Source organism: Castanea sativa, chromosome 2, assembly GCF_040712315.1.
Source record: "Castanea sativa cultivar Marrone di Chiusa Pesio chromosome 2, ASM4071231v1".
Taxonomy (NCBI): domain Eukaryota; kingdom Viridiplantae; phylum Streptophyta; class Magnoliopsida; order Fagales; family Fagaceae; genus Castanea; species Castanea sativa.
The window spans coordinates 10,494,091-10,638,269 of record NC_134014.1 but is presented as its reverse complement, the minus strand read 5'-3'; the positions used below and the strand labels follow the sequence as shown (position 1 = coordinate 10,638,269).

General features: G+C 33.6%; 11 protein-coding genes and 2 long non-coding RNA genes across 21 annotated transcripts; 6 read left to right on the top strand and 7 right to left on the bottom strand.

The window, feature by feature from the left end:
• The first annotated feature begins 7,780 nt into the window (after positions 1-7,780).
• LOC142624139 (epoxide hydrolase 1-like) lies at positions 7,781-11,622 on the top strand. 3 transcript variants are annotated; one of them, XM_075797654.1, is made up of 4 exons: positions 7,781-7,858; positions 8,177-8,690; positions 10,245-10,486; positions 11,095-11,622. In XM_075797654.1, the coding sequence occupies exons 2-4, from the start codon at positions 8,220-8,222 to the stop codon at positions 11,339-11,341; spliced, it is 960 nt and encodes a 319-aa protein (XP_075653769.1). In that variant the 5' UTR covers positions 7,781-7,858; positions 8,177-8,219; the 3' UTR covers positions 11,342-11,622. The 3 variants fall into 3 exon arrangements, with proteins under 3 accessions (XP_075653769.1, XP_075653768.1, XP_075653767.1); XM_075797653.1 differs by lacking the exon at positions 7,781-7,858 and adding an exon at positions 7,907-8,002; XM_075797652.1 differs by lacking the exon at positions 7,781-7,858 and having other exon boundaries at positions 8,032-8,690.
• Positions 11,623-12,758: 1,136 nt separating this feature from the next.
• On the bottom strand, positions 12,759-13,625 carry LOC142624872 (uncharacterized). Its single transcript, XM_075798604.1, has 2 exons — positions 13,578-13,625; positions 12,759-13,325 (listed from the first exon to the last, which is right to left on the bottom strand). Exons 1-2 carry the CDS (start codon positions 13,623-13,625, stop codon positions 12,759-12,761), a joined length of 615 nt encoding a protein of 204 aa, XP_075654719.1.
• Positions 13,626-14,303: 678 nt separating this feature from the next.
• Positions 14,304-19,227, bottom strand: LOC142624138 (oxaloacetate tautomerase FAHD1, mitochondrial). The gene is made up of 6 exons (XM_075797651.1): positions 18,815-19,227; positions 17,581-17,633; positions 16,948-17,010; positions 16,388-16,438; positions 16,165-16,282; positions 14,304-14,680 (listed from the first exon to the last, which is right to left on the bottom strand). Exons 1-6 carry the CDS (start codon positions 19,086-19,088, stop codon positions 14,565-14,567), a joined length of 675 nt encoding a protein of 224 aa, XP_075653766.1. The 5' UTR covers positions 19,089-19,227; the 3' UTR covers positions 14,304-14,564.
• Positions 19,228-21,618: 2,391 nt separating this feature from the next.
• LOC142626463 (protein GAMETE EXPRESSED 2) lies at positions 21,619-31,499 on the bottom strand. Of its 6 annotated transcripts, none has more exons than XM_075800288.1 (17): positions 31,026-31,499; positions 30,611-30,931; positions 29,985-30,323; positions 29,151-29,477; positions 28,693-28,899; positions 28,510-28,595; positions 28,293-28,434; positions 27,688-27,996; positions 27,295-27,419; positions 26,599-26,816; positions 26,271-26,498; positions 25,779-26,008; positions 24,675-24,913; positions 23,616-23,772; positions 22,839-23,002; positions 22,436-22,530; positions 21,619-21,938 (listed from the first exon to the last, which is right to left on the bottom strand). In XM_075800288.1, exons 1-17 carry the CDS (start codon positions 31,111-31,113, stop codon positions 21,767-21,769), a joined length of 3,447 nt encoding a protein of 1,148 aa, XP_075656403.1. In that variant the 5' UTR covers positions 31,114-31,499; the 3' UTR covers positions 21,619-21,766. The 6 variants fall into 6 exon arrangements, 4 of the variants coding, with proteins under 4 accessions (XP_075656403.1, XP_075656405.1, XP_075656404.1 ...); XM_075800289.1 differs by having other exon boundaries at positions 21,621-21,893; XM_075800290.1 differs by lacking the exon at positions 29,151-29,477 and having other exon boundaries at positions 21,620-21,938.
• A 1,783-nt stretch (positions 31,500-33,282) lies between these two features.
• On the bottom strand, positions 33,283-40,405 carry LOC142625837 (lipoamide acyltransferase component of branched-chain alpha-keto acid dehydrogenase complex, mitochondrial). Of its 2 annotated transcripts, none has more exons than XM_075799568.1 (8): positions 40,025-40,405; positions 39,044-39,193; positions 38,303-38,428; positions 37,576-37,973; positions 36,879-37,126; positions 35,918-36,006; positions 34,869-35,096; positions 33,283-33,863 (listed from the first exon to the last, which is right to left on the bottom strand). In XM_075799568.1, the coding sequence occupies exons 1-8, from the start codon at positions 40,202-40,204 to the stop codon at positions 33,750-33,752; spliced, it is 1,533 nt and encodes a 510-aa protein (XP_075655683.1). In that variant the 5' UTR covers positions 40,205-40,405; the 3' UTR covers positions 33,283-33,749. The 2 variants fall into 2 exon arrangements, with proteins under 2 accessions (XP_075655683.1, XP_075655682.1); XM_075799567.1 differs by having other exon boundaries at positions 39,986-40,320.
• A 10,830-nt stretch (positions 40,406-51,235) lies between these two features.
• Positions 51,236-54,318, top strand: LOC142626390 (uncharacterized). Its single transcript, XR_012842497.1, has 3 exons — positions 51,236-51,433; positions 51,835-51,914; positions 54,085-54,318. It is a non-coding gene; the product is annotated as an uncharacterized LOC142626390 (long non-coding RNA).
• Positions 54,319-64,401: 10,083 nt separating this feature from the next.
• Positions 64,402-66,616, top strand: LOC142626183 (protein DETOXIFICATION 55). The gene is made up of 2 exons (XM_075799982.1): positions 64,402-64,585; positions 64,790-66,616. Exons 1-2 carry the CDS (start codon positions 64,541-64,543, stop codon positions 66,275-66,277), a joined length of 1,533 nt encoding a protein of 510 aa, XP_075656097.1. The 5' UTR covers positions 64,402-64,540; the 3' UTR covers positions 66,278-66,616.
• Positions 66,617-91,502: 24,886 nt separating this feature from the next.
• Positions 91,503-92,484, top strand: LOC142623970 (FCS-Like Zinc finger 15). The gene is made up of 2 exons (XM_075797461.1): positions 91,503-91,949; positions 92,100-92,484. Exons 1-2 carry the CDS (start codon positions 91,678-91,680, stop codon positions 92,287-92,289), a joined length of 462 nt encoding a protein of 153 aa, XP_075653576.1. The 5' UTR covers positions 91,503-91,677; the 3' UTR covers positions 92,290-92,484.
• Positions 92,485-96,758: 4,274 nt separating this feature from the next.
• Positions 96,759-102,082, bottom strand: LOC142626378 (uncharacterized). The gene is made up of 3 exons (XM_075800201.1): positions 101,631-102,082; positions 101,348-101,453; positions 96,759-97,217 (listed from the first exon to the last, which is right to left on the bottom strand). Exons 1-3 carry the CDS (start codon positions 101,811-101,813, stop codon positions 97,135-97,137), a joined length of 372 nt encoding a protein of 123 aa, XP_075656316.1. The 5' UTR covers positions 101,814-102,082; the 3' UTR covers positions 96,759-97,134.
• A 1,442-nt stretch (positions 102,083-103,524) lies between these two features.
• Positions 103,525-110,174, bottom strand: LOC142623341 (uncharacterized). Its single transcript, XM_075796738.1, has 13 exons — positions 108,995-110,174; positions 108,173-108,254; positions 107,867-108,058; positions 107,733-107,797; positions 107,495-107,654; positions 106,854-107,099; positions 106,638-106,754; positions 106,279-106,470; positions 106,103-106,184; positions 105,055-105,980; positions 104,424-104,925; positions 104,156-104,346; positions 103,525-104,071 (listed from the first exon to the last, which is right to left on the bottom strand). The coding sequence occupies exons 1-13, from the start codon at positions 110,005-110,007 to the stop codon at positions 103,637-103,639; spliced, it is 4,203 nt and encodes a 1,400-aa protein (XP_075652853.1). The 5' UTR covers positions 110,008-110,174; the 3' UTR covers positions 103,525-103,636.
• Positions 110,175-116,592: 6,418 nt separating this feature from the next.
• Positions 116,593-125,165, top strand: LOC142624421 (glyoxysomal fatty acid beta-oxidation multifunctional protein MFP-a). Its single transcript, XM_075797986.1, has 18 exons — positions 116,593-116,807; positions 118,145-118,216; positions 118,302-118,367; positions 118,873-118,932; positions 119,024-119,091; positions 119,218-119,299; positions 120,844-120,899; positions 121,012-121,314; positions 121,399-121,485; positions 122,295-122,469; positions 122,682-122,803; positions 122,906-123,069; positions 123,147-123,401; positions 123,517-123,638; positions 123,752-123,873; positions 124,110-124,258; positions 124,335-124,473; positions 124,903-125,165. The coding sequence occupies exons 1-18, from the start codon at positions 116,705-116,707 to the stop codon at positions 124,936-124,938; spliced, it is 2,181 nt and encodes a 726-aa protein (XP_075654101.1). The 5' UTR covers positions 116,593-116,704; the 3' UTR covers positions 124,939-125,165.
• Positions 125,166-126,162: 997 nt separating this feature from the next.
• Positions 126,163-127,593, bottom strand: LOC142624871 (putative F-box/kelch-repeat protein At1g15680). The gene has a single exon (XM_075798603.1). It carries the CDS (start codon positions 127,591-127,593, stop codon positions 126,163-126,165), a length of 1,431 nt encoding a protein of 476 aa, XP_075654718.1.
• Positions 127,594-136,847: 9,254 nt separating this feature from the next.
• LOC142626110 (uncharacterized) lies at positions 136,848-138,688 on the top strand. The gene is made up of 2 exons (XR_012842455.1): positions 136,848-138,048; positions 138,131-138,688. It is a non-coding gene; the product is annotated as an uncharacterized LOC142626110 (long non-coding RNA).
• Positions 138,689-144,179: the final 5,491 nt, after the last annotated feature.

The window sequence follows — 144,179 nt, the reverse complement described above, 5'->3', positions numbered from 1 at the left end:
ATTTTTCCTGACTTCAAGCTTTGGATTGTGTGGAGGGCCTTATTGCCTGTTGCACATAAATCCGAAATTGTTATATTATTTTAATTTATATTTAATTTTGATTGTGGTTTAAGTAATCAAATTAAGTTATTATCGTTGTTAAATTAAAAAAAAAATTATTACTGTTGTTTATGATATATTATTATATGATTAGATTTGATATAGTAATATATGTACTTATTTATTGAAGCATTGATACAAATACAAATTCACTTTAATTGTTTTATTTTAACTCATGTTTAATGCTTTTTTTTTTTCTTTTTTTTTTTTAAGGATGGTACTAGCAGAGATGAAGAGGACAACTCAAACAATAACAAGGAGGTTGAAAATAGCTTGGAGGGTGACTCAAAGGAATACTAATATAGATCTTGTCATAATTCTAGTTGTTTAAATTTGAAACAAGGTTTAACTTCAAGATTTCTTTGTATATTCTATATTTTAAGGTATGAACTTATATGAATTTTTATCTTTCGATGGATCAATTTTTAGTAATTATTGTACTATTGTATCAATTTTTAGTAATAATTGTACTATTGTAATATGATAGTTAAACAAAAATGATATAAAATAAATTAAAAATAAATAAATAAATAAAATTTCAAAAATCATATAAAATATTATCATTGATAACATAAAAATTTGATCATAAATAATTTTATAGTGACAACAAAGTCCCTCGCAATTTATAGAATAGCGATGCTCATTAACCCCTTTCAAAAACGTTTTAAGTGACAGCTTAATGTTGTCACTATTATTCCTAACTAATTGCGAGGGGTTAAAATCCCTCACAAATAAATTTTAACGACATCGTTATTTGTTTCATTGTTAATTTGAAATTTGTAAATAATTAATTGCGAGGGTATAAAAATCCTCACAAATAGTTGTCCAACGACTACTTCTCCTTGCTAAAAATAAGTTGCAAGAGGTTAAAAGCTCTCATAAATAAATTTTAGCAACGCTATTATTTGTTTTTAAAAAGTATGTCGTTAATTTGAAATTCACAAATAACTAATTGTGAGAGTATAAAGGTCCTCACAAATAGTGGTTAACGACGATTACTTCCCCTCGCTAATTGTTGTTTGGTAATATATTTAGTAACGATAGTGGATTACTCTCATAAATTATCTATTTGTGAATGTATGGTCACAAAATCTCTAGCAACAAGAGCAAATACGACGGCCTTCGAGTGCTATATGTCCTTGCTAATAACATTTTGCGACAATATTTAAATTTTTGTGAGGGCATTTTACCCTTGTTAGTACTCTTTTTTTTGTAGCAGCTTAATTAAAAATACATTTTCATTCTATGAGAAAAAATTCACATGGCAGAATCTTAAGAGGAAAACCTAAGAAATAACATTTAAATACTGGACGTAAGTCTTTTCCTTTTTTGTAATACTAATTCTTGTACTACATAAATATGTATGTTTTTCATTTGCCTTGAATTTTTTTTTTTTTTTCAAAAACAAAAAACTTAGTTAAAATATGACACAAAATTGTAAGTAAAGGTACATGTGGTATATTAAGAATTTGAACAAAAAATTCGGGAACTAAAAAAATGGTTATGTATACTAAATTATTTGTTTTTATATTTCAATTTAGTAGCATACTTATATTTGTCTTAATATAACTTTGTAATATCTTATAAAAAAAACATAATTTAAAAACGTAATTTACTAAAAATATTTAAATTACATAATTATAATATTGTTTTATATAAATGGAGAAGATGTTATTAAAAGGATTTAAAAAATATATATACCATAACTAGTTAACTAATTTGAATATATCCAAGAATATTTATAAATAAATAAAAAGTAAACTCTCATTTCATGAAATGCATGTGACACGTTACATTAAGTTTAAATTATTATATAATTTTAGAATTGTAGAATTTTTTTTTCAAATATAAGCATAATGTCTATATTATTGAAACTTGAATTTCAAGGCAATCTTTTGAATATTTACCATTTGTATTGTTTTAGGGTTTGTACCTCTAAGTTCTAATACCTATTTTGTTTTTGTTTTTTAACCCAAAACTAAAGAATTTGGCACAAATAAAATAGAATTTCATAATTTTTAACTCAAAAATTAAGAAGAAAAAAAATAATTTTCGTACCCAAAACTAAAAAAATGAAATCTATAAAAAGAATTAATTTAAGGCCCATTAGTCCAAAATGGACCGAATGAATCTAAGTGGACTGAATGGAACAAATTGGACTAAAATGAATCTAATGTATCTATGTGGACTTATTGGAACGAATTGGACTAAAAAACTATTTTGTCATGCTTTATGTGTCAATTTTTAAACATGTTAGAAAGATAAATAATTAAAAATTATTAAATTATGTTGTGGCTCAATCATATTTACTATCATGTCAAACTTATAAACCTCTTGTAGAAAAAATTGATATTAATTTTAGCATTTCTTTAATTTATTTTATGATTGTTAATTGATGCTTAATAAAAATAGCATTAGTAGTAGATATACGTGAAAGTGGTATTATTTCAATTATAACTTATGAACTGCAACTTATCTAAAGGATTTTGCACCTGTCATTTTCTTTGATTGCAAACCGTTTTTTCTTACCTAAATTGATATCTAATTTTTATTTTTCAAATTTAAAACATTCTATATATCTCTACACAGTGGCGGTGCCACGTTCATGTCAGGGTGTTCCCAGGAACACCCTCAATCAAAATTAGGAACACCCTCAAATAAAATAAAATAAAATAAAATAAATATATATATATATATATATGTTCTACTTTCAACCAAAAAAAAAAAAATTGTAACAGGCAAGCCCATTAGGAAAAAAAGCCCAATATACTTAAAACAAAAACCACAGATTCTCAAAATAAATAAATAAACTAATCGGTGCAAGCCCAACAAAGAGCAAACCCAGCAAAGAGCAAACCCACGGATTCTCAACAAATATAAATTACCCATTACCCAATCATATTTTAAACTAAAACAATTCCTAACCTAATAAGAACCTCACGTCCTCACTTGAGTCACTTCTCAGTAGCGACAGCGACTCAGCAAGGAAGGTAGCTATTCTCAACAAAAAAAAAAGACTCAGCAAGGCAGATTTTGGTCCTCAGCAACACTGCGACGGCGAGATCAGAGATTGACTTGGTCTAGGTCGAAGATTGCGAGATCGGCAACGACAAAAGCGAGATCAGGAAATAAGAACCTCAGCTTTCAACGTGCCGCGGCAGCGCCGCCCCTGACCTCAGGCAACATCAAGGTATTTCAACTCTCTCTCTCTCTCTCTCTCTCTCTCTCTCTCTCTCTCTCTCTCTCTCTCTCTCTCTCTCTCTCTCTCTCTCTCTCTCTTAATACTCATAGTCTAACTTGTGTTGTGAGTCTTGTGACTTAGACTTATCTTTTGACGATATAAATTGCTTAGCTTTTGTCTTTTTGTGTATGTAAATATAAAAATATGTAATTTTGTTGAAATTGCTGATTGGCTATTGTCTCTTAGTGTAAGGTGGATGGGGCCGTGGCATTGAATTGGGGTAGTGGTCTGTGGTCCCTTACAATTAAGTGAATACAAATTATAAAAGACCCAAAAAAAAAAAACTATGTAAAGCAGTTTTGTAGTGGGTTGATATACATATATACACTCTTATTGTAATATTTTTGGTTGTTGTTTTTCATTATTTAATAACATATTTATGTTTTAATATTCTAAAACAGTAATTGTTATGTAATAACTAAATGATTTGAATGTCAAAAAAGAAAAACTAAATGATTTGTTTTGTTTGAGGTTTACTTATTTGGATCAATAATTTTATGTTGTATAAGAAAATATAAATATATATTATTTTCAATTTTTTTTAGAAACACCGAAAAACCTTGAAACGGTACGTCGAAATAGATCGGTACCGAAATATCCAATTCCACTAAACAAACTAAAACATGGTTCAAAATGGTATTCATAACATTACTTTCAAGCAAAAAGAAAAAGCTAAAAAAAAATTGAACTAAAATCTAAAAAAGAAAAACCTGTAACAGAGAATCTGAAGAAAAAAAAATTGTAATAGAGCGAGTCCACCCAAGAAAACCCTGAGGAAAATTCCTGGAGCCGCCACTATCTCTACGTATCATTAAATTTCTAAAACTAAATAGTTTTTAAGGAATATTTGGCAAACACTATCCTGAAAAAAAAAAAAAAATAGTTACGGAAAACTATGAAACCAATTTGTAGTTGGCGAAACACCCTTAATTTAGAAATAATAATTACATCATTCTATCTAAAATTCTACATTCTAATATGTTATTAGAATTATTCATACTGGTATAATGAAAATAGAGTTATTCCTTATTCATACTGTTTCAAGTTTTTAACCGTTTGTTATCCATACAATTTCTACAAATAAATGGTTTTTAGATTTCTTATTAGTTCCTAAATTTCTTAGTTATCTCGGGTTATAATTGAGTATAATTTTCTTGAATTTGAGCGGGATTGTTATAGATATGATCCAAGAGGCCTATACATATTATAAACCCAATTAGGATTAGCTTAATTGCTAGTATGTATTATACTCTAATTATAATTCATGGACCAAAACACGTAATCATTAACCTCAAAAATAAAAACACGTAATCTGTGTTATGAGATACCTTCTCCTATAATATATTCTTTTTCTTGCTTTATTTCTAACTACCCATGGAGTGATGTCTTTTGTGATAGACCACTTTTCGTGAGTCACGCTGCAGACACATTTAATCTAGAATTAGCAATTTTAGCTTAGCTCAAAGCACTTAGTGAGTCCCACTTGAATTTAAATTAACCAAACTTGCTACTTTCTCTGTTTTACTTTTACATAACTTCACGTCCCACATTTCCCTTCTTTCAATATCATATCCCAGACCGCATTATTTTCCATCATGTGAATTATAATCTGAATGGCTTATCTTTTTTGTCCTATCTTCTAACTTAGAAGAAATCCAGAACTGGACCACAGAAAGTGATAGATTCAAGCCAAATCCACAAGAAGCCTCCACCCTTCAATATTTTGTATGCTTTGTAAGTTCAAAAGCACAAGATTTCTCATCAATTTTTTTTGTGAGTCATGGATATAAATTATTACCCTTTGCAAGTCAACTTTTTTTTTGATAGGATAGATTTGTAATTATGACATTTATTCCATGATAATTACTCTTTATTATTTTACCAAGGCACCAATTTGTTTTTGGTTAGATGGGGTTCTACCCAAAGATTTATTATTTGATGACAAAAAACTTTGTCATTTCAATTAACTTGAACCTACCATGTGTCAGCTTTTAAACACAACTAATCGTAGACCCGAGCAATGTGTGAGAATAGATAATTATTTTATAATTGTGGTATTTTTCTAAATTTTGTGGAAGATAATTTTTTCTCCTTACAAAATAAAAAAATTTCCAAAATTATTTTACATCTATCTATCTCTACAAATATATCATTTTATTATTTTGGATGTGTTTGATTGTTATTATTCATTTTTTAAATGGTCCATATTTTTCTAAATTATGTTATGGTGTATTGTATTTTCCTTTTTTTTTTTTCTTGTATAACTAAACTCTTTAAGTTTCAAATATATTATTCAAATTTCCCATTCTCATAAAAGAGATTATCAAAAAAATCAAAATTTATCACAAAATTACATTTGATATTTCTCAAATAGTTGACATGCACATTCAAATACATAGCCAAAATTGTATTTTGATATAAATTCAAATTCTCACTTCCAAAATAACTAAGTATTATGTCAAACAAAAATCTAATAAGAGCTATAAGAGGGAGAAAGAAGACTTGTGATGGAGAATTCAAAAAAAAAAAAAAAAAAAACCTCCAAATCATATTAACCCAAAATAGTTTTATAAAAAAGCACAATAATTCATCATTCTAAAGTAGAGTTGTAAGAAAGAATAAATAATATATATATATATATATATATATATAGAGAGAGAGAGAGAGAGAGAGAGAGAGAGAGAGAGAGAGAGAGAGAGAGAGGGAATAACAAATATATAGAAAATAATATAAGAAGAAGAAGAGTCAAAATAAAAGATATAGTCATGACTCATAAACACCAAATTATCCAAGTCATGATATATAATAAAATAACATTATATTTTTATACACTATCTTTGACAATCAAAGAAAAAAAAAAAGATCTGGGGTTCAATCCCCGCCTATACTAAAAACTGATTAGTGTCTTGGTCTGATGATAAAAAACTATCATCAGGAGCGGACGCCATAGGTTGAAACTCTCTCAAAAAAAAAAAAAAAAAAGAAGATAACAACTTAAAAACACACAACCAAATTGCATAAACTCAAAGTAGAGTTCTAAAGAACATCAAAATTCATTAATATAAAGTAGAGATACAAAAAATAAAAAATCTACCCAAAAAAAAAAATAAACAGAGAGAGAGAGAGAGAGAGAGAGAGAGAGAGAGAATAATAACTTCTTTCTTCTTCTTTTGTGGGTAAATATGTTTAGAATGAGAGAGTGTATAAAAAATTTATAGTAAGAATATGGGGATAAGAAGAGTCAAAATAAAAGGAAGAGAAAGAGGTAAAAGAAGAGTGAAATTGTTGAAAATAGGTAAATGACGTGGCCACTAATATGACTCAACAGTAATGCAGCAATACTAAATATTATGCTTCAACTTTTATATATATATATATATATATAGTAATAATATAAAAAGTTATTAATTATTATTTTGATCAATGATTCGCGTTAAATTATAACACTTTGTAGTAAAATTGACAATAACTTTGCCTTTTTTTTATGATTGTCATTTAAAAAAAAAAAAAACTTTAGGACGATTGGTTGATGCATATTAAAAATGATATTAGTAATGAGTACATGTGAAATTGATATTATTCTAATCATAACTTATACATTTAATTAATTCATCAATTATCATTTTTAACCAAGAGTCTTGTAGTTCAATAGACATTTGTTTAGTATTTTCAATTGAAACATTAAGATTTAAGCCCCCTCAATTGTAATTATTAAATTTATAAATTAAAAAAAAAAAACTTATCATCTTTTCAAGGTATGAGAAAAATCATTTAAAACAATAGTGTCCATATACAAGTTATGAGAAAAATCATTAAAAAAAAAATAGTATCCATATCTTTTTCAATAACTTATTATACTCTCCCTTGGTCCCTAGGTGCCCTCTCTTATTGGACTCCCTAAAATTAGTACATTATTGATTGCTCTCTCCAGAGTATTCGATTTTTGCAGTTGTCATTTTCTGTGGATCACAGCCTCCAAAGGATTTGGCATGGGTCATTATCTTTGATAGTAAACCATATTTTTCCTACCTAAATATGTTCAATTGTTTTAATTTTGTTCAATTGTTTTAATTTTGTAATTATCTTGTACATGTCATAAGTTTAGGACACGTTTTGTACACCATAATAGTCATTCAATTATTTGATTGTATTTTTATTACATGAAATAGTTATTTGTTACTATTTTATTTTGATCTATTGAAAATTCAAATAATCCTGTGAGAATCTAATGTTAGTTTTTAAAATATTTTATATTTATATTCCTTGGCAGAAATTGGTATCTTCATATTAAGAAGAATAATTGAACCAATTTTGTAGATTTCCAAACAGCCTTTAATTTAGAAATAATATGTATAAATTTCTATCTATTATCTACATGTTATTTTCCTTATAAAAAAAAAGGTATCTACATGTTATTATGTTATTGGAATTATTCACACTGTTTCAACTTTTTAACCGTTGTTATTCATACAATTTCTACAAGCTAATGGTTTTTAAAATTTCTTAATTCGATGAATGGCAAGTTTTTCAATTTAAAACTATTCATTAGATTGTTATAATTATCTTATCTCTGGTTATATTTCAAGACTTTTTAATTTTTTTTAATCCTCTATGATTTTTCTTCCTTATATATGGATTGAGTATACGTTTCTTCAATGATGGGTACTTTTTTTTTTTTAAATCAATACTTTCCAAACTTTGCAATAGGAAATTAAATTATTTCATACCTGTAGAAGAAAGATGAGAGAATCTTGATCTTTTATATATTCATATATTCCTCATTTGGGAAAACAAAGTAACTAACAGACTGTAATTTCTCTATTCTCTTTTTTATAGGCTTACAGTCAGGCACTCACAATCACAAAGCACAGAGAAAGAAATGGAGGGCATAGAGCATAGAACAGTGAGCGTCAATGGCATAAATATGCACATAGCTGAGAAAGGCCAAGGCCCAGTGATTCTTTTCATTCATGGCTTCCCTGAGCTTTGGTACTCATGGAGGCACCAGATCATAGCCTTAGCCTCACAAGGCTATCGAGCCGTGGCTCCTGACCTCCGTGGCTATGGTGACACGGATGCACCACCTTCTATCACCAGCTACACCTGCTTTCATGTGGTGGGAGACCTTATTGCCCTTCTAGATGCTGTGGCACCTGATCAAGATAAGGTCTTTGTGGTTGGCCATGACTGGGGTGCTCTCATTGCTTGGTATCTATGCCTGTTTAGACCCGACCGTGTCAAGGCTTTGGTTAACATGAGCGTGGTTTTAAGCCCCAGGAACCCTAAAAGGAAACCCCTTGACTCCTTGAGAGCTATTTATGGAAATGACTATTACATGTGCAGATTTCAGGTTCTTTCTTTCAGGTCATCTTTGTTAGTTTTATCACTGTGTGGGTTCTTGGTAATTTTCTTAATTGCCCATAGTGGAAATGCTATCTGGGTTTGACTATATTAATTTGTATTCTCTAATTAGTCCGGTCAATAATTATCTTATGTATCATATATATAATTTTTCTCCTAATATGTGGTTGGTATGACACTATATCCATGACATATAGAGAGTGATACTTGTGATCCATATTTTTTAGTTTATTTGGTTTTTGGTCGGTGGGTTTGAGTATTTTGCTTGAATTTAATGGTAAAAGAAGAGAATTTTAGGTGGGTTTTTTTTTTTTTTTCCTGCTACATGTTTCTTTTGGTTTTTTAAATACTTTCTCTTCAGCATTCGTGTTGATTGTCATTTAGGCACAATGATGCTTCATTTATCTTGAATTACACTTTTTTCCCCAAAACTTGGTAGTAATTTTCTTTTATCCGTTTGAAGATGTATGTATGAAGAAAAGTAAATCTCTTTGGCTCTGTTTGTTTCCAGTGAAAGTACTGTACAAACTCCTTTACAGCTCTGTTTATTCTTCAGTAGATAATATAGTCTGAAGCTTACTCTTATCAGCTAGTTTCACGAATAAATCTAATTTTTCAGTTTTTGAATGTGCTTTGGTAATTGGTTATGCAGTTAGTCATGATCTTGTATATAGATCTTAAATATGTCCAAAGATCTTCAATCGCAGTTATTTCCATCCGCCTCAAGATGTCACATGATCGAATTCCCAGTTATCTTGTACTTTTTGTCATATATTTATCTCATAATTTTATTTACGGGAGCTTCTATTCAATAATAATTTTGTTTAGCGGGTAAGATAGTGTTGATCTGCATTAGTTGGAAAACTTTCTAGGGAATGCTATTTCAACATGAAGTTTTGCGTGAAGGAGACCAACCAATAGTAGACACTTTATCTTTGGATATTTTAATAGTTCTTTGTATTATGCCTGTTCAATGAGTGAGGTCACTGGGGTTTAATTAGTATTTTAATCAGGTTGAGAATGGATGATAATTAGTTCATATAAAACTATACTCTTACATACAGAGCACGCTTCTACAAACGACAAATGGTAATGACTATCTCCCAGAATCTTGATCACATGAGGGTATCTCTTTGATGCAATTATTAGTCAATTCTGGTATACTAATTGCATTTTGAAATGATATTATAAAAATTGGCCTAGCATACAAAACAAAAATATATCATATATGTAAATCTTCTTGTCCTATTGGAGACATATTATATAAATATCTCTTGTTGGATGTCTGAATCTTTATGCATAAATATTTTCTCTTTAAAATCATTGGTGGGATGCCCAATTATACATCATACAGGAAAATTTGTGTTTTTCTAGCAACCCTATTTGGTTTAGCTTATTTTCATTAAAATGGGAATGGATGCGCAACTTTTTAAGGCATCACTTAAAAAAAATAAAAAATTCAAGATACAAGTGTACTTTGTTCAATAAACAAGTTAAACAAAATAAGCTAATCTAATGGACATGTTATTTTATTATATTGCAGGAGCCTGGAGAGATAGAAGCTGAGTTTGCCCAGCTTGGTACTGCAACAGTTCTCAAGGAATTCCTAACATACCGCAATCCTGGTCCACTTTTTTTACCAAAAGGTAAAGGGTTTGGACATCCACCAGGTGCTCCAATTGTCTTGCCCTCTTGGTTGTCAGAGGAAGACATTAACTATTATGCCAGCAAATTTGAGAAGACAGGCTTCACTGGTGGTGTGAACTACTACCGAGATTTGAACCTGTATGCTATCTTCAAACTTTGGCTGAACTTTCTTTCTAAATCATGCTGATATATAAATAATTTGACAGTAACTAGCCTGATAATCCTTTAAAGTTGGTGAGAATAGATTTCATACTCATCCTTAATGACCTTGTTTGTGTCAATTCCTATCACTTTCAATTGTTTAGGTAGTCAACTCAAATCTCTCATTGTTATCAACAAAAGCAATGTTAGGACACAAAATATTGCATGATTTTTTTGACAACTTGTCGGCAAGCAGTGATTGTTTGAAATATGAAGTATTTATTACTATCATATTTTCATTTACCAATCACCACTTGTCACCTGTGCAAGTTTGTGTAATAGGTTGTGTACATAGATTTACTTTGTCAACAAAGACCCCTTGCACTCTCTACTTCTAGTCCAGAAAAATCATGGGTTTTAAGTTTTTACTTAAAAAGAAAACATAGTTTTGCTTACAAATCTATGCATATTGGCATATTGCACATTCAGGGTAGAGAGAAGAAAATGCAATGCTGCCAATGCATCTTATTGTTTTCTCTTACATGCTCATTATTATGGCTTTCACCATTGTTTGGTTTCACATGCTCATTACTGTTTCCTTGCAGAAATTGGGAACTCACTGCCCCCTGGACTGGGGCCCAAATAAAAGTCCCAGTTAAGTTTATTGTGGGTGACCTTGACCTGACCTATAATTCTATAGGCACCAAGGATTACATACATAAGGGTGGGTTCAAGAGAGATGTCCCACTCCTGGAGGAGGTAATTGTATTGGAAGATGTTGGTCACTTTCTCCACGAGGAAAAGCCTGATGAGATCAACAAACACATTTATGACTTCTTTCAGAAGTTCTGATTAGCTTTTTGACCCCCTTCTTGTTGTGTCTATGAGCATCTTGTGTTTTTTCTCCTCTCCTGGCTGGTTGTGGCTATGCCTACGAGTGTCCTTATTTTGTGATCATTCGCTGCTAAGTGGAGTGTGACATGTCCTTCAATTTGCAATTTCCATATTTCAATGTAAACGTGTGTTTGATGTTTACCCCTGAACTATTTCAGCCCTACTTACATGCATATCAAAGCTTTGGTTTGCTTGATGTTGGAACAGTTAATAAGCTATACCACTTTCATTATTTACTAGTCGCAAATCCACGCAAATGTAATAATTATTTCATAAGAATATAATATAAAATTTGTAGGTTAGATAGTGCATGTGTTATTTAAAAGTATTTTATATTTTTATAAGTTTTATGTAATGAAATATATAATGTATGTTTTTGCATTTAACAATAATACATAGTGATATATATATATATATGAAAAACGTAATTTATTTAAAAAATTTAAATTACACAATTATAATATTGTTTTATATAAATGGAGAAGATGTTATTAAAAAAAAAAATTTATTTAAAATAAACCATAATTGGTTGACTAATTTAAACATATTCAAGAATATTAAAAAAGAAATGTAAACTCTCATTCCATGAAGCGCATGTAATATTAAGTTTAAATTATTATATTATTTTAGAATTATGGTATTTTTTTCCAAATATAAGTATAATGCCTATATTATTGTAATTTGAATGTTAAGGTAATCTTTGGAATATTTATCATTTTTTTTACTCTTTAATGGTTCATATCTCTAATTTCTAATGCCTATTTTGTTTGTATTTTTTTAGGCCAAAACAAAAGATTTTGACACAAATAGAATAAAATTTCATATTTTTCAACTTAAAAATTAAGAGTTAAAAAAGAATTTTTGTGCCTAAAATTGAAAAGGCAACTTACAGAAAGAATTAATTTAAGATTCAATTAGTCCAAAATGGACCAAATGGATCTAAGTGAACTGAATTGGACCAAAATGGATCGAAGTGAACTTAATTGGAACGAATTTGACCGAATAAACTTAAGTGGACTGAATTGGACTAGAGTAGACTACACTAGATTGAAATACTACGCTAATGTGACTCAAAGAGTGTAACTTTTTAGACAATTATAGATGAATACAAAATATGATCACAATCCTATTGGCAACCCATACAATATTCTGTGTAAAAATTAGTAATGGTAAGCATCTTCTAGCATGTATTGACGCATTTAAAATTATCTTCCAACGTGTACTTGCATCTTCCAACGTGTATTAATGGCAAGTTCCGAGCACTTAATAAAATTTGGTTCCAAACTTTTTTTTTTTGAAATGGAAATGATATGGGATTAAACCGTAACAAAGAGTCATACAGAAACTGCTTGCAAAGCAGGACAGTAAACACAAATTACATCAAGTCAGCTTGAATAAAGGAAGTTACACAAGGAGGCGTGACTCCAATCCAAAGGTGCTGAGTTCCGGATCTTCTAGCAAGTAGAGCAAGCTCATGGGCCACGGAGTTAAAGTTTCTACTTAAAAGCTTGAAACAGCAGGTTTCAAAAGATTCACTAACTTGAAGAATACCCTGCACAATGTGCCCATAGTTGCTACCCGAGGCCTTATCCTTGACTGCTTGGATGGCATTCAAAGAATCTGATTCAAATATAACCCGAGATAGCTGAATCTCCTGAGCCAAAAGAACACCTTGCTCCAGCGCCATTACTTCCGTAATTTCAGCAGTAAAACAAGCTTGAAGAGGCTTTCTAACAGCAGCCACAACTTGACCGAAACTATCTCTAATGACAACACCGATACTAGAAGAATTTTCCAAGTTGGAAGACGCCCCATCAACATTTATTTTATAAAACCCATGGGGAGGAGGAACCCAGCAGGATGGGGGAGCTCTTGGGTAACTGAAATCCCATAATGCCGAACCCACATAATCTTCAAGACTACTCTTCGCCAATTGCCACACCTGATTGGGAGGGAGCCCACAACCGTCATGAACAACCTGGTTTCTATTGTACCAAATGGCTCAAGCAGTATTAAAGAAAAGCTCTAAGTTTTTGAGTGTTGCATGGGAGAGAATAAAGATAGTAGAGTCAAGGAAAGAAATTTTAATACCATGGGTGCTCAGCGGATTCTCAAGCCAAAGAATCCAGACCGAGGATGAGAAGGCACAATCAAGGAGGGCAGGATCAAGACTTTCAGCTTCATTTTTACATACCGGACAGGTCTTAGAATGGGAAATCCCTCTATGGTTAATGGCCTCCATTGTAGGAGGCCATTGATACAAGCCCTCCAAGCAAAGATCTTGATTTGATTCCAAACTTGTTTAAAGCCATCTTTTACAATCCATTATAGCAAATTATAAGATAGACCATATACAACTATTCATGTGTATTATTTAAACAAGTCACATGACTCATTAAAAAAATCATGTTTGTGAAATTACACGTGAATAATCTATTTAATTGCCACATAACAAATTGGAGTAAGATACTCAGATGGTTACAAACATGTATAGAGCCAAACTTTTTCCATCCTCCAATGTTGTTGATTTGGACCCAGGAGAAGATGCATATCTTTTTTTTTGATAATCAAGGAGAAGATACATGTCAAAGCTAACAGTTTTGGCCACATTAGAAGGCATGAGTGTTTGGAATAAATAATTTGCTTGTTTACTGAAAGTGGATAAAATATAATTCTACTAAAATAGAATTTAGGTTTTAAAAACTATATATAAACAAATATGTTAAGTACCCATAAAAATAATTCCCCGACCATCCACTACGTCAATTGTAAGAGTGGGGTAATAGTCAGTATTCTATCTCATGAAAATGCTCTCTATAATAAAGCTTTCACTTTTTTTTTCTTATTTTATAATTGGATAATTACAAATGGGAAAGTGGAGATTTAAACCCTCAACGTATTCATTGGAAACACCAAAAAGTGCCAATTAAGCTACAAAGCTCTTAGCCATTTATTCATTTTAATTTGTTCGTTCTTTTGAAACTGGAATAAAATTAGTGTTTCTTACATGGAATCCCCTGTGAACACCTCCTTTTAACACCTCCAAAGAGGGGGGAAAAGCCTTCATCTGAGCAGAAACCACACTAACTAATAGCTGCTGGGACTTTCAATAGTTTTCATTCAAACGGAGACTATTCTAACAACCGAGTCCACCATCACACCAAGTCTGGAGGGACTAAATTTAAGAACTCTTTGGCTTTGGCCGTTTTCCAACACTGAAGTAAACCTCCACAAGGTCAGTTATGCCAGCAGTTATCTTTTGACCTGCTTTCACAGGGCCAACACCTGGGGGAGTACCTGCACAAACAGTTTAAATAACACAGGGGACATCATTATCTTCATTCTTGTCTTACAAAGGTTGATAACTGTGGACAATTATAGCTACTAGGCTTTAAACATGATCTGTTGGTTTGTTTGTTTGCTGGCATTTGTTGGTGCTTCACCGAAAATTTTCATTCACATGAAAATAAAATATAAAAAGAGAAGATTAGCAACAATAATGTATGGCATCATTTTAGTAAACCAGCTATAATATTCTAATGTATTACTGGCCTCCAAGTTACAACAACAAATAGCTATCTCAATGCAGGAGGGTGTTTACAAACAACTGCTGCTTTTTAAGGAATAAAACATTATGGACATAAGTTAGAATAGAAACACCAAAAAGACGAGTTAGAATAGAAACTGCTGCTTTTTAAGGAACTGCTTCTTTTTTCTTTCATAAGTTAGAATAGAAACACCAAAAAGACGAGTTACCTTTTGAAAAATTTCAAAGGTGGTTGTCATCCAAATGAGAAACTATAGATGAAATTCATTCTGTTTTAATGTAGAACTTGTATAAAATTGTCATATACAGATGAGTCACTCACTAGTATTACTTCGCAAAGAACACACGCACGAAGAAAAAAACCAAAAAAAAAAAAATCATTTCACATGGTTTCTAAATGGACTTCTCCAGTATCAATAAACAACAATGAGGTTACTCTGATATGATATAGAAGCCCTATTTCTTTGGTAGGCCATTTGACAAGAAACACAGTGATCACTTACTGAGCCAGCTTAAGCATCCCAACTAAAACTAATGATTGAACACATAGTATATGTACTATAGAAGTCAGCAATGGACCTCATATGTAGAAAGTTAGAACCACAGGCATGACCTTTAGCATATAAAGATCTCCAAGTTCTGCTAGAAAGGGTTAAGAATCTTAGCAATAACTTACCTAATTGAGTAGGCTAGTGTGGACTACCGCCCCACATATAGATGATAAATTATACCCAGAGGCAAACTTTTGGCATAAGAAGAAATTAAAACTCCAGTATGAATGGGGACAAGCTGTCACTAATCTTGCTTATAAGAGTTTTGTCTATCTATCAATATCCCAATTACATTTCGGAAAACGAATTTTCACAATGCTTACTTATTTATATTTCAAAGGCGAGTCGCTTGAGATGGTTTGGTTGTGTTTAAAGGAGAGCGATTAAAGAACCAGTACGAAAGAGTGAGGTGAATCAGTTAATCCAAGTTGAGGGAACGAAAAAAGGCAGTAGAAGGCCAAAAATAACCTTAGTAGAAGTAATAAAAAAGTACATTTTAATTTGGAAAGTAACAAAGAGTATGACTTCAGATAGAATAGAATTGAGAAAAGAATACATGTGGCCGATCCTAACTAATTTGTTGAGGATCCATAGACGATTCCAAAAATTTTGGGACTAAGGCTTTGTTGTTGTTAAGTATTTACACTTCAGTAATTGTACCGGAAACAATAAATAGGCAGTACCTGTTAGAATGACATCTCCTTCCAGAAGTGTCATGATTGAACTTATGTGGCTAATGAGAAATGGGATCTTAAATATCATATCCTTGGTTGAGCCTTTCTGTCGCATTTCTCCATCAACCTGTGGTGAAGCAAATCCAGTCAACCTCACTCAATTTGGAATGACCATACTATGAAAAAGCATTCTGTAAGTATTTAGGAAACTTTAAGCACAGAGGTTTCGAACCTTTAACCACAGTTCCAAGTTGTCAGGATCTGGCACCGATTCCTTGGGAAGCTGCATAAATATTTTGGAGAATCAAATAAGAACCGCATAATATTTCAGTGTGATTGATCAGAAAAGTACCAAGAGCTTTCGAGTATGCCTCAAGACAAAGTAGAAAAGGAAAATAAATGCTCAAACTGATGAATTAACAGGTAAGTAACTGCTATTATTTAAAGCTATTTCTTTCCTTTGATTATTGATCTAGAAGAAATGGTGGAGATTATACATGGTAAAACCTAAACTACTATGAATACAGAGAAGCAGGGTTGATGGTAGAGATTTCTATTTGCCGACAGATATGCCCCCTTATTCATCCTCAACTACTTACAAAGAAATCACAAAATTTACAAAAATTATTTCATAGATTTCCCCCTTCCACTCCCAATCCATATTTGTTAGTATCAGTAACTTCTCATATGTGTGTGCTGAGTGCACCTGTTTGATCTGAAATTAATTTCTGATTCAATATAGACAATTTTAGCAGAATGAGAAGCATGGGAAAACTACAGTTAATTTCTTACAACAGAACCAATTGGTGTGAAAGTGTCCTGCCCTTTAGCTACTGTCCATGGAAGACCTGCAGACTGGCATATATAGCACGAAAAAGAAACCACATTAACAAAAAACATAACAGTGACAAACTTGTATCTGAATGCAAGAGAGAATTGAATACATGGTAAAACTGTATGAGTTAATCCAGTAATAAAAATACAATTCTAGACATCCAAATCACCATATTCTCAATTTCTTAAGCACACACTCCACCTATGACAAATTTGCAATATTTACTCAGCAGAATCAGTAAAAATATATATGTGAAAACTTGCTAAATTCTTCAAAGTTTATATTCACAATACATTACTTCTTAAATAACATGCTTCAGGCAAAACATCACTCCAGCAATCATGGTCACTTCATGCATATGAAAAAAGAGACAACTTCCTTATTCTTAAACATACGAAAAGGGAGACAATGAAATAAGGCAGCATGGATTAGGAAATTACCAAGCTTTGCTACAAAAAACAACACATAAGAGAATTACTAGCACTAAAACAACACAGAAGAATGTTAAAAAAAATTCAAAGGGATAAAGACATTTTCAATTAAATATCTCATCGTACATGAAAATTAAGATTTAAAAGAGAGAAACATACCTTCGCAGAAGCTTGAATTTCCCTGGCAGTCATATCCAGTGCCAGAGCATAACCTTAGACACCAAAACACATTTCAAAAAATATCATAGTAAATATATAAAGTAGAATGGTTCATCAAGAAGACTACTTCGGGGAACATTGAAAAAACCGGGATCTAATAACTCAATTTAATGAGTACTTAAAGGTCATTAGAAATCAGTCTTTGTTGCCTCTTAATTCATCATCTAGTAGGGGATCATTGAAGGATATGGAAGACTCCCTGGTTTATCATAAAAAGTATCCAAATATTATGATCTCTTGAAACACTCTAGTTCAAAAGTTTGTTCCAAATTAAGCACCCCATGACAGTGACAATTTTGACCAAAAGCTAGAAGTAAAACAATTTCTAAGGGATATATACACAGTCTAAAGGGACACCTACATCGTATTATATTGATTATGAATGGAAGAAACAGGCTAATTTTCTCTGAGTTAAATGACACTTCCGTTGCCCACACAGGAATGAGTAGATGGCAACACCATGACACTTCCACAGGACCACATCTTATATATATTGAATTAGATATAATTTGCACACAATCTTATCATAGTAAAGAAGTGTAAAGAAGTAGACGCTAAGGAACCGCCGCTATCGACGGAAGTCATTAGACAGAACTATGTTAAATTCTCTCTCTCTCTCATTAACAGTTCTAACACAGTATCAGACTTATGTCTCAGCAATTCTAAAACACACATATAGAAGGATGTTAATATAAGTAAGGGAATTTCATAAAAATGTATAAAAAATGAAAGACTTATATACAAGCAATTTTAATCCCTGAAGTTTAAAGTGATCGTTTTTAGCCTTGTAGATGATGTGACCAAACTAAAAACCGATCACTTTTAAGTTTGTTAGGGAATAAAATCAATCATTTAGAGGATTTTTTTTTTTTTAAGGAACTAAAATTGATCATTTAAGTTTGTTTATAGGACTAAAAAGTGTTGTAAGCTATGCTACTCCACCTCAAAACCAATGGGTGACGAGGCCTGTTTTACAGGGAGTCAAATTCAAATTGTGGTCCCCAACAAAGAGTAATTACTTCAAACAACTTCAAGGACTAAAATCTCTTTTAGTCCCTATATTAGCGCTAAACGAAACAAATCAAGGGGAAAAATAAAAAGAGAAATTATAGAATGAAAAACCCAATTCGAAAAATGAAGTTTAATGAGAGTTTGTTGATGAAATTATACGAACCGGCAACGTAGTCCATGGCAGAGGCTTCGGGAACATCGCGAGCTTTCTTGCCAACAACAACAGCGAGCTCCACCTCATGATGCAGAGACTCCAAAGGGTGTGGGATTTCGATTGTTCCTCCAACACCCAAGTAAGAGGAGGTGGGTTTGAGAAACAAGACAGGCTCTTTTGGGACAGCGTTGCCGAGTTCTTTTGCATGAGCAACGTAGTTTCTTCCGACAGCTACGATCTTAGTCCCACCGCTAAATAGCTTCTGAAGTGCCATTGATCCCATTGTTCCTTTCTTTTTGTCCTTTGTTTTGTTCAGAAATCTCCTTTCGTTAAGACTTTAGTTTAGAGTTAGGCACCAACGCACGCACTTTGATCCGATGCTCTTATGACTAATGGGTACGCCAATTTTTGTTTTTGACTCTTTACAATATTTTTTTCAATAAATTATAGCTGACAAATAATTGTTGATGACTAAAAAAAATATGTCAAATCAAAATTTCAACTAATAACTTCTTGCTATTCAAAGATTTTTAATTTTTTATTATATATTTTTCACGACACTTTTTTTGTTTTTTTTTGGGTAAGTACTAAGTAATGCAATGGATACAATATATTTCTTTTGGTAGGAAGTTATTAATAATGGAATCATGAGTGAACCCTCAATCACATTCACAACTTATCAATAAAATCTCTAAGAGTGCAATATATTGTGAACATATTTGTATCATGTAATTATGTATGAGAATTTCTTTCGGGTTTTGATTCTCAAAAAAATTATTATTATTATTATGTGTGAGAACTTTTGCAAATAGGTACTCCCAAAGAGTGCTCCCTTTTGCTTATAGACATCCCTCGTTTACCAAAAAATGAATATGTTTACATAGATCTTATCTTGGCTACTCCATTGGCCTCCGGAGTTAGGGATTTATTTTAAGGTAATTTTGTTGTACAAATCTTAAAATAACCTTCCTATTTTAAGGTAATTAGTGACAAAATTACTTGTGAAAAGTTGTAATATCAATTGACTAATTTGAATATATTTAAAAATATTTTTTTAAGTACACTCTAATTCCATGAAATAAATTATTATATAAACTAGAATGTAACTCAGGTAAACGTATAAGTACATTTAAAATTAAACAAAATTTTTATTATAAACATATAAACAATTAGTCACTTTTTTAAATAAAAAAAAAAAGCATGTAACACACAAATACGTATGAATATATTTAAATAAATTACTTGTGAAAAGTTGTAATATCAATTGACTAATTTGAATATAATCAAAAATATTTTGTTAAGTACACTCTAATTCCATGAAATAAATTATTATATAAACTAGTATGTAACTCAGGCAGGCATATAAGTACATTTAAAATTAAACAAAAATTTTACTATAAAAATATAAACAATTAGTCAATTTTTTTTTAAAGCATTTTAACACATGAATACGTATGAATACATCGAAAATTAAGCACAATTTTTATCATAAAAATATAAATAATAAGTTAAATTACTTTTTTTTAAAGTAAACGTAATTAGTCAAATTTTAAATTTTTACATAAATTTAATATTACTTTTGATCATTTTTTTTCTCTAATTTTTAATAAGATAGAACTTGTGGTGATCTTTGTTATGTGGTGATTTTATTGAGTATATGTAATTGGTTTTTTTTTTAGTTCATTAATATTAGATTCTTAGTATTTCGCACTCATTAACTCACTTGGTACAAAGATTAAAAAGTTTAAATAGACACATAGCACAAACTTAAGTGGATAACTATGATATGGTCCCCACATAAATTTAGACACATGGTGCAAAATTAGATTCTAGTTTCAAATTCTAATTGAACTTTTTCTGAACTTTGTCTATTAATATATATATATATATATATATATATATATATATATATATAGATTTATAATTGTACCTTTTTTTTTCTTCCTTTCCAAATATAAGTATATTGCATATCTTATTAAAACTTGAATTTTAAGATAATATTTTGAATATTTATCATTTTATCTCTAATTTCTAATGCTTATTTTTGGAATTTTTAGGCCAAAAATTAAGGAAGAATGAACTTTGGAACTCAAAATTGAAAAGGCAACATACAGAAATAATCAACTTAAGGTCCAATTAGACCAAAGTGGACCGAGTGGGCCAAATTGGACCAAATGAAAGGAGGTGGACTGAATTTGGCCTAATTGGACCAAAATGGAGCATAGTAAATAGTAACAATAAATGTTAAGCTTAGTTTTTAGATATTATATATAGATTTGTAAAAATTATATGTAGTACAATTTTTACTAACTATAGTATCACAGTTGAAAAAAAAAATTAAGAATTTGTTTATTGTGTTATTGATGTGAAACTAACCAATTATGTCACTTTATAAATTTTTTAGTTAATAACGAAAATGTTCTTTTTACTATTAAAATTTTAAATGAAAACATTCATAAGATGCATCATTTAAAATAACTTATTGTTTGATTAATATTAATTTTAAAAAATCTTAAATAACTTAAATAATTATTTAATTATTAGTATTATTTTTATTATTATTATTATTTTTTGGGCACAAACACAACCCATTCTTAGTCCTAAAAATCCTTATTTTCTTAAAAGCATTATGGTTTGCAAGAATGGAATATAATTAAGAGGGTTTGCAAAGTACAGAGGATGCAAGCTGGGACTGCCACTATCAACATTTGGGAATAGCTTGTGTCATAGGCATATGACATAAATCAAAGCTGTTTGACACTTTGAAACACATTCATTACAACATTTTCTTTCCATTTTAAGAACTTCCAGGGACTTGACACAATCGGTAAGTAAGCTTAATCTAGCAATATATAAACAAAGAGCAGATAAATGAAAATTGAAAAGTACATTAAAAACAAGAAATTTACAAAGTCATTTGAAAAGGATATACAAAGTCATAGTTTAAATTTTTACAACATATCAAGCTGTTTCACTTTGTCCCTTCTCAATGGCAAGTGGCATGAAAGAAGTCTGCTGACTTTGATCTCCAAAAGATTTAGAAGAGCCAAATGCTGCGTTGCTAGATTCTCCTTTCCCAGATAGACGGCTGGAGCAGAAAAGTTGCACACAGCAATAATGTTTTTCAATGAAGCTGATATAAAGGAAAAAAGAAAAAGAAAAAGAAACTCACAGACATCCTTCCCAACTTATCCATAATTTGCACACAGATATTACCACCAAAGCTGAATAAAAGAATAAACTCAGAAACATCCTTCAATCCAATCCAATCGAATCCATTCATCCTAAGCTCCTAACATCTCATTCGGTTGGTTGTTTTGGTCAATACTTAATACTAGCCAAAAGGCCGAGAAAGGACAACATAGGAGAAAAGGAAATCTATTCAAAGTTCCAGTGCAGAACTTGGAAGTAATATGTTTCATAATCTTTACAATTCTTTTCACAGTATCCATTTTTGCAAAAGGATTAAATGCTGTTGATAATGAAATATAACCAGTTTCCCTGCCCAGAAAGTTCATATAATAAATTTGAAGAGTTTATCAAATTTCACCTAGCCTTTCTATTCCCCCTATTTCCAATATATCAATCATATGTGTATGGCAATCACATTTTTAAACTTGAAATAGTTACCGCTTGCGAAAGTTGGACAATTGGCTGCCAAGCAAGAAGGGACTTGAACACCACCCAGTGTAGTAAACTGCATCCTCAGATAGAGGTGTACTTGGCTGCACATAAACAAGCAAGATATGACAAATGAAATTGACTTTCGGTACAAGTTATGACCCAATGATATGAGATATTTAATTTATCATAAATATTATTTTGTAGCAACTAGCAAATCTGTCATAACATTACTTCTGTGTGAGTGAGTGAGTGTGTGTGTGTTTTCCCATTTAAACTTTTGATATGATCCTATCAAAAGATGCTCATAAGAAGCATTCATAACATTCCACAACAAAAAATAACAATTTATGAAACAAAATGTGCTCTATTATGAAAACAAAACTAGGGAAAAAAAATAAAGCATGCTTACAGTTTGTTCATGGGAACTTTGAACAATAGATAGCTCAGAAGTCTTCGTGTGTCGGCTGCTTCTTTCATTTACAAGAAGAATTGCACATTTGCATGTAAAAAATAGAAGCAACACCCCAAGACAGAACACCATGAAAGATTCCACAACTATAGCCGATCCTAGGGCTGTACCCCCACAGAGACAGATATGGGATTATCAACCAGTTAGATATATATAGATATGACTCAGCTGCTTCCATACTAATGACTAAGGTGACATGAATGATCTGAAAGACCATGCACTTGTCTTGTTTTATTTGGTGCTGCCCTCATAAATTACAAGGGTCCTGAATCTTTGTATATCCAAACGTAAATGCTTACTTGGTAATGATATTTTGGAAGATATCATAAGCTAGTCTTGCATCAATCAAATTTCAAAAAGGATCTCTAAGAGTCTAATGTGATAAAGTTTTTCTAGCTGATTTGGTCAAAATAGTAACCGTCATTCATAGAGTTGGAAATGCCTTTCCCAATACATTAATTCATTAAAGACACTTGGAGATAAGAATCAAAGGAAATAAAATCAACATAACTCAAAAGGAAAGACAGATGCTAAGCAATGTAAAGACACAAAAAAAAGCAGAGGTAACATAGCCGTGACTTTAAACTCAGACAGGGCAGCTCTACCACATTCCAATGCTGAAGCAACTATCCAAAAAGATAATAAAGACAAGGCCTAAGAGAATTATATCTTAAAGAAACAACAATGATAACTCAGGATAAGTTGATTGTAACTTACAATGAGCTACCAATGAACTCATTGGCCTTCTTCTTATTAGATTTACAGCAGCTTCAGTATATAATGGCAATGATACCCTTTCAGAACAATCTGGATAACACCCATAGTTTCCCATATCATTTAATGTCAGTGTTAAAACAGCACCATGTCCTCCACCCTATACAAGAGAGACTCAATTACATATTATTATGGTGCAGTATATTATTCCTACATGCGATACAACTACTTTCACAAATTTTTAAGAGCTATTTGTACTTTGAACCTACACGGAAAGATATACATTGAATTTGAAGAGTTACAACACAACTTGATGCTTTTATGATGCCAATCATGTTCAAAACCTTATAGCTGGGCTTCTTTATACCAACAAATACTATGTGAATAATTGACTTGTAAAGAAATACTACTTTCTATCCAACACATCAACATGTTCCCATCAAGCTTAATTCCAATTGATTATAACATGCCAAAGCGGTCTTATTGACATGCAAATAAGCAATAGCTTTCCCTCCTTTTGAGCTAGCACTATGAAACATAAGAAAACAGAGGGTCTCTTGAAGTGTCAAAGAATATAATTTACTTCATAGTGATGGTTTGAAAATAAGCTAATTCCTCATGTGCAAATTATGTTTGGTTATTTCAAGCACTTTTACAAGCGAAGGGAAAAGGCAGCATCCACATCACTGATCCAGAGGGTTGGAATTAAAATATAATACTCTCTTTGAGTGCGTGATTATTATAGTAGTAGTTGTTTTTATTGATATTGGATTTTCCAGAAGGGAAAAACCTGTTAAACACGTGTGGATCCACACACTGCCAAAATGAACAGAACTCATGACTTTAAAGTCACAATTTAATTCATTTTGGGCAGTGTGTGGATGCACACATGTTGTGTAATAAACACTGCCCGTTCCAGAAGGGGGTGTTTGTTGAGGCTAAAATGCTTAATTGATCAAACAAAAAGGAGAATTGTATAGACTTCTGCTTTATCTTCCAGTAACATTTACTACTTGAAGGAGCACAATACTTCCAACTCCCAAGAACAAGAAGCTCACTCACATGATAAAACAGCTGTTTCAAAATATTGTTGCAGTCATTCACTGTGCCCCGGAATCTAATACCATTAGCTTTGACGGTAAAATGTTTTGAGATAGTAACATACGTCTGAAGAGGTTGCCAAAGATAAATGTTCTTTAGCTTCAGTTCGGTTGTATTGATGAGCTCAGCTGGTAAACTAGTGACCAAAAATCCATCACTAACTTCCACAGAAAATGTGACAATAAAGTTCATTTCACCACCTGAAACATAAGCCGTCAGCAGAATGTCAAGCTATTAGAAGTCCACAGTCCACTAAAAATTTATGAAGCAAAAAATCCCATAAAAAAAAAAGGATAAGTTCAAAGTTTTACATAATGAAAAAACTTACCTCCAAACCGGTTTGGAAACCCACTATGCGGCAATTAAAAAGACCATCAATGTACACTTTTTGTTACATAACTTTTTAATGAGTCGTGATTATTTTAAACAATATACATGAATAGTTTTATAAATCACCATGTAATGGCTGGAGGAGATTCCTCTAAATTGGTTTGGAGGAAAACATTGCCATTTACATAATTCACACCTATCTTGAACATGACAGAAGAAGAAAAAAATCTAAAACTTAGGTTGTGAGTTGTTTTAGGTTATGGGAGAAAGCCCCTAAAGAAACTTTCTATTAATGCCCTAGACAAATTTATCAATAGCCAAAACTTTAAGATGCAACCATATTTAATGATCTGCCTTCTTATTCATGCAAATTCCTCATGCTAAGGCAAGAATTATATGTTAGATTATTCGTCTAAAATGAAATGTTTTAAGCTTGAATTAGCTACTCTAAGAGCTCTTTTTTTCACTCAAAATCTATTATTGCATATGAGTGTGACATGTCTTTTAATTTGAATTCTATGAAAATTATCTTTCCAAACGCACCAATATATAATAAGATGACCATCTGAAACCAATATCTCATAACTAAACATCTAAAGTGAAAACTATCATGCTAACACTACAATCGCTGTGGCATATAGTAATAATATTCTGACTTTTGTAGTATGACGCTGTTAGATATGGCACAAGTTTGATATCTCATATCATACTTAACAATCACATTTTAAACCATACCAGGGAAGTTAAGAAGATCTGGATCCCCAATATAGAACTCAAACTTGTCATGTTCTCTGTTATAAATCAGTGTCTCATCTTCATTACCCTTCAGGATAATAATTTCAGGAACATGAATAAATGGAGGATCGTTAATAGGCTCCACAAAAACTGGAACATCCAAATCATTTTTTCCATTCTTGTTCCTAGTAGACACACGAATCGTATCATTTCCACTGAAGTTCTGATTTCTGATTAGAGATAAATGAGAAAAAATATTCAGGTTACTAATGTGATTGTTGAGCACACACAGAAGAAAGAGATTTTGCAAGTGGTGATGTATTAATGAATTTGCATATCCAAACAACCTGAATTTCTACAAAGGTCAAATATGCAAAATAAATAAATAAAAACGAGCATCATGAATACCCAAAAAAAACTATGAAATGCGGAAATGCTGAAAGCAAAATTTTCAACTAACCAAAAGAATATTAAAGTGAAAAATAAAAATACCCAAGATACTGAATTGCCTTAAGTGCAGAATTGATTACTTCCAAAGAACCTTCTAAAATCAAGTCCTTCACTTCTTCACCCCCTCTATTTACAGAGAGTCCACTCCACATTGGCTGCCAAAATTGCATCAGCATTGGAGACAAAAAGATAATCCCAGATTGTGCACTGAGATTAACAGAGATGTTCTCCATCTGATCTGAATATCTTATCTCAAACCCAGAGAAACCCCTACAAGGAGCAAGAAAAAAATGTGGGAAATAATTGACCAAAATAAATTTTACAATAACAAACATATCAATAAAAGTTTACAGGACAAAAAGCTCCTTACCCAAACCTGGGACTTAATACATCTTCAGTTGCTTGTAGTAGGCTTGGAGAGGAAACAAACTGGGGTGGGATACTAAGAACAGAAATGTTTACAGCAGCAGTAGCAAGATTTCCATTTATATCAGACATTGTATAAGAAAAAGAATCATTCCCAAAATAATCTTTGTAAGGAGTGTATCTAAGAAGCCTTCCATACTGTAGGAGTGAACCATGACCTGGCTGACCAAATATAACATACAGAAGTAGATCAGCTTTCCAAAAAATTTCTTCTATAGAATATATATATGCTTTATCATTATAATCAACTATCAACATAGCATTGAATAAGGGATATTGAACTCATAGCATTGATGCCATCAAACACATCAACTATCAACATACAGGATTCATCATCACACATATGTCTGCACTATGCACAAAGCCCTCTTAGAATAATAACTTCCATATCCAGTAAGAGGATTCTGCTTTTTTATAATGCAACTGAAGTATTAACTATGCCACTATAAAGTGATCAAAAGATTCTATTGATGAAGAAGAAAGACCAAAAAAAATTCAAGTCCAGGAAGGCAGGTGAGTCTGTTTGGTACCCTAATAGGCTTGCTACCATAAAGATAATTATATATACCCTTTAGAGAATTGAGAGGTGAGGGGGAGGTTGTAACTTAAAGGAAAAAACTGCTTCAGCACCTTATCTTACTTTTGTGTATTGAACAATACTTGCATTGTGGCCAGCAAAGTAGTCATTTGCTAAGGCATCAAAAGCAATGGACTCATCCTCCCAAACAGGTATTGTATCATTGTAGGCCATGGGAAAATATTCACCTGCAAAAGACATGATCTTAAAAGTAGGAAAGAAAGAACTGTATCTGTGTATTTATCAATTGCAAAGGTGCAAATGTGTGTCTCTATTAACTATTAAACTAAAGACTCAAATTAAGTACACGGAGCATAAATCCCATTCTCATTTATATACCCCAGATACCACTAGAACATAAACCATAATATGTGTGTGTTTGCATGCATGTGTGCACATTAAGGGGATATATTGAATTTACTGTTAAGATAAGTTCTATACTACTATTTCGCTTACTACTGTATATATTGACCCCAAAGGGACATGGTAGAAAACGATTTCCATCAAAAGAAGCACACATCTCATAAGTTCCAACATCCTTAGCCAGATAATTTACAGTGTATGTTCCATCATTGTTATCCACAAACATCCCAATTGAGAAACCAGAATTGTTGACAGAAGTAATCTCTAATGTTAGCCTTGATTGTTCTGACAAAACAGGGTTATGAAATGAATCCATGAGCTGCACTACTACTTCATTCTTTATTAGCTTTGGCGCCTTGGGAGTGTATCTCAGAACTCCTGAGAGCGACACATTAACTTCCCCTGCAGATGAGGAGCCCATTAATCAGAAATGAACTGGAAAACTAAAAGATTACACTAGTACATGCAATGATAATTTGCAACAAGAGAAATAATAAGTTATGTAACAAACCTTTTTTATCCTTCTCAGGTTAAAGAAAGTAGTTGCTTCAAATACTTAACATAGTATGATTTTAATGTGTTGGTACAAATAGAAATACTTGGGATTTAATGAGACACTAATAATGAGATACTTTTTGGATTTAATGAGAGAGAGAGGGCACAACTGGGAAAATATTATATTATCTGAATAATGGTACCTGCTATTACTTCCTTGGTGATTGAATGACCACCATTCAGTGGAACATTTCCACAAAATACATGAATTTCATAAATCCCACTCTTATCAGGTGTATAAGCCACATTAAAGGAACTGGCCTGAACTTTTGAGCTCCCAACAGACTAAATCCAGAAACAGTACATATCAGAATAATTAAGTACAGCTGATTAAAAGAAATATAAGATTATAATTCTTACAGTGTTACTCAGGTCCGCAGATGGTGAAGGAGCAATTTCTATCTGGCTGGTGGCATCATATCTTAATGTTCTAGTGGGTTCACTGCCTAACTCAATGATGCGCAAATATTTGTAAAATTAATAGAATATCATTTAAAAATAAAAAAGAAGCAAACAACTAAGAAGTTTCTGAATAGCATATACCATTGATGATATGCAGAGGGGATATGCTTGGCAATACATAATAGGAATCAATTTGCCTTACAATCTGTACTTGAAGCCTTTCTACTTCAACTGGAGAGGGATATTGATAAAGATCGTTCAAATAAACTGAGAACTCTGCCATTTTCCCAGCAACCGAATTGTTTAAACCAGAACCATTGACAACACTTTTCAACCCATCGCTGTAACCTATTCATTTTCCAACATACAATGGCAACAGCACTTGATTAACAAAAGAATGACATTTATAGACATAGGAAAGCATAACAAACATCTCCACCACTATGATTCAAGGCCCCACCAAAGAAAAAGAGGAAGCAAGAAGGGAGAGGGCCAAAACAACTCACAAGATCATATCATGGTAATAAAATCAAAGAAGTGACAATCACTGATGCCTAAATATTATCAATGAAAAAATTTAGCAACTAGATAACGCACACCTACAAAGACAGTATAAGCATATGGCATATTGGAAATGCTTTTGTTATGCTTGCTATCATATACTGTGAGCGAAAAGTTCCCTGGTTCAGAATTGCTAAAAGAAAACAACTGAATTCCTGCCATGACTTCTTCAAAGTGCAAATCTGCAACAGGTATAGACAAATTTGTCTCTTTTTCAACAACTTCAGCATCAAATTCATACAATCCTGGAACAAGGTTCCCATATTGATCCATCTGGTGTATAAAGATTTCCATCTTCGAGTATAATTGCCACCCATTTGGCTCAAAGTTCCATTTGGCCATGCAATTGGAAATCTCTAGAGGTCCTGGTAAAAGCCAGTGCAAAATATATTTGTAAAATGAAAAATAATGACACACAAAATAAATCTTAAAATATAAAGTCAAATTTCTTGGTAAATTTATATGAATTAACAAAACTTGCATTATTGGTCTTAGAGCTATTTTTGGTTTTTTTACATCAGGAACACACTGATATAAGCCACCAGTTTCAATAAGGGACATGTTCTTCAGGTTATGGAATGTCCATATCTTCGAAAACCTTACTTCCCTGCTAAAAGAGTATTCCATTTGACAAGTATCTCAAAATTTATGGAAGTAGCATTTCTATTGAACAGAGAAGAAGAATGGGAATCCAAAATACTCATAAATCAACCTTGAAACGAAGAATACATGGTTTCATCAGCACCATGGACTTGAAATGCAAAGAACTACAAGAATAATTAGTAATGAAGGAAAAATCCAAAGTCCTACATGTACAATTAGTGCCCCCCAACAAAACTTACAAGCTTATAAGTAAAGCAACAATACTTCACCTGGGTTCACCTTAAATGGAAGTGGAGAGCCATTTAGAGTTTCGTTGTCACCTTCTACACGCAATAATAGGTCTCCAGCTTGCACTGCAATAAACTCAACGACGATATAACCAAATTCATTCCAACCCATGAAGGTGATGTTGGGGACACTTGCAATGGAACCATTTGCATAAAGTGCTGACATGGTAAAATTATGTGAATTTGGTTCTTCACTGGTGGAAGAGATATTATTCCCAAATGCATCTTTTGGAAGTATTAGAACTATTGCTTTTGTCCCTGCTTCATACTCATTGATGAGATTCATCCATGAAGCAACGCATACAGATAAGTACATTTGGCCTTCAATTAGACAAGAGAAAATTGGTTTAGGCACTTGGACACCACCAGTAATAACATGAGTTTACCAATTAATACATAGCAATACTGATAAACATGATTGCCCTACATTACAACATTTCTGAAAGAACTATCTATGCTATGTATTTCATACAGGATTAAGTATTTAGCATCAAGCAATTCAAGAAAAGGAACACACACAGACTCAGAGACAGTAGAATTAACATTAACAAATAACAATTCAACTCTCAGGACTGACAAAAAATAATAATAAATAAATAAATAAAAACCTGGTACAACTTGGAAATGCATGGATGAATCTAGCACTTCATAATGGACCTCTTCAATAAACACATTGAATAAACCAGCGGTGATAGGAGTGAAGTAAATTCTCCAATCATTAAAATCACCCCCGAAATCCGAAACAACCCCAGATACGAAAGAACTATTCCCCATCTTTCCATTCACAGTGAGAGTGGGATTAAAAGCATTTTTGTCAATCTTGTCAGCATGTTCCAGTACTTTGATCTTTATTGTTGCGGTATCACCAGCCCTGAAAGTGTCTTTATCATCCAACCAACTGAAAGCAAATTTAGGCAGTGATGCTTTATCTGCAGGCCACAAATGAAACCAAAACGGTTACAAGAAAAGAAAGAGAAAAGAAATGAAGAAAGAAAAATAAAGCTATGGATGAGTGTTAAGTACCTGAAGTTGCAAGGTCAGAACCAGAGGCTGTGATAAAAAATAAAGCCAGAACTGAAATGACAAAATGCAAGTACATTTGGAAATCCATAATTGAGAGACAAAGTGAGAGTTCAAAGAATGACTAAATTTTGTAACGTGCAGTTCCATGAAGCGCATTGTTGTTGAGTTCTGTAGCGGTTGGTTGCAGTTGGAAGCGGTTATTTCTAACTTTACGACACACGACAAAAAAAGAAAACCTATATGTAATCTACAAGTGGATGAATATTAAACCATGTTACAGCAGTAGAAAGAACCCTTGCGCGAGATAAAAAGATTATGCAGACAACGTGTGTGACCAGTGTCGTACAAATAGATAGAATGGTTCTTCACTTTCTTCTGGGTCAGTAACGTACGGTGAGATGCCAAAACATCATGAATTGAATTCTTTGATTTTTCATGCTTCCGTGTCGGATATTATTTCCTGTTACTTATTTTACTTGTATACTATATTATATATATATATATATGCTATTTTTTTTTTTTTTTTGAGAAGGATATATACATTAATTAGGATTTAGGATGAGAAAAACCGAGAAAACTCCTTAAATAATAGTATAAATTAGCCTCTAAGCACATAAGGCTCTTTTATTTTGTAGGAGGATTTTTTTTTTTATTGATTCAACGGGAAAAATTACTTCAACCAAGGGGAAATAGAATGTAAGAAAAATTAATTAGAATAGATAAAGCTTGTGCTAATTTTATTATTTTATTCTTTTCTAAGAAGCAAAACCTGATAACAAAAAGGGAAAAATATTTCAAAACTAATATAATCAAATATGTGTGACAAATTAACAATTAATATTAAGAAGAGCATCTTAATTATACCAAAATAAATACATAGTTTTGAAAAAATTTAAAGCAATCCTTATTGCAAAACAAAAAAAAAAAATTAAAGTTTTTCCACTAAATACAAAGAAAATAAAAATAAGAAAATAGATGAATAAACAAATGTAAAATAAAGCCAGTGGTACTTGCTAGTTGGTAAAAATGAGTTTAAGATGATCACGTGCCTGCTCAAATGGAGTACAAAAGTAAGGCAAAATAAGAATTAATCGAGAGTTAAATGTGATGAGTAAGAGACATATAGTAACAAAACTAGCAATAGTTGAAGTAATTAATTATTGTATATGAAAAATATAATATGAAGAGTGGAGGTTTTATTTATGATATGAAAAAAGAATAACTGAAAAAATTATTGTATAGTATAGATCTTGTTCTTCAAAATTTCCCATAAAGAAATTGAGAGAGGAAGAAATGTGAAGATATGCATTTGTGCCCTAACTTTGATTTTTTGAATCTGAAGCTTGTATTAGAAACAAATAAAAATTGAAGAAGAGTGGTGGTTATTCTTTGCTTTGTATTTACTAAGTAAGCACTTTTGGTTCCTAAAATTTCAAATGCACTATTGGTCATTAAAATGTAAAAAATAAGTCTTATTCGTGCTTTAGTTAACTACCATTAGTTTCATTGCCTATGTGGTTAATTGAGCAATGACATCACCTGGCATACGGTATCAATGGAAAGACTTAGAGTCTAGGGGAAGAGATTGAAGAGTTGATTGAGCAACGAAATCACATGGCATATGGTATCAATGGAAAAACTGAGAGTCTAAGGGAAGAGATTGAAGTGTTGAAAGCCCAATTAGAAAAACTCCGTGTGCGTAATTATTACCACTCATTACTCAAATTATAAAATTTGCAAGTTTTAAAGGTTATAATGTAAAAGTGACCTAAACCTGTAGAATGCATTAAATTTAAAATAATTTCTTTTTAAATGTCTTAGAATGACAATTAAGATCATGCATGCCCTTGGCCCCACATAGGACTTGTTGATTGGGTCGAAAAATATTAAACGGCTAGTCGTACAAAACGACATTGCAGCAGAAGTGGTCTTGCGTCTTGGCCTACTACAATGCCTCACATAAAACCTTTGAAATTTAAAGCTGCCTAAACAGCAAAACAACAAAATGGCGCACTCGTTTTTGCTAGAGATGCTGAAAATTCTGCTCACTAACATATATACCAAGCAACATTTTGCTAGAGATGCTGAAAATTAGTGCAATGATCAATACCCTCCTTCCAAGCAATATTTCGCGGGTTTACATTCTCAACTTTGGGTTTGATGAGACTGTTGTGGACTCTCAGTACAAGAAGAAATTTAAACAAGGTTTCTGAACCTTATTAAATTAATTTTGAGAAAGAGATACCAATTCATATCGTGGCTTGAAATGAAGATACGATTCAGATATATTTGGTAATGTAACACATTTAACTACCAGAGAAACTATAACCCTAGTCCTATATTATCATTATTTATTTTTGCTAGCAATATCCAGTATTATGTCACAAGCTCTTCACTTAGACACAGTAACATGCATCTGAGAGCTAAAGATAAAGGCATGGTCTCAAAATCTGGAATTTCATCACCTAAATGATCAAGCATTATTGATGCAATAGGACTGAAACAGTGTGTTTTGAATAAATTGCTTGGCTGCTTTCTTCGTTTCAGATACAAACATCAGCTAGAACCAGCAACAATGTTGGCACAGTCCAATCCCAGCTTACCTCCTTTAGCAACAAATGCCATAGCAATAGATTTGTGTAGATCACTGTACATTTTGCCCTTATCCTCTCGACAAACAATCAAGACGGATCATCTTCTATTCTGGACATTTTTAAAGATCTCTCATTTCATATGCAACATCAACAGTTCCGGCTTTTCAATAAATTGTTTCCATTCACCGCAGAATCTTGCAACAGTTGCCCCATCCAAAACTCTATGATCGGCACCTATATTAACCTGAGAAGGAAAATACCATGTCAGATTTGATAGATTAATTTCATCTATCACCAGATGGCTCATTAGTCATTGCATATGAAGAACCAGGTAACAGTCACTAAACCTGAGAAGGAAAAGGATGCATATTATATCAAATCTCTCTTCTGGTTATTTGTATCATCAATATATACATACTAGATATGGAATTACATGTTATTTAGCATTCCGGTAGGTTCAAAAACTGAATACTATCGGTCGTGTCTATTTTTTAGGTAAGTAATAACACGTTTTTTTCAAATCACACAGCTTATCTAAATAATCATGACAAATTTTGGTCAGTGAATGTTGAGTGCTGGCCTTGTATTCTATCAAAAACTCATATTTACAAGGCCAGTGCCCACATTCAACGAACAAAATTCATTATAATAATCAACTCAAATTCACAAAACCAAGTCATAACATACGACAAGAAGGCATCGCGATCCCCTATGTAATATCATATAGCTAAATCTTCTTCTATTATTAAGCAGATGGTTTAAAGTATTTAGGAATAGGTGTGTCACATATGCATCTACTGACACAAAATCACATGAGAGAGAGAGAGAGAGAGAGAGATCTAATCTGATGCCTGACCACTAGCAAGACTGACAGTTAAGAAAGTACACTAGCTTAATTTGCAGCAGCATCCTAGTTAGGGAAAGGATCCTTAAAGCAACTTCTTCCAGAAACATCAAATCAAACACTTAAAACATCACTGCAAGAACAAACTAGCATTTTACTCATTCTGCTGAAAAAGTATAAGAGGGGACATATTGACTGCCATGGCCCCTGCCTATCAACGATTATTCCTTCCCTTTCAGCAAAATGACAAAAGCATTCAATTGAACCATGAGGTATATATGCCGTGTTTTATAATTAGATGTGTTTGGAGAAAAGTTTCTGCTTTTTCTTTGGTGTGGTTTTTATTCTTATAGTATTATGATAACATTAGAGATATGATACCAAGATAAATATATCATTGCTTACGGTCATGATTGATGCAGGATAAATATTTCCATCATCTGTAAATTGAGGAACTTTCTGAATTCGTCCAATTGCAATGATGGAAACTTCAGGCAAGTTGAGGAGGGGTGAACCAAACTTTCCACCAATTGCTCCAATATTGCTCAATGTTAGTGTTCCACCACATATATCCGCAGGATTAAGCTTGTTATCCAATGCCAATTGTTGTAACCTTGACAGTTCCTTTGTTATCTAAATGCAAAAACAAACTTTATCACTAAAAAGAACATTTGGAAATATGCACATCAAGAAGTTATCAAGCATGAGAAAACAATTTGTAGTGAAAAAATAAAGATTGTGGGCACTAAGTCATTGTCATCTACACTTATATTCATAGGGCTGAAGCACTACATTTACAGATCAAATACAACCTATTGCAATGTTCTAGTATGTTATAATATTCAAAGTTTCAAACTAGAAAATCATTTAGTCAAAGCAAGTAACTGTCCTAGCAGCAGTAGAACAGCAGTGCTTGACAAGGCAGCCAAAGCAACTGCGACACAAATTGCATTTGTTGCCTTTTGCAACACATCATGTAAGTTAAAGCCCTAGATGCGGCACATCATCAATTGATTGGTTGCCCATGAATTCAAGCAAGGAGGCAAATTACTATGAGTACAGGGTGGGGAGGCAAAGAGATTATACGTTCAATCAAGAGGCAGGTGTACAACCCAGCCCCATATAGCTGGGAAAGCAATCAATTGATCCAACTGGTAAATACAAAATGATCAAAATTTCTATCATATATGAATACATACATACATACATACATACATATATATATATATATAGAGGAAAACTGAAAAGATATGATCGTGGAAGAAATAGAAAAAATGCAAGATAAAGAGGTTATATTGAAAACGGAATTTGATAAATGCCTCTTCCCAAAAAAAACCTTTTTTTTTGTGCATCTTGGAGAAACAGACGAGTGCTGGAAGAAATCAACTTCACACTTCCATGATGTAGAATAGTATGTATATGTATGTATCAAATTAAGAATCCATATTACTGACCTCCAAGATCGAAAGTGACTGAACATTCTTTATGTTTGGTACAACTAGACCAGATGGAGTAGCCATTGCAATTCCAATATTGTGAGAACCTATAATAATCAATAAGTCCAAAAATTGTATTAAACATTAATAAAAGGCCAATATGATAGACAAAAACTTATGAGATCATGGCAGCCTGACAATAATTAACACAGCCCAAGAAACCAATTAGTTGCTTACAACTATAAAAACTACACTTCCACAAAGATCCTAACCGGCCACATCAACTAATTTTTTGAATGAAACTCATTCGTATAACCTCTAGACATGTTCATATATACCCTTTGAAACTAAATCATTTCAATTTGTTTTGTAGCAATCAAGGAGAGTCCCTAGAAATATTAACTATAAATGTAGTACTCTTGTTCGTGAATGGCATTCTGAACACATTTTCACTTTCCCATGTCCATGTCAGTCACCAATTTAGACATTCAAATAGGTTTGGAAAATTTGCTAATAAGTTAGAGAATTATAACATCTCTAATTTATTGCCTAATCTGACACCCCTACTTTATTATATATTCTACATCCACAGTTTTAGCCACAAAGATAAACAAACTTAATTACACATAAATGTCTCAATTCACAAAACACATATGCGTGTCAAAGAATAAAACAATGAAAATAGATGACAAGTGCCTGATCGAATTGATCGGGTCACGTAGGAACAAGATTCAAGTCTACCAGTCTGTTAGGATATCCTACATCCACAAAATCTTGTGACATAACACTCTGATCAAATACCATAATGACCGAGAATATGAAGCGACAAATAAAATGGCATTTACTCACTGATAAAAACAGATCAAATCAGCACAAATGGCAGATGATGTGAATCATGTGATGCATATAGAAGTCCATTTTTATTAACTTAATAAGCATATTGGCTTATCAAAAACAGTTAAAATAGGAAGTCTACTACCTTTAAGGATGACTTCAAGTAACTCCTCATTGAAGCAACTATTCATTAAGGGATACTTGCTCAATGCCATTGAAAGCGACTTTATCAGTGTTGGAAGGAAAGTGTGCTTAACATCTGGATCGGAATTAGTATTTTGAAATGATGATTTAAGTTCCACCAATGCATCACAATTTATCTCGTCTACATAATGAAAATGTGGGACTTTTGCAGCCATGGACATTGATTTTACCATTGTTCGCTGGAAACCCCTGAAAGACCAAAAATGTAAGTAACTTGCCTAAAACTCTAACTCTGTCATATTTAGACCACTTATAAAATATTTTACATGAATTCATTACGTTACATAAATAAATAAATAAAGAACATATCATCAAAAAACAAGCTAGAAGGATTTGTGGGCACAATAATATTGCTACTGAGTCAAATCTTATATTAGATAAGTCACTTTAATCTTGCATTTGCATGGAAATAATTTTTATGAAGCCAAAGAAACCAAGGGCACAGGCCACACCATCCAAAGTATTGGCTTAATGGAAAAAGCTCAGCAACATCATGGTCAATGGCAACTCTATAGTATTGAAACTGTCAAGTTCATCTTGGTTTTGTCCATCTCATGAATTATATGGCAGAGAATTCCATTAAAAAAAGATAAAAAATAGAAGAGGGTGTCTAGGTTCATCTTTTTATCCAAGTTTACCTCAGCGGAACTGTCTTATCTTCATAGCTCCCTAGAACTTCACCTGAAGGATGTGGATGATCCTCTTCTCCTCCAAGAAACTGCCTTCTTGAAGCAGAAGTCAAGGAGGCAGATGGATCTTTAATGCTTCCTTTCTGGAAAGCATATTGGAGGACATCTTCTTTTAATATCCTGCCATCTTTACCAGTTCCCTTGACATCATTTAGATCTACACCATGTTGTTTTGCAAGGTTCCGGACAGCAGGTGTGGATAGGACTCCGCATATGTCATTTTTAGTTAGCTCTGAATCGCAAGGCTTTATATTTTTTAGACCCTCTTGTGTTGGAGTTGGGTTTTCTAAAACATAGGTTGAAACCTGTGCTTCCTCAACAACAATCTTTAAAAGAGTTTCTCCAACCTGCAGTTTGCGTAACAAAAAAGCTTAAATTGTATTTTAGTATGAAATCAAAGCAGATGAAAGACAAAGCTGATCCAGGTTCTGATAAATCCTATACTTTTTTAGCCCTTGATGTTTCTAAAACTTAAGTAGGCCTACTTAATATTCTTAAAAAGAAACCAAAAATCAAAACCATGGTTTTTGAACGATGCGAACTTCCCTATGCTGTCCCTAACAGCCACTCAGAAAACTGGAACTACATACTTGACAATCATAATGATGAATCATAAGTCACGTGTAGTTGAGAATAAAACATGTTCACTTTTCTAAAGTGATTTGAGTATTCTCACCTTTACAATGTCACCAGGAACGTAGAGAATTTGAGCAACTTTCCCTTTGTAACGACTTGTTATTTCTATGGTTGCTTTGTCACTTTGAACTTCACAAATTGGTTGAAACTCTTCAATTTGATCCCCCTGTCAGAGTAATCAGATTAACAATTATTTCCACCGGTTTAATCAAAACAAAAGTCAGGGTATAATGGAATATGTATAGATAAACAGCCCGAAAACAGTTGATTTGCATTGGTCTACGAGTCTATCCTATTTCGTTAGCAGTGCAGAACATGAGGAACTTCATATTTCAGGAGAAAGAAGCCATAAATTATCCAGGAAACCGTGGTAAAAAAGAGTTCAAACCAAAGCATATCAAAATCAATGCTAAAGCTTAAGCCAAAACCAATATCTGATAATAGATAGTATTCTCAATAATACATGTTTGATAGACCAAAGACAAATCTTGGCAAACAAAACTCAAACCAAAAACAACAAAGAACTTTACATCTGTAAGCATCCTGAAATATACAAAAAATACTACTGACAATTTGGAAATAAGGGAAGAGAGTATCAATAGTTTCGAACAAGGAATACAATGAAAAAGCCATCAGCCATTGACAATTACAACCAATCATTGAGCTGACATCAAGAAATACATATAAAGACTTTAGCAACAAAAAAAAAAAAACACGAAGAAGAAGAAGAAGCTAATAAATGTAAAGACATAAACACAAACAATTAGCTTCGTTCACTCACCTCCTGCACAAACCATTTAAGAAGTTCACATTCAGCAATGCCTTCACCAGTTTGTGCTAACGGTACATCAACTATCCCACCCACTGGAAGATCTGCTACAGCGTGACTTGAAAAGAAACTTCTATTCACAGCAATATATGGAACATTGAACTACAAAATGGAAAAGATCTGTATTTACAAGCAAGTTCTACATTATTATGCTTTTAAAACAAGAAAGTCGCATTGACAAGATCAATAGAATTGATGACAACTAATGTACACATGCCCACTACAAAACACCTAGTAAACCAGACAAATCATAGGACTGACCCATGGATTGGTCATCAGTCATTTGGATGGTAATCGACTCGACAAATTAGAATGCTTTTCTGATTTGTATTGATGGAGCTATTCAATTATAATTCATCAAAGAAATGTTGTACCAATCAAAAACATGGTTATGATCACTTATGGTATTGAGAAAGGCTCCAATAAAGTCAATGAAGAACTAGTTCATCCTCAAATTTTTCCCACATATAGTTAAAATTAGATAAAGAAAATCATTGCCATTCACAATACAACTAAGAGAAATCATGCTAGTAAACCTAAGAAAGAAAATTAAAGTAACTTCATTACTCACAACAATGAGTTTTAATCAAATTAGTACAACTCTTTTTTTATCCTCTACTTTTCTTTCCTTAATTGGTACACAAATTTTGTTCACAACACTCTTGACGTGACAAGATGTGATTGGCGTAAGTGCAACGCAACTTTTTATTCGTTATTGACACCACTTTTATTGCACGATAATCAATCATACCAACCTCAGTATTAGTTGTGACAAACTAGACTTATTGATAAATGTTTCATGGTAATTATAAAAATGTTAATTTAACTCTATATGATCAAACAATAATTTTAAAAAAATTTGACTTGAACATTAAGCTAAAAACGACGACGCACCGAGATAACAAAAGTACAAGAAGAACAGCTGGGACTCACATGAAGAATACTACTACGACTACCAGCGGACCGAAACGACGCCGAAGCTTGGGCTGGGGATGGATTCGAGTTCGAGTTCGGGTTCGGGTTCGGAGCATGGGAGGTGTACGGACATAGGAACCGCCGAACGGAGGTGAAAGACCTCTTCTGCAAAATAAAAATCCTCCGACCAATCATCATAATCTGAGACTTTGATGAGTGTTTAAACTCCTTACCAATTACTGTAATATAAGTAAACCTCTTTGTCTTTTGTCTCTCTCTAGTTTCTTGTTGAAACTAAACACTAAGATAAAGATAGATTGGTCCGAATCCTATGATTCTATCCTAGTCTAATCAAGTCCAGCTCTGCATTTTTCTGGTTTGTCTCTCAGCGTTCGCATTGGGAGGAGTAACATCTAACAATCAGTTTTTTTTTTTTTTTAAGATTAAAGAATAATATTAATCTTACCACGTGGGAATCGGTGCATTAATTGATCAAAAAAATTGGTAGGAATTTCCTGTCCCGATTAATGTATGCCTCGACGTATACATTAATAATTTATTTTTTAAAAAAAATTATTGAGTATTAAAAAAGTTGTCAAATTTTTTATAATTTTTTTAATTTTCAATAAAAAAAATTTCTAAAAATTGTTACTATTAATGATAATAAACAATTATTATAAAATCATAAAATGAAATCTTAATGTGTTGATATATTTTATATCAAAAAAATGTTAAATTGTATAGTTGATGCTAATATTTGTAATTTGTTTCCAAATTGTTTTTTTTAAATGTTTTATAGAATTCTTATTGTTATTTGATAGATGAAAAAGATTGAACAAACATAATTTATTTTATGCAAAGCACTTATCTAAACCAACGTTATTTCTTTTATTACGCTGTCTCATTTTGTGTCAACCGTCACTTTAAAAAAAAAATTCATGTATTTGAGTTTTTATTTTATTTTAAATAATGCAATTTGTAACAATTGTTTTGCTTGTGAGATGTAGGGGGGAGGAGGTAAGGTTTGAAGTTTAAGTTTCTAGAAGTGAGCTCACACATATACACTTAGATTAAATTATAGTAGAATTCTATCTAAGAACAAAATATGTATATACCTTGAGCAATCACTTTTTCTTACCAAACAAAATTGGCAAATATAACTGATGGGGTATGATAAAATACAACTCCAATATCGTCCATGGAGGTCGTCCAGGAAAGCGAAGGTGGTAAGAACCTCGTCCTGGTAAACCTTATCCATGAGGACCATGGTCATCCAAGACAAGACCAGGAAAGCGAAGGTGGTAAGAACCTCGTCCTAGTAAACCTCGTCCATGAGGACCATGGTCGTCCAGGATAAGAACCTCGTCCTAGTAAACCTTGTCCATGAGGACCATGGTCGTCCAGGACAAGGCCAGGAAAGCGAAGGTGATAAGAACCTCGTCCTCGTAAACCTCGTCCATAAGGACCATGGTTGTCTAGGACAAGACCAGGAAAGCGAAGGTGGTAAGAACCTCGTCCTGGTAACCCTCGTCCATGAGGACCATGGTCGTCCAGGAGAAGACAGGAAAGCGGTGGTAAGAACCTCGTCCTGGTAACCCTCGTCCATGAGGACCATGGTCGTCCAGGAAAAGACCAGGAAAGCGAAGGTGGTAAGAACCTTGTCCTGATAAACGTCGTCCATGAAGACCATGGTCATCCAGGACAAGACTAGGAAAGCGAAGGTAATAAGAACCTCGTCCTGGTAAACCTCGTCCGTAGAGGAACGACCTTCCTTGGAAGAAAGGTACGCTCAACAAGAGGACCCCTGGATGAGTCTTGGACACTTAGGAAATTCTTGAGTATTTACAACAACTCATTATCACACACATAACTTCCAGTGACCGTTATATGAGAAAAATGTAACTCCTAAATAGTTGTGGAAGTTATTCTTGAACCCTCGCACCTCCTCAAATCCAGGAGAAGTTACAAGTCTAATAACTGCTCTTAGGACACTATATAAACACTCATTCAGACCAGACAAAAGGTACGTTTTTACTTCTCCCAAAAAGTTGGAACTCCAAAAATATAGAGAGAAAGCTAACTTTGCCATCGGAGGGTTCTTGGCCAGCGACCCCAGTCACCTTTGATTTCTTTTCTTTCTTTTTTAGGCCATCGAAAGAGCAAGTGGTCCTTTCAAGTCCGAAGCATCCAGTCTATTGATTTTCTTCGCATCATCAGTTGGCGCCGTCTGTGGGGACTGTTCTTTTCATTCGATTATCTGTTCTATTTTCAACGATTAGCCTTTCCCAGACAAAAGGCTGAATGGTTCGAACAAGATCAAGGGCTACCAGCCCAAGCCACCAGGAGAGTAGGGATGCTTCTAATAATCCCCTTCGCGATCGTCAATCAGCGCCTATCATGCAACCGCCTTCTATTCAACATATACAATCCATGGCTGCCGCTATGGCAGAGTTGACTCGTCAGAATCAGGAGTTGAACAGAGAGATCAATCTAAGGAGGCAGCGCCATGATGGGCACGCAGAAGGATGAGCCTAGAGTCAGGAAGGTGGAGGAGAAAATGTTGAGTCCAAAAATCAGACAAGGGGTACTGCTTCAAGAAGAGTGCCACACTTGGAGAGGGAGATGGACCAGATGAGAAAAGCCATGGATGAGATGAGGGAGAACATGAGGCGGACGAACCCAGTGGATGATTTAGTTCACCGAACGGACTCCCCTTTCACGGCTTCCATCAACAGTCACCTCCTACCTCCAAAATTCAAAATGCCTTCCTTGGATTTGTATGATGGAAATCATGACCCGTGTGATCGCATTGCTACTTTCAAGACGACCATGCACCTTCAAGGGGTCCCGGACGAGATTATGTGCAGAGCATTCCCTACCACACTTAAGGGACCAGCGCGGGTGTGGTTCAACAAAATACCCCCAAACTCGGTGGGATCATTTGAAGATTTGAGTAAGTTGTTCGTCAATAATTTCATTAGAGGGCAACGCCACAAGCATTCCTCTTATAGTTTGCTAACTATAGAGCAAGGGGAAAACGAAAGTTTACGGTCTTTCATTACCCGATTTAATAGAGAAGCCTTGACAGTGGATGAAGTGGACAACAAATTATTATTGGCCGCCTTTCATAATGGGGTTAATTCTGACTTGTTCATCCATAAGCTCTATAAGCAGGAACCACAAACTATGGCCGAACTCGTCCATTCGGCCTAGAATTTCATGAATGCTGAGGATACTATCATAGCCAAGAAGAGAAAGAGAGTAGAGCGCTCGGAAGCAGGTCACCAGTGTTACTCAGACCAGGGTCCTCGTCCAAAGAAGGCACGGGCAAAAGAGAAAAAAGACAAGGATGGTAAGAAGACAAGTTCCTCAACGAGAAATCAGCAATACACACCCCTGAATATGGCACTAGAGCAGGTACTTATACAGATCAAGAATGATCCGTCCTTGAAGTGGCCGGATAAAATGAAAGAAGATCCTAACAAGCGCAATAGGAACAAGTATTGCCGCTTTCACAGAGACCACGGGCATGACACGGACAAATGCTTTGATTTGAAGCAACAGATAGAGAATCTCATCAGACAAGGAAAGTTAAGGAATTTCCTTGCACGAGACTAGAGAGACGAGAAACTGAAGGCTAAGGTGGAAGAGTCATCACGACCCCCACTAGGAGAGATAAGAGTAATCATCGGAGGAACCTCGACAGCGTAGTCATCCAAGTCGAGGAAGACATACCTGAAGGTGGTGCAGAACGTCCAATTGTCTGGACGACCTCCCAGGACGAGGGAAGCAGATGAGCAGGCCATTACGTTCATAGACGAGGACGCAGGACGACTTCACCACCCACATGATGACGCGATAGTCATCACCCTACTCATAGCTAACTACATGACCAGGAGGGTGTTGATAGACAATGGCAGTTCTGCGGACATTTTGTATTACCTCGCCTTCCAGCAAATGAGGGTAGGACAAAATCAGCTTCGACTAGTGAATTCGCCATTGGTGGGATTCAGAGGAATGAAGGTGCAACCAGTGGGCACCATCACATTACCAGTGGTGGTTGGAGCGTATCTACAACAGATAATCAAAGAGGTAAATTTCCTTGTTGTTAATTGTGCATCGTCATATAATGCTATTATTGGAAGATCGACTCTGAATAGTTAGAAGGCGGTAACCTCTACCTACCACTTGTCCATCAAATTCCCGACCAAGCACGGAGTGGGCCAAGTACAAGGAGATCAGTTGGCCGCCAGAGAGTGCTACCTAGCCATGCTGGCGACGGACGAGCATATGCAAGCAATGAGTATAGACGAGAGAAGGATCACAGCGGAACCTACTGAGGTGTTAGAAGACGTCCCTTTGGACGAGAGCAGGCCAGAGAAGTTCACTAGAATTGGAGCGAACATGGAAGAAGGGGCAAAGCATGCTCTGGTCCAGTTTTTGAAGAAAAGCCTTAATGTCTTTGCATGGAGTCATGAGGACATGTCGGGTATCGATCCAAGTGTCATTACTCACCGTCTGAATGTATGTCCCTACTCCAAACCAGTGCGTCAGAAGAAGAGGGTTTTTGCTCCAGAGTGAGACAATGCCATGAAACAAGAAGTCCAGAAGTTGATTACTGCGGAGTTCATCCGAAAAGTTTATTATCCGAACTGGTTAGCGAACGTAGTCACGGTGAAGAAGGCCAACGGCAAGTGGCGAATGTGCGTGAATTTTACTCACTTAAACAAGGCTTGTCCCAAGGACAGTTATCCATTGCCATGCATTGACCAGCTGGTGGACTCGACGGCAGGTCACAAGTTGCTGAGTTTCATGGATGCCTTTTTAGGCTACAACCAGATAAAGATGGACGAGGCAGATCAAGAAAAGACCTCATTCATTACTAGCCAAGGGTTGTTTTGCTACAAAGTAATGCCCTTCGGTCTGAAGAACGCAGGGGCAACTTACCAAAGACTGGTTAACCACATGTTCCATCTTCAAATCGGGCGTAATGTGGAGGTTTATGTGGATGATATGCTGGTAAAGAGCCTGGACGAGGGAAATCATCTGGACGACCTTCAAGAGACTTTTGATACACTTCGGCTATATAACATGAAATTAAATCCAAGCAAATGCGCTTTCGGAGTTTTATCAGGGAAGTTTTTGGGGTTCATGGTTTCGCATAGAGGAATTGAAGCAAATCTGGACAAAATCCAGGTGATACTGAATATGGAACCACCGAAAAATATCAAGGAAGTTCAGTCTCTTACCGGACGAGTTGCCGCCCTTAATAGGTTTGTGTCGAAAGCTACTGACAAGTGTTTGCCATTCTTTAAAATCCTCAGGAAGGCATTTGAGTGGACGGACGAGTGTCAAAAGGCCTTCCAAGACTTGAAGACATACCTCATGACAGCGCCGTTGCTGAGTCCATCTGTACCTGGAGAAGAACTGTATTTGTATTTAGCGGTGTCCCCACAAGCAGTAAGCTCGGAGTTGGTCAGAGAAGAAGGGAGAATCCAGAAACCAGTTTATTACATAAGCCGCGCGATGAGAAGAGCGGAAGGACGATACCCGATGATGGAGAAACTAGCTTTTTCCTTGATTACGGCTTCTAGGAAGCTGAGGCATTATTTCCAAGCTTATATTATCAACGTCCTAACGGATCATCCCATAAAGAAGGCAATGAGCAAGTTGGAAGCCGCTGGACGATTAATACAGTAGGCTGTAGAACTTAGCGAGTTTAATGTCAGATACCTTCTAAGGAGCGCAATAAAAGCGCAGGCATTAGCAGATTTCATTGCAGACTTCACCCCCAGCCAGGACGAGCTGGACAAAGACGAGGGAGTCGAAAGGTGGGTTATCAATGTAGACGGATCATCCAAACTATATGCGGGAGGAATTGGAGTCATACTCAAGTCCCCAGAGGGTGATAGGCTGGAATATGCGACCCGTCTACAGTACCAAACCACCAACAATGAGGCTGAGTACGAAGCTTTACTCAAAGGGCTGGAATTGGCTAAGTCTCTGGGGGCGGAGTCGATAATAATCAAAGGAGATTCTCAGCTAGTCATCAACCAAGTGAATGGAATGTGTGATGCCAAGGAAGATCGGATGAAAAAATACCTCAGCAAAGTGAAACGACTTACACGAAAGTTTTCAGAGGTAAGTTTTATTCAACTCCCTAAGGAGGAAAATATGGAAGCAGACGCCTTGGCAAAAACAGCTTCAACTGGAGGAGTTACAGACGAGTACGACTAAGTTCACTATATGCCAAGCATAGACCTTCCGGACATACAACAGATAGGAGGGGGAGAAAATTGGATGAGTCTAATTGTAACCTATCTCAAAGAAGGAAGGCTTCTAGAAGACAAGGACGAAGCTAGGAAGTTGAAGGTCAGGGCAGCCAAATACATCGTCATAAACGAAGTGCTGTACAAGCAAGGCTTTTCCCAACCTTACCTAAGGTGCTTAGCTCCGGCCGAGTCAAACTATGTTTTGAGGGAAGTTCACGAATGAGCATGCGAAAATCATTCAGGAGCAAGATCGCTTGTCCATAAGGTCATCTGTGCAGGCTACTATTGGCCTACAATGCAGGCAGATGCCAAGGCCTATGTCAAGGTGTGTGACCAGTGTTAGCGCTATAGCAACGTCCCTAGACAGCCGTCAGAGTACCAGACCCCAATGATGGCCCCATGGCCCTTTGTATAGTGGAGACTGGATATCCTACGTCCTTTTCCCATGGGAACCAAACAAATGAAGTTTTTGGTAGGAGGGATTGATTACTTTACAAAGTGGGTGGAGGCTGAACCTCTTGCAAAAATCACTCAGCAAAATGTCAAAAATTTTGTTTGGAAGAATATACTATGTAGGTTCGGAGTACCCAGGGTACTAGTATCAGATAACGGATGTCAGTTCGACAATATGCCCTTCAGGGACTTTTACGAACATTTTGGAATCAAGAATCACTATTCCTCACCCTCCCACCCATAGGCGAATGGACAAGCAGAAGTAGCGAACCGATCCCTACTGAAAATCATCAAGACTCGGCTCGAGGGGACAAAGGGGATATGGCCAGACGAGTTACTAGGTGTTCTTTGGGCCTATAGGACGACTGTGAGAGCCCCGACAGGAGAAACCCCCTTCAAACTAGCCTATAGAAGTGAAGCCGTCATATAGGCGGAAGTTCATATGGCTAACCATCGAGTGATGAAGTATTAGGAGAGAAAAAATGAGGAACAACTTCATCTTGACCTCGATCTCATTGACGAGGTAAGAATGGATGCAGAGCAAAGGACAGCAAGATACAAGAATCTTATGGCTAGGCAGCACGATGCCATGGTGAAACCCAGACACTTCAGTATTGGGGACCTCGTTCTCAAAAGAGTCTCCTTGGCAACTAAGAATCTAGCTCATGGAAAATTGGGACCTAATTGAGAAGGACCCTATAGGGTAATCAACTGCAAAAGGCAGGGGTCGTACTACTTAGAAGCTCTGGACGGACGAAAGTTAGAGCATCCATGGAACGTGGAGCATCTGAGGAGGTACTATTAGTAATGAGCTTGGACGAGATTCACCAAGGACGAGGTTACAAATATGGACAAGGTCACAGCTATGGTGTTTACTAATATTTACTGTTGTGTTTCTATTACTACTATGATGTGTATTAAGAATAAAAAGTGCACTAGTTCTTAAACTTTTGCACCGTCTACAGACAAGTTCGTGAAAGACGAGGTTATGTATTTCCTTAAGTATTTTCTTAAGGCACTAGCTTCTAAGCGTGTGCCATATTTGTGGACAATGTTCATATAACAATATGGTTTAGATTTTTAGTGTATTTTATGCACAAATCTAACTCCCATAATAATACCTACAAGGGGGGGGCAAAACCCTAAAACGAATGAAAATCTCTGGGCGCAGGGATGTAATGTTCATAAGCTTTCCACAAGATGAGGATAAAGTAAAGAAAAAAAATAAACTAAGGCATAAAAGGCATACAGTGAAGCTAGTCCATGGACAAGCATCTGGCCAAGACGCTCAGATGTTCTAGGACGAGGCAAAACACTAACAACGTCTAGACAAAAGACGAATGCCAACTGTCTAGCCCATGGACGAGGAAAAGGACGCATGATCATCATTGCCATTTCTGAGACGAGTTACACTTAGAAAAATTAAAATGGTTAACAAAGACGTCCATACATAAGTAGATCGTCCATAAGAAAAGTTCATGGACGACCATACAACACTTAGAATGCTCACTGTTTAAAAGCCAATAACATCTAATGGTGAAAACAGAGCATAAATTCGTCCATACAATAAAATTCAATACTGGATAAAAGTATATATTCATCGAAATTTAAAACAAGGGTAGACGATCGTCGTCCAAAAACCCTCACAAAGTAGGCCTTAAAAGGCAATTGTTAATAAACTCATCCAGAACACTCTGGACGAGATAATTGTACTCAAATACATCTTAAAAAATGTCCTAAAAACAGTAGACCAAAACAAAGATAAACAAAAAAAATACTTTGAATAATTAAACATCAAAAATCTCGTCTTCAGGCAGGAGGAGCATCAGCATTAGGGTTGTCCTGAGCTGGCTTTGTAGAGGCATTGTCCTCAATATTGACGTCCTCTGAGCTCGTCTAGTGGAGGGAACTTGAAGCAGCTCCACCAAGGTTAAGTTTAACGAGGTTGAAGTCAATCTCAGGGAACTTCTCCATTGCCTCCATCCTGAGATCTTCAAACCCAGCTGCATAGTTGGTGTCCAGTAGATCAATGAATTGTTTGGACGCCTGAAACTCTACAACTGCGTCTTCCTTAGCCTTTGCAAGAAGGGCGCTGAGCATGTCATTCTTCCTCTGGTGGAGTTCAAGACGAGTGTCTTTCTCTTTGACGTTTGTCTTCAACTCCTCGACATTGCTTTTCAGCTTCTTTGCATCCTCCTTAGCCTTGGCAGCCACTTGAGCCCACCTTTTAGACTCGTCCTTCCCCTTTTGGACCATCTTCTCCAGCAGGATCCTCGTCTTGTCCAATTGGGTTGCCTGCTTAGACGCAGCGATAAACTTAGACATTGCCTGCACAAGTTAAAATTTCATTACAACATATACGTGTATTGACAATAAGACGAGATATACATATACATTAAGAGTACATACCTTAAAGAGGTCATGCACTCCAGAGTGCTCAAAGTCCTTTAAAGACATGTCATAGCATGCTGTTATATCCTCGTCCGTCACAACCTTCTCAAACCTTTCCCAAGCCAAGTCCTTATTGGAAAGGAGGTTTTGAGGTACTTGTTGAGAAGGTTGAGACAAAGAAGGAGGGGCGACTTTGGACGAGATTTGCATGGACGAGGGATCCTTAGGCTCAAAATCAACATCCAAGATTTGGATGGAATGACCCTGGGGGACGAGGAAAGGATTGGTCTGGTCATCTCGGGTTTGGGCGACCTTAGCCTTTGATGACCTATGCTTGGCCCTCTTATCCTTGCGTCTACTTGGAAGATTCCCTAAATCTCCTATGTAGGGAGGGAATGGATCCCTGTCAACCTCAATAGGACGTCCAGCCCAAAAGCTAGAGACGAAGCAGAACTCCGTCTTCCATTTCCTATCTGAAGTGACTAAGGATTTTATCAGCCTATAATCTCTCTCTCTAGCTGTGAACTGATAAAAGCCAAGGGATTGGTTAATCTCAGAGGGCTTATAGCAAAAGAGGAACTCGTCCACAGTAAAAGGACGATCCCCCTCAAACACCTTCCTCCATAAAACTTGCATAGCGACAATTAGCCTCCATGCATTGGGGTTAAACTAGCATATACCTAAACCTAACCTAGAAAGCAGCTCCCTGGCAAAAGCATTAAGGGGCAACCTCAAACCCCCCAAGAGGTAAGCCTCATAAATGCCAACGCCAAAACGGGGTTGACAACACCATTCGTCACGCACAGGTACCCTGGGATTCAAGTCCTCAAGAATTTAGTACCAAGTCTTAAGGATACCTAATTTTCTCTCATCTGTCTTAGAGGCAACCCCAACAGCGCAACTATAAACTACCTCTTCCTCGTCTTGACCAGAAGATGAGGGAGCACTTGTGCCAGCCTTAGACCTGGACTCAGCCCTCGTCCTAAGGCTTTCCTAAAATACCTCTAAGGGAATCCCAGGAACGCCGGACGTATACTTGTCTGTAGTGTTTCTCTCACTACTGCTATTACAATCACTACTACTATCACTAGACCCACTGAAACTACTAGGGTCATAATACTCGTCTATAGCTTTGTCATCACTATTACTAGACGAAGAAAGGACTACCTCAGACATCTATATATATATATATATATATATAATAGACGAAACTAAGAGAAAGTTGGTTCCTATATTTAAGGACGTGTTGACAAATAGGATAACTGCCTATTTAAAATTTAGACACGTATACAGTTTTTTAAAAAATAGTCGTACGTTACAATGCTTGGCTTTTTAAACCCTGCCACATCTGCAATTAAAAAAAAAAATGCCACGTTTGCAATAAAAATAAAAAAAAGGTGTAGATTAAAAATAAAGCCCAGTTAAAAAAAGAAAAAGAAAAAGCATTGCAGTTAAAAAAACCCTAGCCGTCTCCTTTCATCAGATTACGCTTGATATCTTCCCTCTCTAAAATAAGTCACCTACCAATACTGCGATAAAAATAGAGAGAGAGAGAGAGAGAGAGAGAGAGAGAGAGAGAGAGAGAGCGAGAGAGAGGCGATGAGGCCGTTCTCCTGTCACTAAGCCCCCGTTCAATCTGATAAAAAAAAAAAACCTCTGTTCAAAAAAAACCATTCCAGGCTTTGATTAGTTTGGCCCATGGCTTCGAGACGTAGATATTGCCGTCCATTGTGCGGGGAAAGAGAGCAGATTTCGTTGGAACCATACACCGAACAGCAAAAACAATCCCCTTCACTCCATGTTTCCCCACCACCGTCCGGTTCCACTTTCCGGATTCGTACAATCGGACGAGAACCGACATCGACAATGGTACATTTACTTTTAATTGATTTTTTTTGTTCAGTAGGTTTAGATTTGATTCGTTTTTGTTATGGGTTTTGGATTCTCTATCAAAATGTTTGTTTTCTCAATTTTAGATATTTGCTTTTGTTTTGTTTTTTGTTTTTTGTTTTTTTAGATTACAGAAATCACTAAAAATATTGATTTTAGTTTGGGTACTTCTGTTTCTAATCTTAACGAAATCTTTGGGATTAAATAAGTATAGAATTGAATGTTGCATTGATACTTATTTTAGGTTTTTCTGCCAAAATACGGTTGAGAGAGAGATACGTTGCAGAAATACAAGGAGAACCGAGAAAGAGAATAATAGAGAGAGAGAGAGATTCGGTCTGTCTCAATTTCTCTCAAGATTAGAATTCACATAAAGGCCTACTTCCTCCCAACGTCTACCATCCTTCCGGAACTGCTACCGGTTAGTTTTTCTCTTTGCTTTTCAGTTTATACATTAAATTAGATCAGGTTTTTATAATTTTGCTGGATTGTTTTTTATTTGACTTTTTGGGTTATATTTGTGATTAAGGTGTCTGAGTTAGATTTTTTTTTGGTATTTGGTTAAATTAGATCAGGTTTTAATAATTTGGTTGGATTTTTTTTAATTTGACTTTTTGGTTATATTTCTGATTAAGGTGTCTGAGTTATTATTTTTTTTTTTTTTTTTTGGGTATTTGGTTAAATTGATGTGTGGGCATCTATTTATTGTGTCCGGTTAAAACTCAGATGAATGGAATGAAAGTCCTTAAGTGAGTTCCAGTCTCTTTTGGATACTTTAAAGAACAAAACAGAGCAATAGATTATTGGGTTTTTTTTTTCTAGGTCTTTTAGAAGAAGCAACGTGGATCTCTTTGGGGGATGCTTTTCACTTTGTTCAATCTATCATTCTTTTGAAGAATCAGGTATTAACTTCAGACAATGGGTATGACCTTTTTAATAGTTTGTTAAATGCATTTTACATTAAAAACAAACCAAAGACTATGCTATTAAGTTGTAGGAACTCAATTAACACTGTTATGACATATCATATGGAACTTCTCATTGGCGCTTAGAAAAACGCATATTTATTCATGTAGGTAATTGCAACGTTTTAAAATTTTCTGTAGGGAGGCTTTTTTACAATTCAAAAATGAATTTAAAGCCGTCTATATATTTTTTTAAAAAAAATTTCCCCTGCCAAATTGTCTAGGGTTCTTCTTTCACCCCTATTGAAAAATAGATAGGTTTACTATTTTAATTTGCATACTTTGGTTTCAAATTAACATCTCTACTTTTTTGTTTTGTTTTGATAGCATTGAGAGTATTGCCCAAGCTTAGAGTGTAGACATATTGACAATTTTTTTTCAAAGTGTAATTGGAAGTAGGAACAAACAAAGAAATAGCAAAGATTTTGTTAAAAAACTGTGTTACGTCATATCAAGGGATTATTTATTTAATATGGTTGTATGATTATTTCCTGCCATTTTAAAAAACCTTCTTACCCTTTTACTTTTTGTTGAAATTCAGATTTGCTTAGTTTTCCCTGTCAAGTATGAAACTTAATAATTCATGAATATGCCAAATTTCAACTTGGATAGTTTAAAATCTGAAAGTTTAGACTGTATAGTTATGGGTTTACCCTCTTTCTATTGATGTTACGGTCTGAAGTTATTATTTCTGGTAGTTATTTTGCGTTGCTGGAATTTTGCACATGAAGAACAGGAAAAGGCATATATTTTAGAAGGTGATTTAGGTATTGTTGCTTTGGTATATGAATGAAAATAATTAATTATTGAATGAGTTTTGAATTTTTTTTATTTACATTTTCTGGAGTATTTAATAAAACCCAATTTCTGGATATGTTAATTTAAGTGCTATTTGGGAAGAATAGAAAGTAGTTTGTACCACCTGAGAAATTTCTTTTTAATGTTGTTTGTTCAGAAATGGATATGTGTTCTTCTTTCTCCTGTGCATTCTAAATTTTTTATTTTTTGTGGGAAGGGGTCAAAAAGGAAGAAATAAACTAAAGAAAGGAGGACATGGTGTAAGCTAAGAAGTTTTTTCCCCTGCCTAAAAAAAAGAACCAAAAAATTAAACCAGAAATAATAGTCTATCTGAAGTGAAGGAAATGTCTATACTTGGTGAAAAGAAGGAATTTTACCTTTGTTCTTTGATGTAAAAAGTTAAGAAAACAGAAAATATACAAACTACTTGATGTGTTTAAGTTTGCTAAAGATGAAATTTTAGAAGCAATTCCTCCAGCATGTATGTGCTTCAACTTTGGACATCAATTTAGTAAAACATTTCTTGACACTATAGTACTTATGACCATTACACACTTGAAACTTCCATGGAGGAGATTTGGTGGCTAGGATTATAAGATGCATTCTTAGAATTCAGACTACAAAAGATTGAGCAAAGTGTAACTTGGTAGCGAAAAAATATGAATTTATTTTTCTTTGCCAATTTTGTTTTAGGTTCTTTTGTGGTTTTCAACTTATCATAGATTTAATTTAGAGTGTTTCTTCCAAAAGATATTAAAATATTGTTTCTTTGTATTTATACATTGGAATTTTACCTTATATTATTATTGAATATGTTCTCCTTAGTTTTCGTAATTGTTATAGATTAGCAAAAATAGTTTGAGTGGATTATGAATAGAAGTGCCCTTCTACTAAAGAAAACAATTTTTGAAACGTGGAGCTCAAAAGGTTGTATTAGCTTCTATCATTTTAGAGGTTACATTTTTTTTTTTTATACAAGATAGAATTTTACTCTAGCATAATCTAAGTGTATGTGTGTGAGTCTCCCTCTTGGAGACTTGAACCCCGGCCCTTACTTCCCACACTCCACAAGCACTTATATTTGTGGAGTGACTATCGTACTAAGGGTGTGTGGTGGTAGAGGTTACATTTAAACGTGGACAACAATCATCCATTTAGCACACCAAAGAATCGATTTTGTTCTTATTGTGTATACCTTTGTAGTTGGCATGTTCTAGATGGACAAAATAAAAAAAATAATGCATGTGAGAAGATATGTATTTGTCATCATTATTTTTTTTAAGTGCTATTGTTCTATTGTTTTTTACAGGTGAATGATGATAGCCCAATTCATCCAAGTGAAACAAAGCTGGCACTCACAGTTCATCAGGGCTGGAATATGGCTCAGCTCACTAAATGTTTTTTGGGTTAATGACTTCTTAGACTTTATTTTCTGCTATAGGGAATTTTGGACTTTTGACAATGTTATTAAACCTAACTCTGTATCCAACAATTGTCATTTTTATTTTTTGAATTGATTGGCATTATTAAAACAAAGTCTTTAATAAACATATTAACTGTTGTATTTATTGTATTGTTATGTCAAATTAATGGAATTTTAAATGTGTGAAATGTTTCTTGCGCATTGCACGGGTTAAATGCTAGTTCTTAATAAAGCTTAAAACCTGAGGACGAGGAGTGAGAAAATACCTGGATCTAGACAAAGGGAGACTACGGACGCAGGAAACTTCTAGATGAAGCGTTAAGACGAGGGATGTCAAAGAAGAAAATTTGAAAAAATGCAGAGGGTACGAGGGGAATTCCACTATTTATAGGCGTTGAAAAATGGTGTCTCGAATTACGTGACTAACCAGGACACGCCGCGTGGCATTTCCCTCGAAAAACTAAATTGACATGACAAATTGCCGATGAGATCGCGACATGTGGCACAACATAAAGACATACGTCCAAAAAATGACATCATTTTATGAACTCCCTAGACGACCCATAGACAAGGGGGCAACTGATGGGGTATGATAAAATGCAACTCCAATATCGTCCATGGAGGTCGTCTAGGACAAGACCAGGAAAGCGAAGGTGGTAAGAACCTCGTCCTGGTAAACCTCATCCATGAGGACCATGGTCATCCAAGACAAGACCAGGAAAGCGAAGGTGGTAAGAACCTCATCCTAGTAAACCTCGTCCATGAGGACCATGGTCGTCCAGGATAAGAACCTCGTCCTAGTAAACCTTGTCCATGAGGACCATGGTCGTCCAGGACAAGGCCAGGAAAGCGAAGGTGGTAAGAACCTCATCCTGGTAACCCTCGTCCATGAGGACCATGGTCGTCCAGGACAAGACCAGGAAAGCGAAGGTGGTAAGAACCTCGTCCTGGTAAACCTCGTCCATGAGGACCATGGTCGTCCAGGACAAGACCAGGAAAGCGAAGGTGGTAAGAACCTCGTCCTAGTAACCCTCGTCCATGAGGACCATGGTCGTCCAGGACAAGACCAGGAAAGCGAAGGTGGTAAGAACCTCGTCCTGGTAACCCTCGTCCTGGTAAACCTCGTCCATAGAGGAACGACCTTCCTTGGAAGAAAGGTACGCTCGACAAGAGGACCCCTGGACGAGTCTTGGACACTTAGGAAATTCTTGAGTATGTACAACAACTCATTATCATACGCATAACTTCTAGTGAACGTTATATGAGAAAAATGTAACTCCTAAACAGTTGTGGAAGTTAATCCTGAACCCTCGCATCTCCTGAAATCCAGGAGAAGTTACAAGTCTAATAACTGCTCTTAGGACACTATATAAACACTCATTCAGACCAGACAAAATGTATGTTTTTACTTCTCCCAAAAAGTTGGAACTCCAAAAATATAGAGAGAAAACTAATTTTGCCATCAGAGGGTTCTTGGCCGGCAACCCCGGTCACCTTTGATTTCTTTTCTTTCTTTTTCAGGCCATCTAGAGAGCAAGTGGTCCTTTCAAGTCCGAAACATCCAGCCTACTGATTTTCTTCGCATCATCAATAACATTTATTGACCAACATTCTATTGCTTCTAATTTTTCATTTCATATACACCTACTAGTAACAATCAAGACAAATGTTTAGGTTCCATAACAAAAATAAAAAAGATAAATGTTTAGGTACCACACAAAACTTAACCAAGTTTTTTTTTTCACCCCTTAACTTTACTTACTTTGCTTATGTAAAACTTTTTAATAATTTAATTTTTTTTCCATATACAAATTTATTTTTAAATCTCAATGAACCAATAAAAAAAAGCTCTCTCAAACACAAATTACTTAGAGAGTTTCATAATATTGCTTTTTGACCAATTTTCTTATGGAACAAAATTTAAGTTTAGTTTCTTAAAAGGCTTTGAATATAATTGATTATATAAATATATATATATATATAGTACCTAAATAACTATACCTAGTTTCCTATCAATCAAGATTTGTGTTAATCTATGTGGGCTTTTTACTCCGTTTGGACCCTTTTTTTTTTCTTTTTTTTTGAGAATAACTCCATTTGGACCCAATTCAAGGAGTTGCGCCATTATTTTGGGTCTATGGGGATGTCCATTGGATTGGTCCCTCGCCTCTGGGCTGTCAGTAGAACAGCCCAGTTTATGATCCCGGCCCGTGTTAAAGTTACTCCATATATGGATCAAACTTTTTTAGAAAGAAATTGGTCCATTTTGTCCTGGTAAAGTTTCAAACTTGATAAATCATATTAAAAAGCCCATCTTAGATCTAAATAAGCAAACGAGGTCCATCAAATCACCACCAAATGATTCAAGACCAAAAGTACGATTGTGAGAGGAAGAGAGAAGGTTCTACCCTTCGGGTATGGTTCATGGTAGGCCTTTTCTTTTCTTTTTTTCTTTTTTTCTTTTTGCTTAATAGAGGGTGAAGCATAAATGTGTTGAATTCATTGAACAATCCCACTGACACTCTCACTCAGACCATTAGTTGTATTATTCTTTTTTTTTTTCTTCCTCTTCTTTTTTGGCAATAAGTAGATAATAGGAGAGAAAAAAACAAATTTTGAATTACAAACATGTGACACAAAAGAATGATATCATTATCACATGACTATCACTTGAACAATTGAACTCAGTATTTTTTTTTAATAAATAAGTTTTGGTATCAAGAGGAGACGGAACGAGAGATCCAAATTGGTGATTTTTGCTTCATTGAATATGGTTCTCATATGAAAATGCTACCCCCATGCTTTTTGACATTATGTTGTTACTTGGCAATTTGTAGTGTTAATTTTAATTATAGAGAAATTAATTCCTCTTTCTACTATAAGATAGTTAGTAGGGTTGTAAACAAGTTAAGATAAGAATTAAAAGTTCATGATTGGTTAATTTAATTTTATTTCAAACATGAGCCAAGTTTGTGCTCATTGCCACACTATATTACATGTTTAAACTTGGTAAATTTTCTTGTCGAGCAAGGTCCAACTTGTTCACAAACTATTTGATATTCCCATATATAGTAAATACTACAGCTAAAAGATTTTACGCCTTCACAAATCTATGCTAATATATATTTTATAACTCAATTTAGATGAAATTATATTATTTAAATTAATAGATAGAATTAATTTTGTTTATAAGCTTACAAAAATTAGATTCATCTACCTTATTTTGTTAAAAATTATATCTAATTTTTACCACCAAATGATCAATATTATATATGAACTAATTTTTAAACTGACACAATTCAATTAAGTCTATTTAAGTATATTTTATACATGTACACATAAAGCATGGTATATATATTTAAATCAACCCTCATACTCACGAGTCATGAGATGGCAACTCCTACTACCGTAAATGCACCACCTTGTTCACGAATGCATTATTATATATGAGTTTAACTCGTTTAATAATTAAGTTTAAATCTAGATTTAAAGCCTAATTTTGAGCAGCATTAGGGGTTGGTTATTCTCTTTTAGATTTATATGGATATGGTAGGCTAGTAGCTACTAAGATGCCACCAAAAAAAAAAGATGCACCACCTTGTTCATGAATAAGTCATTTTATTTATTTATTTATTTATTTTGATGGGGCGAATACGTTATTATATATGAGTTTAGCTTGTTTAATAATCGAGTTTAAATCTAAGTTTAGAACCAAATTTTGAGCAGCAATAAGGTTGATTGTTTTCTTTTAGATTTATGGGGATATAGTAGTCGAGTAGCTACTAAAGTGCCACCAAAAAAAAACACAAGACACATTAGATGGTAGGGTCACCAATGCGGCAATGCCAAACGACGAGAGATGTGCACGTTTGTGGTGATCAATGGATCCATCAATGCTTGTGATTTGTAACTTCATATTATTAATTTATTATTACCTCTCAACGTACAAAAGTTCCTGACGTATTGGTTTGTGTTTCTCCACTAATGGTTAATGCAAGGAGATTTAAGCATCCCCTTTTTCATTCCTCTTTAATCCTTCATGTCCTCTTATGGAAAATTAGCGTTTTTCAGGCTTTTCCCATGAGATATATGGCTTGGAGCAATTTGTTCTTATCATCTTTCTACAAAGTGGTGAAAGTTTAGGTTAATGTCAAGTCACTCACGTGTTTATGCTTCCTGAAAATCACTTCTTCACATGATAATCTATCCACTTTTTATGGTCAGCCAGATATCAAAATTTAGTTTACTCACTTTTTAAAAATACACTTTTTTTTAATATATCATACTTTTATCTACTTTCGGAAAATAACCCAATTCAATGCACATCAATAAACTTGAATTAGCTTGGATTAGCACTTCGATTCTTGGAATTTTTAACTTATTTGTTTATTTGTAACTTTTCATAGGCTTCCTTTTTTATATCAATTATAATTTTGTCACCACCGCTCCCCCTTAGTGCGGTAGTCACTCTACAAGTATAAATGGTTGTAGGGTATGGGGGCAAAGGACGGGGTTCAAGTATCTAAGAGGGAGTTTCGCACACATATACAATTAGATTAAGTTAGAGTAGAAATTCTATCTGGTATAAAAAAAAAAATTATAATTTTGTCAACTTTTAACGAAAAAGTTTATCCAAACACACACCAATTGTCATTTTCATGCATTTTATAAGAGGGTTTCTGATCAAATGTGAACCCTTATCACCTAACATTGGATGCGCCTATAAGACAAAACCAAGATAGTCTGCTTTTCTTAATCACTGGATTACATAGAACAATAAGATCATAAGATTTTGACCTACAACAAAAAACAAAAACAAAAACAAACAAAACAAAACAAAAAATCACGAAAATTGAAGATGATGATAAAGATTTTACCCTTTTTTTTCAATCCCATCATGAAGATTTTACCCTTACAACTGTTAGGTCAATCTAATGATGGAAAAATAGGATTTCCAAAGATTATGCATCGTGGGTACGTAGGATTAATCTTAGTTCATTTCCAGAACTGAGTTTTCAAATGATAATAAGTTAATAACCGAAATCTATTAAAGATGCTTAATGGAGGGGCTGTCTGATGTGTTCTTGTTATGTTAGGTATTTGAAAGGACTAAACGGAAGTAGGTGTATAGATCACTCAATTATGAAAATGAAAATCTAAAGGGATCGTAATATTTGTCTATCCAATTTTATCAATGTATGTGGTTGCATATAGTTGATATATACATACTCAGTTTGACCGATTATCAAAAAAAAAAATACATACTCAGTTTGCCTAAATCCCGACCAAAATAAAAAAAATAAAAAATTGACAATGTATTGACGATTATATATATATATATATATGAAGAACCATTGAGCACTCAAACAGACATTTAAAAGCAAGTTTTCCCGAACTTAACTTAAAAAATATTGATGGGTCTAACTAGGAGTGACATATGGACATGGAATTACTTGGGCACAATATTTAGTATAAATGGCAATGTACAGCTTAATACAATTTGATACCTAAGCTATTTAAGAAAAAAGTTTTCACTTATATGTCCGCTCCTAATAATAGCTCTTTATCCAAGACACCAATCTTTTTTTTATGTAGACAAACATTGAACTCCAGATCTCTTCTTCAATCATTAGAGATTTTATTAGTTGAGCTAATTGGAACCCGCTTTAAGCTAATAACTTTAAATGAAGATTTAAAAAAATATAAAAATTTGAATAGTATTTATTTAATTTTTAAAACTTTAAATAAATACTATAAAAAATTGAAGTTTAAAAGTTGTACTTTGAAAAGATGGACCTCAATCCTCTCCATTTCAAGGCCATGATTTAGATTTTGCCACCTCATTTAACTCTAGTTTAATTTATCCGTATAGTTAAAAAGTTCAAGGCTAAAATGCAAAATTCATTTTCTAAATTTTACCAGAATTCATTTCAGTTTTTTAAACTTACTTTCGTTTATTTCAATCTTCTAAATTTCAAGTTTATTCAATTAAAAATTTTCATCGATCAACTTTAGTTAAAAAATTTTTTAAAAATAACTCTGGAAAATATTTTTCAATTATTAATTGGATTGTTTAATTTAAAAATTGTGAACAATTAACCGCAATATTTAACAAAAGTTAATGGAGAGGCCTTAATTGAATAAACTTGAAATTTAGAGAACTAAAACAAACAAAAACAAAGTTAAATAACTGAGATAATTGATGAAATATAGAGGATAAGTTTTTCATTTTAGCCAAAATTAAATGAGTTGGCAAAATCTAGGCTTTTGATTTATATTCAACTTCAAATGATTGCTATTGAAATTAACTCTCTCTCCATTTCAAAGTGTAATGTAGAGGATTCAAATCCTGAAAAGATATGGTTTGACAAAGTTTTACCAAACTGCAATTAGTCCCTCTTTATTTATTTCAATAAATGACAGATTTATTTGTATGCTTTCTGTGTTATCTAATATTAAAAAACGGTTTAGATTTTGAGAGTGCAGCTTAAAAAAAATAAAAGGAAGTGATTATGTGGAATGATCCTTCAAATAAACATATATAGATTATTATTGAGACAGAACTTGTGGGGAATTAACTCTGGAAAGTGTTGAAAGCTTCCATTGTTGTCATGTTTGCAACAAATACTTTACAGGATTTCTCTAGTGGTACATTCTTTTCCAACTTGTTTCCCATTAAAATAATGGGAGTCAAAGAGATTAGATAAAGCATCCCACATTTTGAAAAAACATTCCATGTTCAATCTTAGAATTTTTTTTTTTTTTTTAATTTTATATTTTCGTAGGAAGGAGATGAGTGCAGGTCAAAAGGCCTATGGTTCACTAGTAATCTTCTTCTTTTGACTCAAAGATCCACCTCTAGCAATATTTTGGCACTTGATAAGGCCAAGAGACCAAATAATGTGGACAATATCGAAGAGAAAGATTCTCTCCACCGAGATTTCCCATTATAGGTGTGCTACCATCATATTTAGGGTTTAATACAAATGAAACCATTTTGACTAAATCAAACAAAGAGAAATTAGTACCATATCAAGTAAGAAAATTCAAACCTATGGGCTCCCACCAAGGATTATTACCCTAAGATACACAAAATCTCTTTATTTAGCTCTAGCTAGGTATTTAAATTTACTTAAGTCGAAAAGTATATTGGTTTCACCTTTAAGCAAATAAACCAGTCAAACGCACACTAAATATTGAAATCGGTTCCTTTTTTGTTATTTTTTAGCCTCTACGATACATATCTTTTTCAACCAAAGAACAGGGTATGCAAGCAACCAACACATTAATGTGGGGGCATATATAGATGAAGGCATCATATCAACTATAGTGCAAGTTGTGGATTAATATTTGCTTGTTAAGCTTTTAGACTGAGATAATGGATCTCTACAATGTGATTGGTTATTGGTGATATCCTTCTCTATCAAATATTGAGGGGATTCTACGTCAGACTTCTCCATGAAATGATGGAAGATATGAGTACTCTTTGTCACATGTAAGGGGGGAAGTGGGAAAGGCGTTGATATATTGTTGTAGTTCTTCCACACAAATGCCTTAGACTGTGGTCTCTCTGTGGGACTGATGAAACTTTAACTACACAGCCTCATCAACACCCTGAAAGATGTGACTGCTTGAAACACTATCATTTTCTCGCTAACAACCATTTGATTATTATATATGTTGAAATGGTATTGGCTCGGAAGGTATGAAATCCCATCTTATTTTAGTTTAGACATTATAGAAAAGGTGATTGAAATGCAAATTGTCAACAAGATTATCAAAAGTTGGGTGTAATAACTTTTTTATAAGGATTGATTCCTTTAGGGATTTGGTGTAACTAGATGCACATGCATGGTCCCATGTAAGTGTGACAACAAGATAATTTCTATAGGTAGTGATGATGATTCTAAATATCATTTGTATAAGCATGCAACTAAAAAGAGAGAGAGTATTAATGGGAGCATATGTTGCTGAGTTTTGTGTAGAGGGAGTGTGGGACATTTGTACACATATATATAGTTAATAACTGTGTATGGGAGAGGCTCAGATATTTCAAAGCAGTGAGTTGAATAATTTCAAGATGATTATCTATTAAAACATTGATTCTAATAGTCTCAAAGGGTTTGTACATTCTTGACAATATGAACAACCAAAAGGAAGAATATTAGATAAACTAACCATGCCTAGCTACCACGTAAAAAAAGAATTCAAAGTTCAAACTTGGCACCGAATTTAGGTTTGAAAATTATTACGTCCAATGCCTACTTTAAAACTCTGTTGCCCATCGAACTGGTCAAACTGCTTTTCAGTTTTCACCCTGATATCGTATTGGAAGAAGGAACTTCGAAATTGAATTCTTTGCCTAAAAATTCAAAACTACGGAAAGATTGCGAGCCATTCAGTGACAGAATAAACTACAAAACCAACTAACTAGTATGATAATTATCATGGTTTTGTAAATAGGATAGAGAGGTATCATTTCGTCAATATTCAAACCAAACTGATAAAATTGTAGAAGAAATTTATAGTATATGATAAGAAAAGGAATTGCTGGTTGTAGTAACTTTTTTGGACAAGGTGTGTGTGCTTCTATTCAAACGTGGGGGGTGATTGGCCCTATATAGATCTGTTGGTTTTGGATCCATCCAAGATATATTGGGAATACATGTGCAAAAAAGCTTCTTGCTTCCAATACAATTTAAATCTTCTACAATGTGATGTGGACGCAGAGGTACCACACCCCTCCCAACGTTCATTTATAGGCCCTAGTGATGATATAAGAAAGTGACCTAATACTATCAGTTGAAATGTTCTTCTCAAGATCCCTCAAGAAGTCTAGAATATAGCTTAATGTTAAAATATACAGGCATATATATGTTTTGGCTTAATACACTTGATGGACAATTAAAGTACATATGGAGCAATGAGCTTATAATTGGACATATTTTAGATGTTTATGTACAAATTAATGACAAACCTGATTCAAACATGATCCAGTTATATATGATATAACTCCTTTTAATGCCACACTACTTCATATATATTTTTAAATTCTAATGTTGGATTATATGTTACGTACAATTGGTCTTAATATGTACACCAAATTTAATATGAATTGAATATTATTTATTATTTAATCTATAAATTCCGGTCTTATCTCAGTATGGCTTTAAAGGACAAAAAAAAAAATTGATATTTAAGCTTTTTATAGATGAAAAAAAAAGAATTTCCTCTGATTATATAAAAATTTTACAAGTATCAAGTGAATAAGAAGAAAAGGTATTTCAACAATTAATTTGTCAAAATACATATCTAATAAAAAATAGTTAGGTATCATAATAAGTTTAAATTAAAGTTACAACATAATTTAAAATGTAGCTTAATTGGCATCTTTTGATATTTTCAACAAAGACATTCAGAGTCAAATTACTCAATATATTATCTTCACCCTGAAAGGACAGCCCATTAAAGATGCACTGTCAAGCAGTTGCCTTCAATGCTCGGAAAAAATAAATTATGAAGACAGTTAAAAGGAATTTGATACACACAAAAAAACAGATGGGAAAGGCCAAAGAATAGTAGATGCCAGAAGAATATCTCCCTCAAACATGTAAAACTCCAGATTAACCGATTATAGAGACATACAAAACACCAAATATAATTTAACCTATTACCAAGTACACATACAAGACACTAGATATAATTGATGATAATAATGATATGGTCACAATCACCTCGCGTGAATAAAGATTCAGGAACTATAAACGTATCTGTTTGATTTTTTCCGAAGAGAAGGTGGATCTGATTGATCTATTTTGGAAAAATGACAAATTAAATTATGGAAATAGTAGGGGCTTGGCATGACTTCTTCGATAGCACACTATTCAAGTTTTAAACAAGATGGAGTTAGTGATTGTTGCACAGAGCGTATGTATGTATACACTGTGTGCACCAGCAATTACTGTCAATTTTTATCTAAATGACATCAAGCACTTGACATATAGAGTACAATGCTATACTTTTATTGACATATACAATGCTAAACAATACATATATTAAATATATGCAAGTAGGATTTTTTTTTTTCATATAATAAAAAAGAAGATGAAACCCCACCACCTCCGCTCCTTATAAAATTTAAATACTTCTCACTCTTCTAAGTCTAACCATTGAGCTATTGCGCACATACTCTCTTTCTCTCTCTCTCTCTTTGGTGTGAGCGTGTGTTAGAAAAAAGGAGATCCCACCATCAAACACTTAGCTCTACAAATCCTTCATATTGCTCAGACACTGAAAACACAAAGGAAACAAGAAAAGAAGACCAGGCCAAAAGAAAACAAAGATGGTTGCAGCAGAGAAGCCCCAAAAGCACCCGACAATGCAAGAGGTACAAAATCTCATATATTCCTACAAATCTTCTTATCTTTTTTTCCAAGTCCAATATGGGGTTGGAGCTTTAACCCAGTAGTACCAACACCTTCTATGGTACTCAGTGCTTGGAGTTCGCATCCCAACTTCCCCTTATTTGCGTACCTAAAATAAATTCAATATACAATGTGATACTTTTTGTTTTTTTGTTTATAATCTTTAGGTGGTGGAGGAGCTAAAGAGAATGACCGGCATAGGATTCCCTTTAGCAGCCACAAGCTTGGTGGGCTATCTGAAAAACATGGTCTTAGTCGTGTGCATGGGAAGGCTAGGAAGCCTAGAGCTAGCAGGTGGGGCTTTAGCCATTGGCTTCACCAACGTCACTGGCTACTCAGTCCTCTCAGGCCTTGCCACGGGCATGGAGCCCCTTTGCAGCCAAGCGATTGGTTCGAGAAACTTCTCCATAGTAACTCTTACTTTACAAAGAACAATTCTCATGCTACTTCTTGCTTCATTCTCCATTGGATTAATATGGATGAACCTTGAACCTCTCATGCTTATCCTTCACCAAAACCCAGAAATAACAAGAGTGGCAAGCCTATATTGCCGCTTTGCTATCCCTGATCTCATTGCTAATAGCCTTCTTCATCCCCTTCGTATTTACCTTCGTAGCAAAGGCACAACATGGCCTTTAATGTGGTGCAATCTACTAGCAATTCTTCTACACATTCCAATCACCATCTACTTGGCCTTCACACTTGGTCTTGGGGTACGAGGAATAGCAATTTCAACATTTGTAACCAACTTCAACACCCTGTTGTTTCTAATTTGTTACATTTTATACACTCGTACCCCTGAGGATCCATTGTACATGCCAATGTTATCACAACCTTTGCCTTTTCCGTTTCCTTTTACTACTTCCACATCATCACAAAGAGAAGAATGGGCTACGTTGCTTGGATTTGCTATACCAAGCTGTCTAGCTGTTTGTTTAGAGTGGTGGTGGTACGAGTTCATGACAATCCTAGCTGGCTACCTTCAAAATCCAAGAGTGGCACTTGCAACATCAGCTATAGTAATACAAACCACATCACTCATGTATTCATTACCAACAGCACTGAGTGCATCAGTATCAACCCGAGTAGGGAATGAGCTTGGAGCAAATCGACCAGATAGGGCCCGTTTGGCCACAATGGTAGCCATAGGATTGGCCCTACTGAGCTCATTAGTGGGCTTGTTATGGACCACTCTAGGAAGAGAACCATGGGGAAGAGTGTTCACAAAGGATAATGAGGTTCTAGAACTAACTATGACTGTGCTACCTATAATTGGACTATGTGAATTAGCAAATTGTCCACAAACAACAAGTTGTGGGATACTAAGAGGAAGTGCTAGGCCAGGTATCGGGGCAGGAATCAATTTTTATTCTTTCTACTTGGTGGGTGCACCCGTAGCTGTAGTCTTAGCCTTTGTTTGGAAGCTAGGGTTTGTGGGTCTTTGTTATGGCCTTTTAGCAGCTCAAATTGCATGTGCAGTCTCTATCTTAGCTGTCGTGTTCAACACTGATTGGGAGAGAGAATCTTTAAAAGCCAAAGACTTGGTGGGAAAGACTAGTATTAGTGATGCATCTTCACTGGCAGACCAAACAGTCAAACAAGAAGAAGGTGGTACTGATCTTGGGTTTCTCAAAGAAAAGGAATTTGAAAAGTGAAAACAGAAAAAGAAAAAATCAAACACAGATTTGAGGAACAACAAGCAGCAGAATTTGGATTTTAACATGACAAATTCAACATACACTTTTATTTTATCAAGCCACCTTATATGTACGTGTCTCTTTTGCTTTGTCTTTTTCTAATATTTATTTTTGTCTCTATTGTCTATCTCCATGCATATTGGTCTGATTAAAAGTTGGGTTGTAAGCAGATATTGCTAGAGTGACTAGATATTATATCTTTTACTTATCTTTTTTTCTTTTCTTAAGCTGTTGTGAGGTGAGCTAATGACCTAGACTCATTCTTCATTTTGCCAATGTAACAGCCTCCTTTCTCTACTTTTATTTCATCATGTGTGATATAGTCCATTTAGCCAATTAGCTGTATTCGACTGGAATTTTCTTTTTCATATATAAAAATTGAAGTGAATTATAAGTTCAAATTAAGCTTGTGTTTAACAAGGGACAACTTTTTGACAACATACTCAAATTAAAAATGATGACTGAAACAATATCACTTCTACATCAGTTCATAATTGACACTGTTTTTACTATGCACTAATCACACGTGACGTTAGTACTTGTAAACAATTTTATATTTTTAGATTTATTGTTCAACAAAAGATGAATTGTCTTTATCTATATATATAGACCTTCATAAAGCAATTGTTATCTTACTTATCCTGGAAATTTTCTTCTTGTGTATTAATCTAAGAAGAATATTACTGTGTTTTGATATGTTTATTTTTGTTGGCTTATTTTGTTTAGAAGATTAAATTGTGTGACAGCATAGATATAGCATATAATTAGAAAGCAAAAAAGAAAAGAGTGAGGTTTATTAGTTTATAACTGTCAACAAGTGTTTGGGAAAAGTCTTTTTGTTTTAGCTTTTTTATAAACAATTTAACTTTCACTTAAAAAAAAAAAGTTTATTTTATGTTTTTGTCAGACATTCAACATAAAAGTTACAATAAAAAAATAAATATATATAAGTAAATTACAAGACTTTATCTAACAAAAGGTTTTAAAAAGTAGTAATACCTAATCAAACAACCAAAAGAAGTCAAAAAAAATATATATATGCTTTCCTATTAAGCACGCACCTTTATTCATGTGTGCAAATATTTAAAAAAAATGTTATATTCATAATATTTTTACAATAAATTTTAGTTGGTAAAATTGTTATTTGTTCTAATTTAGGTTTATCTGACCTCCTATAACAGTCAGTAACAATTTGTCACATAAGATTTATTGTGAAATTATTATAAAACTATTATGGGTGTAAATCCACAAATTATAAAGCAGACGTGGAAGCACATGCACATGTGGATATGTATGGGCACCTAATAAAATAAAGCATGCATGTGAGTAGGCAAGAGATGGTACGTTGATGACAATGGTACTAACCGAACGTGGAATATAATTCTGTAAGGTCATCACTCGCCACGTTGGAATTACAGTAATATGATTCCAAGTGCGAAACTTTATATATATATATATATATATATATATGTATATACACACACGCGAGTAGTATAGTAATATACATAATAATATCAGTATAAAATGAAATTGTAAGAGACATGCAATTTTCATATACAGTAATGAACAAATAATGCCTTATCCTCTGAAAATGACTTGTTGGGATGGTGATAATAATACAAATTGAAAAAAAAAAAATGGTGATCTTTTTGACGTTACCTTGTGTTGCCAAAAATCTCTATCACGCAGATATCCCCATGCAATAAAGTTTTTAAAAGGTATGTTTGTACTTCTATGGCACGGGAAAACGACATTTTACCCAACAATAATGCTACCTTTTGGTTCAAAAAATATTTATAAAAATTTAAAAATTTTATAAACCCTTACAGATATATCATATTTGGGTCGGTCCAACTCAAGATTTCGTTGAACCCTACCTGTAAGTAATTAAAATCTAATTGCATATATTAACTTTGGTCCCTCTTCTTCTTCTATAAAAAAAAAAAAAAAAATTTGTCCCTCTTCTTCTCAAAAAAAAAAGGTTCCTCTTGCTTACTTTATCAGTCAATTAATTAGACTCAACTTTTATATTTTGGGATATTCATCTTGGTCGGTGTCGGTACAACATTTCTTCCAATAGAAAGAGTTTCATAAATGAAAAGTGTGATATTAAAAATGGTGTAAAGGTCTCATTTTACCAAACTAGCTTTAGAATTCACTATTTCTAATTTGAAATTCAGTAATCAGGTACTTATATATCAAATTTTAACTAGAGGTCAAATAAAATAGAAGATTAGGGGCATCCTACAATCAATATAGGTCGGTTAATTAAGAACTATAGAACTTGAGAATTATGATTAAGCAAGTCGGGCTAATAATTATGGGTGGAAAAACTGGCTATGTACTTTTAATGATTTTCTAGGTTGTAATAAAGAAGAAATTATTGCATAATGTCGGGGATTCACCCTAGATGGGTTGAGATTATAACATTATATATGGTTGAATGGTATAAAAAGATTACCTTATATTTGGACGGAGAGAAGAGACAAATAATTACTGTTGAGGTGCACGGCTGCACCAAGAGTCCAGCCAAATTAGGAATGCAAGCACATAAAAATCCTATTTCAATAAGAAATAGGTGAAAGTGGTCTACATGTATAAAACTGGAAATTTATTAAGTATTCTCGGAGTACTATAAATGCGTACTTCCTCCTCTCACATGAATAGTAAATCTCACTAATTAAATTTATGGTGGGACCTACCATTCATGTGAGAGAAGGAGTACACATTTATAGTATTTCGGGAGTGCACAATAATTTTCCTTATAAAACTTCTATTCCTAATGTAATTAGGAGAGTGGCAGGCGGTGGCAGGAGCTTTTATATAAAGCTTGGGATGTGTATTTCACATATATATATATATATAGAGAGAGAGAGAGAGAGAGAGAGAGAGAGAGAGAGAGAGAGAGAGAGAGAGAGAGAGAGAGAGAGAGAGAGAGAGAGAGAGAGAGAGAGAAGAAGAAGAAGAAGAAGAAAAGAGGTGAGCCGGCACAGTGATAAGAAAAAGAAAGGTAGGTGCGGTACAGTGAAAAGAAAAAGAAGAAGGGTGCCTGCAATTGAAGAAAAAAGAAAAAAGAATTCTTGTCTTTGTGAAAGATAATTTGTGTGTGTGAGAACAAAAAAAAATAAGAGAGATTTTTTTTTCTTTAACCGTGAGGCATACACAAGAATTATTGTAATTGATTTGACAATAATAAAATTATTCGAAGTTTGTCCTGTGATTTTTCCCTTCAAAGAGAAATGGTTTTTCATATAAATATTTGTATTTTGTGTGTGATTGCTATTTTGGATTGCTAATATTTGTGATAATATAATTTGGGGCCCAACAATTATAAATAGGGTGAAAAGTTAATTAGCCTTTTTATACAAATTGAGATTAATTTTAACATTATGATTTAATGATATTAAAAGATTACCTTATAATTGGATTATCCTTTATTTCAACGCGTATTGGAATTCTAAGATTATGGCTTAATGATGCAAAAAGATTACCTTATATTTGGATGGAGAGAGAAGACAGATGATTTAATAGTGTGAAAAAATACCTTATATTTAAATTAATATTGAGATTTCGATATTACGGCTTAATGATACGAAAACAAAGTGAGAAACAGTTTCATAGTGTAAAAAGATCACACTACATTTAAACTTGTATTGAGATTTTAACAATACTGTTTGATGGTGTTAGTGTAAAAAATTAACCTATATTTGAAAAGAGAGTTGAAAAGAAGAGAGTGAAAGGTAACTAAAATATACTTCTAAAAAAATGTGAATCGATCTTTACGCTTTAGGTGCTGTAATTAGGAATTAATATTGTTAAATGAGGTGTTATCCCCGCTAGCTATAACAATACTTGGACCTCTATCAAGTAATTTTGTGTGCTATTAAAAACAAATTGTGCTATTGGAAGATGGATCTAGTTAGGCTATTGAAAATAGGATTTTTAAGGCTTAATGTATATAATAGAACTTAATGGCTTAATGCAATGTCACATCAAAAGAAAGAAAAAAAAAAAGTGATTAAACTTTATTGAGCAATTCAACTACAAAAAAAACAAAAGTCCCCACTTCAAAATTTTCAAATCCAATTGTTTTTTTTTATACCTTGAGAAAGCTATAAAATATTGAATCATTTATTCAACAAAGTCCAACAAAAAGCTTCCTTCTAGTATGTAGAACCTAAATATGATAGGTAGAATGCATTAATGGAGTTCGCATTGGCTTCAAAAAGTTTCATGGATCCCATTTTTAAAGGGTTATTGTCCAAAATCACTGATTGCAATGCATGCATGTTGCATAATATTGCTTCCACTTGCCTTAAAACTTTTTTATATAGAATCTAACCCCCTAACCTGCCCTATAGAGGAGGCCTTTTCTTCCACTCACTTGTCCTATATGTTGGAACCTAACTTTCTCTTATTAATTTTTTTTTCTCTCATTTTATTGAATGCTTGCCCTTTTTTTAAAGAGGGAGAGTGGTACTCATTTGACTTATAGATCATTAGCATTTGTCATGTTAGTGTGCCAAAGCCTAGAAAACTAAGAAAAGGCTTTGCGATCGAATTGAATTTTACTTCCATGACAATGATGTAACCCAACTTAATAGTGAACTAAATAGATAAGATAAAGTATTTGAACCTTTTTAATCCACAAGAAACTGTCACAATTAGGAGATCCCTTGGCTTCAAGCTATGAGTTATATATATGTATGATATGACAAGAGGAATTTAGGGCTTAGTGCTAAAGATGGCCTTAATAAACTGACTTATTTTATAGAGTGATTTTTAGATTTCAAAGTACACCAATTAATTAAGACCAGACATTATGCTAAGATTAAAGTATTAGTTAAAACTCATAAGCCAAAAGGGTGCTCAAACTCTTAGACCAAATTTTCATTTAATTAAGCAATATGCAATCATTTAATGGCTAAACATCACTCATATGCAATATTGGTTTCTCTCATGTTGGTTGAATGGGTAATATGATAGCACATAACTTAGCTCAACATGCTAGACATGTTAGAGGTTTCTCGATATGGACGAAAAATGTCCCTCCACACCTTTCTCATGTACTCTGTGCCGATTAAGGCTGATTTGTTTTTTAAATAAAGCTCAAGTTCTTGATTCTCAAAAGATTACATAGATGTGCGCTAAACCAAATTGTAGCACGATGTATTAATTGATTCACGCCCTCTAGTCCTAATACCCCCATTCCTCTTTATCCACTCCTTTTAGGGTGCTCAAACACAATTTAATATATCTCTTTTTTACCTATGAGCTACAGTTAGCTTTTAACATAATAAAATAATATAAACAACATAATGAACTAATATATCCACTACAATAAAATAATATATCCACCACACTACAATGTGAACAAGTGAATAAAATAATATGTTTAATATAAACATGCAATTTAATAATATCTTCTTTTTTTTACTTATGAGCTACCGTTAGCTTTCAACATAATAAAATAATATAAACAATACAATAAACTAATATATCCACTACAATAAAATAATATATCTACCACAAAACATTGCGAACACGTGAATAAAATAATATATTTAATATAAAGCAGTGTGAACACGCAATTTAATATATCTTTTCTTTTTTTACCTATGAGTTACCATTAGCTTTCAACATAATAAAATAATATAAACAACACAATAAACTAATATATCAACTACAATAAAATAATATACCTACTACAAAACAGTGTGAATATGTGAATAAAATAATATATTTATTATAAAGCAGTGTGAACACGCAATTTAATAATATCTTTCTTTTTTTTACCTATGAGTTACCGTTACCACAAAACACTGTGAACACGTGAATAAAATAATATATTTAATATAAATCAATATGAACACGCAATTTAATAATATCTTTTCTTTTTTTTTTACCTATGAGTTACTGTTACCACAAAACACTGTGAACACGTGAATAAAATAATATATTTAATATAAATCAATGTAAACACGCAATTTAATAATATCTTTTCTTTTCTTTTTTTACCTATGAGTTACAATTAGCTTTTAACATAATAAAATAATATAACAACACAATAAATTAATATATTTACTGCAATAAAATAATATATTCACCACAAAACAGTATGAACATGTGAATAAAATAATATATTTATTATAAAGCAATGTAAACACGTAATTTAATAATATCTTCTTCTTTTTTTACCTATGAGCTACAATGCACCGCCACTTTTGGCTCTGAACTGTAGCTGTGGAGCCAAATTATTTGGCATTGGCTCCACCAATGTAGTCATAAATTTGTATTTGGCTTTGGCTCCACCAATGTAGCAATATAGCTTTTTAACACCACCAATACTAAAAGCATTCTTATCAAAGGTGTTATAAGTGCTAAAAAGCTATTTTTAGCATTTATAACCGCAAAAATCCACTCCATCAAAGATGCCATATACTAAAAAATTTAACATAATGCTACAATGTGGTCTCAAAAATGAGATTGCACTGTAACAAGATGTTTTAATTTTTTAATATTTTCTCTTTCCTCTAATCTCTCATTCTCTCTACTCTTTCTCTCTTTCTTTCTGATCTCTCTACCTTTTCTCTCTTTTTCTCTACCTCTCCGTCTCCCTCTTTCTCTCATCAAGCTTCTTCTTCTTCTTCTTTTTTGCTCCAAATCAGCACTAATGTGGAGATCGGCATGCAGATCTGCTCTTGGATTGACTTCGTTTGAAGATTTTTCCTCTATGTGTTGCCATGTGTTGTTGTGTGATGATCGTTGCTGGGTGTTTTGCCGTGTGTTGATTGTCGTTGTGGGTTTGGGTTTGGGTTTGGATTCAACGTTGGATTTAACCTTCTATTTCCTCTTCCTCTCTAGTACTAATTTAAATTCCAATGGTCTTGCATATATTTGATGTTTTTGTTTGGTGTTTTTGTTTTTGTTTTGTTTTCTGATTGGTGGTGGATGCTATTATGGTTTTGGGCTTGTGATTTTGGTGGTTGTGGTTGTGGGTGATGGTGATGATGGTAGTGATTATTGTTGGTGTGGCTGATGGCAATGGGTGTGGGTGTGGGTGTGATTTGCTGGGTTGGGATGGAAGAGTCTGAGTTTATTGGATAGACAGGTGGGTATGGGTGGCTAGTGTTTTTTTTTTTTTTTTTTTTTGTGGTGGTGGATATGGGTTTGCTGGGTTGAGATGGTCTGTGTGAGTTTGCTAGGTTAAGAGAGACGGCGAGGAAGAGAGAGAAAGAAATATATATTAAAGAATAAAGAAATAAAAGAAAAGAATATTTAAATGAAGTGTTAAAAAATATAGAACTTTTAATGTTAGGTGTATTGTAAAATGAGTTGTTAAAATAAATAAAGTGGCTTTTTAAGATACTATATGCTAAATTTTTTGAGACTGTTGATGTGAATGCTCTTAGGGGGGAGAGAAAATATGTGGTGGGGCCTGACTATTTTCTTCCCAACCGACCCATCATGAAGTTTTCTCCTTAAAATGGGGAGAAAATTGAGAGGGAGAAAATCACTCAACTAAGTTGACCAAAATGCCCATGTGCATAGTGCACATGGGCATTGTTCTCCCCCTCCCCCCCCCCCCCCTTTTTTCATCCAAGGCTTTTTTTTCCCACTTGCACTGCACATGCTCTTTTTTTTTTTCCGTTTAAGGCTTCTTTTTTTTTTTTTTTCTGTGCTGGGCACATACACAACTATTTTTGCTAAAAAATGTGTTACTTTTTTGTTTGCAAATATACAATTTTTTTTTTGCTAAAAAATATGCCTTTTGTTTTATTTAATGAGAACATAATTGCAAATTTATACCAACTTCACTTTTCCATCCTCTCATTTTTCTTCTCAACCAAACAAATAAGTTTTTCATCTCTTCACTTTTCCACTTCCCAACCAAACACAAATAGGTGAAAACTAAATTATTTTTTTCTATCCTCTCACTTTTCTATCATCTCCCCATTTTTTATCCTTCCATTTTTCCACTCTTCTAACCAAACAAACCCTTAATTTTGAGTAGTGTTTATCACACAAAAGAACCTCAAGTGGTGACAACTACAACAACTTGAGAAAAATCTATTGAATTCTAAGTGACATTAAGAATGTTTTAACCAAATCGCTATTGTAGTTTAATTGATAAGGAATTAAAGATAGGATCTTTTAGTTGTTGTTATTATTATTATTATTATTATTATTATTATAGATGCAGTATAATTTAAATTTATGGCGTCCATTTCATAATAATTGCTCTTATTATCAAGTTAAGACTAAGACATCAGTTAATTTTTAGTGTAAGCGGGATTTAAACCTTAGATTTTTTTTTTTTTTAGTGTAAGCAGGGTTAATAGCTCAAATCTATTATTCAACGATAAAAGACTTTATCGGTTAAGTTAATTGGTACCACTTACATAATCTTTCTTTCATAAAGGAGTATGTAGATTTTATTTATTTTAAAGTAACAAGTTTTATTTATCTCCTCTTCAGCTCAGAGGCGGGGTCTTCCAAAAGGACCAAAACTTCACTAAATCCTTTGTAAAACTTAAAATCTTAATATATAATTAAAAAAAAAAAGATCTTTCTTATTCCATTGGCTAGATTTAAGAGTTCTTTTTTATTTCTAAATCCTTTGTAAAACTTAAAATCTTAATATATAATTTAAAAAAAAAGATCTTTCTTATTCCATTGGCTAGATTTAAGAGTTCTTTTTTATTTTAAAGCAGATTTAAGATTTCTTAATTACCACCAGTAAGAGCATAGGACAACCGGACAAACTACATCGAAGCCTTAAATTTAGACTTTAGACGGAGCCGAAGAAATTTATTTGGGCTTTCAGGCCCACGAAGACCATTACATTAAAATTGGTCAAGAAAAAAAGTCTGAAGTGGGCTAAGGCGGACCCAACTATCATGCCCACCTCAGAGTTCAACAAAACAATGGTCCCTTTTCTTGTTTGGGCAAAGCAGTCAGCCATTAGTCAAGGACTCAAACAAAAACAAATGATAACAATAATAAGAATTTCACCTAAAAAGCATAAACACCATGGTTTGCAAGTTTGGGCCTTATAAATGAAGCGACTCTTCAGATACTCATAGGCCCACTTAAAATATTGGTTGCACCACTCTATCCTTTTTCTTTTTTCTTTTTTACAAGTTATTCTTGGACTATAACAAATACACACATTTTCACAACTATTTTAAGTGGCAGATTGTAATTAACTGTTTGTTACATTCACATAGACCATTTTTTTTTCGCTACTCACAATCAACCATATCAAATTGTTTTAAAAATAGGTATGGAATTGGTTGTGATCCTATAATTTTTCTTTTTCTTTTTTCACTGTGAAATACTAATGGCAGCTGAAGAATGTTGATTGAGTTTGTCATCTTATGTACATAACCAAATAACCAATCAATAAGTACACCTCTTAAGCTATTACTACGGAACTGGAACATCATAGATATGTGAATTATAAACTACAACCAAATTTAAACGTTATCAAGAGTCTTGTAACTAAATTAATTAGTACCTCTCCATGCTTTGGAAGTTTAGTAAGGAAAAGATTCGAGCTGCATTGTGGAGTTAAATATAACCAAGGTTATCAAAATTGGGATCCTACATAGGATCGTAGGAGGTAGGTGAGATCGTAAGATCGGATCGTGGATTGTAAGATTCTGCATTATTTGAGAAAAAAACAAAAAATACACATTGTTATGTTAAATAATCACACAAATTATACATTCATTAATATAATTACTATGTATCACTAAATTCATCTGTAAGCATCATTTAAAGAAGTCAAAAACTTCAAAAATGTGACACTCTATTGGGATATTTTTTATTTTAGTCCAACTAGCACTTTATCTACATTAGAGTAGAAAAACTTGGTCTATTGAGATTTTATTTTTCATTTAGGTCTAACTAAACCTTCTGTCAAGTTAAAGAAGGTTATAAGAAACTAAGGTCATTTGGGATCGTCAAAATCGTATGATCCTACCGATCCTAAACGATCGCAAAAATTCTTGAAAGATCTGGATCATTTTGGACAGATAAAATCGTAAAATTGTAAGATCCAGATCAAGATTTTGACAACCATAAATATAACTAAATTCATGCCAACTGCCAAATACCTTAGTAATCCAAGGTCATTGATGCATGACCTCTTTAAAAGGTTGTGAGGTCAATCATGGTGGTCCAAACCTGTGAAACAAAGTTTGTAACTTGCAAGCCCTTTTTAGAAAAGCTTTTTCTTCATTTCACTTTATTTACATTTTACACCACCATTTTTCTTTTTTTGATCAACAATGACAGTGTCTATTTTTCCATTTATTTTCATATTTGTGGTGATCAAAACGAACAAAGCTGATGGTGACTAATTGGGCATTATAAGTATGTACTTGGTCTTTCATTTCCCAAAAGGCCAAAATGAATAAGTACAATGTACATGGAGCTTTGGAGTTTTGCTCCTTGGTATGGGGATTGGGGACCAGCCATTTATCATCACGGTTCATTGAATACCACCAATGGATTATGGGGTCATTTTTATGTTGAAAGGAACTGATAGGATAAATAGAAAAACAATTTAACATAATTGTGTGGGGGTAGTGGTGGTTGCGTTTGTTTTATTTTTGTCAATTACAAAAAGAGAAGTTCACAAATTGATGACATGAACTCCATATGTAATTGTATATTCTCTAGTGGTGTTCATTAAATTGGGATAAAATATTGTTTTGGATAGGATCTAGGAAGATATCTTTGCATGAATTACAAGCTAAATTCAAGGTTATTTGCCTGGTAGGAATGTTGGATTTTTTTTTTTGTCCATAGGTATTTATTAATGAACCAAAATTTTAATATTATTTTTATGGAAAATATAAAAATTTTCAAGAAGACAGTTTTTTTTTTCATAAAAAGTTTCTAAAAATATTTTCTAAAAATATTTTCTAAACCAATGCCCTAAGTTGAATTTTCTATTAATTCCTAATAAAGGTAAAAAATATATATATTAAAAAAAACACTCACACACATGAAAACAAGTTAAATTGTCAACAAAAAAAAGGAGTTATTTTAGGTCAAATGAAAATAAGTGGGAATTGCATGTGGCTAATGAGTCTTAAGAGAGGAGTACTAAGTGTTTGAGTAAAAATTTTAATCCCATATTGATAAGGAGACTGAATCCTTATTAATTTATAAATATTTTACGCTATTGAGATTAATTTTGCTTGGATAATTTCTTATTGAACAAATCAGAGTTTGTTTATAAGTTATTTGAAATTTTTATTCTTTATTCATATTTAGAAAATACCACAACTAAAATTTTCTATCATTTTCAAATCGTTCTAATAATTAATGAATATATTATAACCAAAAATATACCATACAGTAGATAAAATGATTTCGTTTATGAACTTATAAAACTTAGATATATAAACATTATATTAATATATATATATATAGATACACACATTACATATATATTTTAAATTGAGTATCATGTTTATAAGTTTATTCGCGAATATATTATAATGTTTGAATTTTAGTTCATTAAATAATTGAGTCTATATTATGATTTATTTGTTCTCAAAAAAAATATATTATGATTTATTCTTTTCATTGGTTAAAAACACTACATAATTACCTCACCCTTCTCAGGGCTCGAATTGAGGCTCCCATGTTGGTATGGGAAGGTGCTATCTGACTCAACCTAGTGGTAGTCTATATTAGAACTTGTTACATGACTTATTTATTAAATAAACAAATTGTTGGTTTGTTTAGATCCATTAATGCAGATTGTTTAACTTAATATATTAGTCAAGTAGTTACTTAGATTAATTATTCAAATTTAGGTTAAACAATAATAATTCATATCATATAAAGCAGCGAAAAATAAAGAACACCACGATATAATGACCTATGAAAACTAATAAAACCAACAGTTTCTAAGTAAAAACCTAGAGAAAAATTGACCTAACTATCTTCAAGGTAAAACAAATCTATTATGGAGAATCGAAATTCTTACAATCAAATTTAACCTTTACTGCTATTTCCAGCAGTAATTTACTATCACAACCATGGTTGTCAAAATTGCGATCCGGATCGTAAAATCGCACGATTTTACGATCCCACCTCACCAAAAAGTTTAAAATCGTAGCAGGATCGCAAAAATGTTAGGATCGTAGGTAGACCTAAACCCACAAGCCCGACGGGTTTTAGAACTCAATAATGAATTGAAGTCTCAAATTTACCCCTATGTCAACATAAAATCTCAAAAAAACCTATGGTATAAGTTTAACTTTTTCAAAAACAAAACATAAACTATTTAGAAACACAAAGCTCCAGCACGCACCTTTGTCCCGCGCCTCCTCAGCCCTCAGTCAAAAACCCAGCACCTCTTAGCCCTGTTAATGGTAAGCCATCACTTCCTTTAAGCTTTCTTAACTTAAGTTTAACGTTTTTTTTTTTTATAAAAAAAACTCAGTCAAAAACTCAGCACCTCAGTCCCACGCCTCCTCACTCCTCTGTCAAAAACCCAGCACCTCTCAGCCTTCTCAATGATGTTGCCGTGAGCCATCGCTGCCTTTAAGCTTTCTAGTAATTTGTTTTGGTAGTTAGTACTTAGCAGTTTATCATTTATTTGTACTTTGATAGCTTGATTCCATATTGTTGTGTTGTGTATATGATTTTGACAATGCTTTTAAGGTTTTTATTTTTCTATTTTGTTAACTAAATTAAGTAAAATTTGAAAAATTATGAAACAGGATCTTCAGCATTTGAATCTTTGAGAAATATTAGTAAACACAATTAGTAGTTTAGAATTGCACACAACCTATTTGATGAATTCTCTGTGTGATTTTTTGAGCATGCTCTATATCTTGGTGTTTTTTTTTTTGCAACTCTAGTACAAATATGCAATGTCTACTTTGGCTAGAAAGAAAATTAAGCGAACTTTCCATATGTGTAGATAATATTTTGATACTTAGTTGCTAATTAAACATGTACTGAACTTTTTAGATACATTATGTCAAAAGTTAAATATATTTTACTTCGTTAGAATGACATAAGAACGATGTAGTGCGTGCAAATTACATTTTATGATGCAATTTTTTTTTAATGGATGGATTCATATTTTAAGTGATTATATAACATACAAAGTTTTTATCAATAGGTTTTTTGCTTAAAATCTGAAAATAAGTAGGATCGTACGATCCACGATTTGATCCTACGATCTTCAATCCTACCTACCTCCCACGATCCTACGTAGGATCCCGATTTTGACAACTTTGATCACAATCACGTGCAAACTCCAAATCCATTGATGCATTCTCTCTTGGATTTGTAGCACACACGTACTCACGCTTGTAACTTTGAGATCCCACTCAAAGGTTTCGGATCATGGTTTGTTGATCTATGAGCAACTAGATTCTACTAGCACTTAATTGTAGATCTTGTTCCGGTAAATGCTTCTAGAGTTAGAAAGTATAGAACCTCTCAGATCTCATAGGAGTAACTCACAAGTCTTCTAATAATCTTTAAAACATGGTTAGAGTTTTCTTTTTATATGTAAGAGTGTTGGACTGAAACTATAAACGTTTTTACAGGCTTGGGCTTATTTAAAATTCTACATAAATTATTTTTTTGCGATTTTCGATCAATCGAGCTTCATCATTCAATCGGTCAAGCTTCACAAAAAAATAAACATTTTTCCTGCCGTTTGTACATTCTTGAGTTTTGGTCTATACAACTTTAAACAATGTCTAACATGTACTCTAGATATATTTTTGTTCTCAAGTTGCCAATACATACAAGGTAAAATTCTAAACATTTCATTCTAAATATTTAAAACCTAACACAAATATATATATATATATATATATATATACACACACACCTAGTTCCTAACTATTGATTCACACCTTAAGCTCTAAACGTGGGAAGTAGGAACAGAGGGGAAAACAAAAAACAAAATGAAACCGACAAGAACATAAAGTAAGAAATCGTGCTTGACTTCAGAGTTCTTAACTTGCCTTTAAACTTTGGTCCTTGTATCCATGGATTGTCAACACGTATCATACAGCTTTTTAGCTACGAAAATCTTGAGGAGGGCCCTCCTTTTTGTCTCAACGTTACAAAACGATTGGTCCCCCTACCGCTGGTCGGACCCACTTATCGATCTGATGGACAGCTCAATTCGATTGTTATGTCCTCGTTTGGTAACTGTATAAATAACAAAAAAAAAAAATTGTTTAAACACCACAATATATATTTTTACACACTTTTTATCTATATATGTTTTTATATATTTTTTCATCTTGTATTTTCATAAAATTTAAACAATATTACTAAAAATCTCTTACTAAACCGATCCTATATTTCCCAATAAATCTTAATAGATAAATTATTACTTTTTTGCTAAATAATTATGTATATAAAATTATATCAGTAATATATCTAAATTAAAATTAATTATAATATATATTTTAAAATTTATCATAAAAAATATTGTAAATATATCATATCCCAATCGAGGGATGATAGGGGTTTTCCTTTTGGCCACCATGTGGCGAATTAGAATGATGGAGCGTAGGATTGCACTGAGAACGATGGAACTGAGTTTGAAGTTGAAGTTGACATGACTTGTAAGTTTTTAACATAAATTAATTGACCAGTGTTTGGAAACAAGTTCTATTTATCTTGTAGGGTTTTCAGTTTAATTCCTAAAATTTTCCCATCCTTAATTTAAGCTAACCCAGTGTTGTGAGACGCAACAAAAAAAAAACAAAAGAGTCCTTGTGAATAGTCAGCGATGGCTACTTGACAAAGAACTTGTCATAGACACTAGCTTCGCAACTAAAAAGGAACATCAATATGAGGATTTGAGATGGGGATTGGGGAACAACCCAAAAGCGATGGAGATATTTATTTTTGGAGGAATTTAAAATTCAACCTTTTAATACTTTTATGAATATTCTGCTATTAGTACAAATGGCAAACTTTCAGTATTTTCTGGACAGAATGTTATTAGACGTGATACAAGATCGATGCGTATAATGTTTGCGTCGTATCTAGTGTATTCAAAACCTAATTGATATAAAAGTTTGAACACAAATTATCATTAGACGAGAATTAGTGTACTCACAAAACTTTTAAAGCTGGAGCTAACTCATTATTTTAATATGCCATGGGAATGTTTTATGGATTTGAATAAAAATACTAGCTAGTTCAACCTTGTGTAGTAAAAATAATCCCGTCACGTGCCTTTAAGTTTAACTCCTTAGATATACAATAATTTATGTACTCAAAAACTGTTAAAACTTGGAGTTAATTCAGTATTTTAACATGCTATGGGAATGTTTTATGGATTTGATTTGAATAAAAATACTAGTTCAACCTTGTGCCTCAATCCTATCGTGTGCCTTTAAGTCACCTTAGATAAACCAAACAAAAACTATAATTAATGGACTCACAAAACTTTAAAGTTTGAGCTAATTGTCACAAAACTTTCAAGGACTCGAGGTTCATTGACGTTAACATCGTTGATGAGCACGACAAAATTACTAATCGAAAGTAAACATTTAGGTTTACTCTATCTATTTGTTGTACAGATGGTGGACCCAATGGTTAACATTATTGTGTACTACTACTATTATATCTATTTGTTAAACGGATGGCGGAACCAGTAGTTTACATTATTGTTTTTATATTGAAAATAAAAACTATTCATACCAAACTATAGTGTTTCTTATGTTAACTATAAATTTAGAAACACAATAAAAATTCATAATAATTTCACAAAATTTTAATTTAGTTTAACTCTCATATAAGAATTCACCCCAATTTTTAATATAAATTGTTCTAATAGCCCATGTATGATGGTAGAAATATTTATCATCCAAAAAAAAGGAAAAGCAAAGTCTTTGTCTAAAGAAATGCCTTGAGAAATGACAAATGTATAGAACTTTTCAATAAAATAGTACTTTTACATAAACTTTCAAAAGTCCACATTTTTCGATGTCATTATTTTAGTATATGTTTTTTTACTTGAGTTTAACTTCAATCGATAATCTATATCTAACTTGGAAATGTAGTGAAATTGCTATGAATTTTTGTTACATCCTAGAAAAATTCATTAGTTGATTAAAATCAGTAGATAATTCCGCCTTTTTTTTCTTTTCTTTTTTTCCTATCAATAATTTCACAATTAGCATCAAGCACCATTTTGGGGTCATTCAATGGATAATCTATGTATAACGTATTATGTCATTCTTCATATAAGGGTAGGTTCCACTTAGATAACGTTACATAAAAGCCACCCTTACATGAAAGAAAGGCCTAATAGTTATTAGGGCTCAAGTCCAAATTAGAGTGCTTAAATATGCTGATAAAGGTTTTTGGGTGCATAATTACATATTCCATTTAAGATTAAGAAATAAGAATGCAAGTCTTCTTAGTCACATGAGCAAGTCTACCAAAAAGGAGTGGTGGGGGGAGGGAGGCTTGCATATGAGACTGTAACATATGCACCTATCTAACATCCTCCCTGAAATCAAGCCTTTTATAAATGTTAGTAATTATAAGATTTTCACCAATTTTAATATATTTTACTTATGGATTGTTGGCTTATAAATTATAATAGAGTAATCACAATTCACATCTACATGTTTCTTCTTAAGATTTTATTTATGTATCTCGGTTTTATGAGAATCTCCATTTTGCAAGCCAATATCTGATGCACTAGACGTATATAACACCTACCTCTCACATGGACGTGGAAAATAGGTTTGTAGTCTTTAAATAGGTTTGTAGTCTTTTAATATGCTTGTAATCTATAAAACAAAAATGAAATCTATTGTTAATAAGATTGTTATTAGTTTATTTTTCACTCATCCGGTGAATTTCAAAGTATTTCTTGTGAAATAAAAAAAACACCTTCATGGATTTAAAGATTTTACATATAATTAAAACGAGATCTAGCTAGCAGATTCATGATTTCCATTTTGCGTCAAAGCGTGTTTATTGGGTGTTAAAAAAAAAGTGACCACAAAATTGTTTATTTTAGGAATTAAAAGGAGAAGGGATTTAGAAGAGATACTTTTTCTCCCCTATTTAAGTAAAACATTTGAAATGATATGATTATTAATAAAAATAGTGCAGGTACAATTAGTGCTGAAAATGTAATCTAAGGATGATTTTTTTTTCTTTTCTTTTGGGTTGAGGGGTATTGAAGCTTCCAGTGGGATTTATAGCTCATGCCATAGTCAAATCTCTAGTCAGTGCTACAAATCAAGATCATCTATCTACAGCAAATTCCCAACATGGTTTAGGAGAAACTATTCATGGCGAGTTAGACGGTTCAAAAATAAAATCTATTTGTTACCGTTATTTAAACAACATTATATATTTTTTCACTTACACGTATTTTCAAAAAATATAAATATTTTTTTAACCAAACGTGCCCAAAAAATTGGTGTGTATGTTCAGCTCCCAACTAGTCGAATGTTCTTCTCTCTGCCATCTAGCTACTACTGGATTTTGGTTCTTGGTCAACAACAACAATGTGGGCCAAATTGGTCTTACTGATCTTAATGTTTCTCTAGGGTTATATATGGAGTAGCTCAAGCTAGATATATACAGACCGATTTATATACAAGCTCAAGAACGATTTATAAATAAAGTAATAAACCGTCAACCTAGTTTCTTTTTCACATGAATTCACAATTTGCAACAAAACCCTTACCAGTTATCATCCATGAAAAAAGAAAAGAAAAAGAAAAGAAAAAGAAAACCCTCCTCTTAGTAGAGTGGATTAAGTACATTAACATGATATTAATATGAAGTAAAGAGGAGTGTACACGTGTCCCTATCCACACCAGTTCCCTGTAGCGCCGGCTTCTACATAAAAGAATCTTTGTATTGGGTAGCTACTGCAATAAAATTTTGTATTTTTGTGTAGTGTAGCAGTAGGGATTTGTAGTAAAAGGGAAGGCAAAGCCAGAAGCCACATTGCTATGACACCTCACCCCTTTATTTTTAGCTCCAAGTTGTACCACCTGGAAAAAGCAGTATTCTTTTACCTCCAAAGTAGCATTAAAACCCTCTCAACATCCCTATCTTTTTCTTTTTTTTCTCTTTGAGCTTATCATCGAACACTGTGCTTACTTGCTCATCTATATCAAACAAATGATACTTGCCACCTTTGTTATAACACTTGTTTTCTTCCACTCATGTTGGGGCCCCTATTGACATCGTTTCCTTAGAGCTAAAGTTTCCCATTCAGTACTTGATCGTGAATTCATGGGATAAGACTACACTATTTTTTTGAAATTTTGTTATTATGTTCATGTTTATGGCGTCTAGTTTTTTTGTTTTCAGTGTACTGTTTTTTATTATACTTATTATCCTTAAAATAAAATTAAAAAAAGAAGGAAAAGTTAGTCTTGTAATAATCTTTAAAATCCCAATTCTTATTATTTTTTGTAAGGTTGCAATATATATATGTTGCCAAAAATTCCAACGGGCTCCCAGGTTGTCGGTTTCCATTTATCCTTATCATAAATTTCATAAATTATGTCTCATTTTAGTTGAATTTGTCAAGCTATAAATATATGTAACCATCACCCAGAAATATCTAAAAGAATTATGTATGGGCTAAAGTATTAGTAGTCTGCTTCTAATAGACATCATTTCATGCACTAGCTATAAGATAAATCTCACCTTGTATGTGTTTAATTTTTTAATTCACTCTTCCAATTATTTGAGGTGGCCCAGTTTCAACTTTCAGTACTCCCAGAAAAAAGGAAAATCGTTGTGCAGAGTCTGCAGACCAGTTAGCAGAAGCAAGAATGAAAATATTTTGACCACAATCCGTAAGATAGGTTTGAAAAATAATGTAACAAATATGATACGATCTATAATTACTATGAAAGAATTAGCTGAAGGAGAGTTTTTGTGATGTATTCTACATTTCTACCCAACTTTTAAGCCGACCTCTGGCATATGCATTCTTGTAATCTAGCTTCTGTCACATGCATGGGAGTGTTGTTTACTCTAGATTATATTGTTTTTTATATTTTGTTCATTTAAATTCCCCTTTCCACCATAACAAAATTTATTTCTATGATTAAAATCTAGATGAAAAAAAAGAGAGAACAAATTAATAAAATTTTACTAACTTTGAGTTTTACAGGGCTCACGTCCATTGGTTGAGGAGTTTGACATTTCAATGGTGTGCTACCGTGACCAATTAACCATCAACATTTTCAATTTCAAGAACAAAGGACAAAACTGATCACTTTGCTACAAAACATTCCTGAGTTTATCTACCATCAGGATGGTGACTATGGAGTGATCAGCTCCGTTGGTTTTAAGGGCTTGTTTAGGTTGAGGGGGAAGGAGGGAGAATAGAGTAGAGTAGAGTTGACTCTACTTTACTCCCCTTCCTCTCTCCTCAATCCAAACGGACCACAAAATTGATTCTCGAAAAATAATTTTTGTATTTATGGGTATTTAAAAATAATTTCAAATTGTCGATAAAATAAAGACTTTTTTTGTGTAAAATATTTTACGCTCTTTATGCTACAATTTGCAGCCCTAAAATTTTAAGCTCCAAGATCATTCACATTCAAGCAAGAGAATCCCCCACTCAACCACAAAACCTAATTGACCATCATGACCCACCCACAACCCGATTGGACTTCCGTGACTCACCTAGCCTCTACGCCGTTGCTACTCTCTCCCATCCATGTCACCAATCAATTTGTGGTGGCCCACATATCTATGTTTATCCACATTACCAACCCACTTGTTCCCCCCCCCCCCCCAACCACCACCCTGCCACCATTGGCATCGATATGTTCTCAGCCACCACCCTAGCAGATCTATGTCATTGCCAACCACTTGTTGCCCCACCCAACCACCACTTTGCCGCCATTGGCATTGATATATTTTCAGCCATTGCCCTAGTAGATCTGTGTTTCATGACCTCCGTCATGCTTTCTCTCTTTCTTAACTTCTCCCTTTCAAACAAAAATGATTTTTGGGCTGGAATTTAAATATTTTGGTTTATTATATTTTTTTTAGAATAGAGAAAATAGTAGAAAATATGTTTTCTAGGACATTCTCAAGAACACAACCAAACACTTAAAACTATTTTCTTTTTCCAAAAATATTCTCAAGTGAAACAAATACAGTTTAATATACCAAATGTGAGTCAAAAATTCAAAAAGGGCATAACAAAACAAATGCAATTTTATATACCAAATGTGAGTCAAAAATTCAAAAAAAGCACAACAAATTTCATAGGTGCTAAGGTGGCAGTTTGTGATTGATGTGCAATAAAGTAATAACAGTTGTGAGGTCTAATTTGAAAGTAATGTGTTACTAATCATAATTAATATGCCACCTCAACAAAAATTGTTAAAAAAAATTGTGAAATTTGTGTATATAGGTCAGAAAAATTAAGAGAACTTATAAATCAGATATTGAAGGGCATGAAAAATGGAATTAAGCGTGAGCAACAAAACAAGCCCTAGTTTCCTTCTATTGTGAAATTGAACCTATGCTTTGTTTGCCAATTTGAAATGATTTTCTTGCTTCAAGACTCGAGAGTTAGGATTCATAGTTGGGGTAGATAAGGAGGGAAAGTCTCGTACGGAAATTTATTAGGACTACTTTGAAATCATCAAGACTAGTAAAAGAAATTCAACCGTAAAAATCATTTTCAGATAGAGATACGAATTGGATTTTAGATATTTCAGTTTCAGATCATTTTCATTAGGTTTCTTATGGGATCTTCATTTTATAAAAAGGTTTCTTCAACACGCAATGCAAAAAATAAAATTATTGAATAGTTTATATATATATATATATATATATATATACACACACACACATATTGTAGGTTTATTTGTAGGCTCCAGAATTTTTCTTGGGAACAAAAATACTCTATTTGAAAAATCCTAAAACCGTTTAAAGTAAGAAATTAAACATCTAATATCTAAAAATCCAAAATTAGATTAAAAAAACACACCTTGAACTTTTTCTATCTCTTTTTTCCTACCATATATTATAAGAGTTATGAAGTGAATGTTACAGATTCAAATTCTATCCCTTGAAATTATCAATATCTCAGATGTTGGCTGGTATTTTTTTAATTGATATCAAATTAATGAACTATCTAGGTTGGATAGATGAAGATAAGGTAAACAAAGAAAGTGCATATATTAGAAGAATATACTTGTATGTCGTATATATGTGATCTACTTTAAATACTTGTGTGTTCTGCTTTCTCTGGTCAAAGGTCCCTATATAATTGTATGCTATAAGTTAGGCCAGCAATGTACTGTAAAATAAAAGGCTTTGACCCTCCAATTAATTAAAATTAAAGCATCCATGTGTTACTTCGCCTATGGTTAATAAGGCTTGAGATTTGATTGGAAGATAAAGATTATTGGTATGGATAACAGTGAAAGGTCGCTAGTTATCAAACTCGATCGGTCTTAATGACTTGTTTTGTCAAAGCACCTTTGGAATGTTATACAAATAAAAGAGAGGTTTTTCTAATTCATCTACGTGCTTCACCTCCTTTTTACCTAACCTTTTTTTTGTTGAGTAAGGTTAGGGACACTAAAAATTTCTCAATCTTTTTTTTATAATGCTTGATATTATATTATGATTGTTTTTAATGATATAATAGTTCTAATAGAGATAGGAGATTTGAACACTACCTCTTTTTTTTTGGAAAAACCACCGTTATTAGTTAAGTTCAAACTTACAAGACTTTTGATAATTAGTGACATGATAAATTTTCTATTTGAACAACATTATTTTTAGACTAAACAACATTTTTGGTCCTTAAAAATTGGGATTCTTTTTATTTTGGACATTTATATTTCAAATTTTTCATTATAATCATTTATGTTTAATTAAGTTTTCTATTTAGTTTTTCATGAAAAACGAAAAAATTTGGAACGTAAAGAGCCAATAAGAAAATGAATCAACATAGAAGGTCAAAATGAAAGCAATCTGAAATTTTATAGATCAAAAGTGTATTTCAATATTATTTTTACATACTTCCACTAATTTTATTACTCAATCTTTTTTTACAATTATTGATGTAATAAATTGTGATTCTAACAACCTTATTTATACCAATTTTATTAGTAAAAATAACAATGTATCATCTAAGTAGTTAAAAATTAGATAACAAAACATTTTATTAATTATCTCAAAGCTTATTGTCTGTGTATTGATGGGGACTCTTTTCCCCTGCGCATTATTAAAAATCTGCATCACCTAGTAGTTCAAAAGATAAGAATATCTATGTTCTTTGATGAGAATATATTTGTGTGTGTGTGTGTGTGTGTGTGTGTGAGAGAGAGAGAGAGAGAGAGAGAGAGACGTTTGCATGCCATGTATGCATAACATTGGAAAACCGCTTTAGATTGTGTTTTCGGACTCATGATAGAATTTAACTGTTGGATATGGATAGACTACACATATCATGCCATCTCATGCTTACAAAGAATTCCCGTAAACAATTATTACTCATGTTATTTACTTTCAGAAGTCTCTTTCTAACTTGTCCAGCTAATTTCCTAAACAAACGTTTTGAGGAAGTTGTCGTGACACTAGTCTATTTATTTCACTGAGTCAAACATTCTTATCTTTTATGCATCTAATGTAGATCGACCAAGTGTGTGTGTATATATATATATAATTTAGTTACAAAATTAGTTGTAATAGACTACAATTTTATTTAATATCTTTTTATTGGAAATAAATTTTGACAAAATCACGATTAGATTACATCTTTTTCTAATATCTTCCGTGCTTACAAAATTTTTAGAAAATTAAAGTTCAATAGCTATTCCATCAAAAAATTGTTTAAATAGCAAGTTTTTATAGTTTAAAATTAAGCATAAAATATAAGCTTATAGATCATATAGTAAACAATATCTGATTAACAAAAATTTTGACATGTGTATTAAAAGCGTAAAAAACATGTAATTCAACGGTTAGATTTTTAAAATATATAATAATTTTCATTTTATTGAGTAATGTAGCCAATTTTATGTATATTAAAATTTTAATAATTACAACAATGGAGAAAAGAAGATTTAAATCTTATAAACGTGTATGCAAGTATGACATCTTACACCTATTGAATTAGGTGTTTGGCTTATCTCTAATATTTTTTTAACTAGATATGTTCTTTTATTTTAAATATACAATGGCAAGTGATAATAAGTTTTAATCTCCACATTTTATTTAGTTAGTGGGTGATGTGACAATCTCTCTTTAAAACAAAATGAAATTTCAGTTAAAAAAGTACTAAAAGTAAACTAAACTCTCGAATTACTACAACAAGATCTAAGTTAGATTATTGTTGGATAAGGTAAAATGATTTAAACCATATAAATGTGTATGCATGCAAATATTACACTTTACACCTATTGAATTATTGCCGCAAGATCCATGCTAGATTATTGTTGGACAAGGTGATAAATTATTTGATACCACAAATAATTTTACTTTCTACACCTCCTATATATAGGATAGCTGGTCATGTAAGGTGACAAATTACATGAATTTATTCAAGTCTACATTATTTCATAATTGAAGTTCTGCTTAGTGCCGGTCGGTGGGATGGGGATGTGTCATTCACATGTGCCTCTCAATTTCAGTCCTCTCTGTATGACCCCCGAGTCCACAAAATGCCATTGTTTTGTGTTAGTTACAAGAATCATGAACCAACAGAATGTACTAAGGCACGAAAAGACCAAGTGAAAACATTACTATATAAATCTTAGTTGAAGTTTGTGTTGGTGTGCCAAAGACAAATCCAGACTGCTTCTTTGTCTCGTTCAGAACAGATGTAATCACACAAGACAAAACCGCCCATGCAATACTCCAAGAAAAAGCTCAAACTACCGTAATTTAATTACTACTCACAACATGCAAATCAAGGTGTTACAAAAAAGTAGCTTAATTAATCACTCACTCAATTAATGGACGGTGTTTTAAATTTTTTATTTTATTTGGATCCTCAAACTCGTGATAAGGACGGCGTGCAGCCAATCAGTGGACTGGATTTGGGTTTACACAATTAGAAAAATCAACTGCCTAAGTTGTGCAGCAAAATAGCTAGTCTGGAAGTAATTACCCAATTAACTAATTTACTAATTTATCCAGCTCTATCTGTCAGAGCCAAAGTAACATTAATAAACTTAATAACATATAGTACTTTATTTTTTTAACTATTATTGATGCTTAATAAAAGCTATGTTAACGAGGGATTAACATAGAAGTGACGTTAAACTAATCAAACTTATTACCCCCAAGAAATTTTTTTTGTTTTGTGTGTTTCTAAATCTGACATTACTTATGTACTAATTTTTTGCACCACTTATATGTGTTGAGTAAATTGCAAGATTTTCATAAATTTATGCAAACTTACAATTTTATTTTAAAGAGAGAGAGAGAGAGAGAGAGAGAGGGAATTAAGAATATAAAAAGGAAGCAGAATCAGGGAGTGGGATTTTCATGGGCTGGCTTTCAGTTGCATCAATTAATAAAAAAGAATTCTAAAAGTTTGAGTTCCCTGCAAAGCCAGAAGCGGTTGTTCTGGTGGGTTTATTTTATCCTCAGCCAACAGACTTGTTTAAAAAACCAGGGCTGAAGAGCACCAAAGAAAAACAGATATAATTATTCTTTGCCAAAGAAACATACAAATTTGCTTCTCTTTCTACCTCAAAAAGAAAAATAAAAAATCACACAAACCATGCACAGAAAAAAGCACACACACGAGTCACGACCATTGTGACTGGGCCAACATGTAAATCTTTATCTCTCTCTCTCTCTCTCTCTCTCTCTCTCTCTCTCCATCCCTAATAATAATGGAAATAGAAAAGGAAAAAAAAAACAAATTAAGCAAATTCTAATTATAAATTAGAACGTAAACACAAGCAGACAAAACAACCCCAAGAACCAAAAAAAAAAAAAACAAATTAAGCAAATTCTAATTATAAATTAGAACGTAAACACAAGCAGACAAAACAACCCCAAGAACCAAAAATAAATGAAAATGAAATGGAAACTAAAGCCCATATACGTGGCACTGAACCACCAAAAGCAGTCAAATCGTTGGCTACGCCAATCGTCCTTATTACTGCTCCAATAGCTGTAGGGGTCCCACACCTCCCTTCTCTTCCGTACCCCTCTTTCTCTCTCTCTCTCTCACATCGCTTCTATTTACTCACAATTTTATCAACCAAACCCTCTCCATTACTACCACACCAAAGCTCCTCCGCCTAGAGAAAACACACATACGCGCATAGAAAGAGAGAATGATATAATATTATATCATAATAATGGTGGGACTTAGTGTAGTATTAGAAGCACAAAAGAGTGGTAGTAGTAGTAGTGGTAGTAATAGTGGTGGAGGTGGAGGTGGTGGTGTTAGCAAGAAGAATCATCCACAAGTAATTAGCAAGACCACCATGTTGCTCAACAACAACAACAACAAGCTCTCTCCTTTGCAAGCTCATCACTCTAGTAGTTATTTCCCAACTCCTACTTTTCTTGACCAATGCTTTCTCTGCAACCAAAAGCTCTTGCCTGGGAAAGACATCTACATGTACAAGTAAGCTAGCTCTACTACAAAACCCAGATCTTTGTTTTTGATGTTTTTAAGGTTTTTGGAATCATGGGTTTGTTTTTTTTATGGTAAAGTTTTGATCTTTAAGGTGATATGTATTGTGTGTGTATGTATATGTATGTGTATATTGTGCAGAGGGGACAGGGCTTTTTGTAGCGTGGAGTGCAGGTGCAGGCAGATTTTTATGGACGAGGAAGAAAGTCTTCATAAAGATCACTGTTCATTGGCTGCAATGAAACCCACTTCTTCTTCTTCGTCTTCTTCCTCTAGTGCTCGTAATCATCGCAAAGGAACAAGAAACCGAGCGGGTGGGTTTGTGAACTGAGTGTGAGAGAGATGAAAACAAAACCAAAACAAAAAAAAAAAAATGAGAGAATGAAAATTGGGGGGTTGGGGTTTGGATTTGTATTCCAGTTTTACCCTTGGATAAATTTTGTAATTACGATGATATTCTCAAAGTCTTTTCGTCCTGCTTCCTAGTATGAAGCCAAAGAAGTCTCATTTTTAACTTATTAGTCCCCCACTATGACTTTGAGTTTGCCCTTTTTTAACTAAGTTTGATGGTGCTTTGGTTTTTGCTCATAAAAAGCAAAAAAAATTTGATGGCGAGAGGTGGGATTATGTGAAAGTTTAAGGGCATTTGAGATATTTGATTATTTGTTTACATGATTAGATTTTAGTACATTAATTATGGTTTTTTTTTTTTTTTTTTTAGAAACCAATTATGGTTTTGAATTTATAAAGTTGAGTGAGTTTTTTTTTTTCCTCAAATAAAAAAAAACTATAATAAGGTTTGTTGTGGGAGTTATCTTTTCTTGGGAAAAGCACTGTTTTGGTGTTTGTTCTTTATAGCAAGATGACAATGCAAACCTAAATGGTTTCTTGGATGCGAATTTTAGTGAAATTGTGTGAGTATATAGTGAAATGGATAATTAGTACTTTTTTTTTTTTTTTTTTGGCTGAATAAGAATTAGTACTACTAGGGAACAAAACAAAATGCCGTGGTCCCAATAAGAAAAAATATTGCTGTGAATCATTTGATTTGAAATGTTTTTTCCCAAACCCCCTTCCTTTTTTGTTCTTTTGCTTAATGCCTTGTTTTTTTTTTTAATTAAGTGGAATGAAATGCATTAACAAGTGACAACTAACTATATGAGTACTCATAATCTCACATGCATCACATTTTTAAAGGCATACATCAAATGAGCTGGACGGGTTACAAAATAAATAAAGCTAAATTTGAAGCAAATAAATAAATAAAGCTAAATTTGTTTTTTGTTAATGGCCCTGCATCCGTATAGGGCATGTTTGTCTCCTGCAATAATGATAGGAAATGATTTTGATCATCAATGTCTTGTTCATCAGTCCCCATTCTTGAATAGATATGATTTGTTGGGATATGAAAATATTTTCAGTGAAAACTAGTGGCTATAACAATGTTGAGCAATGAAAGGTGTGACAAATAAAGTAAAGAAATAAGAGGTTTTACATTTATTAACTTTGGATTTTGACTAGAGAGTCAATTTAGTTTTTAGAGTTTCCTATTTTAACAATTAACACCTTGTACATCATGTTTGTGATGAATTGAACCTCCCCTCATTGTTTTTTATTAAAATGTAGTGAATTTAATCATATAATGTGTACATGACAATAATTAACGGTATCTTAAATAAAAAAATCATGTGTAAATCCTCTGATTAAATTCGTTAGTTTTTAATAGAAAACTCTAGTAAACACCGAAAAGGTTTGATTTTCCACGAATCTAATGTACAGGAGATTAATTGTTCAAACCCAAAGTTGTAGGACCAAATTGAAATTCATATTAAAGTTTGAAATTCATATTAAAGTTTAAGGGTGTTATTTATAAACCCCCCCCCCCCCCCCCCAAAGGAATTCAATGAGAATAAGGCATTGAAAGGAGACAGTTGGTGAAGAATAAGCACTCTAATGATAATTGATAAAGTTAAACTCCTTTTGAAATCACTACTATGCATTATGTATGTTGGGAAAATGCCAAGTCAGTATCAATCAACAGAGCTATTTTACACCCAAAAAAGAAAGTGAATGGATTCATAGCATCTTCAGGACCCAAAAAAAAATGCTGTTCATTAGCCCAGGCTACCATCATCCACGCAGTATCAGAGGCTATCTTTGTACTATGTTCCCATCCCATGGGTCACGCAAATTCCATTCTTGTAATTTGGAATCAAAACATGATGCTTTGGCTGGAACATTTCCTTTACTAGAAGTAATATAATAGTATGCTCTTTCACTCAATTGTAGTAGGTCTTGCTGATAAAATTGGTTTAGGATTCATTACTCAAGCGAAGGGAGGAGTAAACTCCAGTAGTAATTGAATAAATTTTACAAAATTAAGTCCCTATTAATTTTTGAAAATTTGGTTTATATTTATAAAGCACCCACATGCATGGTAAAAAACAAACAAACCAATGGAATTGGAGATATTAGAACGTTGATTCTTTTTATAAAGAGAATTGAGTTATGTCATTAAGTTATGTGATATATGACTTTCTCAATTTAATAGTTCAGACTTCAAAGTACTAATTAGACATGTCTTAGCTCTAATACTTCAATGAACTGGAGCCAACACAATATAGACATATGTCTAGTTTTTACCACGTGTCATGATCATGTTAACTCCATGTTAACTTTAGTGCTCAATTGCACTAGAGCTAAGCTTTATCATGCTTGATTTATGCCATGCATCAAGTAGAACATGCAAATACACAAATTGGAGACTATAAACAAACAAAAAATAATATACAAAAATGAAAAAATATCCTACATATCAGGCCAATAAATAAGAAAAGGTAATAGGAGGATTTAACAAGCAAAGAGTTATCTGGGTGAAAAATGAAAATCACCCACCTGGCTGACTGGTAGGAAAGGTGGGCATGAAATATTGGTCCAAAGAAAAGAATATAATAATGGGGATTAGGAATTAGGACCATAGAATCTTATACTTTCCTATGTGCCCGTGCAGTTATGAAAGTCGGAACATTTTTTTTTTTGGGGGGGGCTGAGTATGAAAGTTGGAACTTGGAACCCTAGAAAGAGCACTACAAGGGAAAGAGAGATTGGATGTACAAATTGGAATAAATAGGGTTTGCCACTTATTTGTCCTTATGCTCTACTACAGTCCATATAACATTCCTGGAAAAAGACAGAGAGGCACTTGTTTGCCTTGCAAGATGAAATGCATTTTCAATCAATTTGAGAGGTGGAGAATGCATTCATACTGTCAAAACTCAAAATGCATTTTTACACTTTTCACCAAAGAATACCTTCTCAAGTTACACAAATTCAAAACCTTTTAAAAAAAAGGAAATGGAAAAGGAAGCGTAGAAAAAGCATTCCTCTTATACCCACCAAATATTGACATTAAGCCCTTCTTTGGCAGCATTGTCAAACACTCAATTGAATAAATAAAATAATAATAATTAAAAATTAAAAAAAAACCACTCAAACTCTACAGTCTAGAGTCTAGACTGAAACCCAAGCTTCTATTTTGATGTCACTTAGAAAACCCCACGATATAGCACAGGTTGGGCATCACATATAGCTTCCAGATGTATGAAACTTAAGGATGGCACAAAATTTTCACAGCCAAAAGTGAAACACCAAAGCTTATAATGAGACTTGTAACTGGTTATATTATATATACTTTTTTTCTTATATAATTTACTTTAACCTAATCTAATAAGTGTATATGTGTGTGAAGTTCCCTCTTGGAGACTTGAATCCCGACCCTTGCCCCCCACACCCCACAAACACTTATACTTGTGGAGTGACCACCGCACCTAGGGCACACAGTTATATTATATATACTTGAATACATATATTTGTGTACAATTTCCAGCAATCCCTTTAGAGATGTGCGTTTTCTCTCTCATTTCCATAAATAGCAATTATCATAACCTTTGCGGACACCGTTCACCATGGGGTGGGTGGGACTAGACGGCTCACCACATGATTTATAGTAATTCTAATTCAACAGCTCAGTTGAATTTCAAACTGGACCAAACCTCTTTTTTTCCTTTTTCTTTTTTTGGGGTCCTGTGGGTACGTTTAAAGATTTCAAGACAGAAGATTCTTTCCAATAGCTCTGGCAACAAAACCACAGGACCGAAAAGCATTCTTATGACCAAAAGATTGAATAGCCATAGCCACAAGCCATCTTATGACATTGGACACAATCCAGTGCTATAGGTAGAACTAGAACTACACGTCTAAATATCAGGTAAATCTGGGAATACCAAAGCCAAACAAGCTAACTAGAAATTTTGCAGCCTGCAATGTGACCTCAAAAGCTTTCATCCATATACCCTTCTAGGCAGGCCTCACTATTTTCAGTAAAGTCTAATAATACAAAATTTCATAAAGTTTATAATACATGTGACTTGCGTGATTAGTGTATAATAAAGATGATGTTAGTGATAATCTCTTGAAAGCGTGCTACTCTGATTATAATTTTTCACCTAAACAAAGGGTACGTTTGAGATCCACTTATTTTGCTGAAACTGAAATTTTTTTTACTGAAAGTACTATAGATAAAGATAAATGTTAGTTGAAATAGTACAGTGAGACTTATGAATAATACTAAAAAGTAAAGTGAGACTCATAAATAGTAGCAAAAATAAATTAAATAGTAAAATAAGTTAGCAAGAAAGAAGCTAGCCAAACAGACATAAATTGTGAAAAAGGTTGAAGTTCATAGCTTACTCAATAATTTGCCACAGCCCTGACCAGCAAAAATGGATACAAGTCAAGCCATTTATAACCAAATTTGAATTAACTCTAAATTGGACTAGAACAGATGACATAAATATGCTTTCAGACCCAACGTACTCACTTCAAGTTCTACATAAGGCACTTGGGAGCCATTTAGCTTCCCGGGAACACCAAATTCCCCAATCCAGTCAAATAAAGCATGGGAATTAAAAGGCAAAAAGCTTGATACACCACAGCTGATATTGAAAGTTCAAAGCCAATTCAGGTGATATTAGATATACAAGTTAAGCACAAGAATGTCCTGAAAAGGTTTGCATGCTAGTGATTTCAGTTAATACATACAGATTCTAATTATAATGTCTTAATCACAAACTCTTCATTGTTATCATCACCACCTTTGTCAACATCACGATGATAGTCAACCAGATTTGAATAGCAAAACAGCTTTCTGATCCAAATAGAAATAAACAAAGTGGTTTGTTTCATGAGTCACATAAGAACCTGCACAGAAAACAAATAAATTTGTTAACATGAGTTAATTTTATAATAAGAATCTGTAGTTAGAGCTTTGACATATATCCAATGGAATATCACCAAGGTAACACAGTAAAGTTACATTTTATAGTTACTTGTTTAACCATCTTGATCTACTATGAAAAACAACATTGTCATGAAACATTAAGAATAAATAGATGCAGGTGAATTTATATAGGAGTTTATAAGGGCAAGCAGATATAGAAGTGGGTGCTTTTGGAAGTCCATAACTGTCTGGAGCTGGAATGCCATCGTCGCTCAGGACAATAAATCAAAGCATTTTCTTATAATTTATGGCATCCCACACATCAACAGCAGAACATTGAAAATTATATTGCAGCTATCCTATTAACTGTAGCCAAAAATTTAGTATGCAAATAAATATGAAGCAACTATGTCAGCCCTTGTAACAGAATTGCCCATCAAGGACCGCTGGAAAATTGCAAGGCAATTTCGAACAAGCAAGATGTCTCAAACTCCTGAAGGAGACATGACAAGCTGACAGCCTAGCAGAAACCAAAGAAGTATTTTTCCAATAAATAAATTAAAAATAAAAAAATTTCTTTTTTAATGTAAAAGGGATTGGGGTCACCCCAGCCAGTGGTGGTTAGTCTACTCCAAATTGAGTAGTAGAATGAAGACTAAAGAATATCTTATTGGTTCCCCAATTAGACCAATCTTCTTGCTTGCTCAAACCAGATGCCAAATTGGCAATAAGCAAGTAAATATGAAAGTCTGCCCAAGTAGACCCAAACAATCTGGACCTCAGATGAACATTCATAACCAGACATGACCCCATTTAAGAGGACATCCTGGGGAACCTGATCAAAGATTATATGATTCAAACAAAATATTGGTTAAATGGCATAAAGTAGCCAACCCTGACCCAGATAAATTATGTTCCCAAGATTAGTCATGATGCCACCATAGTCTTTAAAAGCACCTAAGTAAAATTAACATATTGCTTGTGGTTTCTATATGTTATGGCATAGAAGATGAGCAGTGATAGACACCAAATTTTTTATGAGTTAATTAGGAAACTGAATAATCTAAATGATCAAATCATCAATCATATTTAATGGCCAAGTGTCACTTTAAATTAAAACCTTAGATTTTATGTGTATTTAAGATATAAGGGCTTGGGATGGTAAAAAAAATGATAAATCAATATTTGAGATGTATCCCATCAATTAGATTTTTTCAATGGATACCAAAATTTATGCTTATACAAAACTGGAACTACTGAATTTTAATCCTTGCTCTGTGTTAAAGAAACAAGGTTTGAGATTTATCTCAATGTAAATTCTAGAACAAGCCAGACATAAACTACAGGTTATCTGGACTTCCCAAAAGCCACAGCATAGGGCACATGTGCCGGGTGCCAACTGTATTCTGGATGAGCCGCAGTAAGCCTATCAGTCCCAAACCCAATTTGTATTTTGAACTTCACTCATATACAAGCTGGAGATGGTGACCTTTTTATCTTTTTTTTGATAGATAAACAGGAAATTTTTATAAAAGATAGAAAAAAGAGGAATACAAGAAGTTCATGACGATGAACAGCAAGCAGAAAAAGGAACAAACAACACAACAAACAGAGAGAAATCAGGAAACTAAGCTAAGGGAGGACAAAAACTCAGAGAGAGGAGCAATCAGTGAAACTCCAACACCGAGACCACTCAAAAAGACTACGATGGCATAAAAGCTTTAACTCATCCAACGTCTTCCCTTTGTCCTCAAAGGATCGACCATTTCATTCCAACCACACAATCCACATTAAGCACCCCAGAACCAAGTTTCAAATGTCCGCGTGACCTTTTTATCTTTTGGGGGATAGAAAGTGTTGAACCCTTCTATTAAATTACCAATTCTCCAAGAAGCTTAAATTGTTAGAAAATGATGAATTTAATCACTTAACTATAATTCTAACACTCCTCCTCACATGTGTTCCAAAGCCCCCCCTTAATAAGTGGGGCCCAACATGTGGAATTTTTAACATGTTAAATGGGAGGTAGAGTAAAGTCAAGGTCAAGTTAAATTTAACATGTTAATGGTCAAGTATCACTTTAAGCCAAGGTCAAACTCAAGATCTCCTGCTCTGATATCATGTTAAACTATCCATTCTCCCAAAAGCTTAGTCTGTTAGGAATGCTTAAGCTACCAATTCTAACACTTTCCATGTACCGCAGAAAATTATTGTTTAGATTGATGTATGGTTTTTTTATTTTTTGTCTGGGCCTGAGCTCCATGCAAACTCTCCTTTCATAGTATTTTTTATTCATTATGACCTACACAACTACTCACTACCAGCACCCGGCATATCACTCTTCATCATGCCTAAGCAAATTGCAATGCAAGGTCAGAAATATACATGTCTTTAAAAAGTGTAGATATCATAGCTTAAGCCAGCTGGAGGGAAAACATAATATCCAGATGTTACCTTATAGAGACTACGGAACCTATCAAGGCAGGGCTGGGCTGGGCTTGCCTTGTGAATAATCCAACCCAACCAATCCAAGCTGAAACCATACAGATATGAGATTAAATAGATCTCATAAAGAAATCTGTATATCCACTAACATGCTTAAGAGTATCTATTGCACCAAATGAATTAAGAACAGCTATGTTTGCCAATTTAATAGGTTTATAAAGAGTCATAGCCAATTGACATAAGTTAAAATAAGGATCAACCTATACTACTATCTAGCATGTTTTAGTTTTTCCAATAAAGTAATATGGCATGAGTTTTGCTTAATCTAGAGTATAATGTAAAAGATGCCTTTTTCTCATGGTCTTCCATTCCTCTAACTTCTAAAAACTCAATGGGCATACAATTCTAATTTAAGAAAGATGGTTGATGGAGCCAATTAAAAATCCCCATCCTCTCTCTCTCTCTCTCTCTCTCTCTCTCTCTCTCCACCTGAACATCAACCTATCTGTTCATAATTGATCACATGACCTAAAATTGAAACAATTGTTCATAATGCCAGATACCTTGAATCATTCACACTCAATGCACTAAAAATTTTAATTGATCACATGACCTAAAATTGAAACAATTCGGTCAAGTCACAATGTATCCACAACAAAGGACATGCATTTTGGGACACATAAGAAATAAAGAAAACTAAATTACTTTCTATTTCAACCTAAGAGGCTTGAACCTGAAATCTCTAACTAGAGATTACTTGAAAGCCCTTCCAAATACCTTAACACCATGGCTGCATTCCTTATCTCTAATACTAACCCCCAATTGTTACAGATCTCTCATTTACTTCTCCCTTCATGAAATGAGATGACCATTATGTCAGAGCAAAAACTATGAAGTGAAGCCACTCAACATCAAGGACCTTCCAAACATCATTTGTATATTGGATTTACTTTACTTAATCATGTGTCGTCAACATTTAAGGTTTCCATATCACAGAGCAGAGAAAAAGGAACGACGCACATTCATGAACCACATCAAGATCCAAACTCACTTTCCCTCATACTTTAATTTTGTCCAAACTACAGCAACAGCAAAGTCCAGCCAATGAATTGGGATAATGCCTAACAATGACGTAAACTGAAGATTAAATAGGTTTCAGGCTTCAACTATAGTTTAACCTAAATGAACCATTGAACTACAACTATTAAGCATTCTTTTATGTTCTCAAACAAAGTGCAAACAGTCAGCTCAGCATTACCCTTACTTATTGAGTACACAGAGAAACACAAAGATACAGAGCTGCAACTGCATTAACTTCTTGCCTTAATTACTAAAAACCATAAAAAGAAAGTAAATAAATAACACCAATCCACCCAGAGCCCCACAAATAAGTCAAAAAATTAAAGTCCAACTTAAAACTCAACCACTAAATATAAAACCATTAACCACATTCCTAGTATCCAATCAATAACTTTAAAACTAGATCTATCCCATACCATCTCTCACAACACAAAATGCCCAAAAATAAATAACTAAAACCAATACAGAAACTCCAATTTCCAAAAAAAAAAAAACCCATATACCATTAAATCTAAATCTGAAACCCACCCCAAAAAAAAACCCAGAAAGGAAAGGTTGTGCAATATGGACTGGGAAGTGTTGTTACCAAAGTTTCTGCCGACGATACAGTGCCAAGTGGAGCCATGCTTTTTATCAAACTCTTTCTTTATATGCTCTGCAACGTCTTTCTCCACACTGTGCTTCTCAAATGCCTAATCCAAAACCAACAACAAAAATACATTCTCACATACCAAAACTTCCATTTCCCACCCAAAAAAAACACACAGACCCAGATATAAAAACTAAGTAAAAATCACAAACCCAACACAAAAAAAAAAAAAAAGATTTTTTTATTATTATTATAAAGTGAGAGAGAAAGAGAGGCTAACGGAGATGGCGGTGTCAATGGCCTCCTTCTGCATTTCGGGGAGCATGTCGGCGCTCTTGATGATGACGCGCTTGCCGGTGGGAGGGGTGGCTGCATCCGCCGCCGACGAGGGTTTCCGGCCATCGGAGCTAAGTGGTTTCATCGCCAGTGCTCCTTGGATGCTTCTCTTAGCGTCTTCGCTCATTTTTTTTTTTTTTCTCTCTTTCTTTCTACACTGACTCTGTGTTTTTTAGCTCTCTCTCTCTCTCTCTCTCACTCTGTGATTTTTTGTTGACAACTAGACTAAAACGAGAGAGAAGTAAAACGCTGCTACTTTGCTACGAGCTTAAGCTCTTTCACTCTCTGTGTGGGTGTGTGTGGGGTTTGGTATTAAATGTGAGACACCAAGAAAACGCAGAGACCTACCGTGTAATCTTAAATCTGATTTATAATTTATAATTTGTTTATAATAATGATTGTCATGATTAGAGTATCATTATTTATACCTAGATTCACTACTGACTATTACACCAATTACATGTATTTACTATAAAAAAAAAACTATATAGCATTACTAGTAGATATAACTTCTTCTTTTTAATAATGATTCCAATTTATTATTTGGTAAAAAAAAAAATCAAAAAGTTAAAAGGAGAAGACAAAATTTAAATATATAATATGATGAGATTTAATTATTAAGATACAATCATAAAATAGATAATTAAATTTAAGAAACTTTTTTTTTATTTGGTTAAATTTAAGATACAAAATTTTTTTTTTTTTTCTTAATTGCAATAATAGCGACAAGAGAGTTAGCAAATTTTTCAATAATTATGTGATGTCACTATTTTTGCAATTAATAATAACCTAATTTTGAAAGATAACTTTGCAAATTTTTCAATAATTATGTGATGTCGTTATATTTGCAATTAATAATAATCTAATTTTAAAAGATAACTTAGTCCACATTGGTAGCGGTAGAGATTGTTTAAGATATGATATAACACATCAATGTAGAGGCTAGAGGCATTAAAAAAAATGTGGCATATTATTAGCCTATTAAGTGTTTTAACATTATATTACAGTAAAATAAGTAGCAGAGCTAGGAAATTTTCTTAGAGACTGGTAAATACGTTTTTGTGTAATTTTTAGATTTATTACTAAATGTAAAAGAAAATTAATAGAAAATTTCAAAAAATAGACGTGGCACCCCTTGCGTCGCCTATTAGTAATACATAAAGTATTTACAAACAAATTTAAAATGTTAAAGACATTCATGTGAAAGCAGACACTAATGGATTGAAATGAAAATTAAAAACTATTTTCATTGAAGGATCCCAATAAAAGCCCCCACATGTTTTCAAAATGAAAAAGAACTGCATAACATTTTTCAATTATCAGATACGCTTTTACCTTCCATGTCTTGCTGTCCAGCATATGATAATGGTTTGAAAACATCACTTTCCTACTGCATTTTTAAAATAAGAAATTGTTTATTTATTATTATAATAAAATTTGAAATTGTTTTGGTTATGGAAACCAAAAGGAGGTTAAACTGTACATATATCACTACCAACTCATTGTTCTCGAATATTTCGGTTGAAGCACCACCTTATCCTTGTCTTCATCTCACACTTGGTGCCTAAGAGCTGTCTTCTAACTTCCACCATTTTTTTTTTAACTATAAAAGATGAGCTAGATGCTTCCAATTTGTTGTCAAATGGTTAATCATAAAATAATTCTCCAGCTATAAACATATCAAGTTGCTCATCTGGAAATTGCACACGGATTATAAACGAAGATAAACTCTTTTCAAAATCAAATTGCTGAACAAGCAGAGTCACGGACTCTGGAATGTCAGCCAATCACTATTCCCTTTTTTTTCCCCCACTTTTCATTTTTACCATTTCTCATTCACAATTGTGCCATAGCTTAAAATCATGTCAATAAGAAGCACCAAATTTAATATATACAACTTCTCTCAATTCCCTCCATAAGATATTTATTTGCTTAATTTGTTCAAAACTTCTATGTTTCATCATCAGAGTCCTGCACTACTCTCCCCCTCTTCACCCTTTTGGCATTGGGAAGAGCATCACCATCTTCACCATCAGAGCCAGAATCCTTTGCAGCCAAAGGACTACAAGAGTTGGGTGATAATATCTTCTCTGATCCATTTCCTTCATTGTCTTCAGAATCCTCACATGATTCGTTTTCAACTGCAGTGGGATCATTATGGTTTGGCGCATCTTCTTCCCTGGTCATTTCGTCCGGGTCTACAATTTTGAAATCCCGAGAAGTGCTACGTTTAGCATGCCTCAATAAGTTGACTTTGCTCACCTTGCTAAGCTGGATGAGATACTTTTCATAATCTTCTATCTGAAAGATCAGGTCCGGTATGCATCTATTCTCCCTCTTAATTTTTTTGATGATCCCTTTACTAATAGCATTTTCTTGTTGTTTCTGAAAGTAGAATAGAACCCATTAAGAACCAAAATCTTCAAATGTCACCAGCAAATGAACTTTCCAAAGGATCCAGAGGCATACCTTTTGCACCAGCATCACAAAGTTATACAGAGGAACCGTGAGCTGTTTGCAAGTTAGTTCCACAAGCTTCTCAAATTTGAGGCAAGGAAGAAGCTGCTTGCAACCTTTAGGAGCAATCCTCAGCTTTGACATCTGAGCTAGATGTTTATAGAACTTTGCAGCCAGTCTTAGCAAATGCTCTGCTTGAGGTTCTGCATACGATAGCATAATGCATAAATTTAGAGTAAAAAAGATTGGATTGCTTTTTCAGCTCAAACTGCATACCTACCTTTGAGGCTCATCAGAACAAAGAAAGACAATACTTTCACCACTGCCTCAGCCCTTGTGTAAAGATTTTCCTCAAATGCCAATCCAGGAGCATGTTCTCCACTTTTATTAAGGTTAATGCTTCTTTGAGTGACCAAAGAGAAAATCTTCAGTTTTTTTGTGGCCCAATCCATATCAACAAGAATTGCTTCAATCAATTGCAGTATACAAGAATTTATTGCAGCACTAGTTGAATGGTTTATCACAGGGTATGATTCAGACATCTCTATTGGGCCAATCGTCTCTGATCCAGTGACTTTTAACAGCTCTGAGGCCATGTCTTGAGCCACAATTAAATCATTTGGAGGCAAGCTCAATGAAAGAGCAACTGTAACGATACCTTTCACTACTTTGGAATTCATTATGTGATTGCGTTTGCCGACACAAACAGCCCAAGCTCCATGAATGTTCTTCCACTTACATGGCAATTTGTTCCCAATCGTCAATATCATATCACAGATAATCTGAGAACAATGTAAAGTTTTAAATGAATTTGTGCTCCTTATAAATAGACATACTAGCAAGACAGCAAACCAGTAAAAGTTTATTAAAACAACGCATAATTGAAAAGAGGAAGGTAAGAGTGCATTTACCTCAACTTCACCAAAATATGAAAGTGCAAGACATTCAGAGAACAATGGCATCAAGATTTTCCTAATAAATAATTCTTTGCTTCTTATCTGTTGATCATCAATCCTAGTGGCTGCTTCACAATCATCATCTGAACCAGGGCACTCAAGAGGGGAAACTGACACCATCTCTTCAAGCAAACCAGTCAGGTTTGAGCTCCATAAACTAACCATTATCAGTTCCTTGATGCAGATTAAGGCTAGATGGAGATTCTCCCTTCGATCTTCATCAATTTTTTCCCCCTTAGCTTCTTTTTTATTTTGATCTGTCGCAAACTTTGGCACAGACTTGAGCAAAAAAATCAATTTCAGCAATTGTGGCCCAAGCATCTTAATGTCCCCATAGATCAAAGTCTTCAATGAATTTTCATTTCCAGTAACAGATAGAGACTTTAAATGACGAAGAAAGGCATTTAAGGCAAAAGAAACAATCTTAGAGCAGCATTTTAATGAATTGCCCATGGACAACTGGCTACGATTCTGGGAAGCTCCAACAGTGTTAGAACAATCAATATTGTATAGTTTTAGTGCTGTTTGCAATAGCTGATAGATGCTTGAAGTTGCCAAAAATGGAATTCGTCCTTGGGTAAATTTAATGTGGCCTGAATCTATATTGTTGGGTATATCTTGAGTAGCAGTTCGTAGATTCCCTCTTCTGATGCCATTATTTTTTCTTGATGTACATGTATCCTCATGCAATGAATCATGAAGGTCAACAAACTCAGTAATCTCCTTTTCAAGATCCACCTTCTTTATATCTGTTGCTTTCTCTAACTCAGTAGCAATAGCATTCAACAACACTTCAATTATTCCTGATAAAATTAAAGCACATGTACTTTTCTCTTCTTCAAGAGGTTTAGAGCCTGCATCCTGAGCTTGACCAAGAATGCCTGATCTGACATTTAACGATAGAAACTAGTAAGAAGCCATGGATCTGTTTTAAAATCCTTGCAAGAAGCTATGTCCAGAAAAAGACATGCTGTAAACTGTATCAAGTAGAAACCCTACATACCTTCCAGATTTTGGTTTCTTAGAAACTTTCGAATCTTCAAGAAGGCACTGGAGAATGACTCACCAGACAAATTCCTTCCTACCTGCAGTAGTTCCATTAAAATAATGAACATTAAATTCAGTTGTAATCATTGCTTACGTGAACAGTTTTGTTACGCTTGATAGTGATTACAATACCTCATTCTCTTGTGAAAGAGAGAAGCCCAAATTTGCCCATGAAGAATCAGAAACTCTATCAGTTTGGCCATGTGACTGAAGAATGAGAATCCAAGAGACACAAGATAGGAGACAATCTAGAGGCTCTTCAATTAAGACCTTGCCGCGCTCTACTCTAACACAATTTCTAATTTCAAGTTGAACTTCGGCATCCTGCTAGCATTGTTTTTAATGCTAAGTGTGGAACTCAATTACATACGCAGAGTAACAGATATGAAAGATGCATGAGTAACATTATTTGCACTTTCCTTCCATAAAAGTTGAATCTGATAACCAGTAAGTATATCAAAGAAAGATAACATGAGCCAATGAATAATTACCTCCCTGAAATAACGAAGGAAGTGCGGCAACAAAAAATCAAAGATGACACCCGCACTTGAGGGGTCCATTAAGATTACCCTCACAAGCCCATGATACATCACTTCTTTGACTTTTGCCTGTACACAACCATCTGATAGTAATAAGAAACAGGTTCAGGGGAAAAAGAAAAGAATAAATCACCATTAAGAAGGGGAGTATGAAAAAGCATAAACAACCTGCTGATAAAGACATCTCTGCAGCAAACCACTCAGCTCTTGAAAGAGACCTTCCCCCAGGCCACAGGGTATCTCAGCTTGCTGGCTGGAACTGGCTTGGCTAGAAGACTCTTGAAAAGAAAATGGACCATCTCTCTTAGATTGTTTTTCTGCCAAAATAAGGTCAATAATGCTAGTAGTTGCCGCAATACGAACTGTATCTTCTCGTCTAAACATTGCCTTACGCAGTACCAGAATGGTGTAATCCTGCATCATTGAATACAAGTATACAAGAATGCTTTATAAGTTAAGAGGATTAAACATAATTTCTTATTCAAGCACTGTTTCCAAAAGATCATACTTCATTGGATAGAAAGCCCAATACAATAGTGTGGTTGAAATGCAAGAAAATTTATACATGGTGGCATGCTTAACACACACAAATGATCCCAATATAGAAAAGGGGGAACATGGGAATCTTATAATGACTTGGTTTTCAAATCTATTTGTGAGAATCCATAGTAAAGGCATTTGTTTTCACTGAACTAAGCCAACATGTCTATGTTTTCATGCTCTTTTCAATACATATAAGGACTTCGGACTTCCCATCACAAGAATAACGACGTCCTTTTTATAATAGTTATAAACTACAAAGAAAATACCTGAAGATCGCGGCTGAACTTGATGAGAGGCAATAGAGCAGTGACAAGATAAACCGCAACATTGCCATGCATGAAAGTGAAATAATCCAACAATTCCTTCAAACGATAAACATGTTCCAACATGGGATAAGGATGAGTCTGAATAAGATTACTGAGAAGCCTGCATAAAAAAATTACGATCATGCCACTGCTTATCACTAATCAAACCAAGAGTTAACATTAATTTAACTGCAGTTACCTTATAATTGGCATGCTCTGCTCAGGCTTCAAAGAGAGTATGCGAATTTTGCATTGCTCAATAATCTGCATCACATTCACTAAATCAACTCCTATTATCATTAATCAAAGCAACATTATTCTAGTTGTACCTACCTCATTTCTTGCCATATCATGGACCTCAAATAGAACTTTCAGCATCTGAATACCAAGGTCCTCAATGCCCAATAGACCGCTAGAATTCCACAGCTCTTTACTGCTTCTCTCTTCTACTGACTCTAGCAATACAAAACCAAACTGCACAATGCTGGGCACAATATGCTCTCTTCCATAGCTGCTCTCATTTACCTAAACATCAGCAGAAGAGTAAATAGTTTATAGGTAAAGCATATTTTATTTAAATTGTATCGTTGTTAAAACACAGTTTTTCAAATTAATTGACATAATAGGAAAGGAAAGTACAGCTCTTAACACAGCCTTCTCTACTAATTTGACATTCTCCAGATATTCTTCCTTCAAATCATCTGAAAGCCACTTACAGTCTCTGTAAAGCATTCACAAACAAGTCACTAAGATATAATAAGAAATAAAATCTTACATGCTATGAACTTTTACTACCTCCTGCTTAATTATGTTTCACAAAAAAAAAAACAAAAACAATGGTGGCGTTTGCACATCAGCCCAGATTGTTTTAGATAGTATTAAGTGAATGTGAATTATCTACTGCACCATACAGAGATGTCTATCATAATATGTTGTGACCATCATTCCTTTACATAAGTGAAACATACAACCACCAAAGAACTAGTCCTTAAATCCCACCTAATTTCCAATACACATGCCCCAAATAATTTCCAGCTTATTTGGTAATTATTTCCACCTGATTTCCAATGTTCGGTATACTTTATTTCACGCTTATTTGGTTTACTTTTTTACAGTAATGTTCACTTGCAATGAGCATGCATTTAGAAGAACAATGTGAAAAGTCAATTATAACCAAAATAAACATATCTGTAAAATTTAATTCAACAGATTTACAGTTGCCTTGATAACAACAAATGGACTTTTTACAAATAACTATCCAAACCACATATAACTTTTTTCAAAAGTCATGTATAACATTTAGGAAGGAGTAAGCTTCAATGAGGCACCCCAGACATTCATCAAGGACCAATACACCCAATCCCACTAATTCATAGATAGGTAATTATGTGCACTTTAATGACCTCAATTTCAAAAGCGAAGTAAACTAATAGAAACTTGTTAGAGACCTTTGACCCTTACTTGGCAAACTTGTAATCACGATACGCAGTAAGCACTGCCGTCTTCAAAATCCCTAATGAACTCTCACTGAACCTCCGAACCCTTGCGACTGACAACAAAATGGCTACCGTGAAATGATTAAAAGCTCGAAAATCTGACCTCACAAGCCCCATTACCTCCTGCCCCAAAGACAGGTCCTGCTTCACTGCGAAATTCACATGGAGCAACACTGTCCCTTCAACTTGCCTAAATATGGAGCTCAACTTTGACCCCATTTTCGACCCAAAAAACATCACAATCCCTTCAATCACCTCTCTCTTGCTAAACCCTTTTGACGCAGCTGACAAGACCAATAACTGGTACACAAGCGAAGGCAAGTCCTGCAAGTCCACCCGCTTCATCCCAACAAACACTTTGTCCAAAAACTCTCTCCTCCTCACCTTATCAAGAAATGCAAACTCCCCCACAATCGAAACCATCTTCATCAGCAACTCCTTCGACCAATTACATTCAAGCATTTTATCAAACACCTGGTGTGCATTATCCCCACCTGAATCAAAAACCAAGTTCAAACAACTTGGGAGGAGATCGAGGATCTGGGTATCCTCGGAATCATCAATTTGAGGCAAATAGGAGAGAATGGAATCGATAACTGCTTCGAGAGAAGTAACGGGTAGGTGGTGGAGGAGGGAGACAAAGAATTGTATGGTTTTGAGGGAGTTGGAGTCGTGGGGAAGGAGAAGGGAAGCGAAGAGGTGAGTGTAGGAGGAGAGGAGAGAGGAGAGGAGGGAAGAGAGGGAAGGAGTGTGAGGGGAAAGGGAAATGAGGGAGAGGAGGGAAAGAGTGTAGTCGGAGACGGCGAGAGAAGGAGAGGGAGAAGAGGCGCGAGCGTGGAGGAAGGAAAGGAGTTTGGGATGAGAGTCAAGGGAAAGTAAATAGGAGGGAAGGGGTGTTTGGGCATGGTGGTGCTGGGAAGCTAGGCGTATTATATCTGTGTCGCTTAGCGGAGCTGTGGTAGTGGCGGTGGTGGCCATGGTGGTGGTGGTGGTGGCGGAGATGGGTTTGTGAGATACGACAGGTTTTTGCTTTTGTGATTTGTGATTTGTGAAGAGGCTGGGCGGGGAGTTAGGGAGTTTGATTTTGGCCTTGGGGGACTTTGTATTTTGCGCGGGATTTGCAAATTAAATGCTACTGTGTGCGCGCGTGTGTGTATATATATTTTTCTCTCTCTTCTTCTTCTTAGATTTTTTTTCGTTTTCTCTTTTCTTTTTTTCTTTTTTCTCTCTCTTCTTCTCCTCTTGCACTACCTCCTCCTCCCTTTCTTCAACTTTTTTTTTAATTTCTTTCAAAAGACTGAAACTCTCTCTCTCTCTCTCTCTCTCTACAAGAAGAACAAGAAAGGACAATTATGCATTTTGTAATTAATAGATAGAGATTCTTTTTGCATTTGTCAATTATGAAAAATAAAGTTTTTCTTTAGTAATTATTATTTTTTGAATTTTTCTTATATTGATTTGTATGTGTTTAGACATGTAAAGTGATGTTTATTAATTGTTAATTTTTTTTGAAATTGATGAAAATTGTATATTATTCATAACTCCCAATACTGTTAGTATATTTTAATGCTGTAGTCTAAAAATTATTTAGCAAAAATGTTGATTTAAAATATTCAAGGAATATTAATTACGATTCATATGATTTAAAAAATAGTTCACAACTCGCAAGCAGACTGAATTGGAAAAAAAAATAAACTTATTTTAAGTTATGCAAAGAATAACTTGTTCTAAATATGTTTGTTATATATGAAAAATAACATATGTTAGACTGTGTTACAGACATATTTTATTTATATATGTAATAAGTATTTTTTATTTATTTTGGATTTAATTTTTTATATATATTTAACTTAACTTATTTGAAAAAAAAATTAAGTATGCGTTTGACTCTAGCTTAAAAGGTCAGCTTATTTTACTATTTAGCTTTATTTATTCTTCTTCATATGTTAGAGTGTGCTACAGACATATTTTATTCATTTAAAAAATTAACCTACTGTACTATTTCAGCTAACTTTTACCTTTATCTACAGTACTTTCAGCAAAAAAAATTTAATTTCAACAAAATAAACAAATCCCAAACATACCCTAAGTCTGCAACTGCTTCACATTTGAAAATAATTCTATCCATTTTTTTATGTCCCACTTATATTCAAATTATGTAGAAAAAATGATTAACACAAAAAAGAGTGATTTATTTAAGGTCTTAAGCCTTGTGAGCACAAAATGAAGCCCATGTCATTTTTGTTCATTTGTTGGGCACGCATTTTCTCTAAGGGAGTGAATTTCAATTAGTTCAACTGATAAGTTTTTTATGATTGAATAAAATATTTAGAGTCCAATCACCACTTACGTCCAAAACTAATTCTTGTCTTGATTTAGAGTTCAATCACTGCTTACTATTTTAGCTAACTTTTACTTTTATTTATAATATTTTCAGCAAAAAAAATTCAATAAAACAAAATAAGCAGATCTCAAACAGACCCTAAGTCTGCAACTGCGGCATACTTACATTTGAAAAAGATTCTATCCATTTTTTTATGTCATACTAATATTCAAATTATGTAGAAAAAATGATTATCACAAAAAAAGTGATTTATTTAAGGTCTTAAGCCTTGAGAGCACAATACGAAGCCCATGTCATTTTTGTTCATTTGTTGGGCACACATTCTCTCTAGGGAGTGAATTTCAATTAGTTCAATTTGTAAGTTCCATTATTTCAACTGATGAGTTTTTTATGATTGAATAAAAGATTTAGAGTCCAATAACCGCTTACATCAAAAATTAATTATTGTCTTGATTTAACTATAAAGAATTATCATCAATAACAAACCCCATTAATTGAAACAAAATCTCTAGCCAAAAATAAAAAACTGTCTACAATGGAAGATTGAAGTCGATGTATGCTATGCATATTGCATAGTAAAGTGTGCAACATTGGAAAAATCCCTCTTTTTTAGTATCTCTTCTGTTCCATTCGGATAAGAGGATATAAAGAGAAATACTGAATAGACATTTTCTCTTGGAAAGGAATATTTATTTCTATAATATTAGAGATTACTTCTACAGTATAACTAAATATGCAGCCAATAAGTGTATGCCAACACATTATTGATTTTTGAATTGATGCAACTAGTAAATACAAAAATATCATAACCAATTGCCTCCCAATAGTTTCTCAAACAAAAAAAAATTTTGCCTCCCAATACTATCCCACGTGGCATGCAGTTGGAGAAACACGATAATTATGATTTTTTTTTTTTTTTGCTTGAATAACACGATAATTATGATTATGGCTATGAGATTGAAACCTTCGAGAAAAAATATTAAAAAGGAAAAGATGATCTTTGAGCCTCACTAGGCTCTACCCATGAGACTTCACAATAAAATGCGTGACAAACACGACCTTTTGGCACTTTCCCGTCGGCACAAAAATCCAGTGCACCTGAATTCTCTCTCTCAAAGTAGATCTTGAGAAAAGTAATGCTATTTTTTTTATAATGCTAATTAAAGTGTCTGTTTGTTTTTTTTTTTTTTTTTTGAGGATCAATTGTTTGTTTGAAAATGATTTATTTAAATTTTTTTTTTTTTAAATGTAGGTACTGAAGATGGGTATTTTACGGTATTTATTAATAAACTATTTAAGGAAATTCGAATACCATTTTTATGAGAAATAGAAAAAATTTATCAAAAAATTAACTTTTTTTTTTCATAAAAACTTCTTAAAATTATTCACTGATAAATACCCTTAGAGCATTTGTTAATTTTTCCCAAATTTTTTTGCTAAAAGCACTAAAAATAAAAAGTAAAAGCACTATAAATAAAAAGTATAAGTTAAATAAAATAGGTTGGGGGCTCACATAGAAGTCAAAAATACTAAGAAAAACAAAACAATAAGGTGGTTTTATAATTAGGGATGTACATGGGTTGGGTTGGATCGAGTCAAGTTTAGGAGATTTTTTGACCCAACCCACCCTAGTGAGTTGAGTAAAAAAAAAATCTAACCCAACCCACATGGATCAGGTTGGGTTGGGTTGAACTCATAGGTTGAAAATTTTTTTTTATTACTATTATTATAAAATTGAGTATAAAAAATATATATTTCACTTGTTATTTGAGTTGATAAACAAAATATATATGAACTAGTATTCCAACTCAATTATAAACAAAATATATCAAACTGAGTTGATAAATAAAATATACATGAACTAGTATCTCAACTTAGTTATAAACAAATAGGAGTGGAGTAGGAGAGTGAGAGTGGAAGGTGGCAAAGAGAAAAATAAGATTGTTAGGATTTGCAAGATAATTGAGTTTTATATAGGAAGAGTTGAATAGAGAAAAATTATTAATTATATAATATATTTTTAAATTTTAAATGTACAGGTGGGTCAAGTTGGGTTAGATGGGTTTGTAATTGTTATGATTCGAACCCAACCTGATCCATTATTAAAAAATTTGCATAACCTAATCCAACCTACTAACCCTTAAAACCAACTCAACTTGACAAATTAGGTTAGGTTGGGTCAGGTCAGTTTTTAAGGATTGGTGGGTTGACTACACACTCTATTTATAGACAAAACCCAAACACTCACTAAATACACAATAATTTTCACAACAAATAAATTAATATGATTTTATTGGTTTTTATCTAAACTTATTAATGATTGTGGGGGTAAAATAATTAAAATATGCATTTGGGCCTGATTTGGTGGAGTAAGCTTGTCCAAGCAACGCCTTTGAGGCCCGTAAGCCAGTTCATGCTAAAAGGGTTGGAGGATCTGTCCGATGAGGAGTATCTCCTCGGATGAGTCAAGTAAATGTCATAGAACATGCCAAGGTGTTTGGAGAGAGAGTTCCAGAAGATCTGTTGGGTAAAAGCGTAATCCACACAGTTATGGGGAGAAAGAACTTATGAGAAATATCAAAGGAGAAAAAACTGCTACCATCGCATTAAAGACCTTGTACCTACCTCCCTGACCGCATTAATGGAGAAATGACATTTGAACAATAATGTTCAGCCTTCCAGCTAGTGTTTAAAGATTTTAAGAAGGTACTGGATGAGACAAGTATCTTATTGGAAGATATGTGGTACACGTGGAAGAAGAAGAGAAGAATAAGAGGGATATATATAAGAGAATAAGAGAGGGGAAAAATACGGGAACTGTAATTGCAATATATTTTCTAAAAGAAAGAAAGGCAATATAAGTGGTCCTCGGCTTACGTCAGAGGAGAGTTTCTCTACCATCTTCATCTATTGAATACGTAGATAACGGCAATTTAGCATGTGTTTCTCTTTATCCAATATCCATAGTCTAGGTTTTCAAGCCCATACTCTACAAATTTTATTGTATAAGGTTCTTTGGACTTGAGTCCATATAGTGATAGGACCGAGTACGAATTGTGCACTTACAGATATCATTTTATCATATGTTATTATAAATTTGTAAAAATTATTGTAACACTAGACTTATTGTTTTGAGAAATCCAAATCAATTTAGTTATAATTTTAAGCAATGTATCTTAGGTTGTTAATTAAGTTCAATCATCTTTCTAAAAAAAAGGGTTCAATCATGTGTTATTTATTTATTATTATTTTTATAGAAACAAACATACAAAGAGAAAAGGGATGAGATTCTAATTATAATATAAAAACACACCACAAACCCCAATAAAAAGATAAAATACCTTTTAAGAGAGGGGATTCTAAAACAAATGAGTGCTATTAATTAGTGCAATAAAATTTAAAATAATTTTTTTGTAACTGATAAAAAAATATATAGGAGGAAGGGGAAATTTCAAAAGTAATCTTATGTTAGCATATCACAAGGAGATATGTCACATTATAAACAAAGTAATAAAAACACTTTTAAATTTATTTACCACATTGCACGACAATAAATATTGTATAAGATGATCAATCATGCTTATTATCATATCATTTTGATATATTTTCTACAACAATATTGGTAACAATTTTAATATATTTCTTTTTAGTAATTTTTTGTAAAATTGGCAATACATTCAATATTTTCTCATGTATTATAAAAAAAGGGGGAGAGGTGTAGTTACCTTATCTATATATATTACTATCACTATTATCATCAAATTACCTTATATATCTATCTTCTTTTTCTTTTGGAGAAACAAATTAGTGAAATTACCTTATCTATCTTCTTCTTCTTCTTCTTATAATAATAATAATAGTAGTAGTAGTAGTAGGTATTATTATTATCATAATCAAATTACTTTATCTATTTTTTTTGAGAAACAAATTAAGTGTTATTCACTTATCTATGTGATATACTTTATATGTACTATCAGAATCCTAGTCCTAGTCCTATGAAAAATGAAAGGAAAAAAAGAATCCTAGTCTTTAAAAAGGTACTAGCCTCATTACACGCGCTTCGCGTGTGAGATGAAACTTTTTATTTTTTGGATTTACTTGTTTTACTCATGACAGTTTTATTTTATTTTTTATTTTAAGAAGAAGTTGTATTAATACTTGACTACTAATGTGAGAGAGAAATATGGAGGTAAGAATAAACACTTTAGTGATAAAAAAAAAAGCAATTCTATTTTTTATTTTTTTCAAAAAGAAAAAATTGTATTAGTAGTTGACAACTAATGTGATAGAAAAATGTGGAAGTGAGAGAAATAATTATTTTATTTATTTATTTTTAATTTAGCTAAAAATTAAGAGATTTTAAATTACTAATTTCACATTTCTAATCTTATGATTTAAGTTCTAACAATGGATGAATTTAAAGTTATTTTGAGTATTTATATTAAAGATCTCGAATAAGGGAAGCGCTTTAAATAATAACTAGTCTCATCACACGCGCTTCGCGCGTGGGATGAAACTTTTCTTTTTTAGTGGTCATATTTTGTAAAAAAAACTGTATTTAATTATTATATATATATATATGATTTTTATTTTAAAAATCTAATTTATAAGTGAATAAATCAATTTAAAATTTAATAGGAGAGTGGTCCTATTTTTTAGGCAATATTTTAGTGGGAGTTGGAGTTGCATTTTTACCGGATTATCCTTTAGTTTTGTCTCCACTTAAACATAAGACTGTAGGGGTATTTTTGAACTAAAAAAAAGAGTTTTTACGGAATTGTCCTTTAGTTTTGTCTCTTAAACTTAGGATTTTATGGACATTTTTGAATTAAAAAAATAGGAATCTAAACAGGAAAAGCCCTTTAAATAATAGTATAGATAACACATTAATAGATAGAAAGATGTTTTTTTTCTTCCTTTTTGTCAGAAATCAAAAAATAGAAAAAGCATTTAAAAAGAAAAAAGCGCTTCCACTTTCCACTGTGTCTAAAAGCGTGTGCTGTTAACTCTCGATAGGCACGAGTGGGGGTTGAGAACTTTCGTCATCCGTGTATGTATCATTCTGATATATTACCAAGTCCAAGTTAGCAAGCTATTAAAGCTTCTTCCTAGCACACGTCACTGCACGCATTCTGACACGACTTCTCAATAATTAATTATTAAACCAAACCGAGCAACCTCATCCTTAAAACCAGGACTCAAAACAGTATTACTATTAATGTTTTTTCTTTGCCCAATTGAACACACAGACCATTACAAAAACAGAGAGAGAGAGAGAGAGAGAGACACACACACACACAGTGAAAAAAGATCATAGCTTTACAACTCAAAATGGGTAGCAATGCAAAGGGGAGAGCAGTCATGGAGGTTGGAGCCGATGGGGTTGCACTCATCACCATCATCAACCCTCCTGTCAATTCCCTCTCTTTTGATGGTACTTTTTTTTTCCCTTTTCCCACTTTTACCAGATCTTGTCAAATTCTTAATATTTTGTTGACACACCCAATTGGTTTCTAAAGCTAAATTTTGAGTTTTTGTTTGTTGTCTTTTGTTTTTATAAAAAATATTTGCTTGGATTAGTTATGTGATTTTGTGTTTCTATTATCACCTATTAAATCCAATTCTGGGTCTTTAAATTGAATTGAATTGAATTTTGGAAATTGACATTAACAATTAGCAAAAACATGTATATGAGTGGATGTGTGGATTGCTGAATCTGGTAATTGTGTTTTGGAAATTCTTCTGGGGTCAGGGTGTACTGGTAGGTCAATTGTGATTGGGTTTGACAATGGCATGGTTGTGGCTACTGGGAGGTTTGGATTGGAGGATCACTAATTGAGGAATGGAGGATGAAATGTAAAACAACCAAAGAGGTCCTCAGGCACTGAGCTGGCATGGGTGTTTGGATAGGATTGATGCTTGTAGTTTTATTTATTTTGTTTTTAATTTTTAATTTTATAGCTTGATTTGTGGGCATAGGATGATAACTAATAACATGATAGTAATCAAATTGAACAAATCGAATTTGCATATGCCAACTTTTGTTTTTGCAGTCACACTAATGATCTAACATGCAAATGAGTCCTAGCTCAAATGACACTTCATCCCCTTATAAAAGGCATGGTGGGGGAGTGAAGTGGTAGGTTCAAAACCCACTAGGTGTTCGGGGGTGCGTGTGTAATTACCAATAATAATAAAATAAGATCCAACATATGTAACTTTAGTTAATTTATTTATTTTACAGTTAAATTGATAATTGGTTATGATATTTTTATTATAATAGGGTATAGATGTTGTTATGATTTATGAAAAGGGTTGTGAAAATAGTATTTTTAAGACCAGTTGTTCAGGTCTCAACCCCCACGATGGAATTTGATGGACTCATTTGGTGAAGTATAAGGACAACGAGAAGCCTCAACTTCACCTGAGAATAATAGACCACATATAGCTGTGCATTATCACAAGTATATTGGAGCTTCCCCCTTTGTAATAGTAAGGTGGTGGATGGGGGTTCAAGGCCACTAACTGTGTGTAGCTTACTAATAAAACCTTGATTCTTTGGGGTTTGGATGAGAATGGAAGTCATATTTGGTCATTACAAAAAGGCACCATTTACCCATTTCCCCAAAGTTTGTGTAGTTGCAGGGAAAGAGTCAGGCTCACTTTGGTGTTTCGAAAGATGGTTGCTCAAATATTGTCTTGTCTTCAAAAGAATATTGGATTTTAAATAATCTGATGAGATTTTGTATCTTTTCTCTCTATTTCTTGCAGTGTTACGCAGCTTAAAAGCCACTTATGAGCAAGCCTTACGAAGAGATGATGTAAGGGCAATTGTTGTTACAGGTGAGTGACGATACATTTTATATGTCTTTTTCTTGCATTGGATTTGATTGAGATATGAAGCTAATATCATATGTAACTGGAGCAGGTGCAAAGGGAAAGTTTTCTGGTGGATTTGATATTTCATCATTTAAAGGAAAGCAAATGGACAAGGGTATGCTCTGCTTTTTCCCTGTCTTATATTCTGATAGTACTCTCTTATGCTATGTTTGGATGTTGGGAGAAGGAGGGGGAGTAGAGTAGAGGGAGGGAGAGTAATTAAATTACCTTGCTTGAATGTTTTTCAAGGAAGGAGGGGGAGGGATTTGGAGGGGTTTGAACTACTTCTAACCCCTCATTTTTAATTCTCTCAAATTGGAGAGATTTGGAGGGAGAGTGGAGTATAAAAATGCTTGACCAAATGAATTACCAAATTTGCACTTACTATATTAACAAAATTACAAATGAAAAGACTAATTATTCCCTTCTCCCTTACTTTATTTTAAAAACATCCAAACAAGGTGGAGGATAACCATTCCCCTCTACTCTCTTCTCCACTACTCTCCTTCCCTTTACTCTCCTCTCTTTCAAAACTTCCAAACATAGCATTAGTTCTTGATATGAAGTTCCAGTTGTGTACTTTTAAACAAAAAAAATGAAGTACCAATTATGTATTACAGGGGAGATGGAACAAAGGCCTGGATATGTATCTATGGAGATTCTCAGTGACACTGTAGAAGGTGCGTATTCAAAATTTTATCTGCATATTCATAATTTGGAGTTGATCTTCAAAGATAGTACTTGATAAATGCTGACTATTTTTTTTTTCAGCTGCAAAAAAGCCTTCAGTTGCTGCCATTGATGGCATTGCCTTAGGTGGAGGATTAGAGGTTGCAATGGTATGCGTAGCCATTTCTCTTTGACTAGAATCTCTTCTATTAACTTTGTAATATTATCTTTTCTGTCTTCTTCTTCTTCTTCTTCTTCTTCTTATTTATTTATTATTATTATTTTTTGGGTATCAGGCATGCCATGCTAGAATATCAACCCCCACTGCACAATTAGGGTTGCCTGAACTTCAGCTTGGAATAATTCCTGGATTTGGAGGTATAACTACTTTGTCCTTATTTTTTTGAATGTTTGATAAATAAGATTTAGTCCTGATGGAATCATTGTGTTATGTATGTCATTGGTTGCCTGTTGGATGAGTGAAGGGTTAGTATGCATTTCATTTGATCATATCAGTATTAGAGTTTCTAATTAAGCTATGAAGGGTTCCAAAATCCAGTACTCTTTCTGCATTTGACCCCAAAACTACAACATTACTGTTTTGCAATGTCTATTGTTATGCAACATGGGTATCTTTAAATCAAACATAGAAAATAAACATTTCATGATAAACTCAAGATGATCAATTTCATTGTTTTGCATGGATCTTCCTTCCATCATGTGGAACAGATTGTCAAACGTGTTGCTTTTAGAGTGTAGTTTTATAGTTTGGCTGAATTGGCACCTGGGGGAATAGTTAGGTTTTCAAAGAGCTTTGGACACCTTTGTTAGCAAAGAGAATAAAAAACTGGGACATATGCATTTAGTTATAGGACACCATCATGAGATAGCAACTTCATCAATAGGGCTATCTGTGATTATGGTACCATATAGTAGGTGTTCAAGAAACAATCCGTCCGTAGAATCAAGCTAGTTAATGAGAATGTTAGAGAAGGATTTCTGCAACAGATATAGTACTAATGGAGAACAATTATGAGAGGAAGTTGGCTAAAAATGTTTGCCATTTGCTGCTCAAGAGTCAAGACCAATGACTGCACTAGCAAGGAGTGATATTCATTTGGGGGGAGGCTAATAAGGATGGGGGAATAATGTGGGTGGAGGTCCTTTATGAGCAAAGTCATACACTGACCTTTCCAGAAGGTAGGATTGTAATGATCGTTAAGGGATTCACTTGATTGATCTCAAACCCCCGGGATCAGAAAATGGTTTTGACTCCTGAGCAGATATGGTGTAGTCTATTGGCTTTTAGTATTTCTTTGTACTTTGACACTTTGGAGTATGGTTCATAGTGTTAGTCATACCATATGTAGATAAACAGAATAGCTGAGCTGATCTCGTTGGACTTTTTTATTTATTTGCTAAACCACATCATTTGTCAGTAAAAGCTGACTTCTATGATGTACATAAATACATACAGATATAACTGCACAAAAAATTATCCATTTCATATAACTTGGTTATGCTACTTTAAAGAATAAGCACATCATTTTCTTTCTTTGCTTCTTTAAAAGAATATGTATATATATATACACATATATTTTATTGTTGGTTCCTTCCATTTAAGCTTTTCTCATATTCATCAACTAGACCTTGTTAAGTAACAGGTGAATAAAAGAATCAACGAATAATTTCTCCCACCTATATAATTTTAGGGTTCATTTTGGAGACCCCTTTCTTGACATTCTCTTTAATTAATTAGGCCTTGATATATAAAATTTTTATTGCCTATCAAAAAAAAAAAAAAGCCTTGGTAAAAGTCAGCATCCAGTGTAAGAAAAGAATGATTCACAAGTACATATTGTTGAATGAAATTCTCTTGGATTATTATGCTCATCTTGATACATGCTCTTGATATGGCTCAGGAACACAGCGGCTTCCACGTCTTGTTGGTCTCTCAAAAGCACTTGAAATGATGCTTGTATGTCATGATTAGTCTTCTTTTTCACTTGGCTCTATTAATTTGACGTGCTAGCTGCATAAACTTCAATTCTCTCTGTTTCTCTTCCCTCTCTGGGGGTGTTCTTAAACAGACGTCAAAGCCAGTGAAAGGGGAGGAGGCCTATTCTTTGGGCCTTGTGGATGCCATCGTTTCACCTGATGAGTTGGTAAACACTGCACGTCGGTGGGCTCTAGATATCTTAGACTGTAGAAGACCATGGGTTGCTAGTCTTTTCAAGACTGACAAGATAGAGCCCCTTGGGGAAGCAAGGGAAATACTTAAGTTTGTGAGGGCTCAGGCGCGCAAACGGGCTCCCAATCTCACACACCCATTGGTTTGCATTGATGTTATCGAAGAGGGTATAGTTTCTGGTCCCCGGGCTGGACTCTTGAAGGTCCTTTTCTGTCTCTGCTGTTTTTTTACTTCCCATAAAAAACAGTGATGTGCAACTTTTTGATGTTCTGTCTGATATTTGCAGGAGGCTGAAGCTTTTCAAGTACTTATGCGTTCTGAGACTTCCAAGAGTTTGATCCACATCTTCTTTGCTCAACGTGGAACATCAAAGGTTTGAAAATTAAACTTTTATTTCCAATGCATTGTTGATTCATCTCCAATTTGTAAGGAAGAGAACCCTGCACATAGGACTTTCTTTTTTTCTTTTTATGTATCTAATGTTTACCATTAATATACTGCCAAGATATACTCAACCAATTCTTTGAACTTCAATTTTTCAAGAATTAAGACCTGCTCGTATTAATTTACTGAATTTAAGGACGTTTTTTACTTTTAGACACGTTTAGTTTAGTTCATATTAAATTATTAGTTTATATTTTGCATAAAGGTTTGGCTACTCAAGTAAAGGATTTAAATTAATGGCAGTTTGAGGAAGTTTGGAGCCATGCTGGGTAATTGAATATTGAAATATGTTGACATTCTTTGTGTATCAGAACCTATCTTCAAACTTTTGAGCTCTGTTGTTCATGATGCCATTCTATGGTATGGTTTAGCTGGCATTGAATTGAAAACCCAGGATGCTAAATTGAATGGCTCATGGTTAATATTAATCATATTGGTGTCTTTAAAAACTTGGGTCGAGCTTGGAATTACCAGATTTATATTTAGCTTGAGTTTCAACTAATTCTGATCCTCTTAATTTAGGAGCTTGGATAAATATGTACATTTATAAACCTAACAATCTTGAAAAATATTTAATTTTTTTTTATTCTTTCTCAAAGGTAAGGTCTCATTGGATCAGTCCCATGTTGTAGAATTAGAGTATTTTCTCTTACACCTTGAGGTTTCAAACTTGATTCTGCCGTACTTATCTGACATGATTCTTCAACTGAGCACGTTTCTTCTCATAACTTTAAACAGGTACCTGGGGTTACTGATATTGGTTTAGTGCCAAGGAGAGTGAAGAAGGTTGCTATCCTTGGTGGAGGACTAATGGGCTCAGGAATTGCAACAGCATTGATTCTTAGTAATTATCCAGTCATCCTAAAAGAAGTAAATGACAAGTTCTTGCAGGCTGGGATTGGTAGAGTCACAGGTGAGGGTAGAATCCCACAAAGGTTTTACTTATAATTAGTATCTTATAACTGAAACTTTTAGTTGGCTTGTTTTCAAAAGTTGTATGGTATTCCGCTTAATCTGCATGAAAAACTTATAGCTATAGTCTAGAAGACACGACTTTCCAATTGTTTTTTTTTTTTTATAATAAAGTTAAGTTCTCAAGGGTGTGTGAAATTTCTTTTTGTTTAGCCAATTTGCAAAGCCGTGTGAAGAAAGGGAACATGACTCAAGAGAAGTTTGAGAAAACCATATCTCTTCTCAAGGGTGTTCTTGACTATGAAAGCTTTAAAGATGTGGATATGGTGATTGAGGTAGTTTGGAATGCATTTAAATTTCAGTTTAGCTTTATCATTGTTGTTTATTCACACTGGGGAGAAAAAGTGTTCAGTGTCTGTTGTTGATTCTTGGAACAGGCTGTTATTGAGAATGTTTCTTTAAAGCAACAAATTTTTTCTGATCTTGAGAAATATTGCCCACCACATTGCATTCTTGCAAGTAACACCTCAACAATTGACTTGAACCTGATTGGAGAGAGGACAAAATCCCAAGATCGAATTGCTGGAGCTCATTTCTTTAGGTAATACGACATTTACTGTTATTATTTTTCCTTGTGCAACTTATTTACTTAACAATTTAGTTATGCCTCTGATGCAGTCCGGCTCATGTCATGCCACTTTTGGAAATTGTTCGTACGAAGCAGACGTCTCCCCAAGTGATTGTTGACTTGCTAGATGTTGGGAAAAAGATAAAGAAAACTCCAGTGGTGGTTGGAAATTGCACAGGCTTTGCTGTCAACAGGATGTTCTTCCCTTATACACAAGCTGGTCTCTTGCTTGTTGAGCGTGGCACAGATCTCTATCAAATTGACAGGGCAATTACCAAATTTGGAATGCCAATGGGCCCTTTCAGGTATTTAATACCTGTGGAATAATTTATGTCTCAGTCATCTTGATCTTGTTGTTTCTTAAAGTGATCTGATTTCATGCACTTAAGTGGCTTTATATGTATATTTTTATCCATGCAGATTGGCTGACTTGGTTGGTTTTGGTGTTGCAATTGTGACTGGCATGCAATTTATTGAGAATTTTCCTGAGAGAACTTATAAATCAATGCTTATCCCACTTCTGCAGGAGGATAAGAGAGCAGGTGCTGGTTTCTTGTTAAAACTGAATGGTCAAGTGGTCAGCCTATTGATTTAAGTCTATTGAAATTCAGTATGGTCTTTAATTATTTCATGGTTTACCATGCGCTTGATTCAGGTGAAACTACTCGCAAAGGCTTCTACATGTATGATGACAAACGCAGAGCTAACCCAGATCCTGAATTAAAAAAATATATTGAGAAATCAAGGAGCATCTCTGGTGTAGCCATTGACCCTAAGGTCTCTCTTTTTCTCTCATATGTGCTACTTTACACCCCCCACACACGGAGTTTATTATTTAGTTCTTTAGATTTTTTCTCACCTGTTTACTAAGCTGGGGAGCCATAATGTGATCTAAGTCAGCGGCATAAAACCACAATATGGTGCTGTTCTTAACAATAGTTTATAAAAGTATAAATATGGAAGCCTCTCCTCCCTCCCTCTCCTAATCTTTATGAAATTGAACTTGGATGCAGCTTGTGAAGTTACCCGAAAAGGACATTGTGGAGATGATATTCTTTCCTGTGGTGAATGAGGCATGCCGAGTCCTTGCTGAAGGTATTGCAGTCAAAGCAGCAGATCTTGACATTGCTGCGGTTTACGGCATGGGTTTCCCACCTTACAGGTTAGTAAATTTCATTGATTTTGTGCAAGTTCCTATGCAATTCTTTCTATAACCTGTTGAGGTACATTTTGATCAGGGGAGGTATATTGTTCTGGGCTGATTCTCTTGGTTCCAAATACATTTATTCAAGATTGGAGGAATGGTCAAACTCATACGGAGAATTCTTCAAGCCATGTGCCTATTTGGCTGAAAGAGCTTCCAAGGGGGCTCCTCTGGTGAGAAATCTGAGACAGTTTTTTTGTTTATTTTCTAAATATAGCAATGAAGTAAGGACAAATCCATGACACATTACAGTAATAGTTTAAGAGAAGTGAACTAGTGAATCCCTGCCCACGGGGCTTAGGAGGTAAGATTGTCCTTTGAACCTTATGTTGTAGATTTCACTGTAGTGAAACAATATTTTTGTACTTATTTATGAGCTAGGGACTGGCCTTGGTCCCATCAACACAAATCATTCGCATATGAATCCACTTTCATGCCATTGCATTTACTATTCATGGTTCAAGATTATTATGGTCGGTCACCGTTTAGTATACTAAAATTTCAGAAATAAGCTGATTTAACAAGTTTAATTACTTGATGATTTATTGTAATTCCTTGCCTACTAATACTCCTCTAATGGTTCTTGCACTATTGCCTTGCAGAGCTCTCCAGTGGAGCAAGCAAAATCGCGGATGTAAGATCAGTTTGGTCATTGCATTGTTAGCTTGGATAAGAATTTCCTTTATTATAATTATTATTATTATTTTCTTGAAATAATTATAGATAAATGGCTCAGGAAGAGCTATATAATGTATGAGGGGGAGACTTGTGCATGACAACATGATCAACAAGTGAGATCTTGAGACAATAATGTTCTATAAGCATGTCAAGTAATCTATATGAAAATCATAAAAGTTTTTAGTGACGTATTGTTCTAACTTCTACCATGAACAAATCAGTTTATTCTAGCAAGCAAAAAAAGGGAAAAAAAATGAAGCTATTTAATATTTTGCTAGTGCTTTCGATTGTTTAAAAAAAAAAAAAAAGGAAAAATGCTTTTATATTGAAGGTGAAGAATTATTGTTTTAATTAATGTCCTTCATGCTTATTTTCCTAACTTATGTAATGATGGTGGATGTACTATCTATGGTCATATGGTATTTGAAGCCAGAATTTTGTTTGAATTCAAAAGTTAAAAGCTTTCACTTGACCATCTTTCTTCTTTATATTCTTGTGTATAGCTTCAGCTATAGTTCCCAAAAGGTGAAAATACATTTCTTGTCCTTGCCTTATTTCAATTTGGTCAAGTTTTTATTTTGGTTCTCATATTTTTAAACTTCATGTCACTTTAGTTTGGGCCGATGTCTCCCTTGTAGAAATTGCTGGCGGTTCAGCTATTAACTACTTGTCTACAGTTGAAAAGTCAATTATAACCAAAATAAATATTAAATTTTCAGTTGCCTTGACAACAATAATTGAATTTTTAATAATTATCCAAACCACATTTAACTCTTTTCAAAAGTCATATATATAACATTTAGGAAGGAGTAAGTTTCAATGGGGCACTCGTCATTCATCGAGGACCGATAGACTATAGGTAATTATGTATGTATTAATGATCTCAATTTCAAAAGCAAACTAAACTTAGAGTAACTAGTTAGAGACTACCGACTAAACTTGTAATCACGATAAGCAGTAATCTTGGAAATCCCGAATCAACTCCCAGTCTTGTTTCACTGCGAAATTCACATGGAACAACACTGCCCCTTTGACTTACCTAAATATGGAGCTAGACTGGACTCATAGTCTCAACTGAAGAGTTAGTACAACTATGCACCCTCCAATGTCACGACTTGTGGTATATCAAATTGTTTGGGATACAAATTCTTGTTTGCTTTGGCTTCCTCAACATGACTTGGATTTTAAAAATGGTCCCTTGAAGCCAGAAAATCCCACTTTGAGTTTTGAGTTTGATATGAAGGGGCATTCAATGGGAGTGGAGGAACTGGTGTTGGCCATGGTGGTTGCACAAGTTGGAATTGCGATCTCACAGGAGACCTGTAATAAACCCTTTTCATCACCCCCGTCCGTAGGTTGCACAATTGAACGGAATTTCCATAATCTAAGAATACACTGTCGCAATCATTTGGGTGGAAAGCTAAGAAAGTCATATCCCTATAGAGCATCATCTTTGCTCTCTCATCAACATAATCTAGACCATAGATATTCTTTGCACTCTCAAGAAAGTCTCCGAAAACCATGTCGCTGAAGTAAACTTTTCGTTTCATGCACCATGTACCCGCATTACTGTAATCCTCAAGTTCCCATAAAGAGAAACTGCCAGCATAAAAATTGTGAGGGTAGAAAGAAATAAGCTGGAATATTCGAAGACGCCATCGGAACACCCCAAGAGAGACATAGTGTCTAAGTGAAAGGTCGATGGGTGGATGGATATTATGGCATTGTTTTGAATCATTGAATGGATTGAACACCACAAAGCCTTTGATTTCTTTATCTTTCACACAAACCCAATGCAGCATCCCATTGCAGGCAATAAGACCTGCGTGACAAGATATAGGCATGAAGGGATTGAAATTCAACTTCCGTGGTGATGAAACGACTAAGTTGCACCATTCATTAGTCTCAGAACAAAAGATCTGCACCTGTAGTTGGGTTTGGATTTGAGTAGTATTTTCTTTAGGACAAAGAATGCGTACTACCATAAATCTGTAGTGAGCATTGGTAATACATCCCTGTTCTCTGTCACTGTCACTGTCACTGTCACATATATAGGGATCGCATAAAAAGCCGATCATAACCCTTGTCCTGGTCCCGTCAGTTGGAATTGGAGGGAGCTTGAGCCAGTGTTTGGTAAACGGATTGCAGATGTAGTACTCATAAAACGAGGCTGTTGGAACTTGGGTGCATACCAGCAACAAGTCGTTGAACGATGCCTGAATGCAAACTGGATAATGTAAACTTAGAACAGGAAGAAAGTCGAGAAACTCGAGTCCGACACGAGGGTCAAATTTGAACGAAGGGTTATCATTATGATCATATGAAACAAGTCGGATATATGTATTTACATTGAGGTCGATAGTATTTTGGAACACATGAGTAAACTTACAAAAATAATGGCGGTGGTGATCCATGAAGCGGCAAATAAAGTAAGGATTGGAAATAACTGAGAGCCAGCGTTTGGAGACGGATTTGAATTGGACAGCACGTCGGCAACAAGGGAGTCGATAAAGGATCTCCAACAGCATAGCATCTGGGAGTTTCTCTATGGGTTCTTCTGCCCCTGTTTCATCCCGATGACGATGATTGTTGTTAACTTTTGTGATTGACTTCATCTTTTTTTTTTTGTCTTAGGTTTAGTAAGGGAATTCGTATATGTTTAGATACAGTTTATTTTGCTGAAACTGAACTTATTACTGAAAGAAAAATAAAAGTTAGATGAAATAATATAATAAGGTAATGAATAGTATCAAAAAATGCAGTGAAATTTATAAATAGTAGAAAAAAAAATGCTGAATAGTGAAATAATTTTTATTTTCAATGGTATTTAAACGGGGCAAAATATAGGGTTTTTGTACTTTTTTTTTTGTATTTATAGTGTGAGTGTTGCGTGTGGCTTGAGCATTCGGTCCTTGTTAGGTGGGCCAATTCTGCTTGGATTCAGGTAAAACCAAGTTTAAGGATTAATGCAAAGCAAGCCCACTAGCCGCATAACTATTGAAAGTTGAAACATTATACCCTCTAAAATTTAAGATTATTTAAATTTTATTTCCTAAAGTTTTAGTGTATTTGAATTTTATACCCTAAAGTTTTAGAGTTTTAGAATGTAAAATTCAAACACCCCTAAACTTTAGGAGGTAAAATCCAAATTCCAAAACGTCAAGGTATAGAATACAAATACTCTCAAACATCAGGTGGTAAATTCTAAAATTTGAAACTCTAGGGTGTAAAATTCAAATATTTTCAAACTTCAGGGGTGTAATTTGCGATTTACCCATTACCATTTGATCTATCTTTATGCATTATTTTGAACTACAAAAACTTGAACTTAAATAATTGATTGATGTCATGGTTATTGATCTTTGATTACATTGAAATTTTGCAAGCATGAAAAATATATAAAGATAATGTAATCTAAAAGTGGATTTGTCAAAATTTGCATTCAATTAAATAATATCAAGTGGTGTTTAAAGTTATACCAAGTATAACTTGAACCCGATTCTCAACAAAAAGAGAGTATAACTTGAACCCCTCCTTATGTGTGTGTGTGTGTGTTTTGTATCAATTTGTATGTGAGAAAGAGAGCCAATGATGTATTTGGAGTTTGGGTATTGTGAGAGTGTATGTGTGCTATTATTGTAATTTAATTATTTTATAGTGGAAATTTTTTTTCCTGCCACTTGCATGTGGATGTAGGCATATTGCCGAACCACATAAATTTTGTAGTGCATGCACGTAAACCAACTTTTTGTGTGAAATTTTGTATGTTGGACTTGGACTTGGATTGCTGATAGGGTTAAATTATTGTGTACTACCTATGATCAAGAAAATCTAGTACCACAGCTCTTTTTGTCATAACCTTTTCACAATTGTGGCATGATAGATGGTAAGTAGTGAAGAAAAAAAAATGGTGTTTTCACATAAAAGTAATAGCTAACCACTTATAGTCTACCACGTCTTAAGAAAGAATTATGGTTCAAGAACCACTCATACTCCCTATGTCATATTGCCGTCCTTGTATCCAGCCGAATCAAATCATTTTTCCTAAAGAGATTAAATTCAATAAAGACTTGGCATAAAAGTCCATTTTTATAGCTCCAAAGTTATCATACCATGTCATTGTTTTACAATTAAAAGATTACATCCGGATACAAAAAATCACTCTAAAAAAAACTATATTTCAAAAAATTAAAATCCAAACAATGACCTTCCTCCATGAACACCACCATAGCCTCTTTTGGTGGTGTTGACATCATCCATTCCAATCTCTTGTATTCTAGGGTTTCTAATTTTCACACAATAGCACTCGGATTCTCTTGATCATTAGGATTTATTCTTGTTATTTCTTTTAATTCACATTGGTTCTGTTTCTTCGAATCGATTTCTAATTATTTTGGGCAAAGATGAGGGTCTTGTAAGTGTGTTGTAGTTGTTTTAGATTTTGAATGTATTTTTGATGTTTTAGGGGGTAATTTGGTGATTTTGGGTCTTCCAATGGTGTTTTGTAGTTCAAGGGCAATTTTGACATTTTCAGGTATGGAGGCTATTTTCAATGAATTTGCAATTATAATAATTTTGATTATTTCTAACAATGTTTATGAATCAAGTATATGAATATTACATTTTTGGATTATGATTGGAATATATATATATATATATATATGTGTGTGTGTGTGTGTATATATATATATATGTGAAGCTGAGAGAAACTCAAATTAGAATTCCAAATTAGAGTTTTAATTTTGTAACATGTGTTCTTAATTATTTATTCTTAAATAATTTTATTTCTTAATTTTAGAATCAAATTTGGACCACATCATAAATATTCATTCAAGTGAGTTATTAAGTACAAAAACCAAAGAGTCTAGAATAAATGAATTGTAAAAAAGAAAAGTGTTTCACAATAATTTAAAAAAATACGGACAATTTATATTTTATACCTAATAATATCCTTACAAAATTTTTTAAAGAGTTAATAAAATATAAAAATGACTATCAATAGTATTTAAATTTTTTATATATAAGAATTATATTATGCATCTTATTATATATTTTTAAGTGTATCCATGCATATGCATGGAGTTGTAAGCTAGTCTTCATTAATTAGTAGATAAATTTCTATCTTTTATTTTAATACAAAGTAGAAATTCTACTATATCCTAATCTAAGTGTATATGTGTGTGAGTCTCATTCTTAAAGACTTGAACCCCAGCCTTTAGCCCTCACACCCTACAAACACTTATACTTGTAGAATAACCATCACGCCAAAGGTGCGCGATGGTCTCTATAATAAAATTAAACTTGAATCTCTATAATAAAATTATTTTAAATAACATTTAATGATTTGTTTCATATTTAATATTTAAAAATGCCAAAAAATACTCACCCTCTCTATCACTTTGGTTGCACACTCTCTCTCTCTCCATGAGAAAGTCTAGCATATATTTGATATATGCATTCATCCTCTTACGTGAGGTAGACTCTACGAGTATGAGACCATCAAGATGTGAAAGGGTAGATACATGTAAGAGCATTCGCATCAAACTCAATAGCATTTTAGTTAAATTAACCAACAAACTCTACTTTAACAAACACACGCATACATCATCCTCAATATTTATTTCTCTACTTTATTTAAATGTATTTTTTTTTTCTTCTCTCCAAATATAAATAATTTTTTTTTAAAATTTTCTTCCCCAAGCTACACCACATTTTCCTTCATAGTTCACAAATGCACCCTACCACCACCAAGCACAAACTCACCTTCTCTTTCACAAACACAAACCCAAATTCCATAAACCAAAAAAAAAAAGCATCACTACCACCACAAAAAAAAAAAAAAAATGTAGATTCCTCAACCAAAAGACAAACTTAGATGTCTCAACCACAAAAAACACTAACGACCCTTAAAAACGCAAACCCACCTCTCAACAACGAGAAATTATTATTTACACTAGAAGGATTGCTGATGTGGTCCTTCTTAACTAATAAGATGATATCATCTATGCAAATGTATGTATGAGCTTCCTAATTAGCACAAGGAATAAAATATAAAAATTACCAGATGATGTCACATTTGCATAAATAACATCATTTGATTGGTTGGGAGGTCAAGGAAGACCACGTTAGCAGTTCTCCTGGTAGACCTAATGTACCTTGTCCTTCGAATTAGGCCCAAGCAATAGAATTTTTAAAAAGAGTGAGAAAATAATTCAAGTGCAATTCTAAACTAAGGTCAAGTTTAAGGCCGAAGAGTCCAGAGTAACAGATAGGCGTAGCTTAAACAACAATTGGGGATACTGACCTCGGGCAAGTCCGAGGATCAATTTCTTGTATATATATATAGTTCAAGTTTTACACCAAGCTATTCATTGTTCTCTTTCTTGTTCTATTGGTTCCAGAAATTTTCATCCTTTTTTCTGATGGATTCCCTTCCTTTTATAGCCTTTCTCCATGATCTCAGCCTCCACTTGTACGTCCTCAGACATTTCTCAGGATACTTGTCCGATTAAGGCATTGATGAATGTGGTAGAAGGAGATGCTAGCAGTGAAGTTATTGTTCAGGGGTCATTTCCACATTAATGCAGTTGATAAGGTTGGTGGAGGGTATTGAATGTGGAGGTTGGAAGTATATCCTTCAGGAAGCTTCCTCCCACCATCTTTGTCCTCGTTGCCATATCTTCTTCTCTCCTTAAGCCTTTAAGGGATTTCAGTTGTCTAAAATTCCTTTACTTTCCTTTGGTTGGTGGAGTTTTTGGAATTTTTTTACCCTCCTTAACTTGGGTTATGAAGATTATTCCTCGGTTAAGACTCCTTAGTCCTTGGACCTCACATAATTGCGGTACGGTGACGTTTGTAAAGCTTGTTGAGGGTATGTTATCATCATTTGTTTCTTCATCTTCAATGTTTGAAGTTTAATTCGTTCCTATTTTTTCAATTTTTGAGCTTTCATCACTTTTTCTTTTTATTGCATCATTTGTGTTAATCACTAATGAATTGACATTGGAAGATTCTTGACTGGATTTTACAAAGTTTGGACTTGAAGATTTGTTGTCGCTAAGATTTTCTGTAAGTATTTGCATTCATATTATATTTCAGTGATGTGATAGTTTTTTGTAATTTTTTTTTTTTTTTTTTTGTGAATCTTGGAATAGTGTAGCAAAAGGATTAATATAGCATATTGGATTGTATTTTTTTTTCTTCCATACCTTTCATTTGAAGGTGCATAAAAATTCTTAGCAACTGTGTAAATTTTCAAAACCATTCCTTATTTTTTGAAGTAGGAAAATCCTTTTTTTTTTCCCTAAAATTTTCTTTAAATCATGTGGGATTTCTCTCCAATATCAATAGTTTTACAATAATTTAATAATTTAAATAAGTTTTACCTCAGTTTGTTTTTTAGCAAAATCTCTTATAGATTTATTTAGGATTTTCTTGGCATCTCGATTAAATATCACAAAAGTTGTTTTGTCAATTGCATCAAAAACTTCAATGTGAATCTTGTATTTGAAGTAGTTTGCAATTTATATAGTTATAATGAGATGAATATATTATAAATATTTGAAGAGTATGTAGTTAATGTGAGTACCAAAATGATCTTGATTATGGTTTGACATTCCTTTCACAAAGCACGCACAAAGTGTAATACCAACTTATAGTATCAATGTTGCTTATTGTTGCAATACCTTAGCAGTTCGCATCCTACAATGAAATGCTAAGGTATTGAACTTGATAAAAAAAAAAATGAAGAAATGATTCATGAGAGTGAAACTTTCTAGAAGTATCATCTATACATAGGGGAGAAGGAAGAGAGCTTGTACGTGGTTAACAGTTTTGGCTTTGATTTATGAAGGGTTAGACTTGGGTCATATTATGTAAGATAATAATTGGGCTTGAACTTTTCATAAGGTTTGGTTTATTTTTAAAAGGTAGTCCATTCTGTAGAGAACAACTTTTAGTCTAATTGTCAAGAGTAGTCCATATTTTCTATAATAGTAAAAAGAAGTTATTATGATCTATTTGGTTACAGTAAAAAAAAAACTTAATAAAAAGAGGTAAAAATAACTAAATGCAACATGACAAGATTTCATGCTCTCCTGCATGAGGTCTCTGTGTGTATAATGATTTTGATAGCCTTAATTGGGGTGTGTCACCCACTTAGTGGTCTCCCTAACCTAAGCCTATACCCTTGTGCTAAAACTTGAAAGTTCTTAGTTCTCTAAATAATTTAACTCCATAATTTTAGGCATGGTTTGTTGATTCAAATTTTAGGGGTTTTTTTTACATGGTTTGAAAACTTTGAATGTCGTACAATAACTCTTTTTTTTTTTCTTTTGTACATCATATATTTATACCATTTATAAGAATATTTTTCTTTTTGGACTGGACTTTTATGTGGTTTAAAAAACCCATAAACTTTACGTGTAACAAGAAAAAAAAAAGTTGAAGACAACCCTGTAAAAATATATCTCCAACTCTACTTAAAATGCTTACAAAATAGGACACTTTCCTACTAATCCATGGTTTCAAACACAAACTTATTCCAAAAAAAAAAAAAAATGACACTAGACCCAAAAAAAAACCTCATCGCACAAGCAAAGTGCTTGTGATAAGGCTAGTAAATAATTAAGAGTTTGATCAAAATATTTTTCTAAAAACTGAATTAAAGAGAAACCATTTTCTTGCACCTTTGACTATATTCGCTTTGTGATATTAACTCATGTGGTTTATGTTATGCAGTGCTTAGTTTTAGGCTTTGTTGGTTGGAATGATTAAAGGGAGGATAGAAAATTATAGAGAGAAAAGTAGAGAGAAAATGATGTTTGTAGTTGTTTGGTTGATGGTGAAAAATGGAAGAGATAGAGGAAGAAGTTAAAATAATAGTTGTGTTGTGTCACTTTTATAATGCATGTATCAAATTATTTCGTATATATTTCCTAAAAACAATATTTTATGTACTTCAAAAAAATTGTTTCTGGTATATTATGTAATAAGGGACCACCACTTCCCCTTGGTGCGGTGGTCACTCTACAAGTATAAATGCTTGTGGGGTGTGGGGGGCAAGGGCCGGGGTTCAAATCTCCAGGAGAGAGTTTCACATACATATACACTTAGATTAGGCTAGAGTAGATATTCTATCTTGTATAAAAAATGTAATAAGGGTATAAGAGTAAGTTCATAAAAATTACATTTTCTATTATCTCATTTTTCTTTTGAACATGATAAAATGGTTTTTTTTTTATCCTCCAATTTTTTCACTCTTCCAACTAAAAACAAATGAGGGAAACTAAAATATTTTATTTCCTCCCACTTTTCATCCCCTCTCCATTTTCTATCTTCCTACTTTTTCAACTCTCCAACCAATAAATTATGAAAGAGTGCATGTAAAAGTGTACATGTTAAACCATTATCTCTATTTCAAAATAGAAAGTTGGAATAATATATATCTATTATCAGCTAAAATCAATTTACACTATTGATCATACACAGAAAATCAGCGAGACACTCTTTTGTTTAGGAGTGTTGGAAGACTCGAAAGAATAAAGAATGCTTTAGATGGCACCGGTGGGGTGCTTGCCTAAGCTTCTTTGATCCATAAGTTAGAGACTTACATGAACCCCCAACTAAGCTCAATGGCAATAGTTTAGGGTTTGTGTCTCATACCTTGGAGTGGAAAAGGCTAAGAGTTTATATAAGAGTCTTGGGTTGACTACCTCCCCATGATTTCCTCTTCTTTCCATAATTGTTGCTTGATGGAAGGCATGGGAGTAATAGTAGCGAGATTATTAGGATTTATTCCCATAATTGGAGGGAAGATATCTTGAAGTGATGCTGTAGAGTTTCCATTAATATGTTGACTCTTAAGAGTGCTCATTCTGAGGGATCTTATGTCGGATGACTGACATTACTAGTGTATGTTGAATGGGTTCACATGAGTGTGCTCTTGTTGGAACTTTTGTCGTTCGGGGAATTGGACGAGCGATCAGAGAAGCTAGTGACTTGCATTTTGGGTCACCTATGATATATGACCTGCATTCTTTGCCACATCTATTTATTGGTCTTTGACTCTTTTTGTAGAAAATACAAGTGGATGTTTAATTTTTTCATGCAATCTGAGATTACTATAGTAAGGATTTTTTTATTTTTTATTTTTAGAAACAAATACACACAAGAGAGAGGGAAAGATGTTCTAACGCAAAGACACACCATTTATAGTAAAGAAATTAATTGAAATAAGCAAGTGGAAGTTTTTGGTCCCATGGTTTGGATTTCTCCTTTTTTTTTTTATAATTAATTTATTTTTATTTTGACTTCTAAGAACTTATATTTCTTCTTGGATTTGTTACACCTTACTGTTGATTGTAAATTCTTCAGAAATAGAAAAATTCTACACTCTTTACCAATTAATTTTTTTTTTGGGATAGTTTTTTGTTTTTATTCTTTAAACATTCTAACTCAATATAGCAAATGTTTATCATTCTTCCAATTGAAATGGAAAATGATAGAGATAAAAAATTATTTGGAAAACCAACAAATTAATCTAAATAGCTCTTAATTAGAATATACAAAAAAGAGTCTACAATAAGAAAAAAAGAAAAAGAAAAAGAAAACAAACAAATTGGTCACAGAAATATTGTAGAAGGGTGCGGCTAACACTGAAACTTGGGTCAATGCCAAGACAACTAAGGAAAATTGGCATCATTTATCTTGCCTTCCTGATTTTTTTTGTTATTAAACTCTGTCCGTTGCATCCAATAGTTCTAGGCTTTCTATGTAATTATTTAAATAGAAAGAATTTGAAGGCCATGAATGTAAATTTCCCAAATTCTTTGATTAATTGGTTCATACAAAAGTAAGTCTCCACAAGAATCATGCGTAGCCGCTAGAATGTTACCATTTTTTTTTTTAATCTTCCACCCTTCTAAATCTTTCACCAACATTAATAGTATATAGTTTTGTCATTCCACAACTCCATACTCTTTCATCACCCATACACAATAATCTTTCACCACCCATCCACTGTTGCCAAAACATTCTAATTGGCCTCCGTTTATAGCAAGTAATCCATCAAGTGTTGTTGAAGGATATCCCGACACTTCTAAAAAAGCGTTGGGATATGGTTTCAAAACCATTGGGACCTATTGTCACACTTGTTGGATAGTCGTACAAAGCGTCAGGAAAAAAAAAAAAACAATGGAATAGGGCATTTTGGTTTATACCAGCTCTTTTTGGGGTTATAGCCATGGTTTAAAAATTTCAGGATAGCCCCAATTCTTTGTAGTGCCATCATAGACACATATGATCAATGGGTCATTCAAAAAAATAAAATATTATGATGTTAAATATACTTCTCTCCTCTTACATGGGATATCAAGTATCAGCCATTGGTTTTTTTGCTCATTATGTAATTTGTTTACTTATATTATTATTATTTTTGGCATTTTTCTATTTCTATGTCTCATAATTGTTGGTCTTTTTGACTCTTTTTTGTATAAAATACTAATGGAGTTTAATCTCTTTTCATGCAATCTGAGAGTACGAAGAAATTGAAAAATGCAAGTGGAAGATTTTGGTCCTATGTTGCAGAACTTATATTTCTCTTCTTGGATTTGTTACACCTTCTGTTCATTTTTAATTCTTAAAAAATATAGAAAATTTATGCTTTTTACCAATTTAACAATTTTTTGTGGTTAGTTTTTAGTTTTTATTTAATGTTTATCTTTCTTCCAATTGAAATGGAAAATAATCGAGATATAAAAAATCATTATAAAGTTCTAAAAAAATTATTTGGAAAACAAACAAATTAATCTAAATAGCTCTTCTCAAAAAAAAAAAAAAAAAAAAAAAAAAAAATCTAAATAGCTCTTAATTGGAATTTGTAAAAAAAAGTCTACAGTAGCAAAAAAAGAAAAGAAAAGAAAAACAAACAGATTAGTCACAGCAACATTGTCAAAGGGTGCGGCTAACACTGAAACTTGGGTCAATGCCAATTGCCAAGACAACAAAGGCAAATTGGTATAGTATATCTTGCCTTCCTCATTGTTCTTGTTATTAAACTCTCTATTGCATCCAATAGTTCCAGGCTTTCTACATAATTATCCAAATAGAAAGAATTTAAAAGGCCATGAATGTAAATTTCCCAAGTTCTTTGACTAATTGGTTTGTACAAAAGCAAGTCTCCACGAGAATTGCGCGTAGCCACTAGAATCCACCGTCGCTAGAACTTTCTAATTGGCTTCCGTGTATAGCAAGTAATCCATCAAGTGCTGCAATAGTCAATTTCTTTCTTGGACAGCTTTCCTCTAAAATCTTAGGTAGAAGAACTTCATGAAAAACCTCATCCTCCAAATCAAAATGACAAAATCAAATTTAAAAAAAATATTGTCTTGCCTGGGGTGCGGGCTAATCAGTGGAGTGCCCCATTCACAAATACTGATGTATTCCCAACAATGTATTGAGGGTCAGGGCCGATAACAAAGTGCCACACGCCAGTGTGAAGGGTATAAATTTCAACCACAGGTGGAACAATATCATCAAAGTACACAAATTTGACCAATTTGTAATCAATAGTTGGAGCGTGATATCCAAACCCAAGAGAAAACGTATATTGATCATGAGACTTTTGCCTAATGTTTGGATACGGAAGTAAGACTAATCTATCAATAGAAGGGTTCCAGAGATAATAGGCACCATCAACGGTATAATTATTGGCGAGACAAATCAATCCATTAACTGAACTGACTATGTTGAAGTATGAGTAAAAGGTACATTTGTGCTTGTATGGGCAATGCAATTCAGTGAAATTTGAAGGGTATTCAGAGAAACTTCTTTTCTCTTGTATTTCATCCCCTTTAAAAGGGGAAGAGGATATATGGCTGGGTTGCTGCAAGGGAATGGATCATTAGAAGGGTGCAGAGTAAAACGTTCCTTATGATCATGATGACGAAAGAGAAGGTAAGATGGTCGGTGCTGGTTGTTGCAAGCCAGGTAGCGGGTTACGAAGCGACGGCTTGATATCATAGACCACTGTGTCTTGCATACACACCTGAACTTCAGAACTGACTTTGCAGGTAATTGTAAAAGAATTTCAACAATCACGTCTTCCGGGAGATAGTTTGACATTTTTATGTTTCTCTATGGCTTTATATATAGTGCGAAGAAGTGGTATCACTGTTGCGAAGAAGCATAAGCAACAGTAAAAGAAAAGGAGCTCCGATTAGCTGCCAGAATCTTTGTCAGATAAATTCTCATTAACCAGAAGCATTATTGGGTGAGCAAGTTCTTAAGTCTTAAAACAATCCATTCTTTTCTTTATTATTTTCTTTAGCGTTGAATATCAAATTGTTCAATGTGTGGTTGTGAGTTTTGGGTCTTGTCCATTTCCAGTTAGTGGATTTTTGGCTGCCTCACTAACAATCAGGGAGCCTGGATTAGAGTGGTGGGTTGAACTCCCCAAACGAATTTGGATCATTTTGTGGCAATCCCTACAACCAGATTTGCACTTCTTCGGACAGAAGCAATAGAGATGGATTGATAGTGAAATTCAATGCGGTAGTGTTTTAGAGGGAGTTGCTCACGCAATGCGCGGATAATGCTAAAAACTTTTGTGTAAAGTGGTTTTGAAAATTGTTGTAAATATATTATACCATAAATGGTGGGTATTTTTATTACTAAAATCACCTACAATTATAGCAAAAACCTCACAGCAAATATCCATATTTTGTTCCCAATTATTGATTGGTTATGAACCATTAACCGCAAGCATCCTTTGTGCATATTAGACTCCTTGAACCCAGTGGCGGAGCCAGGAATTTAGGTCAGGGGGGGCAAGATTAAAAGACAAGATTGGAAAATCATGATCAACTGGTTGACAAGGTTTATTTTGTAGATAATGCTTTCTAATTTGATCTCTTTCATTAGGATGATAGTTACAAATTTTTATTCTTAAACCAAGATCCGTGGGAAGATTTGCAACATCCACTTCGATACGAGTTCGTTTAGGATTTGATCCGGACTCATTATTATGATCAAGATTCTCCATAATCTCAATTAACTACAAATATATATGTCATATCATTAAAATAAAGAAAAAAAAATTACAATCTATGATTAAGAATAATCAAATGAGGAGATCATTATAAATACAAATAGTTTAAACATATAATTTGAATTATAAATTTATGGTTAAGAATAGTCAAATTAAGAGATTCATCTAAATATAAACAGTTTAAACATATAATTTGATTCTTTAAAAAAAAAAAAAAATAAATCAAAGCAAAAGTATTAAGAGTATGCATACCTATAAATATTTGAATGTAACTTAAAAACCCAACTTGAATGCTTTTAAAAACTGCACAGCAATTCTGAGATCCAAACAAAGAAACTGGATTGAAAAGAAATTTTTTCGTTGTGATGGGAGGCGTGCCTTGTTTGCATTATATATACTTTTTTTTTTTTCAGAGTTCTACTGACTTCTAATCCGGGTAGGTGTAGCAAAGTTGTTATAGAGATCATTAGAATTGTACTACTTCTAGGGGTAGAAGTCTACTACTACTAGGAAAGCAGGAAAGGTTTTATCACTTCTGTCCAAAAAAAAAAAAAAAGGAACTCAATTAAGTCACGTTACTTTTCCCTTCTAGCATTTTTTTTTTTTTTTTTTTTTTTTTTGGTAGGGGGGGCAAATATGGTATTTCCTAGTAAAAAAAAATTGAAATTTCAGGGGGGCACCTGCCCCCCCTCGCCCCCCCCTCCCTCCGCCCTTGCTTGAACCTATCCCTTGTCATATGAAATATCTAACCAAGGCATTGATCTTATCAAGCATCTTCAATAATAGTTTAACTATAGTAATATCAAGTTCGCTTAGTGATTCATGTGTAGGCAAAGCTAAAAACACAATTTGATTTTGTCAAGGCTCTCTCGGGCCATGATACCCAAACAATGGTACAATGAAATGAAAAAAGTAAGTAGTTGGTTGTGCTAGACATGGTTCAACATTTTTTATAAAGGTGTACTTGTAAAACATATTTAACAATTTTTTTTTTAATACCAAGAAGCAGACAGGTTTTCATACAAAGAGATTAAAAGTTTATATAGATTCTAAGGTAACCTTCAAACAATGAAAAGACCACATAAATTTTTTTTTTGCCCACTTAGTTCTTAATTTGTACTTTTGTGGTTCTCTTTGTTTATTTATTTATTTATTTATTTTAAATTTTTGGCAACTGAGTTTTTGTCATTAAGTAGGGCATATAGAATATGAATAGATAGTGGTGATTATTTTAAAAAATTGCTGTCAAATAATCCTTAATGCAAAATCTGCTGTCAAATTGTTCACTTAAAAATAATAAAAACTTTCTTACCCGTAGCTATGTTAATTTTTTTCACAGGTTGATACACCATAGAACCAAGATTGGCATGAGCAACAATAAACAAAACACAATGAGACCAACCAATCCTTGAGAACCAAACAACACCGATTACTTAGCATATAACATGGGGAAAAAATGAACGCAAGCTAAGTATATGCAAGTGCTTTAATAAACTTTTCCCAATTTAACTGTGTCTAATCCCCAACAAAATACAGAACAAACAAATATGACTAATAGAATTGTCAAGTTGGAAATAATATTTATAAATTTTCTTTCAAGCATTTTATCAAACACTATGGATTCAAAATAAAATATATAATTACTCCTGGGACCTTTGCAATGCAAATCCTACAAAAGTTTGGCCTCAATTGACGTTTTGAATGTCAGCCAATCCATACAAATACATGGGTCTGTGCTTGGATTGCACATGCGTGGAAGAGCTTTGTTTTTTTCTTTAATTTTTTATTAAGCTTCTTCCTCATTGATCATTGTAAACAAAACCAGATTACTTATCAACTTGTCTTTTCCTTAAGGTCTATAGTACGAAATTCAAAAAATTTTCTTAAGCACATCCCTTTGTAACATATTTATATCACTTTCCCAAATACCAATTTAGAAATTACAAAAATGGTGTGGTTCTATAAAAATCTCAACCAGCAAACAATTCAAAAAAAAAAAAAAATCAACATCTAGTCCAATTATCAAAAACCCATTACCAAATAACATCAAAGAATGAACAAACAGAGTAATAGTATTTTGTACCTCTTTGATACAGAAGAAGGGTTTGATAAATTAGGGGCTAGTGGTTTTCTTCCTTGGGTTTAGTCTCGCCGACTGCAACGGGTAAAGTTATTCTCTTTGATTTTGAGTTCCCTCAAACATTGTAAACCACAAACTTAACACCCCAAGTAAATAAAGATAAAAATGAAAGGTAGAAATAGAGAGGGAGAGAGAGAGAGAGTCAGCAATATTTATTTACATGCAGACACTGATGAAGGAATTGTTGTCACGAGCTTGTAGAGGAAGAGTGGATCCATCAATATATAAACCAATCAATCTTTAACACTTTTTTTTGGTTGTAATTAAGGGAAGAGAAAGGGAAAAAAAAATGAGTAAAGGCAAAAGAAGGGAAGAGAAAATTATATATGGATGAAAAGGGGAGCTGAAAGAGTTCAATTTTTGCTGGAAGATAGTTAAGAGAGAGAAAGAAGTTGAAGAGTTATGAGATAGAAATAAGTGAACTGTTTTTTGCGAAAAGGATTTAAGTTCTGAACATAAATGCTGCAAAGAACTCATATAGTACGCCACATGACAGTTCTCATAAGAGTAAGAGGTCTTTGCTTTTATAATAATAATAATAATAATAATAATAATAATAATTGTGAAGTGATAGGTCTAAGAGTATATATTGGGCCAGAGGCCCAATCCGAGAACGTTAAATAGTCCGAGGATGGATGAATGTCTTTCTAAGAATCTGTGTTGATAGGTAAAGAGGTAAAGTCTGATCGTGATCATCCAAGAAGGTAGTCCGAGGAGGAATACTTCCTCGGTTGAGTAAAGCTGAGGTCGGAGGGTACGGTTTGCAACCCAGGAATACCACCCTAGGAGATCCTGTAGGTAAGGATATATAGCATGAAAGCACAAGACAAAGAAAAATTATGAAATGTCTAAGAGAAAGCTGCTACCACCACATTGAATGCTCTGCAGCTAATTTTCTGACCGCATTAATGAAGAAGTGATGCCTGAGTAGCATGGTTCAGCCTTACAACTGTTTCCAAAGAATTCTGAAAAGTGTTGATGGGATAAGTATCTAGACGAACAAGCTGATCCATACGTGGAGGTTAGAGAGAGGATGAAGAATAGTATAAAAGGTAGAGGAAACCCCAAGAATGGGGGGATTGGAGAGGAAGTAGAAAAAACACTGTAGACCAAAGAACAATATTTGTAATCTATCTTTAAGTGAGATATACAGAAGAATTAGCCTCTTCAAATTGAGTCCGAGGATGATTTTCCTTGTATAAAACTATTTCATCTTTACTTTTTGGTCATCTTGGTCCATTGCAATTGATAGACAAACTCATTAGAATCTAAATTTCAAACCCACTCTCTATCAATTAATTGTATTGGGCTCTTTAGGTCTATTTCCTTCTTGTTTTGGCCTTAGGTGCAAATTGTGACCCTACAATAATAATAATAATAATAATAATAATAATAATAATCTAGAGCCATATTCAACCAACATTAACTAGACAAAAACAACACAAGACCAAATAACAATAAGTGAAAACATCATTTTAAAAAGGTTTATTATAAAACAAAAAGATAAAATTTGTATCTCGTTCAACCTATTCAATAAAAATAATTTTTATTTTTATTTTTCTTTAAAAATTGGTACCAAGAAAAATATTGTGATGATTTAAATTTTTTAGTGACCACCTTAAAAAAATTTCCTAAAGCCGCCACTATTTACACCTTCACAAGTTAGACAAACATTAGACTTTTTGTTCGTATCAACTTCTTTGATGTGGAGCATATATGTATCAGATAATTCATAATGAATACTTATCATAAGGTTTTTTCTCTATTCTTCCATTCTTCTGCCTACAACCTTACACGTATGTATTTGTTAACCATAATTTTTTTAATATATTTGTTTTCTTTAATTATTTTCCATCAAATTGAATAGCTTTGGTGTATTTTTTGTCTTTTGTTAAACCTAAGTTCTTTAAGTTTTATCTTATTTATATGATTGTGGGGGGTAAAGTGATTAAAATATATATTTGGGCTTTGGGCCTGACTTGGTAGAGAAAAGCCTGTTCAAGCATAGCCTTTGGGGCCCACAAACCAGTTCATGGTATATGGGTTGGAGGAGCTGTTCGAGGAGAAGTATCTCCTCGGATTGGTCAAGTAAAGTTCATAAAACATGCCAAGGGGTTTAGAGAAAGAATTATGGAGGATGTGTTAGGTAAAGACATGATCCCCACAGTTATATGAGAGAAGAATGTATGATAAATATCAAAGGGGAAAAGACTGCGACCACCACATTAAAGACTTTGCATCTACCTCTCTGGCTGCATTAATGGAGAAATGACCTCTGAACAGTGAGGTTTAGCCTTCCAGCTGGTGTTTGGAGACTTCAGGAAGGTGCCGGATAGGACAAGTATCTAAGGGGAAAATCTGTGGTACACGTGGAAAGAAAAAAGAAGAAGAAGATGGATATAAGAGGGCAAGAGAGGCACCAAAGAGGGGGAGGCTTTTCTAAGAAAAAAAAGAAAGGCAATATAAGTGGTCCTGGGTTTACGTCCGAGAATAACTTTTTGGTTATTTTTATCAATTGAATGCGTGATCAGCAGCAATCTAGTCTGTTTACTTTCTGTCCAACATCCACAACCTAGATTTTAAGCCTATACTCTACAAATTTTATGGTATAAGGCTCTTTGGGCTTGAGTCCGTCCAGTGTTTGGACCTGGTACAAATTGTCCACCTACAATGATTATTGTTTGAGAATCAATTTTTTATTATTTTGTATATCATATATGAATTACACTCAACAATAGCACACTTCTGTTTTCGTTTAGTCCAGGAAGTCCAGATTCCATTAGCACTCACGCATGCCCACAAAACATGAGTTACAGTTTCATTAGAAGTTCTGCAAATTGGACAAACTACTTCAACAGGAACACCATGCGTAGATAAATTGTCCATTGCAGGTAAAGAATTACTTAATGATCTCCAAAGAATAAATAAGACACCCTTCACTTATTTCATTCTATCCATGCCTCAATTATATATATATATATATTTTTTTTTTGGTGGTCATTTTGCTTCTTCTT

Excerpts from the sequence above, each read along its gene's own strand:
- LOC142624139 (XM_075797654.1), top strand. The coding sequence starts at position 8,220 with ATGGAGGGCATAGAGCATAGAACAGTGAGCGTCAATGGCATAAATATG. Across the intron at positions 8,691-10,244 it reads ATTACATGTGCAGATTTCAG|GAGCCTGGAGAGATAGAAGC; the intron begins GTTCTTTCTTTC and ends ATTATATTGCAG. Across the intron at positions 10,487-11,094 it reads TACTACCGAGATTTGAACCT|AAATTGGGAACTCACTGCCC; the intron begins GTATGCTATCTT and ends GTTTCCTTGCAG.
- LOC142624872 (XM_075798604.1), bottom strand. The coding sequence starts at position 13,625 with ATGGAGGCCATTAACCATAGAGGGATTTCCCATTCTAAGACCTGTCCG. Across the intron at positions 13,326-13,577 it reads CCCATTCTAAGACCTGTCCG|GTGTGGCAATTGGCGAAGAG; the intron begins GTATGTAAAAAT and ends CCTCCCAATCAG.
- LOC142624138 (XM_075797651.1), bottom strand. The coding sequence starts at position 19,088 with ATGGGATCAATGGCACTTCAGAAGCTATTTAGCGGTGGGACTAAGATC. Across the intron at positions 16,439-16,947 it reads TCACACCAATTGGTTCTGTT|CTTCCCAAGGAATCGGTGCC; the intron begins GTAAGAAATTAA and ends ATATTTATGCAG. Across the intron at positions 14,681-16,164 it reads AGGAGATGTCATTCTAACAG|GTACTCCCCCAGGTGTTGGC; the intron begins GTACTGCCTATT and ends CTGTTTGTGCAG.
- LOC142626463 (XM_075800288.1), bottom strand. The coding sequence starts at position 31,113 with ATGGATTTCCAAATGTACTTGCATTTTGTCATTTCAGTTCTGGCTTTA. Across the intron at positions 30,932-31,025 it reads TTCTGACCTTGCAACTTCAG|ATAAAGCATCACTGCCTAAA; the intron begins GTACTTAACACT and ends TGTGGCCTGCAG. Across the intron at positions 28,596-28,692 it reads CCCTCTGCATATCATCAATG|GCAGTGAACCCACTAGAACA; the intron begins GTATATGCTATT and ends TCATTGAGTTAG.
- LOC142625837 (XM_075799567.1), bottom strand. The coding sequence starts at position 40,204 with ATGATGATTGGTCGGAGGATTTTTATTTTGCAGAAGAGGTCTTTCACC. Across the intron at positions 37,127-37,575 it reads GATAAGACAGTTCCGCTGAG|GGGTTTCCAGCGAACAATGG; the intron begins GTAAACTTGGAT and ends TTGGTCTTTCAG. Across the intron at positions 35,097-35,917 it reads AGTCACTTTCGATCTTGGAG|ATAACAAAGGAACTGTCAAG; the intron begins GTCAGTAATATG and ends TTTTGCATTTAG.
- LOC142626183 (XM_075799982.1), top strand. The coding sequence starts at position 64,541 with ATGGTTGCAGCAGAGAAGCCCCAAAAGCACCCGACAATGCAAGAG. Across the intron at positions 64,586-64,789 it reads AGCACCCGACAATGCAAGAG|GTGGTGGAGGAGCTAAAGAG; the intron begins GTACAAAATCTC and ends TATAATCTTTAG.
- LOC142623970 (XM_075797461.1), top strand. The coding sequence starts at position 91,678 with ATGGTGGGACTTAGTGTAGTATTAGAAGCACAAAAGAGTGGTAGTAGT. Across the intron at positions 91,950-92,099 it reads AAAGACATCTACATGTACAA|AGGGGACAGGGCTTTTTGTA; the intron begins GTAAGCTAGCTC and ends TATATTGTGCAG.
- LOC142626378 (XM_075800201.1), bottom strand. The coding sequence starts at position 101,813 with ATGAGCGAAGACGCTAAGAGAAGCATCCAAGGAGCACTGGCGATGAAA. Across the intron at positions 101,454-101,630 it reads CCATTGACACCGCCATCTCC|GCATTTGAGAAGCACAGTGT; the intron begins GTTAGCCTCTCT and ends GTTTTGGATTAG. Across the intron at positions 97,218-101,347 it reads TATCGTCGGCAGAAACTTTG|GTTCTTATGTGACTCATGAA; the intron begins GTAACAACACTT and ends TTTTCTGTGCAG.
- LOC142623341 (XM_075796738.1), bottom strand. The coding sequence starts at position 110,007 with ATGGCCACCACCGCCACTACCACAGCTCCGCTAAGCGACACAGATATA. Across the intron at positions 108,255-108,994 it reads CGTGATTACAAGTTTGCCAA|AGACTGTAAGTGGCTTTCAG; the intron begins GTAAGGGTCAAA and ends AATGCTTTACAG. Across the intron at positions 106,755-106,853 it reads AGAGATGTCTTTATCAGCAG|GCAAAAGTCAAAGAAGTGAT; the intron begins GTTGTTTATGCT and ends GGTTGTGTACAG.
- LOC142624421 (XM_075797986.1), top strand. The coding sequence starts at position 116,705 with ATGGGTAGCAATGCAAAGGGGAGAGCAGTCATGGAGGTTGGAGCCGAT. Across the intron at positions 118,368-118,872 it reads AGGAAAGCAAATGGACAAGG|GGGAGATGGAACAAAGGCCT; the intron begins GTATGCTCTGCT and ends TATGTATTACAG. Across the intron at positions 120,900-121,011 it reads AAGCACTTGAAATGATGCTT|ACGTCAAAGCCAGTGAAAGG; the intron begins GTATGTCATGAT and ends GTTCTTAAACAG.
- LOC142624871 (XM_075798603.1), bottom strand. The coding sequence starts at position 127,593 with ATGAAGTCAATCACAAAAGTTAACAACAATCATCGTCATCGGGATGAA.